Below are 144,179 nucleotides of genomic sequence, written 5' to 3' on the forward strand. Positions count from 1 at the left end.
CAGCCCAGCACAATGGCAGCCATCTGCCTTCTGTTTAAGCAGCTAATGATGATAAAGCACAGGTATGAAGCAAGCAAATGTGACTGTATATAAGTGGGCAGCTTTGACCCTTTGGCAGAAGGAGCATTTCAGCTGCAGTATTGGATTGAAATTCTCTCACATTCAGCCTGGAGAAGCAGCTGTGGCCATGGGGTTCTTGTGTGCTGGTCACAGTGGTCTTTCTCCGTAGGGATCAGTCTCTGAGAGGATCCCATACTCCTGGGCCAGTGTAGTATGGTTGTGGGTGGGGATGTCCCTGTATCCTTTGTGTCTTAGGGCTGCAGTGCCAACAGGGGAACTGGATTTCTGCGTGATAATTTTGCAAGAAAAGTGTCATGGAAATGCAAAATTGTGCTCTTGGGTAGGATGTGAGTGTGTAAACCACACAGAGTCTTTTGAAAATTTTACCCCTTAGCCTTTGTCCATGATACCTCTAAGCCCATTTTTTCTCCTGTTGTTTTAATCCCTGTGTGTGTGTGTGCATGAAGATGAGGCAGCTGCCAGCTGCTAAATTACTGGAACAAAGGCAAGTTTTCTAAAGCATTTTATATAACACTTGTTCACTTCCTTTTGATGAATGATTCATTAATGTCTCTGTTTGAGATAATTATTACAACGGCTATAACCTTTTTAATTATTTGAATGAACACAAAATATTTCAAAGAAAATTTCTGGAAGGACCTAATTCATGACCATTAAAAGAGGTGTGGCTCTCAGCAAGCTATATGTGCATTAAAAAGCAATATTATATTTGCCACAAGGCCTGCAGAGCAACAAAATCTCCCTAAATGTTTGTTTAAGAAGCTGATGCATTTTTATTGATGCTTAGGAAAAACCTCCATTGTTTTCCTTGGCTGCTCCTGGATCTGCCAGGCACAACTCTGAAATTAAACCACCAGGGAAGCTCTGAGGCCTGTTCCAGTGTGTGACCACCAGAGGCTGTGTTTAGTTTCTCCCTTTCTTTTTCAAACCCAGGAATAAAAGTTTGCCCTGTGGAAGGCAGAGATGATATGTTATCCCCCCAAAAAACCAGTGAGCGGGAAGGGGCTGGCACAGCCCTGCAGTCTGCAGTGGGGAGTGAAAAGGGACTGACAAGACACAAAAAAGGAAAGAAGGGAGAAAAAAGGGGTCAAGAAGGAAGACTAAAGTAGCTTTGGTAATTGAGAGTGTGCTGCAGCCTTCTTCCACTGTCCTGGGCGAAGCATGGTGGAAGCAAAGTTCTTGAGGTGCAAGATTGGTCCAGTGATGCCACCCATGGCCAAAAAGCCATGGCCTTCTAAAGGAGGCTGATTTGCTCGACTTGTGATATCTGCAGTCAGCAGATATTGTGAAGAATAATACAAGAATAATATATAAGAATAATACATAAGAATATAATCTCTGCTCTGCTAAATCTGGGCCTGGGCCACTTAGTTCTTTGTTTTGTGTAGTGGCTTTTCTGCCCTCACAGGAATCTCAGGGAGAGCACAGCAACTTGCTTTAAACACGGTTTTCCCTACAGTGTCCTAGATATTTCCTGACAGTTTAGTTTTAATTTTGCTGTAGATATTAATGGTTAGAAATGTTTTGAAACCCTCATGCCCTAGCCAGTTGGACGAATCTGAGATGGTGGCATTACTGTTCAAAACCTTTTTTGAAGATAGTGCTTTCTAAACTGCTGCAAATTTTTGCTCATTTGAAGTACTTCCTCTTCTCTTCCAAAAAGTTTTTCGGTTAGCATCAGCCTCTCATTAATATATTGGAAGGATAGAAGGGCCATTGGATTGCCTAAAATAAGCACAATTTCAATTTAATATTCTCTGAATTAATTATTTTTAAATACTGAAGCCTGAGAATGACAACATCATTTTTCTAAAACCAGGATTTCAAGAATTCTCACGGATAAACTTGTGTCCATCAGGTGTTTTTATCATTTCATAGAAAATGCTGTTACTGAAGTGTCAGTAACTAATAGTTTAATAAGAGTTTGGCATGAGAGCTAGTAATTTGATGGATTGCTTATAAACCTGCCTCATAACAGTACAGTAATAACAGATAGATATGTTACTGATCCGACCTCCCTCTAGAAGATCAGTAGGTGAGTTTAACCATGTGTGGAGGGCAGTGTGATGGCACTGCCCATCCAGCTGCAATGCAGGAGCATTGTCACTCATCAAAAAACTCTGGGTGAAACTTCACAGGCAGGATTAGTGTTCCCAGGGATTAGCCATGGGAGCACTGGCTGCTTGCTCAGGCAGTAGCTCTGAAGGGATCAGGCTCAGGAAACTACCTTCCTCTTCTGCCTTCTTAAGACTGACAATTGTGTCACTCTAACTGACAGCAGTGGAAGTTTCCTGATGCAACAGGATGCAGTGGGGAGTAGGAAGGGCACAAGCCATTTTGTGAAAGGGTTCTGTAAAGAACTCCTAGCCTGCCATCCCCTTTTTCTTTTTCTTTTTCTTTTTCTTTTTTTTTCTTTTTCTTTTTCTTTTTCTTTTTCTTTTTCTTTTTCTTTTTCTTTTTCTTTTTCTTTTTCTTTTTCTTTTTCTTTTTCTTTTTCTTTTTCTTTTTCTTTTTCTTTCTTTTTTTCTGGAAAGTACATTATTAAAAATAGTGATTTGTTGCACATTTTTGTCCCTGCTGGATTGAAACCTTCCATGTATGCCTTTCAGCACCTTTTATTTACTCAAAAAATGGGAGCAACTGACAGTTAAAATTAAGCATTTCTTGTTTCCAAACTGAAATGTTTCAATCTAAACTCAAAGCATTTCTGGACCACCACTCTTCCCTACATTACAGCTATCATAGCTCCAAACCCCTCTCCAGTGCCACAGTTATTCTCTGGCTCTCAAAGCTGCTCTCTAATTGCTATCACTTCAAGTCCCTTTAGAGCAGCAAGAGATCCTGCAGGGAACCTTGGGAGCTGTAGCTTGATCCAGCCAGCATAAGCTCTGGGAAAAAAATAAGGGTGCAAAACATCCAAAACACACTTTCTTTTAGGCATCCCTTGGTATTTCAGTTGGTGGTTTAAACAAATAAAAGGGGAAATTTTTTTGGTTTTGTTTTTGTTTTTGTTAGTTCATTTGAGGTTTTATTTTTTTTTTCAGCTAGTGGGTTTGTTAATTTATCTCATCTCCATGAGTAGGGTTTTGTATGGAAGTACTTGTGGAAAACTACCTTAATTAATACATTAAAATGTATATGTGGAACTGAGGGGAAATGGGCAATGATTATCTTCCACCTTGCTTCAATATAACCTTCTCCTGATGAAGGCTTTAGAAAGCTCTACAGGAGGAAGAGCAAAACTGGGGAAATAGAAGAAATATCTTGGATGCAGAGAGTTTTTTTGTTCCACTTTTGTCTGAGCATGGTTAAGCCTGAGAAGCTGAAACTATTTCCTAGAAGTAAGACAGAGCAATTTCTATTCTTACTTCATCTCTTCATGTTAGATGGACAAGAAGGAACAAAGGAATCTTCCACCCTGCTCCTCACAGGCAGAGAAGAATTAATTTTGATCTTGTGTGACATAGAGGGATTGACCCTCTATCAAACTGTGGTGCAAAAATATTTCCATGTGGCTCAAGGAAGGGATTGAGAACTGGGATAGTCCAAGTTTGTTCCTAGCTCTTTCAGAAAGGGAAATCAGACAAACTAATTTGATGTTTTCATGCCTCTGCAAAATGGGGAAAGATACATTATTTAGAATGCATAAAGAAAATTTGTTAATATAGGAAAGGAGTTTAAGTTCTCTACACGCTAAGTGTGGTAGGACATGTGAGAAAAGTAGAAAAGAAACATTATTGTGCTTCAGTAAAATCTTTCTTTCACCCCTTCAATCAGCTAACTTTGCTCTAAAATGCCTCTAACAACCTGAGTGAAGTCTTTAAGTGGGCTAAGTCACCCTTGCAAATTGACCTGTGCTCCCTGGAACAGAATGGCCAGTGACAGATGTGTGGTGTGGAGTAATGGGTGGTTGGTGCCCCTGGGGAAAGAAAAGTTTCTTAGAATAGTCGAAAAGTTTTCTGGCTCATGGTTTCTCAGCTGGAAAGAATGGAAGTGAAACATTAGTGACCGGACTAGCACAGTACATCCCTGAACACATTTCTGTTTCCTAGCGTTATTCCTGGTCAGTTTTCACAGGCTTGGCTAAATACTGAAAGCTCCCGAGGAAAAAAGGGAAATGAATAAAGTCTCACTTCCCTCACATGCTCAGTGTAGATGCTGAGTGTGTCTCTGTGCCTTGCAGAAGGGTGACAGATACAGCTCTCTCATAACAGCTCTGCATGGACAAGTGCAGTGTGTGTGCTTGGATACTCCCTGTCAACAGCTCTGTAAATCATCTGTGGGAGCATCATAGGGGGCTGTGAACTGGCTTGCTGCTGCTGGAGGAAAAAAGCTGAAACAGCACACAGACAGTGCCCTGATTTACAAATATTTCCTGTCCAGGCCAAGGACACGTCTACCTCTACCTTTACCTCTACAAGGAGCTGATCTCTCTTCTGTCTACTCTCTCTTGCCTGTAAAAGTTCCAGTCATTAGTAGCTGTCATTGTTCAGCTCCTGAAATTTGTTGCCATCGCTGTGATGCTGTGGACCTTTTCTACATATTCATGTCCTGAGCAAAGACAGAATGCACTGACACTCTCAGCTTAAGTTGTTTCTGCATCTATACATGCTCACCGTGTTTTCTGTGACTCCTCACTCACACTTGTTCCAAAGCTAACAGGAATCACTGTGAAGTTATCCTTCAGAGAAGGGAAAGATGGACTTGGTTTTCTCAATTTTGTCTTACACAGCAGTGCAAGAAATAGAGCCCCAAACCTGCAAAATCATGGTATTAAAGGCACACCCCTACTAGGAGTGGCAGATCCAGTGAAGGTGGGACGTTCAAAAGAAAAGCTTATTCCTGACAGCACAAACCTCTCTCTTCTGTGTTTATGGTTTACATTTTTTTCCTCATTTTCTCTTACGTGAGCCCATCTGACACACTGACACACAGTGAACATCTTTGCTTTTGAGTACATTTGCTCCCAACCAAGGTCCAATGCAGGATAGTTGCATTTTTGAGTGCTTTCCATCAGGAATGGTTTCCCGTTTTCACACTGCTGGTTATATTGTGTGTATGGAGGTCATGATACAGCCCTGTAGTCTGGTATATAGGGAGTCTTTTTAGTCTTTGCTTTGTGTCAGAAATGCAGAGGAATGAAGTTATCTTCCATAAAAAAAAAGACTTTTGGAAAAATCCTCACACCATTTAAATCTACCTGAATGTGCAAATGCATGGTGATCTGGTGCACACTGCCTGTATAGACAAGAAATTGTACTATTGATGAGTTAGATATACAGAAAATCTGCACGTGCTCTGAGTAAAATGTCACTGATTTAATTCTGGTGAAATAAAGCGTACCTGAAGAGGTAAGATTGTGCTGAGGATAAGATGATGCTAGATGGTGGCTAGATAAATCAGTGAAATATAAAACTATGTGATCCTGTTTTTTTTTTTTTTTTTTTTTTTTTTTAAACACGTGAGCCTGACCATCTCCCGGGGGAATTGTTAGATTCAGGATATTGTGTTAGCTAGACTTTTGGCCTGACCCACTATCTTCACTCTTCTGTATTTAATAGCTTCAATAGCTTCAGCACTAATTGTTTGCACTTCTTGTTTGAAGAAGACTTGCAGAGTGTGAGCAGTCTCAGGCAAACAAAATGTGTCTACTGCTCAAGAGCACAGTTGCATTGTTATGTTAAATCATCCCAAACAGGATGGGTGAATTTTTTTCCTTCTCAAAGGTAAAAGGGAGGCACTTTTGAAGACCACTCTGGCAGAAATACATAAAAGAAGTGGCATGAATTGCATTATGGAGACGATTCTTTGTCAGCTGTGGAGGGCAACCAGACAGCTGCCTAAACATAGCTGTCTAAATTTTAAATCATAAAACTTAGGAGAGATGATTTTTGTTTTTGTAGTGACATTTGTCAGCTACTTGCTTTTAATGGCAGGGAAAGATCCAGCACTGGTCCAAGATCTAAGCTGTACCATGTTGTGGATACAAGATGAAGAGTAGGCCACTAAAATCATGCTTATCCTGTGTGTATCTGAGAAGTATTCCCGCTTAGTTCTTGCATTATGTCAAGAATTGCTCTTGCCCCAATGTTGAAATTTGCTGAACTGAAGTAAAGTGTCCTTGGATATATCTCATCGGTAATGCCATCCAGTGAACGTCAGTGAGAGGCTGATGGTTGTTTATTACCCCCTGGGAAATTGCTCTGGCTAATTTATGTGTGGAGCTTGCTAGATGGGTAAGAATGCAATCCCATCAGTCTCAGTGTGGAGGGGGAGGATTAAAAGACAGCCTCATCTGGCATGAGAAAACATCTCTCTGACATCTGGGCCATTAAAGCAAATGACAGGTTTTACTGCAGTGTCCATCTCTTGGAGGGACATTGACAATTTGCTGCTTAAAACCCAAGTCACAGCAGAGCACTTAGGTGACAACTGAGACCTTGGCATCAACAGCCAATATTGATAATATACAGCATAAACTCAACAGGAAAGGTGGAAAATGGCACAAAGACATGCCTTGTTGGAGTAGATCAACAAATAATGCTTCCTGTTCTGTTGTGCTCCAGGGAGAGAACCTTTTTGCTCTGTGTGTGCTAAAGACAAGGAGCTACCAGCCTTGCTTCTGTTTTTTATTTATTCTTGACAAACAAGATTTATGAATTAGAACACTTGCTTCATTACTGAAAGGATCTATCTGCTCAGTGCCCTGACACAATGATTTCCTTCTAATATTTTCTGCTCATGCATTTTCTAGCCCCATTTGTACACTGTCTTGTCGGTCCAATAAATCATTACAGATAAGTAAATCCTTCTCTTAACCTTCTCAGTTGATAGCATTGCTAACATTTTCTGAGCATATTAGTCCCAGCCTTTCTAAAAGGAAAGACATGTTGCTTTGTTGTGCAGCACAATAAATACAAAAGCATACTTGTTCCCCTTTTAGGTCAAACTGATAGTTTTTAACCCGTTGCATTTCTTGCGCTCAAAGTCTTTTTTAAGCGCTCCATCAAAGCTTTGAAACTACTTCTGAAGTAGTGTGCACGTGTGCATCATCATATTTGAGTGTTTTATCACTGAATACATATATTGAACAGTGCATTAAGCTTCTTAGGAAATTCACAAACTGAAAACAAAAAAAAGAAAAAGGAATCTGTATTTTTACAGCCTTTGAACTCCTCTCTCTACTAGCAGAGTAATTTGGTATACAGTAACACAGCATTCAAATTGCTTTAGTTTTATCATAGTTCTTTTGCAAAAAAGCTACAGGTCTGCAACATGATTAAATTAATTTGTCTTAGAATAAGAAAATAAAGCCTGGAGGTTAATGGAGATTCATATGGAGTGAAAATGGAAGTCAAACTGGACAGCAGAAAAATTGCAGCAGAGACAAAACATTCTGTTTGGGAAAAAAAAAACCAAACCCAAGAAACATCACATTGCTTAAACAACCTTTTCAATATTTCTCAAAAAAAAAATTTCATGTTGGGGTTTCAAAGGATTTTTTTTCTTCCACAATGCTCGAGTCCTCAAACAGTGATAGGATTCTATTTTTCTAGCTCACTGAAAGGTAGCCACAACTTTCCTTCTCTGTCCAGAGAAAAGATAACTTGTTTTAATTTCTTTCCTATGACCTTTTAACAAATATGCAAGACAAATCTCTCTTGCCCACCTTTCACAGTGATGTCTCAAACCCTCCCTTTAAAGTTTCATGTCTCCTTTGATGTCTGTGTGTAACCAGCTAACCAAGCTGTGACATGAGTCTGTGACAGGAGTTTATTCATGGAGACAGGAACAAGTCAGGAGTACAGACATTCCCTTAAGCTTTAGCGCTTTATCAGAAAGCCAACCATGAGTTTATCCCCGACAGTAAGTTGAAGTGAGGCCTTAGGTATGTGGATTACCTCCTCCTTTTTGTTAGGGATTCTTTTGCAGCTTTCTAGGCTCAGATGGCCCACACAGAGATGAACTGCTGCAGCAGTTTGCCTTTACAGCAGTAAGTGCTTTCTGCTGGAAAGCTGGGGGACAGGATGGCTGCATAGCCAACCACGGGCCAGATTCTGATGTGCTTTGAAGGTGTGAGGACCTAGGCTGAGGTGATTTAAATAATTTCCCTGGCTTCCTCCAGTAACATGGTACCACACACTTTGAGCACAGGTCACCCATAACGAGAGCAGTTGCTATAATTAGCTGTCATCATTCGGAAATACAAGCACTAAAAAAAGGTCTCCAGGCAGGATTTTTTCCCCCTCTTTTCTCCTTGTTTTTGGTCTCACCATTTCAGATGAATATGTCTTCCCTGAAATACATCAAAAGACTGTCAAGCTATGTTCCACAAGGTAATGCAGCAGGTTTCTGATCATACTGGACTTTTCTAGCAGTGAATCTTTCCACCCAGCGCATTTCTTAAGGCTGAGACACATCACCTTATCTTTACTCTTTCAAGATATCCCATCCATATTTAATGTTTCCTGGGACTTCATCTGTATCCAATTTCCTCTGCATGTCTTGGTCTAAATACTTGTCAGGTAGCTGCTGTTCACAGAACTTTTATTCTATTTTCTGCATTTTCCTTTGTTGGGTGTGCCAATGCTTACACTTTAGGAGCAAAACTTATCCTATGATGTCCACAGAGGTTGTGGAAATGATGTTTGATATACTCCATCTCTATTAATCTAATTGGCAAGTGATGAGTGATGAACATAAAATATGCAATGTGCACATGTAAGAGATAATTTATAATGGAGGATGACTATGCTTAAAAAAAAAAAAGTAAAAATGTAGATGTCTGATGCCCTACTGCATAGGCATCAACCTGTTCCAGAGCTTGTTGAACTTTGGGCAAGGAGACTTAATAAGTGAGAGCTGCTCAGACTGTGGTGTTGCTCTTGCCTGTGATCTGTCTATAGGGAGGAAATAAGCATTGGGTGTTTGAGGTATGAGAGAAGTGAAAGTCTCCAGTGGGATGCTGTGGCTCCTGATTGTCAGACAACTAACTACAGCAAAGAAGGTGCTTGACTCTGTGACCTGTAACTTTGAGCAGTAAGCATGCATTTAACTTTCTGGTGGCAGAGGAGATGAACCTCCATTGGAAACACAGGTATTTACAAACCTTAATGAAATTGCAGCAGCCAGAATTCTGAATGTAGAGTAAAATGTGCTCTTTACAAGGAACAGCAATCCATTCTACCATTACCCATAGCTAATTATTGCTTGTATTTTTCCCTTTGAAAAGGAAAGATAAAATTAATTACAACAGAATCTGATTTTGTAAGCTCCAATGCATGAAAATATCTGCATGTGAGTCCTGCTGAATTTTACTGGAAAAAACCCAGAAGTTATATCAGGCAGAAGTAAATCTGGAGAAGCATTAAATCCATGACATCCAATGAAAGTTACTGCATACTACTTTCACTGCTGAAGGGCAAATAAGAAATAGAGCTCTCTTCTGCACTGTCTGGGAAGGTCAAAGATGCACAAGACAGCAGTTGTGCCAGCCACAGTCATAGAGAGTGCCAGTGATGAAGAGGCATCTGGCAGGTGCCAACAGAGTTAGGGAAGGGAATAAAGCTGCTCCGTGGAGGTGGGTACCCAGATGTTAGGCAGTGAGGCCTGGATTACTCTCCACAGCTAGAAGGAGAGAGGGTGAGAGGACGAGCTGGCAAAACAAACTTCCTGGTGTATAATGTGCCTGACACTTGTGTGTTTTGGAATGTGGACTATTTAACTACCTGCTAGACACTCCACATCCTTCCTCTGGATAAAAAATCAGGTTAAGGTCTGATTTGTACTGTCAAAGACTGGAGTGAGAAAATTTGATATTGGTACCAAGAAAAAAAAAGGTTAAAAAATATCTACCATTTAACATACAATGATGTTTTTAGCTGGTATATTTTTTTGATGGTGATAACCCACATGTTTACCAAAAAGTGGAATATAATGCTCTCTAAAAATATGAAATACTCAACACTATCACTCTCAGAATTGTATTACTAGTGGCACACCACACTAATATTATAGTAATCACCATGAAGCTGCTGATACATGCACTTCAATAATTATTGTTGTGTCTGCTACTGCAACTATAGGCACACTATGCTTATATTGGAGTTTTTAAATAAGTTTGAAGAATATTTGAGTCATTCAATGCAGATATGTTGTACTAGCTGTGCAGGAATGAACTGTTTCCTGATGAAACTTGAAGGCTTCTAAGAAGCAGAACATGACATTCACACTCTCTTACATAATTTTATAACTCCTCAAAACTTTTCTGTTATCTAGGCAATGGAGAGCACTGCTCTGTTAGTGTTTGTGTTCTTTATCCCTCTCCTAAATGAATCTTCTGGTATTCATTTAATTTTATTCCAACCTTTCTTTTTAGTATTTGAACAGAACAGACCAGAAAAGCCCCAGAGATGGATCTTGGGTCAGGCACATGCTCTGATAATTTTGGTACCATCGGCAGTATTGTGAACTCCTTATGTTTTCCCACAAATGCATCCTAATTTACTGCTTGACTGATTTAAACTCCTGCTCTCCACCCTCTGTTGAGGTTGTCTGTAGGACTCTTCTTTAGCACTGTTTTCATTCTTATTAGCTGGCAAAGTCTAAAGTTCAGGATTCCTCTTTGTTACGTAATGACAGCAAAAACCACTTGGGCTGCGGAACCAGAAGAGTGCATGGCAGTGTGCAACAATCCAGACCCGGACAAGACATTGGTTGTTTCTCTAACAACATATGAAACTCTCTTTCACCCTTCCAACCTGTGTGGTTTTATACAGAATTTCTGTTTTACTTATTCCTACCAGACACCCAAAGAATTTTTCTCAAATGCAAAACATTCAAAACCCTTGGGAGACCAAATCAGGGATCTAATTTGGATAGTGATCAAAGGCCATTCAGGGGAACCATTAAGTAACTGTCTTCACAGCACTCCATGGAACAAAAATCCAGCAAAGACGATGGAGAAAGAATGTTCATCAGAGTCTCCGTATTTCCTTTGTATGAGACCTATCTCAATGTCTTTCTACTTTTGTAACAAATTCTAGGTTAAAACAGAAAAAGAGAAAGTAATATGAGTATGGAGAAAACTCCAAATTTCCCTCTGTTCCAGTGGGTACTCAAGGCTGTTAAAGACAAAGTTGTTTCCACAAAACACTTATTAAACACTCCAATAATGGAGCAAATACAGCTGCAATAGTGGGGTCCTTTGCCTGGGTGAAATACTTCCATCAAGATTAGCTCGGGATCATATAATTTCAGTTTTACTGAGCCTGGGATGAAGGTAGGAGATTGTCTCCATGCTGCTTCATTGCACTGTATGGCCTTTGAGTCATGCTCTGTCTTCAAGCTGTAGCAGCTTCAGTCTCTAGTTTCCCTTTCTGCCCTTGCTCAACTAAAGCTTGGCCCTGATTTAAAGGCCAAGTGCTGTCATTAATGCAGCTGCCTATTGATGTCCATGACATGGGTAGTTTATTCAGCAGATGGTATTCAGAGTGTCATTGACTCTTGGGTTGCTCTCAGCACCCCATCCATCAGCTGAGCACTGTATCAGCAATGCTCTGACACTTATTAAATTTAGAGGGTTTGGGATTTCTTAGACAGCTTTATCTGTCTTGGTGGCTTACAGAGAACAAGTGTTTTTATCCTACCAACAAAACACCTACTCTGTTTTTCTCTGCTTGGACATATTTGGGGAAGGAAAGGGCAGAACAGGATTGCATTCTTAGGCAGAAGTAAACAGGCCAGGTGAGTGAAATACAAACCAGATTAGTGGACCCTTTGTTTTTTGTCTGTGCTGAGGCAACAGGGTTGTGGGGTAAAACTTTTAGAAGGTCTGAGTATGTCTCTTGATGACTTGACTTCAAGGTGAAGAGAATTTTCTAAAAACTGAGGAATGTTTATATTTGGAACCAGGCTGTAGAATTGTAGGTTCCTAAGCAAGGAGTAGAGCATGAAAGCCTTTCCTGTGATTTGAGAGGGAGCTGAACCGGATCCTCTGTCTTAGGACAAAGCTCCCAAGTTACTCAATGACAACTTTGCTCTAGAGATGCTCTTCTTTCCCTGCCTCTTTCTTTCCTCATGTGCTTCCCTTATTTCATTCAGAAATGACCAGAAGAACAAGAGGCCCCGGGCAAGTAAACCCTCGCACACATCTTTGTGCAAGGCAGTGCCTGCTCCCCAGCCTCCCGTGCTGCTCCAGGAGCTACATCCACGCTGCTCCATCTGTCCAGCTGCCCTCTGACTGCCCATCTCTCTCATGCTCATCCTCCCTGCTGTTCAGTGGCCTCACAGCTGTGCTGTGTCGGTCCTGCTCTCACCACCAGTCCCCCAACAGATGTTCCCTTTCCAGTTTGCTAGCTGAGGTGGGGAAAGGTCACTGGCATGGCAAAGCAGAGAGGGAGACAAGTGATGTCATCTCTGACAGATATTCCTGCCCCTCTTCTCTATGGGCTCTGCTCAGTCAGGACAACAGGGAGAGCTGTGCATATGGGATCAGGCAACCAATCCACCTGTCCCTTTTTCTGCCTTGAAAATGGGTTAGCTGAGGTCCAGGAAGCAAATTGCTTTTGATGCAGGCACTGGGATAGCTGTGAACAAAGAGGATTCTGTATTTCCTTGAATGTGCCAAAGCAAATAAGTGAATCATTGCTCATCCAGATTTCTCAGGTTTTTTTCTGCCCATTTATTCCGTATTTTGTAGGTTCCCCAAGTGGCCAAGCTTTTTCAGGTATCTAGGTTGATGGGGTGGCATCACAGCCTGGCCGCAAGTGCCTCCTGTCACAAGGTTTTGCCCTCTTCAATTTAGTCCCTATGGAAATGAGCCCGTGTGAGCACGCTCTCAGAGGATGTGTCCGCCTACATAAAAATTCTTTGCCAGCATCAGTCATATCTGACAGAGGTGTATTTGTCTCAAAATGTCCTACAAGGCTTATGAAAGTGTCTTGTGGAGGAGAGTGGTGCATTCACAGAGGAGAGGCTTGTGCTACACTGGCATCAGAGAGTCACAAAGGTAAAGGAACACTGGAAACACTGCTCCTGGGCATTATTTCTAGAGTGGAATCATCGCCACTTAGGAAAGAGGGGAAATTTCCTAATGACTTGCCTACTTTCTTCTGCATTTATTTATAATATTGTTTATTGTAGTTATTTTTGTTTTGGTGTTGCAAAGTGGCAAAGATGAAAGCATACATTTTCAGTGCTGCTCAAAAACAAACAGTAAAAGCAAAGCACTCACTGGCTAAAGTAATACAGGCCTTGCACAGCTCCCTGCAAAGGTGAGCTTGGTTTAATGGGGCACTCAAGCAGTGTTGGGTGTGTTTTATCTAAATACAGGAGTTCTGCACAGGAGCCCACAGACTAAGGTATGTGTATCACTGGAATCAGCTTGAATTCAGAAGCTTGTGGATAGCCCCCTCTTGCATCTGTCATCTGACCATTCACAAATTTTATTTTTTATTTAACATATAAGGTGATCTACTGCATAGTATCTCTTCAACCTTTCATGTCATCAAAGACCTCTACCAGCACCTTTGGATTATGCAGATGAGCCAGGGAGCACATGAGGCTCCTGATGGGTGGTGCTACAGAGCAGTCATGAATTAAACAGGAGATTAATGGGGTTCCTATAATCTGTACCAATATGCAAGAATGTAAAACTGGCTTTCTCAGAGTGCTTTGTGCATTATGATCTGTTACCAATTTTTTCATCTGCCTGAGCTACCCTCATGGGACCTGCAGCTCCCCAGCCCCACTCCCTGCTGTACTGCTCTCTAGCCAAACACTGACTGTCAGGCTGTGCCACGTGGGATCATGTCCACCACCAAAGTGTTTGGGCCAGCACCAGGGCAGGAAGGTGAGGACAGAGGAGGAGAGCAGGACAGAAGGCTGTGTTTCACTCCTGGCACTGGTACAGATGTGCTGTGCCTTCAACGACACATTTTCTCCCTTGCCTTGCTGGGAGATGCTCAGTAGGGTCTCTGGGAAGGAAGACGTGGCTCTGGGGATGTCTGATCCAGCTGGGGCCCAGGATCCACGGGGAAAATGGGGAGCAATGGGGAAATTAACTCCAACTCCAGCAGTCCTCAAAAGCAGCAGATTTTCCTTTTCACATGGCTGCAATGCAATGTGTGCCTTTCCTTTCACTAATCGTAAAACAAACAGAGAAACAAACAAACATTGGGGATTTTACTGATTCTCAGTTCAACAACTTACCATTTTCCAGTGGAAGCATATAAAATTCCCAGAATTTGTAACCAGCTGTACCACTGTCTGCTATTTTCAATTTCCTTCCCATGATGTGGAGGTGCACCCTGCAGATGTGCTTTCATCTACTACTTTAAGTAGGTGAGTATATCTCACTGTAAATTAGCCAGACTTTTTGCAATTTGTCTTTCGGAAATGATCTGTAGTCTTTTTATATGGGGCCCTTAGCTGCAAAACCCTCTTAAATCTCTGTCAAATAGGTAATAATGAAGAGAATACATTTTTATGCAGCATGGACCTTCTGACTGCAGCACACAGTTATCTCTTACCCTCCAATGTTCCTGCAGTACATTGAGCTGTCAATCATCAAATGACCTGAAGAGAAAAAGGGAGACAAAGAAGCTGAGGAAAATTCTGGTACTCGAGTGAAAGTACATTTTGCCAAGAGAGCTCTAATAAAGATTGCTGCAAAATGTGCCTAATGGCAAACTAAAATAGCAGTATATGCTTAATTTGGATCTACTGAAACTGATGTCTTCCAAAGATGCAGCCCTGCATTGAAAAATTCACATGCAGCAGAATGTCCCTTTTTTAGCTGTCTGTACAGGTGCACACCTACCACTTTATCCATCTCACAGCCTTAGTGTCCCCTTGGACATTATGGATGCTATGGTAACTGTGGAGAACAGCCAGAGCACATGTGCTGTGCACATCTCCAGGGGATCTGGGCACCTGCATTGCCTCCACCTGAAGATGTTGCAGGTGGGAGAGGCTCCAAAGGGGATGTGTAGAAGTCAAGAACAATGAGGGTATTCATTGGTGTTCACCAGCTGGTGGCTGCTGAGGACTGCAGCTGTCAGAGCCAGCTGAGGGCTGCTATGTGTGGGTGGGTGCTGGCAAAAGCATGAGGTAAACAGATGCTGACAGAGATGATGAGAGCAAGCATGGGTGTGCCTGTTCCTGATAGAACACAGATTTTTGGAGGTATTGTAACTGGCCAGCATTTCCAAGCACCAGACTCAAGACAGTCTTATCTTCAAGTTGTCCAAGCAGGACTTTTGCAGGATTGATTTTGGCCAGTGAGTGAGGCAAGTGAGGGGTGATGAAACATCCCACCCAGATGAGGCTGTTTGTTTTGGCTCAAGTAAAGGTGCCTTACTGTTAGTATGAAGGGTCACCCCACATCTTTCATGTCCTATTGGGAATTTCACTGAAGAAGCTGTGTTTCTGTTAAGATGAGCTGAACACAGAGCACTTCAGACCCTATCTTGTGATGCATGCTCATTTTCTGAGTATCCTCAGGAGTCAAAGAAACTCTTCATGCCTCACAAAAGTCCTGCGTTGGAATTGCCCTCTGTCATCTAAACCAGCCTGATGCTCTCTTGACAGGCTCCAGGAATAACTTGCAGTCCACATCTGGTCAGTGAAAAGGAAGATCAGTAGTTTCAGTCTCCAGGTCTCTCAGCACCAGTGGGACTTATTTTTCTCTTCTCGAAGTGTCATATAAAATGTTTCTCACTCACATGCAATATTTAATACATAACTCACTGTTTGTACATATGTCAGTAACCCTTTTGATTCCCAAAACTGAAATACATATTGTTTTTCTGACAATGTGTGGTGTTGTTAGTACCCTATTTTAGTATTGTAGGATTCTTCTGAAGGCTCAGGTCTGTGGAAAATCTGATTTCTGTGCTTAAGAAACCACTGAAGCAAGTGATGTGAAAGTGCTCACATTATTTCATGGGCGTGAAAACAGGGAAGGAAAATATTAGCTCACACTTTGAGCCCTGTAGAGCAGTCCGCCTGTGGTTTCCTTCTTGTTGCTCACCAACCTGACTCATCTGTAAGTACAAAGTTAATTACTGTCTTTATATGGACAAGCCTCAGATCAATCTCTCTGTTCCAGACCCATCTGCTTGTGTCCAAATGAAATTTCAGTCTGTCTGGCAATTCTTCTAGATGTGTCACCCCCAGCTCCAGTTCAAGAAAGCTAAAACTCAGCTGTCATCCTTCATCACAACTCTTAGCTGTTATCAACAATCTCTTTTGGGGCAGCTCTGCTGTTTGGTAGGTTGCCCATGTCTTGTATTTTTCCAAATATTTTCCGTTTTCTGCTTGGTCTCTCCATCTTCACATTTAGAAGATTCTTAAGCATCCAGAAGAGTGATCTTTAATATTTTGTCAAATCTCCCAATAAAACTCTCTTTTGTTAGGGGACCAAAAAACCCTCAAAAAACCAAAGAAATGACAAAAAAAGTCAAGAACCTCATGGATAACTAAAATGACTTGTGCTGCTTTCCTAAGCTGAGGCTCAAATTATTCAGATTCTTTTTCTGAAATTTGCTAGTATTGCTATTTAAGCAAGAACCTGGCACTTGTAAAAGCTGTGTGATTTGGAATGGAGAACAATTCCATGATTTTTCACTCTTAATTCAACAACTGTTCAGACTGAAGGAGATTTAATTCTTCCTTCAAAGGCCTCCCATGGCAAGAATCTGATGGCAACAAAAGCACAACATCAGAGTGGAGAAAACACCAGTCCCCCATCTGAAATCAGTCCTTCAGATCCCTGCATTTAGCTGTGATTTGGCATCCTTCTCTGGCTAGGCAAGGGAGCTCTGCAGTTGTATTAGATCTGTGTTGCGTGCCTCTGAATTTGTGTTTTGTCCTTGTATGGGGCTTTGTGACTACAGCTACAATTTGCAAAGATCAGTGTTTTCTAATTTACTAATTTGCTTGTTGCTGTTTCCATGGTGCTCTCATTTGGCAGGCAGGGAGCACTCTGAACAAGTGCACTGAACTCAAGCTGGAATTAATTTCTGCTTCTCTTTGTGTCCTTTCTTTTCCCCTCCAGTGGAGAGGTGTGGAAAGGGCTGCCAGAAGTATTCCAGTTTGGTGGGAGGTAACTGAAGCTGGAACAGGGGCACTCCTGCCCTCAGCAACACATCCTGTCCCCCATCCTACAGCAAGAAGGAGGGTGAACCTTCCCACACTGACCTAACCCTGATGGATGAGCTCTGCTGATGGAGAGGGAAGGCACAGCAGAGGTGGCAAGAATCACGTCAGGGAGGCACGGCAGGAAGGTGTGATATTGACCTGGAAAACAAAGAGGTGCCACTGTGAGCCCAGAACTCAGGGCAGGAGGCAGACACAAGCCCCTGCCATCAGGGTGTGTCTGTGCATCTTCCAGATCTGAGGTGGTCCCCCATGACTCTGGAAAGACAACTGGACAACCTGGTCAAGAAACTTGCTTCATTCCTACTCTTGATGTCAGGGTATTTATCCCTTGCAAAGGTTATTTTACTAAAATGTGAACTGGTAAGTAGACTGCAACAGATCTAAATCCCTGTGCTTTCATTCTGACCAATATGTGTATTTCTCCTTAAGTACTATTTGCTCTGTTTCCTCATTGACCTTTTTTCCCTTTTTCTAAACCTGCAAATACATTTTTTTTTCAATCAAACTTATAAATTCACTTCTGTGGTACACTGCTACTGTGTCATCACTCTCCAAACATCAGATATGGGCAGAATCTGTCTGGAAGCTGTCCAATGGAAAAGAACAGCAGAACCAGGGCAGTGATTGCTCCCTTGCACTCAGCACTGGTGAGGCCTCACTTTGAACCCTGCATCAGTTCTGGACCCTCACTACAAGAAAGATGCTGATGTGCTGGAGCATGTCCAGAGAAGGGCAACAGAGCTGGGGGAGAGTCTGGAGAAAAAGTCTAATAAGGAGAGGCTGAGAGAGCTGGGGTTGTTCAGCCTGGAGAAAAGGATACTCAGGGCAACCTTATTGCTCTCTGAAAATACTTGAAAGGAGGCAGTAGCAAGGTGAGGATCTGTCTCTTCTCCCAAGTAACCAGACATAGCCCAACAGGACAGGCAGCTTGAGGAGATGGCTTAAGTTGCTTTAGGTTAAGATCGGATATTAGGATAAATTTCTTCAGTGAGAGGATGCTCAGACATTGGAACAAGCTGTCCAGGGAAGTGATAGAATTGTTGTCCCTGAAAGTGTTCAATGAATGTCTCGCTGTGGCACCTTGGGACATGATTTACTGGTGGACTTGGGTTAATGGTTGGCCTCAATGATCTTAGAGGTCTTTTGCAACCCTAATTATTCTACAGCTCTGTGATTCTCAGCTTGATGTTGCTGCTTGCTGTTGTCACCCAGAATTCACGGCTGCTTTATCAAGTTTCTGTCCAGGTGACAGCGTTCACATCCAAAGTAATTTGAACTGACTTTAACAGTGAGATTTTGTGACATGGTATTGGATGCTTTGCAAAATCACTGTATATCATAGTTGCTCTTTTGCCATATTTCATACAATTTTTAAAATATTCCTTTGTATTGGCTCTCTTCAGTATTCTGTTTGCCTGCTGTCTTCCCTTCCTTCCTTCCACTGTTCTGAGACCTGCCTTAGTTATTGTAAGTGTGGGATTCTCTGGCCCTCCCTTCTGCCTCCCTCACTTGTTTTATAAAGTCAAATAATAATGATTACACGATGCTTCAACATATTTACTTGGTTAATAAATATATTAAGAGAATTTATTAAATACAGAGAACATGTTGCTAAGTCAACTCCACATCTTGTAGCACAATCCTTAATTATGTAAATAATCACCCCACAAATAGTCCCTTTGGGTTCAACAGCAGAACATGGACAAGGGAGGATTTCTTATTAAACATTCAAAATTGGGTCCAATGCACAACATAATGAGACTACATTATGGTAATGATGCCTGCCAAGGTAAAAATAGGAGAGGCAGATGGTAGAGGAGAGAAAAATGCTGAATATTTATCCCATTAACAGTGTGAACCAGTTTGAGTCTTAAAACGAGGGCAGGGAGAGGCAGCATTGTAAATCCTTTTCCTTGAGGGATCAGTTTCAGTTCTCTTGGTCATTAATGGCCATTAATTCCATTAGCAGCCATACCTCCATTTCAATTATGAAAAATACCACATGAATACTTACTGTACAGGTTCCTATTTTCAGTTTAGTTCCTATGATCAGATCTATATTCCGATTCCATGTTTAAAAAAGCAAATGAACAGTGCAGGTAACTGAAGCCTCCCATTAAGAAGCTAGCAGTATAGCCCTTTCTCTTGTAAATTTGATTCTCTTGACAGCAATCTCCATTCTGCATTTCCCTTCTTGGAGAGAATTCTTTTGGGAGGTGTAGAAGAGTCAGAGAATGGCAACTCTCTTCAGAATTTTTGGTTTAAGATCTCATTGAAATGGGATTTGTGAAGTTTTTGTGATCCTCAGTTAATTTTCTGGGTTTGTCAGTGTAACTCTGTGAGTAACACAGTCTGTCATCTAGCCAAGGTAATTAGCTCCTTGTACAGGGAACGAATAGGAAACTTTGAAATCCAAGCTCTAAGCAGAGTGCAGGAGCAGTGCGAAAAGGAGCAGTGGGGATATTTTATTTCACCGGACTGTATTACTTCAGGCAGCATCAAGTAAACCGATGGTGAGAAACACAAGACTGAAAATGGGGTAACCTCATGGTTTCCAGAGCTCAGATGGAGAAGAGCAAGAATCTTGTCTTGTTTTCTTTCATGTCTTCTTGACCACTCAAATTCTTGGTTCTTCTCTCTGTTATCCCTTTTAAAGTGAGTCTTCTCCCACCCCTGTGGTTATTGAAGGACTACATTGTCTTGTGCTGCCAAATGGGGAGGATCTAACCTCTTCTGGTTTCTGCCCACTATTCCTCATCAGTTCTTCCCTTTCAAGAAGCCAAGTGGCTGCACTGTTGCAGAAGGTCTGACAGAGCAACTTTCAAGTTTCCTTTTCCAATTGGACTGGCTTGGTTACCTCTATGAGTTTGCCCAAGGTCCAGCAAGTGTAAGACTTGTTAAAGACTGAGGATATTCAACACTGTACAGTGGTTTAAATCCAGCAGTCACAATGCCTGAGAAGAGTTGGTGTGAAAATTTTATCCGGATTTTGTTTGAGATGAAGAATGTTAAATTGAAGGGGAGGACAGTTAATAGCTGTTAGGAGCATTGCAACAATAATTAGAAATACTAGAAGCCCTGTGCAAAATAAATTAATTGACCCTATACCAAAGACTGCTTTTTAATCAAGCTGCTTATCTTTCACTATGTTTAAAAATACATTATATAGCAAAAGGTGTGAATCTGATAATTGTAAAAGTACCATAAATAACTTTCAGTTCTTGGAAGCTGTTCAGTTTCCTTAAATGAAGTTTTCCCAGCTTATTTCAGGGAAATAAGTGTCCCTTTTTTTTTTTATCTCTTAATTTGTAGGCTAGATTTTCTTCTCATTTGTGCAGATGATTACTACTGCAGTCAGAAAGGCTGCATTTTATTCAGAAGTATATAATAGTTGCATTAAATGCACTTGATAGTAAAAGAAAGCTTTTGTCATGCCCTGTTTCCATTAGCTTACACTCTCCTCTCTATGGTGAAATAGATTCATTTCTGCACATGGATTGTAAATATCAAATATATTCTGCACCAAATTAAATTTTCAGGGATGTAGTTTTTTTCCAAAAGCGTCTTAGGGAAAGCAGGGATGCAATTAGATGTAGAGATTTATTGTGACTGAGTGACTTGTAGTGGTCAAATTTTACAGTGCCAAATGTCTGTGCAAGGCCAATCAGCCCTAAATTAGTCCTTCTCTGAGACCTTTCATGCCAAGATTAGTCTTATAGCAAGTATTCATTTGTTCCTCATCATCTAAAAACTTATGTGCTTTCTCAGTAGAAGAGGCTGATAATGTTGTGGTCCACAGCAAGGCATGAAATTTGGCTCCCTAAGAGGATCTGGGAAACTGGAAACTTGGAAACCTTCAGGTGAATTGGTGGTTTAGAATGTTTTTCAATGCCTTGGTCACTTGAGACATCACTTTATCTCCCTTGTTTTTTTAAAATTTCCTTTAGTCTCCCTCTCTTTCTCTTACATAAAAGCAAAGCAAAAGGGTCAACCAAGGGCTATGGCTCAATTTCTCTATGAAGCAGGTTGGATTAAATGGAGAAATGAAAGAGCTTTGTGCCTTGTTTATCCTTTTCATAAACAGCTGAAAATTAAATCACACGTATTCTTGGTTTTCAATAGCCAAAGCTGAAATGATAGATTTCCATCGGGCTTAGTTTGTTTACTGGTGCACAGGCTACAATATTTGGAGGTCATGTTGCAAACAGACTTTGCCTTGAAACTGATGCATATCTCACACTCCTGCTTCTTTACAGTGAAGAGATGGAAAATCAGCATTTGAATTGAAGAATGTCTTGGATTTCAAGTAACCCTACCCTGCAGAGAGTTTCTTGTCTGTATTTCAACAAGAAGCAGGGCTGATTATTATTACTGAAGGTTGCTGAGACAGTTAAGTGTTTGTGGATAGCTCCTGCTTGTCAGAATGAAAGAGGAGGACCATGTCCATCTCCCATTTGTCTAGGCTTGTACTATGGCTCAGAGTGACAGGGATGTGACTGAGATATTTAGAATAATAAAATAAGAGGGTGTCAGCGCAAAGTCATTGGAGATGGGAGAGACTATGTTGGTGAGGGTTCTTATGAGCAAATTCAACCAAACTTTAAGGTTTGAAGAGAGATGCAAATATGTACTCAAGGTGCATGTAGGACCTGTGGCATGAACTGAGCACATAAAGAAAATTCATGTTGTAATTAAGATCCAAATTCACTGTTTGCCTACTACATACCAGTGTGCTAAATATTTATTTGTTAATTGTATGCAAACTTGTGATAGAACACGCTGGCAGAAGCCCATATGATCCTGGTCTAATTGATGTTAGTCCAGGGTCTCCAAGTCCTGTGAATAAAACAGGTTAAATAAAGCTTCTGTTTAATTTTTTTTTTTTTTTTTTTTTTTTTTTTTTTTTTTTTTTTTTTTTTTTTTGCTGTTGCCCCATGAAATAGCCTCTAATAGCATTAGGCTAATTTATGCTATCACCTATAATGGAGAACGAAGTGTATTTATGGGTAGAAAGGCAGCTCTAGTTGACTTCCCTTCTCTGAACGCAATATTTACTCTCCCTCCTTTTCAGGAGCGAAGAACAAAGTGCTGTACAGCAGCTTCTTGGGGATGTCAGAGTTCACAACAATTATGTCTGGAGCCTAGTGAGGAAAGTTTTTTGTCTCATTTGCACAAATGAAGATAAATCCCAGATACTAAGGAAAGGCAAGTTAATAATTTTTATTTTATATTCAGAAAACCTCTGTTAATAGAAACATCAGTGTAGGTACTGCAAATTGAGCTAATGTGATAAGGGAGATACAAGACAAGATAAGCATGGTAACTCACAATGATCTTGTTTCCAGTTTTGTTTCAAAGATTTCCATCACTGTGAACCTGAAAAGAGACCTATCCTTTCAAAGACTTCGGATAAAGGTCTGGTCATGATGTGAGAAATGAGTGGGTGTTTCAGGGAACCAACACAATTCAAAGGACAGACATTAAAACACGTTTTTAACTATGTGGGATCTGCTTCCCCATTCCCATATGTTTAGTAGATCAATATTAGCTCCTCTACAGTCAATAGAGCTCACTGATGTAAAACTGCTGTGTGCATGTTCTTAATGATTCATAGTTTTGAATCCTGGCCAGTTCTATAATTCAGCCCTCACAAAGGCAAACAACCTCCTGCCAATCTGCCCTTTCTTCTCTCATCCTGTTATTTGTTAGGAGTCTGTAGCCCATTAGCTGGCTTACTATGGTATTAATAAGTGATACAATTATTCATAGCCAGATCTGCTGATAAGAAATCGAATGCTCTGGTAAACAACTGACTACTCTTTTTCCGTGACATCAACAACAAAGTCAAACAGGGTACTGGAAAAAGGATCATTCCCAGGACCATGCTGAAAGATTGCATAGTTATGTAGAAGAGGAGAAAAGCTACTTTCAAACCACTGATGAGGAATGTTCTGTGTAATTTCCAACAGTCACCTTCCACTATGTCTTCTGCTCCCACCAGTGACACATGAACTCATATGGCTGATCACTCCATGCCAGGTCTGGCCACCAAAGGAACCTGTCTGGTCCCACCATCTTTTCCTCCCTAAAACCAGTGCCCCAGGGTATAGGAGAGCACAAGTGGCTAGTGGATAAATTTGTGGTACTTCCCTCCAATGCCAGTCTTGCAAGTGCTTGCTGAGCCTCCCTGGCTAGGAGAGTGCTTTTGTGGAAAGCCCTTAGCATATTACAGGACTGGCTGAGCAGGTGTCAGTCAGCATCCAGGGCTGCTTCTCACTGCTGCTGACTCATGTACCAGTCACGTTGGCATGGGCACAATCCCCACAATCCCCAGAGTTAGAATATGTATGGTTTGCGATATGTGTGTTTTATATTAAATGTGCTTTACATTATTGTGATTTCTCCGGCTTTGTTAGGGTTGCTCCGATACCCTGTGTGACATCAAACCCTTCCCCTCCTCCCCTTCCTCTCCTAGTGACTGCTTGACTATTAAGTGGTTTTGAGGCTGAGATTAACTGTGGTTGGAGAATTGAAAACTCTGGTTAATGCTGTAAACATTTGTGCAGCTTTTCTTGACAAAGTAAGTGCCATTTTTGTGTTCAAAGTAATTTAAACTTCATGTTCTTTTTTGTTCTTTGAATACTCTGAGTAGGAGTAAGGATACTTACAGGGAAACACCTCTCAGTGATTAAATACCATTTTATGTTTCAGGTTAATAACAATGATTTTCAATGGTAGTTCAGAGATTAAGTTCTGACATTACCCTTGTACTGTCTTTCACATTTCCTGTGTTACTCCTGGTCTTGCAGTGTTACTACTTTTCTGAGGCTAGAAGCTTCTGTGCAGAATGAAGATAGTTTTCTAAATCTTCTCTTGGTCAAACTCTATCATTCTTCTGGCATCTTGTCCAATCAGTCAGTTACCCTTGCTCCTCAAAACATTTCAGAAAAATCTGAATTTTTCTCATCTTTGAGGCCTTGGTGCTTTTTATGTCTTCTTTTGCTGAAAGAACTTGTCACTGGCCTTGGTCTTGCTCTCTGGAATCAATAACATGAAGTGAAAAAACTTATTCAGAAACCATCTTTTTGATGAGTTTCTGAGTAACTGTCTTGCTGGAAGTAATTTTTGATGTGTCTGACATAATTTTTTATGCCTTTTCCAGCACTAGGTTTTTCAGCACCTAAATTGCAACTAGTTCTGTAGCTAGTATTCAACTTCTCTGTGTTGCCTGCACAAGTAACACAATCTCCCTTACAGCAGGTCACATATTTATTTTTAAAATGTGTCCTAGGATCTTTTAATAAATCCCTAGGGCTTCCTGCTGAAACTTCTTTTGTGCTGTGAGGGAAACCTGTAGAACTTACATTCTTTTCAGTGAGTTCCAGGATGTGACTGTCCTGATCTGAAGGTCTGTGGTATCTCTAAAGGTCTGTCTGGGAGAGATCTTGTGTCTGTGGGCTGTCAGAACACCGCGTGTTTGAATGGGTCTGTTTACAGGTGATTCACCTCCTTGTAGTACCTCTTGTTTTGACTTTCCAAAAAGATTAGAGCTGTATTTTCCTAGTGCTGAACTGGAACTTCAGCACCAACATTAGAAGTTCTGTGAGAGTCTTTCAAGACTCTCAAGTCATCAAGTGAAGCAGGATTAGGACCTGTTTGGTCTGAGCCATGAGCTTTTGACAGTTAAAACTTTTACCTACACAAAACCCCAATGGCACCTCAGGGACTTGACTCGATGGGGATGAAGGCCATCATATTAAAAGTAAGGATGGAGCACAAGTATTTAATTTATTCCTCTGGAATTCTACTCTTCTTCAGGATAATAGAGGCTATTGTCAGTGTTATTTTACTCCCAGTTGTTTCAAGGGTGATCAAAGCTCAAGTGCAATAGGCACTGCTCAGAGAAAGATGTAACTGTTCTGTTGGCTCTCCTGGGGAGTTGATTTAACAAAAGATGTCTGTCAAGTGGGAGGGTGAGTGGGTGGGCCACCACAAGATGACTTTCCTGGGCACATATGTCCTGGCATTTCTGAGAAGAGTTTTAGCAGCTCATTTCTGAGTATGGAAAACAAGGCAGAACAAAAGGGCAGGTGGCATGCCCAGTGAAAGGCTAAGGATAACAAACAATACATGAGTTGCCTGGATTTAGGTTTCAGTGTTGTGGCAATTTGGGCATGAAAGCTTATCAGCTCTTACAATAACATCTGATTATGTTTTTTTCTAGAAGGATGCTTATGTTCTGGAAAAGCCATTATGAAGTTATTGTTTTATTTTAATTTAATTTAAAACCATCCACCCTTTTATAACATCAGCCTCTGCATCTTGCTACAGAGTGATAGTCATTTGGGAAAAAAAAAGAGGCCTGATAATTAACTTAGTTTCGTGTGTATATCTACAGAGCCACTACAGCAGCAAGAGATTTGAGAGGACTGTTCCTTCTCTTTGTTTGCCTTCCATCTGCCAAACATGCCATCTCTTCTGCTCTCCAAAGGAAGCAGCAGAGGTAGTAAGTCGTGCTCTGCTCAGCTCACGCACTGTGCTCTGCATGTGTATTCCATTCAGTCTGAAATACTGGAAGTAAAAAAAACAACAAAACATTTCCTTAAAAATGGGCAAAGTTTATACAAATATTTTTTAGTTCTAAGCAGAGCTTGAAGTCACATAATGCCATAAAAGACTCCACCTGACAAATGTAAAGATCATAGGAAGAACTTTGAAACAAATGCACAAATCAGATTGTTCAATAAAAAACCCCAAACAAACCATCAAAAATAACACTAAAAAAAAGTGGTGATGCTTGTGCCACAGAGGTTTTTACTGTGGAGGTGAAGCTGGACTGCAGCTTTCCCTCCAAGGGAAGGTGTGTGGCTGGGCTTGGACCCACTACATCCAGAGCAAGCAGGAGGTTTGTTGTATAGGAATGGGTTGCAGGGCTGGGACCTGAATCACAGGGAGTTGCTGAGAGTGCTTGTCCTTGCAGGATGCAGGAGGGCCAAGCTGGTTGGTGGTCCAAGACTGCTTATCAGAGGACTAAAGGCAAGAGGATGCTGGACAAAAAATACAAGTGTTTGATCCCCAAGTACCAGCACACCTGCACTTCGTAGCAGGTGGCCTCATGGTTGACTCTTCCCTAAGGATACTAGAAAGATAAAGTGTGTCCACAGCCCACTGCCAGGGGTTGGATGACAGGCTGAAACTTATCCTGAGACATCTCATTTGTATGCTCCAGACATGTCTGTCTATTGAATTATTTATTCCTTTGGCTTTTCCACTTTAATTTCACTTTTTCAGAAGCTCAATTTTCTCTAGCTATCATTCTGTATCATGAGTCATGCCCCATATACTGAGCAGTATTAGTGCATGCAAAGAGAATTGTACCAGCTAACACATCCGAAGAAAACATCATTTTTGGAAAGTGGAATCTGCCATGTTGCAGCAGAGCTAGTTTCAAGTTCCCAATCTTAATGAAACTGCTACCTGAACTTTTTTTTCCCCCTAGATTTATTTGCAGTTCTTTGAGATTTATTTCCAATTCATGAAAATGTGATTAGTGTGATTACAGCAGCCTTAAAAGACATCACAGATCATTGCAGAACAATTCCTCTCTGCAGCCAGTAGGACTGTAATTAGTATAATGTCCACTAAATGACAGCCCAGTGTGTGAACCTCAGTCACAGCTGCTTTGGGTGTTAGCAGTCTTTCAAGACTTAGAATGAGCCAAGTCATGCATAAATGGTGTTTATCTTTGCATTGCAAATATGTCTGAGAGCTTATTATTAATGTCTCCAATTTCCTCAAGATTGATGCTCTAGATCAACCTGGCTCTGCATGCTTTAGTCTAGGAACCGAACAGGATATTTATGCAAAAATGACTATTGCACCACATACTGAACTTTGAATAGAAGACTTATCAAAATTGCTCTTTTATTCAATAGGAATTTAAAAGTCATGACTGGATTCTTCACACATGTGGCAAAGGAATCTCTTGTGTAGCTTTGCCCGGCTAGGTGGTGTCACGCTGCCGCAGCCCCTCTCTGCTCCGCTGATCTCCCAGCTGCCAGGGAAGGCATGGGCGCAAAAACAGAAGCAGCAGTCACGGATCCTGGGGTACATTTATTTGATGTTACTGCTCCCCTTTCTGCTTCTCCAGGACCCCGAACTCAGGGTAGACAATAGGTTATATACCGGGAGAGGGTCGCAGGACAGGATACAGAATTCAACAAATCAGGAGAACTAGAGATAACATACAGGTGGGCATTCAAACCGCCAGCAATGAAGAATCCCAAGGAAAAAGGACAGTTTAGAGAAATGCTGAATTGACAGAGAAGTTTCTCGAGAAGGCAGTTTTCTTAGGGAGAGAAAGACATTTCCTGCCAGGAGGAGTAAAGGAAGTTCTGGGAGAAGAGCTGGAAACCAAAGGGCAGCACAAGGAGATTACAAATCAAACAATAGTCATATTAATCAAACACAATGCATCCCTACACTCTTGTCATCTCTAAGAGGTGGGTGGATGTCTTTTTGTTAAGCCACCCATTACAACTCAAAGGGGACTCTTTCAGTTGCCTTTTTTTTTTTTTTTAATGAAGGTAAACCGGAGAGTAATTACTAATTTATCTGGAAACCACCACTCCAGGACCAAAGTCTGCTGCAAGAAGTAACTTCCAAGAGGATCTGACCTTTGACGGTTTCATGCCAGAATTCACTAAGAGATGGACTTTTGGGATGTAGAGAAAATGAAAACTCCTCTGCCCTAGTTTAAAGACTGTGAGTTATTCAGTAAGAGCATGGAGAGAAATTCTGAAAATATGACTGTCTCTGAAATAAAATCTTAGTCCTGTTTCCTCCTTTCTTCTAGATAGAAACATTTTATAGATAGAAACATTTAATAGTCAGCTGATGATATTTATCAATTTAGAATTAATTTTTCTTCCTTGAAAGTTTTCCCTTTCTCAGGTTTCCTCTGAGACCAAAGAGTTTTTATGGCAGCTGCTCTAATGGCAAATTTGGATTCGACAGCAGCATGGTGTGTTTTCCCTGTGTTGTACCAGACCTTGGCTGAAAACCCATAGTGTTATCAGGGAAAAACAGCAAACCCTGCAAACTGACACCACATAACCCTGTAGCCCCTATATTGTCTTTAAACATCTAAGTACATAAGAAGCAGTATCCATTGCCATGTTAATTTTTTTCCTAATGCTATTTTCTTATAGAAATGGCAATTTGTGGTAGCTGAAATTGGGATATTTTGAGCAAAATATCAGAAATTTTTTTGCATTTTGCTTGGGTACGGTACATCAAATTTATGTAGTAGAGAATGTATTGAACTCAATGAGGAGGTGAAAGTAACCAATGTGAAAACTGATTGCAGTTAAATTATTGTATTCTGGTCAAGTCTTATGTCCCAATGACTTTTCTGAATGCAGGCTTTTTATTGCTGAACATGGCAAAAAACATTTCAGCCCCAGTTGTTCTTAACATAAGACTTTTCAGAGGAAAGGCCTCATAGGAATCTTGTCGGTATTTTTAGATTGTGGGCAGGATTTATTGTGTTATGTTGGCTCTTGCAGGCAGTCCATTGCCTCAGTTTTTTGGCACCTCCTTCAGAAAAGACATAAGAGCAAGAGGTGTTGCAGTCATTTTGTCTGCCCAGTAAAAATCTTCACAGCGAATGCAGCAAATCTGGGAGAGGTGAGTGGTCAGCAGGAGTCCCTTACCCACAGAGGAAAGCTTACGTGAAGAGACGGCTGGTGGAATTGTTGGCAGCTGTGCCAAAAGCACAGGGTAAATAATATCAGCAAAAGATAAAATGAGAGATCATGCAACTCAGCAGCTGCAACATTCCAGGATATACACCTGCAGTTTCTCTGGAGTCTAACTGGGAGAGAAAACTTTGTCACCTATGTGCATAATGCAATTGCTGCCTGAAATATTCTTCTTTGGGAGCCTGAAATGTGCTGTTGTTTGGCTCCCACTGCTTCATCTGTGTAGTACTGACACAGCTAACATAATAAGGAGGAAAGGCAGAGCCAGACGTTTCCAGCTGAATAATTTAAAACAATAAATAAACTGGGATTATTGCTACAAACTTTTTTCTCTGTTCTTTTCCTATTTTTTTTTCTTTTTACCTTATAACTACTTTCCATCTTCATCAGCTAAGATTCTTCACTCAATTTTTCTTAATAGCAGTCCAAATCTGTTGCCTATCACCTGCTACTTACTTTTAAATGAAGAATCTGTCCCCATTTTACTCATATCAATTAATTGTCATGCTTAAATGATCTTCTCCAATCCTCTCTAACCCCAAGGCAACTCCTATATGCAGTCTTGATAGGTGATTAATGACTTTCCATTCCTGGAAGCAATGTGAAAGACAAAAGAGAAATAAGACAACCAAGAAAAGACTCTTTTTTAACCTTTCTTTCACCTCAATCATTTCCGGAAGGAAGACAAGAAGGGTAATAAATGTTTCACTCTTCTTCAAGGAACATCAGCTCTGTTGGTGACCGGTGTTAATTACCTGAGAAATATTTAAATGAGGGTACACAACTTAAAAAGATTAAGTTCTTTTCTCTTGTCAAGTTGGAGTGGCAGCACAAAATAGATTTCTTCTGTGCCTGTTGACACTGTTAACACCACCTTTCTTTAAGCTCTTATGTTGTTCCTCAAAATCTATGTAAGCTTAAGAACAAGAACAATGCTTTTTGTGGGTGGAACTTTGAGTTAATCTAATTCAATCTACAATGATGTATAGAGCACTAATTGCTGCCCAGTGTCTGTTTTGTGGTAACACTTTGGAATTATGATGTACGAGACTCAAAGTGCTTTACAGTCTAAACTCACCTTGTCCCACGTTTAATGGATTTTTTTTTCTTGTCCACTTTCTCTTAGCTCTCAGTAGCAAAGATGAACAGAGATCCCAACTTCACACAGAATACAACAGTTGTTGTGATATTCCATGCAGGAAACAGGGGACTAAATTGATCCATAAAGTCTTCTTGCTTCCCTTCATCTTCTCTAGGGCAACACTGAGCACTTAAACATATCCAGCCTATTTGAGTGACGGTCTGTCATGCTGGGCATTTTTTCAAGTGCTCAACTGTGATTTGACAATCGCCTGTGGCTTTTGCATGCTTGAAGGCTCCTTGTTGCCTTTCCCTCCATGGTGAGAGTTGCCTCCATTCCTCAGTGCCACATAATCTGACCAGGTGAACACCAGCTGGGCCCTCCTTCCTACAATAACCTCAAACCAATGGTTAACTAGATTATTCTCAGCTTGCAGCTGAGTCGCGAGTCACCATTCCTCAGCACCTCTGTGCAAAGCTGATGATTCTGGTTTGAGAATAAGGGACTTGTGGTGTCATTATATATTCGAGACAGATTTTCAGGAAGCAGGAATGGCATATTTACTTAATTAGGAGTCTTTTATGTCCCTGTTTACAGTTCCTGCTGGGATTCCACTGTTTAAGGGAAGCCTTGAGTACGGCTTTGGTATCACCTATAGTTATTTGGTTTTACTCAAACCAGTTCATTTCATATTAGTCTGTATCTGGTGTGCCAAGGGTTGGATCACGTGAGCTGGTTAGCAGGTGTCACTAATAAAGCAATGAACCCTAAAAGTAACATCTGTCTCATCCTACCCATGCTCTCAGATGATAATTACATCATCTGCTACATAGCTCATTAGAACTGTCAGCTCTTCCTTGGTTCCCAAGACGGTGGGGGTAGCCAAGGCACACAACCCCACCTGTGTTAGGATTTCCACTAAGCAGGTGTTGACACTTCATCTTCTCACGGACAGACTCAGGCTACAACTTCACATTGGATGCTGCTCTATTTCCTTCACTGGTTGGTCTGAGACCAAGGCAACAGTGATGTTGCTTAAAAGAAGGTGAAATCTGACTTACAAAGGGTCACATCTTTAAAAGCTAGCTATGAAAGTGGTATCATCCTGATCTTTAAGTTAAAACATGCAAAGACCACTACCTGGTGATTCCAGTCTTCAGAGAGGACTTTTAGAGGCTGAGGATGTGGCTTAGTCTGAAGGTGGAACCTGGAACCCCCGTAAAAGGATGAGAGCAAAAGTGACCATTCCTATTACCTTTACCACCCAATGCTACACTGATCTGGCTGTGAGTGAGCTCTGTGAGTTCACTCACAGAGACAGCACTGAAGGCAAGAGGCTCCTTTGATGCCTCTGGCCTGTTGCAGATTGTTTCATTAATTGCTAGCATTAAATGTGAGCTAACTCTATGAGGGGCATAATTGGACCACTGAAGCAGGAATACTTCTTAAAGAGCACTCAAAACTCAAGAAATTAAGATGCTTCAGTCAGATGAAGAACTGTGTGTCTGCTCCAGCATCTGATCTCTCAGCTCATGTGTTATGGTGATTGAGTTTGTGTGCTGGGAGGTGCATTATGCAGAGAAACAGACTGTATTTTCACAAACTTTACTAATGTCACATGAGCCAACATAAAGGACACAGGGATTTTTAAGAAACCAAGCTATAGCATCATGGCCTGTGAATACAATATGGACAACCCTGGGCAGGTGCTGCCTGACCCGAGACTGGGAAGTGGTGCTTTCTACACAGATAACATTGACGCTGAAGCCAGCCCTGCTGCAAGGCAGCTGAGACCTAACCTAAGAAAAAAGTCTTTATCTTCATAGATACAGGTGTACCCAGCCTGCCACCTTTTATTTGAACAAAATGCATGCAAGTGTGCAGAATACAGAGGCTGTCCCCGTTAACATTTCATGCAGGCTTGCATGTCCCATTGCACTCCTGGTACTTGGAAGGAGGATCAGCACAGATTCTTTATGGTGTCTCTGGGGTCTTTAGAGAGCAGACCCCTGCAAGTGATATGGAGGATAGCACTGCTCTTGGTGCTGTAGTCTTCAGGAAGAAATGTTTTTCTTCCAGTCTGGGTATGTGGGAGCTTTTGCACTCCTAAGGAAAACTGTTAAGAAATGCCTTAGCATCCAATGAAGATTTAAGAGTAGAAATTAAACACATTTTCTGTTCTTTCCATAAAGCCCCTGTGAGTTAGTTTCCGGATGTCAGTGAAGCAGATTTGCCTGCCAGTTGTGCTAATAATACTGCCCTTACAGTTACCTCCAGAAGCCACAGGACTGTATGCATCTCTACAGAAAAACTACAGCAGGCAGTTTAAAAGCTGCAGGTATAAGATGAGGAGTAATAATAGCTTACTCAGTATTAATTTTGTCTTGGACTGTTTTTGTGTATTTACCATTTTATTTACATGGTAAAATGCTACAAACTATATAAATACCAAAAACACCAATGGAGGTCTGATCACACTCAATTCCTCAAGTCGAATAATTCAGCTTCCCAGTACTCATCTAGGGTCTACTTGTGTTTAGGTGGTCCACCATGGAATTTCAAAGAACCCACATGACCCTATTCAACCTTGCAGCAGGCTGAATTGCAAACCAGGTGGCTGTGCTGGCCATATTCAGCCCTGGCTGAGATACAGGTACAGCAATGGGGCTGGATAATGTTGGATAATATACACAGAAAGCATCACCTGTGGCAGGAAGGGAAAAGCCGGGGAGGGGAGACCTTTGCAAGACTGAGCTGAAAGACACAAGGCAGCAGCTGATTAGGATGTGGAGTGAATGAAAGAGAAAGCAAGAAAGCTTTGCATTCACTTTGCATTTCTTGAGCCAAAATGTGGTGATACAGAGTAATAAAGAATGTGGATGGGCTAAAACCAGAAGCTGTTCTTCAATGTTTAGTATGACTCATGCAACACTTGGTCTTGGAGACACTGACTTGCTCCAAAGGCTCAAAATAAGATAGTTTTCCCCGTTCCATACTTCATCACATGGAAGTGGACCCTGCCCATCCCCTGTGCTGGTGGGGATGGGGCTCACAGCAGACACACATCCCTTTGAAAGAGGCTTTTTCAAGCAGTTCATAGATGTCCATGTGCGAAGGCTGTTGAGCTAGGGCCAATGCCAGACTTCCCTTTTTTGGGACAACTAGCTTGACAGCAAACATTTAGCAGAGCAGATGCATTGGATAGGACTGAAAGGTTTCTCCTGGCAGGAGAGAGTGAGACTCAGTGGGTGTAAAATGAGGATAGCTTGTGAGAAAGGTGATGAAACCTGCCCAGACAGAGAAGGACCAGGAGCAGAAGAGGAGAGTGAGGGAGGGAGGCACAGAGAACCACCACTTTTTGCAGGAAGGCCACACTCCAAAGTTTTGGGGACTGTTGCTTTGTTTGGCTGCTCTTTTCCTTGGTATTATTATTATTATTATTATTATTATTATTATTATTATTATTATTATTATTATTATTATTATTATTATTATTATTATCATCATCATCATTATATTTTTTTCTTCTCCTAGACACAAGGGCAACAAGTTGCCAGCCAGAAGCTGAACTGGTATGACCCTTGCAATGAAGAATGGCTGGAAAGACAGTGGCTGAAACGAAGAGTGGCTGGGGTGGGCAGTCTGGAAAGAGCCCAGAGGTCTGCTTTGCAATTGTGCCCATATTTCTGCAGTGCTGCCCTTGGAAGAGAGCTGGGGGTGGGATCTGCTGCCTGGGCCTGCCCGGGAGAGAGAGTTACATGGAACAGACAACACAAATTGAAGGGTTTGCTTCAGTACCACTGCTGCACTGCTTCTGTTAAACATTGAATTTTACCCACAGCTATGTCTCATTTTTTCCTGTTTGTGATGCAAAGCTGAAATATCTCTCATTGTCTCTTGGTTTTGTGTTGTCAGCCTCTGACCCTGTTAGCTGGAAAACTGTTGGTAGCATAGTAATTATCCAGACATTGATTTACTTCATTCTAATGAAGGTAGATTTAGGTGTGTTTCTCATGGTGTGCATGTATGACTGATTAGCACATTTTAAAGCCTCCTGGCTTCCTCTCCTTCATGTGTCTCAGGAGAAGTCATTCCTTATTTTCAATATCTCATTATTGTGAGTCACTGGGTCAAAGCAGTTTGATCTACATGATGTTCTGACAATGTTTTCAGGCTGCCAGTTGGTATGTGGCATGCAGTCCTCTCTCTTTGCCTGATGAATGATGTGCTCTTCAGAGCAGTGGGCATCTAGACTCGGCTCAATGTATGGCATTATTTCCAGTTCAACTGCTGCAACTCTGGCTTTATACTCTATACACATTGTCTAATACAGATAAAACTTCTAGACTTTGTCCATCTAGCTGCCTGTCTCAGTACTTACTGGGCACCATCCATTACTGTAACTCAGTGCTGAGCACCATAAGGAAAAATTCAGTCATGACAGATTTTTTAAGGGTATGTACTCTTGCAATTGGATTGATGGTAATATGTGTAAGATATACACACATATTTATGCATGTGTTGCTTGTAGGTATATGAATAAAATAATAAATTAATTTAAGCTCATTTGTTTGAAAAAATTACATTAATGTAGGCAAGTGCTGCGCAGAGTTTCTTGGGGCACTCAGGAGATGGATGTACATGCTGACCTGCAGCAGTCCTACTAAAATTTTTCTGGGCCTCTTTTGTACCAACCCTGCCAAGTGTTCATTCTCCAGGCACATAGCAGTTTTCTATATAAAGGATGGTTTTAAAAATAACTCCTATGTACCTCTTAGATCCAGATGCTCTTTTTAGCTATGGAAAACTCAACATTTTGATGACATATATTCCCACTGGGGAAAATATTTATTCTCCTTGCGTTGCAAAATGTAGTGTGCAAGATCTGGATGATAATTTGGGACCGCATTTATTATGAAATGCCTCAAATATGAAATGAAACACTTCTGTTGGTCTGATCCTATTTGTAGTAAAGCAAAGTACAGAAGGAGTATGCATGAGAATATCATTCACACTCCTCCCTCCTTATATTTTATGTGTTCTATTTAGGAAGTGACCCCTACCCACCAGCCAGCAAAAGAAATTCTAGAAGAAGAAAAAGGGGAAAAATGCATCTCTTTCCTCATTTCCCATAATAATCCTGAGCAGTACCTTCAGAGGTACGGTAAAAAGTACAAGATACGTGGTAGTCAGGTGTTATCTGGTACAGATATAAATAGATAAGACAATGACATCATAAGTTTTTGGGAGAAGAGTACACTGACGAGCCTTTTGCAAAATAATGAACTTTAGTCCCTATGGCATTCAAGGGTTCTTTTTTACTTTGGATTTAAATGAGATGAGATTGATATGGCATACTGCATTTATTCAGCATCCTTTACAGAAAGAAAGATGTCTTTAAAATGCTCAATAAATCAGACTTGTCTGCACATATTTAAAATAAATGAGTCAGGTTAATTTTACAAAGACATCTGTCTAGTTCCATTTTAGAAAACCTACATGGTCTCCAGTGGCTTCTTTAGAAGGTTGCAGCTCTTCCAAGTCTCCCATGACACTTTCTGCCAACCCAGTGCATGTTCCTCTGATGGCATGGAGTGCTATATTTAGTCAATTGAATCTTGACAAATAATTAGAAAAAAGGGCTGTAAGCAATTCTAAGGTATCCAAAGTTTGTAGGCATAACTGTGGTAGCTCCACTGGGGCAATGAATCCACAGCTGAATGGTGTTGTGCTGCAGCACTCATCTCCAGATGGAGTCACTGAGCCCAAGCGTAGGAAGAGGTCATAGTAAACTGTGATACTGTGTTATTTACTGAAGGGAGAAGATCACGATTTGGGCAGCTCATATTCAATTCATGTTGCTCAGCTGTTCCTAGCACATAGGAAAATAATCTATAGGCAGTTTTATGCTGTGATGAGACATTGAATGGCTAAAACTACCTTCTGATATGCCAGAAGCAAGTGTTCAGGGTGGCCCCACCACAAAACTTCCCTCTGAGTCCACATGTTACATACATAGCAGAAACACATTTTAAAATGTTTGCTAAATGTGACTAGTGCAAGTGCTGTAAATTTTAAATGGAAGTGCTTAGTAACATCTGTTGCTGACGGGTTTAGTGAGTGTGCTTCATGTTGGGTAACTGAAAATTCCATAGTCTGAAGCAAAAAAGCCAAGACACATACTATTCTCCTTCCAACCATCACATAGTCTTTATTAAGCAGATTATTAAATTAAATCTGAGCAGCATTTATCTCCTAAAATTCAATTTTTCTTAACATATGTCAGATAAAATCCATTCCATCTTCTGTCTGATTTTTAACTGCTTGCTAACACAGTACCTATTGCAAACTGCATATGGTAGTAAAAAAAGTGATGAGATACTTGTCTGGATTAAGAGTAAGGCATCCAAAATAAATTTTGGAGTAAAATGACCTTAATTTAGCAAAGTACTTCAGCTTTAAGCATGGAAATAGCCAATGAATCACATCCTTAAAGTAAGACTCATGTATGATATGTGCTTCTTGCTAAATTAGGCATAAATTACATCTACATATTGAATGGCAGCAAAAGCCCAGTAAAAAGACAAAAGCAAGCAAGCAACCAACCAAAACACAAAGAAAAGATAAACATGAAAGCTTTGGTTCAGAAGCAATAGTTTCTCAGATGTAATGCAGTCCACATAAGGCCTGTTTTTTTTTTACTCAGTCACTTTATTATTTATTGCTCAGTATCAAAAGGAATAAAACTGACATTGATTAAAGGCCATTGTGATTTGTAGGTAATAGTCATATAATTCTTTGAATAGTATGATGCACATTGTAGGGATAAATCAAAGTCATAGAAGACTGAAAAAGGGGGGAATCACAGTATGATGCAATCATGTAAACATTAACACATATGTATAGATTAATGCAGATTTTCTTTTCTCCACTTGACAGGCCTGATCTAAAGTAGCAAATATTTCAGTTGTAATAAACATTTGAGTTTTTCCTTTGAATGGGTGAATACAAATATATAAAATAATCTCATAAAGCAGACAGGATTAATACGTCTCTACTGCTTTTCCTCTTGATCCTTGAGGATTATCAGAATCCTCTCCCACTGAGTTTATTGGTTATTTAAGAAAATGAGCTGAGCAAATGTTGTTTGAAGTGGAACAAAAAAAACCCTGCTGATATTCCCACAGAAGGTATGAAACCAGATACCTTTGATCAGCCAGGAGTTTGTTAATAATCAGTATGGACCGGCTGCATTACAAAGGGCCGTGTTTCAGCAGCTGGCAGCCCTGCAACTTCCTCTGCAATTAAAGGATGCATAAGAGCAGCAAAATATGTCTCTAAGAGACTGAAGACCAATCTGCTCTGAGAACTTCTGGTCAAGTGTAGAGTTCACCTGGATTTTTATAAGGCTTTCAGTAAGATCAGCAATTCAAATAGGGCAGCTCAGCTACTGAGACCTGGGCTATGCAACACAGATTCCACCTGATTCAATACATGGGAACAGGATCAATAGCTGCTTTTTTTAGGAAGAGCATCACCTTTGCAAAGGCCTATACTAGCCTGGCATGCAGTAGCAGGATTTAGGACACCAATTTGTGGTTAGTCACAGAAAAAACAGGCATTTTGTTTCAAGCTAGTCAAAGAAGGCATGAATTCAGCAGGGAGCTTTAGGATAGGGCTTAATCTCTACGTCATAATACATGCTAAGCTGTTTAGTGTATTTGTTGCAATTACATCCAATTAAATACTTGGAAATTAGGTTCCCTGTCTTCAAATATCATAGGCCCCTGCTCTACAACAGAATTGGCACTGACTGACTTGTGTAATTTAGACAAGACTCACAGGTCCCACAGACCACTCCCTGAAAGGTTCCTGTGCCCAGAACACTTTTGAAGATGGAGGCTTATATGGACAAAACAGGGATGTCTGCACAGTCTCACTAGCATGGAAAAGACTCAAGGGATGATCACGGTGGTTTATGCCAAGGAAAAATTTATGTTGGTGTATTTACTGCTGAATCTGCAAAACTTGTATTTAGCAAATGGAGAAGAGAGCTTTGGTGTGTAAGCATACCACCAAGACACTCAGTGCCTTTCTGTCACAAGTTCTGCCTTTTGATAATTACAGACTTTTGATAATTACAGACTCAGTCCTGTGTGCAGCCTGTCCTTTCCTAACATTTTCAGCCTTCCAGTGGGTTATATAACTGCTTTATTTTTTTATAAATAGGATTAATATATAAAATGTTTTAAGTGCAATAAACACAGAAAAATATAAAATGTTTCAAGCCTGTGGCTGTCTCCCAGCATTTTACCCATTTTCTGTATCACCGCATAAGGGTGAAGGAAACACAGAGCGATGCTTCCAAGCAGGCTTGTGAATCCAAGGATCAGCTATTTCTGTGACCTATGACAGCAGCCAACACACACCCAACATACGCTGAGAGCTTTTGTTCATATACAGAGAAAACAAAGGACACACAAATTCGCTACTCTTTCCTATGGGAAGATTGCACAGAAAGAGAAAGTTGCCAGCTTCCAGGGCACAGTGCATTTCTTGAACTGACATTCACACGGTGTCTCCAAACTGATTTGTTATGAGACTAAACGCCAGGACTAAACGCTTAAACTCGGTTGGTATTGGGGACGAATCTGTAGAACCACAGCCACTACAAGCATTGGACTGTAGTACGAGGACAGTTTGAACGGTACTTTCCCCCCTCCCCCGAAATACACACTTCGAACAAGAAAGCAGTCCAACAGTTTTCTAAGACACAAGAACAGGACGCTAGTTTAGTCCTTCAGAACAAGCTGTCTGTCTCCGTCAGGGTTGTAGCAGCCATCTTGCACCAGAAATCAGCCCAGGCTTTGTTTTTCTCCCTCCCTTACCTTATTCCTGTTACAGTCCAAGGGCCTCTCATTTCCCTGGTGGTTTCTGATTACATTTTCTTTCTAACATTCAACTTTTCATATTTTTAGTGTTGCTGTGGCAGTCTAAAAGTGTTTTTCTTCATGTTGTTGCAGTTTTCTCACTATTTCCCTGAACATCTGCAAGACAGCCCATCTGGGTTGACACAGTGTGAGATGAGGCAGACAGGCATTGCCAACAAAGGGCTCCCACTGCAGGGAGTGGGCTGCTGGAATCAGATGTTTTCTAAGACGTCTGTGGGGACAAAGCCTTTCTTCTTCCCGCTGTATACCTTGATAAAGCCATCGTGTTCCTTTTCAGAAGTCACACAAATCTGAATACAAAAAAGGTATCAAAATGTTAAACTCTTTGCCATGATCAAAGAGACAAATTATTCCAGGGTACATATCAGGCAGGTTAGACATCCTGCTAGTTCCTTCTGTAAGTAGAACAATCCCTGTTGGACTCTCAGTTCTTTGATAAGAATCTCAAACTCACATATTTAGAGACTTACCTTTCCCCTGTCTCCCTCAAGTGCCACATGAGCATGAGAGATATCAAAATTGCTAAGAACTTTGTGGTGGATAAAAGATTTTGAAACTTGAATGTTGACTTCAGCCTACTGTAATGATCATGCGGAAGTTGTCTGTGTATGAGAAAAATGGGTATTTCAGATCACGAGCTATCTGACTCCCTTAGCACATCATGGTGAAAAGTAATCATGGGTCACTCGTAGCAGCTGACCTGAATGCAAGCATATTCTCTTTTGCATGTTAAAGGAGCGTTGGTACTTCTGAGACAAGCAGTGGATTATGATATTTACTCAGCCCTCACACCTGCAGATGCCTGTTTTGGATACCAAAATGTGTGACCCGAATCCAGCTCTTTGAGAGTGTTTCCATAACACCTGCTGCACAGGGAAGCAGTCGTGAAATCATGTGGTCTTTATGATAGCACAAATATTACACTGTGGTAAAGGCTTTCATTTCCTCCTGACCTTTCTCATCTCAGGCATTTCCACTTTAAGGCCCTTCATGAAACATCTGGTCATGGCCGAGCCATTTGAAAGCCTAGTGGTGCAGGCACATTAGACTGGGCACAGCACCACACCAAATAAAGACTTGTTTTCAAATGTCTGTGCCAAAGAACTATATATTTCCTACTAGTCAAACAAGGTTAAAATATAGCTGGAAAACTGACGGTCCTATTGAGACCATTCCACACACTGATTTCTCATGATGTCAGTGCCAGCCCTCTATCTGGACTAACACTCATCTCTGTCTGATAAGTATTTACAATGTTTATTTACAATAATTCACAGGATATGAAACGAACAAAAATAGCTCTAAAGTATTCCTGGATAAATCCATTCCAGCATGACTGTTATGGGTGACATCTAAATACCATGTCTGAATTCTAGAGCAGCTTGTCCTGTTGTTGCATAAAATTTACTAGCAGCACTGATGCTGCCAGAAGGAAATGAAAAGTTATAAGCAGGAGGTGAAGCTGCTTGATATTTACCACCTCTAGTACTTGGAAACAGGTGGGTGGATCTATGTACCTGCAAACAAAGTTTTGGAAAGTAAATGGACTCATTAATTTTCTTACTTATCCTGCCTACTCAACACTAATGGAATTGGATCCCTGGGGCAAAATGACTGAATACACCAACGGGGCTGACATGCAATTAGAAAGAATAATGTATTGTTGTTTGGGCTAAATTACATGAAAAGCGTGGGAGAGGTCTAGAATTGATGCTGTCTAGTTTAGGCTCTGTTGCAAAACAGCCAAGCTCATTTATGTCATGAATCCCCAGCACAGCATCTGCTTCCTCTGCAGTCACATCACCATTCAAAACAGAGAGGTGCAAAGCGCATGGACAGTGAAAGTGTTTCAAACTACTGCTATAAGTTGGTCTCTGTCTCTGAGAAAGAAATGATGAGAGAAAAAGCCTGCAAAGAAGCACAGGACTAAGGATGGCCAAGTACGGAAGACTATCCAAGTGTAGGAAGGAACATTAGTTGAAAAGTTCCCCTTCTCAGTTGATCCATACTGCCATAAGCCTTGGCAGCTTGTCCATAAATAGAACCGGCTGGTTAAAAGGAGTATTTCACTGCATCATTGTGTTATTCTCCTAACTGAAGATATCTGTAAGACTTCTAGCTTTTTGATAGGATCCCCAAAATTATCACATCTCCAGCAGGTCTACATTGCTCACTAAACCTGATGCATTTTTTTGCTTAACCTCCCTGGTGCTGTGCAGAACACATTGCAAGGACAGAGTGGTTTTTCCTGTTGTCTTGTATTGTCAGCAGAATGATTTGTGGACAAAAGAAAAATACTGAATTTTCTGAACACTGTTTTTCTTTGTTTTTGGAGAGAAAAATATGGCAGATTTCTTCTATTTTTTGGTTTGGTTTTTTTTGTTTGTTTGTTTTTTGTTTGTTTTGGTTTGTTTGTTTGTTTGTTTTGTTTTGTTGTTGCTCATTTGAGTGCTCCTAGATATCAGTGTGTCCTCTGCTACAGTGGTAACTTTAGATCTTCACTGGGCATGAGGTGTACAATGCCTTTATGTGAGAACTCTCACTCTACATACCAATGCACAGACCTGAATTCTCCCAAATTCCAGCTGAAATTCTCTCATATTAAGACACTAAGCCTTGCATGTGCCAGACTACAGAGGGCAGAGGTTTTTTCCCACTACTTTCCAAGGAAAGTTAGGGTTCACGGGCAGAGTAAGCTCAGCCACAAAATGTCACACTTTCATAATCCTGTGCAACTCAGGAGGTCTCCTGGGTCTGTGACAGCTGCTGGAACTTTGCAAAGTCCTAGAGCTGCTTCGAATTCTGCACTTTTCAGAGAAGACTGGATAAAATACCATCTATGGCCACTTTTGCTCTCATCCCCTTTTATGTATGCTGCCAAGGATTTCACTCACAAGTTGTAGCCTGGAGATTTGGCTCTTGATTTTCTTATATGGGTGTAAATTCAGAGTAGTCCCAGATGAGGACATGGTAGCATCCAGAGTTTTGGATTTCATCTGATGAATCAGCTGTTGTTGAGGATTAGCCCTGATGAGAGATGGCAAAGATGATGATTGTGAAGGCACGAGGTGCCACAGGTACTGACAGCTGGTCATGGTTTTCTAAATTAAGTTGGAAACTGCTTCAAATGGCAGCTACTCAGGCTGGCATGTTTTGGGTAGCAAGCTCCTGGCCTGACCACAAAAGCGAGCCAGAGAAACCACTCTTCAGTGAATTTGGTAGGAACACAAAGAGGGATGGTTGGGATTTTTCCCCTGCAGTCTGGCTCAAGAAATTAGTAGCGGAGTAAGCCACAGAGTAAGAAACGACATCTCAGGCTATTTCTCACCCAACAAGTTATCTTCAGAATTATCTGAAAGTGGGATCTATTATTATAAAGTTACTTCCCCATTCTTTCATCTCATTGTCTTTAAAAAAATAGTAAAAAAATACCCAAATGTTCAGATTGTGACTGTTGCCTGAACTTGTCAACAGCTGCCCCAGAGAATTTTTTTATCTGTCAGTCTGCCCTGAGCAGGTGGGGGAGATGAGCAACTAGGAAATTGTCCTTTCACCTGCATGGTCATTCCTGTTCTTCTAAAGCCTGTGCTTTATATTTGGGCTTAAATGGCCAGTTCTCTTTGGGAGTAATTTTGAATTGCTGTAACTTTTTGCAGCTCTTCTTTCTTCTGCATAATTAACCCATCTGAGAGCCACAGACTGGTTCTGATGAAGTAGGACTTTGGTTATGAGGGCAGTACAGTTTTAAGAGCTATCCTGGAGTCCATAGACAGTGCCAGGTCAAGAGGTCTGCAGAGTTCAAGTCTTCTGTTTGCAAGAATGACAGCACAGGGACACTGTGAGCTTCTATATCTGCTGCTGCCAGTACACCAAGGTCCTTGCCTATGTGAGCCTTGTGATGGAAATGCTGAGCAGTTCAGTTTCCAAACCCATAGAGTCATAGTGCAAATGATGATGAAGGGTTTTATATCAGTTGTTTCACTAAGTTTTGGACCGAGAACACTGTCATGTTTTACCTATATCACTTAAGGTTTCAAAGAAGACCTGGACTAGACTGTGCCCTTGTTTTGGACTCTTGCAAATCTTTTGTGCCATTCAGTATCCCTGAATGAATGGGGACACGCATCCCTTCTCAGCAAGACTGATGTCAATGGAAATCAGAGAGAGCTGGAAAATGACCCTGTTCTCTTTCAGCCTAGCTGTGAGGTGCAGCACTTAGAGCTGGGGAGCACATGAAGAACTTCAGCATCACTTTCAGTGATGAGTTTGCCTTTTAAGTGATTTAATTTGAATGCATAAGTCACTGTGATGAAACTGATTTTCAAAGGCAGCTGAATCATGCATGCTCTTAGAAGCTCAGCTTCTTTCACAGCATCTCAAAAATATGGGGACATAAAGTAACTCCTAGGAAATGAGGTGAAAAGCCAGGTAGCAACAAAGCATTCAGGCTAATCAGAAGACCTGAGAGAGGTGGATTTCCTGGGTTTGTAGACTTGTCTTCCAATCCTGCCTTATTAAGCCCAGCCTTGTGGATATGAGACATTTGTAAAACACCCATCACAAAATGTTGCACTGACTTCTATGTAAACTCACAGTGCACTCTGGATGAGGCAAAGAGTTTCTGATTCCCAGTTAAAAATGTCACGATTTGGGGTAATTTCTGTTGCCCAAGACCACTGGCAATTTAAAATCAATTGTGTTATTTAAATACAAAAAGCCCAGTTCTAAACTAATTTGTGTTAGTGTGACTGTAGATGTCAGAGGCAGCCAGGCAAAGGTATGAATGGGATCTTTTTCAAAGTAAAAGCAGACATTCAAACAGCAGATTATTTTGACTTCTTTAAAAATAAGGATGATCAAATACCTTAAAGGCTTTTTAAGAGATGCCTTTCCAAATATTGATGATATATTAGATATTTCAATTTTTTTTCTTTTGTGAACAGAGGTCAAATCAGAGCCCGTTGTCATGCAAAGAAGCATTTATATAATGTTTGATGATGAATTTGGGTAGTCTAGGGCAGAAGTTACAGGCTGGAGAAAGTATTATATATATACAAGTGATGACACAATCAGTCAGAGTTGGAAATGATGCAGTTCATATTGTTTGTGAGAACAGCTTGAAAGTGTGGAAAGCCACCAAAATTGGTCAGGTTTGGTTTGCTTATTGATAGTCTTGCTTTACTGATGTCAGGGGCTATGCCTGCCTACCTCCTACAGATCCCTGACTGATCCCGGTGTTGCCCAGTAATCTTCTGAACTGGTTTTAAGGCTCAAAAATCTGTCAGTGAACCCTAAACTCCAAGATGTTGGCATCTTTGAAGCAGTACACTTTTTATCCTCCAGCCTGGGTTTCATATTGCATAGTGGAATTTTCAAGGGATCTTTTGTGAAAACTAGCTTGTGCATATTGCTCAAGATGGGTGAGCAAACTGTGTTATTCTTCAGCCCTCTCCCTCAATATTGGCTTTGCCAGAAAGGTTTGCATGAAGCTGAAACTCCAAATGTTATTTCCAAGGCATGAAACTGCCAAATGATTCCAGAAAAAGTATCACTCGCTGTGCCTCAAACTTTGAAAGTATCTCTGCTTGTATCTTAAAATGGCTTTTGTTAGGGTAGCCATGTAGCTTTGTTGATATGAATTTATTGCCTTTCGCCTTACAAGAGTAGACTCTTTACCCAGAAAAATTCATATAGGGCATGAGAGGACAGAGACCTGAAGGATAAACCATGGAAGGTATCAAGCAATATAAAGAAAATTCATATGATTCTCACAGGATAAGTTTTTCTGTTAGTGTATCATCCTTGCTTTCATTGTCAGAATGGTTCTGTGCTCTTGTTAGACCACACGGGAAGTGACTCAGTGAGGTAATTCTGCCATCATATAGTCACAGGAATTTATTAGACCAGTTAATGAGTTTTTCTAGCTAAAGTGAGACTTGACAGGAATAAGTAGTGATGAATAATCTCCCCTGCTTGCTAATCTGGAAGAAGTCAGTGCTTTGCACATAGTACATGTATTGCATTCACAGCACTCTGAACACTGTGCCCAGAGACAGGTAACATGGCTGATGACATTCCACAGAAATTCCCCACAGACCAAAAGACAAACAAAAAAAATTCTGCCTAAGTTTTCCCAGAAGTCCCATTCAGATGACTTTGTTTTTGCCATGTCTTCCCCAATTGCACCTCTCTCTCTGCTGCAGGTGTAAAAAACAATGGAGAAATAAAAGACAGAAAATAAGAGAAATGGCTGAAGAAAGAAGGAAGGAAACTTGACTTTGGAATTATAAACTACATTTTTAAAGTAAACAATTCTCAATAACAATTAAAATGTTTTTTTACAATAAGAGTTTTCACAGTGAAGGCAGAATTGTCTTTTATAAAAAAAAATAAATTGTGCCCAGTATGGAGGGACAGCAGGAAGCATGGCCTCACTGAGGCTGTCCCACCTGGAAATTACTCAAAATGGCCTTCAAGCTACTTAAATGTCCCCCTTTTGTGTAATTTGTGTGAGAGAGGAGCAGGATCTGTTTGCTATGCTCCTTTCCTCTCATGTCTCTGCATTCATGTGTTTGTGGAGTCTGATCTCTGCCCCCTGTTTCACAACAAATATTTATTTCTTTCTTCCTCTGAAGCCTCTCCCACATGGAGCAAGCACCAGACAGCATTCATATTCAGCCTCAGCATTTATGTGGGCTTGAGATAGAGCTGAAAACGGTTTTTAAAAAAAAGAGGTAGGAGGGGGACAGGATCAATACATCCCTTTCTTTACCTCCTGCCTTGCCAGAGAGGATGAGGCACCCTGACTCTGAGCTCCCTTTGTGATGCTATTATGAAATAAGGACAATAGGAAGGTCCTTGTGTTTAGACGAAGCTGCCAGAGCTGCCCACTTGGAAACTGTAGTTTTGTGAGAACTGAGGCAAGCAACTGGGCTCTCACTGCTTGCAGCAGTAGTCACACTGACAGAGATGATCTGGTACGCCCACTAATGAGAAGTGACACAAATCTTGACCATTCCCTCATGCTGGAATGCCATGTTCCAACACTACCATGTCCTACCTTTGCCTCTGTGTATTGCTTATTTTAGAACACAAAGCCTCCAAAAGCTCTTGTTCTGCTCTGGTAATATTTCTTTTTTCTGTGTGTACAGACAGAAAAAAATTAAAAGAGATGTTGGGTAAAAAGAATGTAAGAACTTTCTTTCCAGAAACTACAGGGCTACCCAATGTACTACATCTACAGGGGCAGATAAAATATATTCTGGTCACTGTATTTCTGTGCCTTCCTTAAAAAGCTGTGTGCACCCAAGGATTGTTAGCACTTTTATGTTTTGCTATGCCCACAAATCAGCAGCAGCCAAGCTGTAAGTTAATCTTATCCACCGGTGCAGTGAAGCATTAAGGAAGTTCTGTATGGAAAAATCTACAGTCCTCAAGTCCACACTGGTTGTGACTTCTTCTCTACTTTATTAAAATCAGTGGCTGTTCAGGTTATAAGGCAAACCATTTCTGGTGATGTGACACAGTTGCCACTGGAAAGGAGAGACCTAATGAGGCAGATGAACACTGGGCTTTGCAAGGTGCAGTGAGAAAAATAATCTACCTTTCTATTGCATCCAGATTTCAGAGTACTCAAGCTGTGTGTACCCTTAGTATGTCATCATCCTATTTAGATCAGCTTATGCCACAAACCTGTCCCTTAATGCAGGTTTTTAGTCATGGCTTGTGCCTAGTGAACCTACCTGAAGGACACAAAATAGAAGGAGCTGCTGAAAATACACCAGGGTGAATGGACCCTGCAAGTCCTCACTGTATGTAGTACTTAAGCTCACAGGGGCACTTAAAAGCTTAAAATAAATTACAGCCTGTAGAGTGGGTATTTAAGTGGTGACACATACACAAAAAAAGGATTAAATATACCTTGCAACTGGTGAACAAGTGTCACATTAAGGATTTACAGCTTTGTGTCATGCTGCCTTAACTCTCTTCCTGTTGAAGCCAAGACAGTGGGCTGTGTTTAGATCTTTAGGTAAGTTAAGATCTGGGGAGGGAGGCACTATCTTTTATTAGATTAGCTCTAATAATGAGGAGAAAACCAGATCATTTTTCAGACACACAAGGTCTACCGCTAAGACTCTGTGTTCATCCCTCTGAAGTCAGTAAGAGAGTGAGAAATATTTAAAGTATCACTAGGAATGTCCATGAAACTGAAAATTCAGGCTATGTTAGGCATCAAGTATGTGTTTGCACAAGGCAAACACTGCTCTTAACTGGCTACTAGGCACTGTTACCATTCAATAATAAATCTTATAAAATTGCAGTAAAAAAATCTGCCTGTCCCCATGTTGCATAATTCTCCCTTCAGTCATTGGTAAGACTGCTGGATGCTCCAGTGAACCCAGTGAAGATCCAGCACAGAGGATCTTACCTGGTTCTCTTTCAGAGTTATCTGTCCCTGTTCCTTGCAGCCAATGAATGTCCTGATACACCTGTAAATTTTCTCATTTTGTTGCACTCTCTGAACAAAGTTAGCAGGAAAATATCCAGTTCTGTCATCAATTCTCCCCTATGAAGGAAACATATTGAAAGAAGAAGATTGTAAACAGTAGAAGCTTTAATACAATTTCAGTATTGAAAACAAGATATTTTTCCTTTTGGAAAGAAAACAGATATAAACTGATTAGCACATACCTTCCACCAGTCTTCATTAGAGTCTTCCAGAAGTGTGATCATATCTCCTGGCCTGTAATTAGAAGAGGGATAGTATGTAAGATGACTCTTAATTGTCATGTTGAATCAGCTTTCACAATTCCCTTCTAACAGGAAGGTGGTCTTTACATAGTTATTTTGTTTGAGCATTCACTGAGGGTAGACTCAATAGGGTAGCAAGGTTTTCTTCAGTCACACATGTTAATGTAGTAAGACAGTCTCTGTATCTTGGAGTCATATCTTTGAGACAACATCTATGAACTGGAAGTTTTGCTTCCTGTTTATTAAGGAACTGTTTAAAATACAGTCTCTCTTTGTAAAAGGCATTATTGCTTTATTTTAAGACCATTTCACACTGTTGGGACACACTACTTCATCATCTGTGTTTTCAAGCTGTGATTGCAGAAGGAAGGCAGCAGGAAAATAGTTCTATTTTACTGACAAAAGCAATTAGTCAGCAGGGATATAATTCTGCCCAAGAATGTCTTTTTGATTTGAATGGGACATATTTACCTTTTTAATGTGTGGTGCTGAGTTGTAATTGCTAAGTATCAGCATCCAGCTGACTAGTTCCAAAGCAGAGCTAGGAGAATAATTTGGCTGGAAACACTAATAGCGAAATTTGCTAAGCTGATTTTGTGCAGGTAGTTGAACAGTTATTTGACCTTTCCCCCCCCACTGGTGGCACTTCATCAACATTCCTACGTACTTATAATAGTGGTATGTTGTAGAAAGTAAGTGGGAGACCATTTCCAAAGGCATTAACTCCAGAAAGCTCTATTTGCTGGATAGTAGACATTTCTTGATCTTAATAAAATTAATTGTTGACCTCTAATTATTCAGCTTTCCTTGTTAGGCTCATTGTATTGTTAAGGTATCAGCATAAGAGCCTGCAAACACATCTGGAGCATCTGTTATGATGGGTAACAGGCTCTTTCAGAGCATGCATAGAAAATGTGGATCTGTCCAGTATGCAGCCGGAGGTATGGTCAGTGGTGGGCCTTTTTGGTCCACTTTCCAAGTGGTTATCATTGCTGCTGATGACTGGAGAAACATGCATTTAGTCTTCTAACTGCGCAATCTGAAACAGGATTTTGTTCAAGCCCTCCTCAAGAACCCGTTTCAATGTGTTTGGAAAAATCAAATGTTACTGAGGTGAGGAAGAAAGCTAGAGAAAATGGACAACTTGGTATCCCAGTAGTAAAAGATTTTTTTTTCAACAGGAAAGAATATATGAATCCTTTACTACAGTTAATATTTATATTAATCACTCAAATAGGTTTTAAGGCAACCTGTAACTTCAAAGTGAATAGACTGGGGCCAACACCATTGGAGCCCTTACACTGAAAAGAAAAACACTTTCAACATGAAGGATTTAGAGAGCCTTGTCCAACCCTTACTCTTCAGCCTGGTTGTTAGAAAATAACCCAGAAAATACAAATTTGTTTGGCTGTCAGAGAAAGATGGCAACTGAACCTAAAGTCTCTCCCTGTCACTTGCCTGAGCACAGAGAATTTTAGGTTGAAGGCTCGTTGATTTTGTTGATTTTCCTAGAAGAGAGCTAATATAGATGTCTTTAATCTCAAAAAAGGATTAAAAATAGAAATGGCATCCAGACCTGTTATTCTTGCACCCTAGATTTAAGCTGCTAATCCGTGATAGGGGGTTAACCCACTTAGTTCTTACTACTAGTTTTGTCTGCTCTACCTCAGTGATCTAGGTTTCAGGAGGTGGCAAGGTGGCAAGTCCCTACAAGGACTCCTGTAGGTCCCTTCCAACTATTCTATTCTATTCTATTCTATTCTATTCTATTCTATTCTATTCTATTCTATTCTATTCTATTCTATTCTATTCTATTCTCTGCAGTGTCTGAAATGTGCCACATGCTTGTCTTGAGGATTCTCTTTCTTCATGCTTGTCTTCAGGATTCTCTCTTGTAATATAAGGCCATCTCTTAGAACAAGTGTATTACTGCAATGTCCTACTTTACTTATGCCAGAGCACTGGAAAATCTGACTGATTGCTTCTGCTGTTAAGGAAGAAATCCTGGCTGTGGTAAATTCTAATTTCACCTGAAATCAGGGCTACACATCTTCACTGCAGTAATCTGCCACTCACTGTATCCTCTCAGAGATGAGCTGGGAACTCCAGAAATCTGCCCTAACTCTTCCTTTCAGCTCAGGTCCTTCCCCTGCTACTTGTCTTTGTTATGATGGAGCTGCTCAATGCCTGGCTGGTTCCCAACTTGGGTTCCCAGGACAGTGCTTGTCAGCCTTGACAACATTGCTCTACTGAACCCACCTCCAGCACCTCATCTATGCTAAATGGGAATTCATGCAAGAGAGCTGGATCCTGCCAAGCTCTGCAGTAACAAAACAACATTACCAGCTACTGAGCATCCCTTATGGAACAATGTTAACACATATATTACTGAATTTCTGACCAAGGGACAAACAGTGCTGCTGTGGTTGAGTAGCACTAGTCGAAATCCTAGCTAGTATCCCTGGAAAGAGTCTGGTGTTCCCTGAAAGAGAACATTTCAGACCACAGGCTATTTTCCCTCTAAAATGTGGAACAGGAAGATTTTGAAGGTTGATATGGTTTCTGGATTTCTGTGTCTGGATGAGGATGGTAGTCCAGTGCAGGCTTGTCTGAGAGATGTTCTATTTAATAGAAGAAATGCACGAGATGGAATACACTCCTAAAGAGCAGGATGCAAAGTGGAATCTTTCAAGAACAATAGTTGGTAAGGTGCACCAAAGGTTTCCATATACTGTGGTTATTTTCTGAAGAGCTGACATTCCTAAAATAATTATCGGGAAATGCCATTAAAGCAGAATGATAGGAAAACTTGTAATTTCTGCATTACATCCCCCACTTTAGTTCCAGACCAATGAGAAGGCACAGATGGGAACAGGAAAAAGACTTTCAACTTTGGAGATGCTGAGGAGAGGGGCATTTCTCTGACAATTCCCTAAATTCTGTGGCACATGCATGATTATTTTGATATAGGGATGCCTTGAAGACAGGTGCCATGTTTCACAGTAAGAACTCTAGCAAGACCATGCAAAATGTAAGTAGCATGAACAAAATAATTTCAGTGAAAGAAAAACTGTCCTTTTCCTTCATTGGGCTTGGATTAGACCTTGTAATGAAAGCAACTGATGCAGAACTGAGGAAGTAAATGCTAAAAGTAGCAATTAACAAGGTTATTTTGCAAAGTTCTCACTGAAAACACTGATACCCAGCAGCTGGACACCATTTTATTTTTTCAGACAGAACTGAATAAGAGGGAGGATCAAAGAGGACTGGTAAAATTTCTAGCATTAGCATGAGAGGTGGTGGAGAATTCCTAGCTGAAAACTTCTGATTGAAAAACAAAGCAAGTGAGAACATTTTATAGCTGAAAGCCATCTTGCTCCTAAAGTGATAGAAGTGTTTTTGAAACTTTTAATCTATTGTATCCTTGCCAAAAGAATTGGTCATCTGCTCTTTTTTAACTGTGAGAACATCTTTGTGTCTTGACGGCTCCATCTATAAAAGTGCGTATTAAAAATGTCAGAAGAAACCCTCCCTTCCCCAAAGTCATATATGACCATCAGTGCAAATGTGTCAAATCAACTAATATTTTGGAGTTTACCTCATCTCCAAGTCTTCATTTTCTTGTGGTACAAATTTGTACAAGGCAACATAGGTGTTCATTTGTAACGTGCTTTTATAAAATGGTCCCTTTAAAAAAAAAAGAGAAAGAGAAAATTTAAATAGCTGCTCTGTAAAGGAATTTAGTTCATTTTGTTACAGACAGTGGAACCAGAACCTGATCTTACAATAAATTAGCCAAAATCATCTCTCTGCTCTCACAGCTTGGAGGACTATGGCCCAGGTACATTGCAAGCCATTAAGGCAGTAACTATCTTAATTCAGAAAGAAGATTATTTAACTTGAAGATCAAATTCCAGGCTTCCAAAGAACACAAGCAGAAATTTGCACTGGCTGCTCTTTGGGATCTTTGGGACAAGATTTCAAATATGAGTGTGCCTTTTTTCTCTCAGTAGTACATATGATTGCTCTCATGAGCCCAGTAGTGTGTTATTGGCATTTTATAAGGTGTCTAGTCTACAGTTCTCACTGTAGAGAACTGAATGGAGCTAGAATTGTACAGTGCACAGGCCCCAATTCAGAGCAGCAAAATCACTTTTTAAAAGTGATTTTAATATGTGAAAGCTTTTTGTGTTGGGTTTTCCACAGAGAAGACTGGTTATTCTTTTTTCTTGCTTTTTCCACTGTTAATCTGGGGGAAGAAAAAAAGAAAAAGCAGCTGAAGCAAACACTAAATAATTTTCAAAATAAAATCTGTGATTTTTACATGATGGGAGTTCTATTCTAATTACATAGCCTGCACACTGGATTTTTTGCATTCCCAAATCAATTTGCAATAAGCAGAAAAACATGAAGTGATGACAAAGGATAAACCAAAAAGACATCCAGTGAAGTGTATTGCTTCCAGCTGTGGCCAGCGGCCCAGAAATGGTGTAAGAATACAACTGTCAGATATCAGTGACCCATCAGACCTAGTCAAGGTCCTCAGCCATAAGAACAAGAGTTTTATATGACTTCCCATTACCATTGCATCATCACAAAATTTATGCTCATACCGGGGAATGTATACTTTTTGGTTCTTCTCCAAAGTGTTCTGTGCCATTTTCAGAGTATGTAAACACTGAAATAAAGAAAACACATGACATTTTAGGAGTAGTTTAAGACTCTTCACCTTAACAGAATCACCTGGATTTTATTCATCTCTTCCCTTTCTCCGTATTTTCTTTGATTCCTTGTGGTCTCCTCTGAGCCCTTCTACACTCCCAACAAAACCACAGATTCCATTGGCACATGACACAATCTCTGTCCTCCAGAATTTACAAGTGTAACAAACGAACCATTTTGATCAGATGAATAGACACAAGTACGACACTATGAACAGAACCCAGGTACAGTAAGTGCATTACTATTTAAAGCCCAGCAGGCTTTTTCTCACTTTCAGTACTGTATTGTCATGTCAGTATTTCCATTTTAAAGCACCTGCAAAAGCTGATGATCATATATGAGCAATCTTGGGAAAGTATGTATGCAAAACCTCTTCCTTCCCCTTTTTGACCTATACCTCTAAGTGTTTGATAGCCTTCTTGTTCCCTCTCTTCACTAGTTCATTCCTGGGGTGCACTGGATACACTACTTCTCTCTCTGAATTTACAGGAGGTACCTGAATTGCTTTCAAATTAGGGTAGGTAAACTCAGACACAGGCCTGCAGAAGTAAAATTTTGCTTTTAAGTTACTAAATCAGAAACTCATAGAGTAAGACAACAGTCACAACACCTAACATACCCGATAATTAATCAGTTACCCCCTATTGTAATTCATTCATATGCTGACTGATACTTGTCCTCAGTTACCTCCCTAGAAAAAACACAGTGGCTTTATCCTTTGACTGAATTCCCCCTCCACATTATAAGAATTGCCCAGTGTTCCTTGCTTCTGGAAAAAGTCTGAATATGATTTTTTTTAATAGCTGGAGTCTTTGAGCAGCTAGAACCATCAATGTCTTTTGCTACCATTTACCTCTGTAGGTGTTTTGAGCAGAAGCTGGACTTTGCAGCCTCTAACAATTGGGCAATCTCCAAAGTGGTAGTATCAGGTGACTTGGGGGCATTTTCTTTTTGTTTCTCTGGCATACAGTTACATGCATTCAGGGGAAGAAAGGTCCAGGGAACACCAATCCACTGAATTTTTCTCCTCTGTTTTGTCCCTTGCTTGTCCTTTCTTTCATTAACCCTATTTCTTGGACTAGTCTACATGGTAGCTGACAACATAAGATAGTCTATGGAGAAGCTTTATGAGGGAAATAGTAAGGTTCTATGATAGTAGAGACCTGTACTTTGATATTGAAAAACATGACAGTGTTCTTGTAACAGATAAAAGACAAGCAAAACGGCAGCCACAACACGCATGAGAAAGATTTTGTACAAAGTGACAGGCATTCATGAGCACACACATCTTCTCTGACAAAATGTAAGACGATGTTGTAGTCGTAAAGTTCAATCTGTGAATGTGAAGGGAGCATGTGAGCTGATACCTGCCACACTTAACGTGAAAATGTCAACACAAGTTGTGTCTGGCTGTCCTGACTGCAGTGGACCTGAGGCCTCAATATGCTCCTCACCAAGTCCTGTTGCAAAGGGACTCTGACCCTGCAGACTACCACAAGTACAAGAAGGAAAACCTTAGAAATAAACCTAATTTACTGCATCATTAATATAGGGGTACATATATGTCTGGCATCTGCATGAAGGTGTTTAAAGTGCTGCTATTACAGTTTGGGTTTAAGTCCTACTCAAATCGCTCTGCTTTACTTTTCATGTTCAGAGGAACAGGAGTTAGGAGGCAAATTGAAGATGTTCTGGTGAGTACCGAGTTGGGAAACCAGGAGCTTTTTAGACTTGCAAAAAGTCATTCTCCAGACAAAGTAAAAGTATTTCAGCATCCTGTCTGGAGTAATTCCAGTTTGGTGACAGAAAATAAAGCAAGTTACTAATGCACAGCCTCGTGAACCGTGAAGCTGACCCAGCACATGAGGAGGTAGCTGAACTGTGACCTTGTTCTGGCTGAGAAGTGCTTACTAAAACTGGGTTTGCAGGGATGACATCCCATATTTGATTCAAGGCGAAAGTGCTCAAATCACTGCTGATAACAGGCTCATAGGTGTTACCTAAAGTACATTTTGGCTATTGGGACAGACAGTAGATCACAGCAGTGAAACTGCTGAGTCTAACTGGCTTAGAGGAGGCTGAAGGGCTGGAAATTGCATCTCACAGTGGTAAACTGGGAAGCTTTGCTTCATGGGATTTATGCCAGGGCCTGAATGAAAGAATCTCCCCTTGAAGTTGTTATCATAGGAGTTCTACAGGGAAAATTGCATGGCCACGGGTGTGCTGGGTCCTTTTACCCTTCTGGAAGCTGTCTTTTCTGCTGTTTCCCTTTACCAAAGAGCATCAAATGTACATTTTCCTAAATAATTATTTGTAGAACACTATTTTAATAGGGAATAAAAAACCCAACAAAACAACAACACAAACTTGACTGGAATGGACCTGAGTCATTGAGGCATTAATGTGGAACTTCCTGATAAAGAGGCAGTAGACAACTGAGGAAAAAGGAGTCATGAGTCACTTAGTAAAAACATTTTGAATGTATTTATATTTTTAATCTATGTTTAGTTTGTGGTCTCTGGATGTTAATAGGAGGCACTTGAATCTGAAAGCCATAGAGCTATGTTGTTCATATCTCCACACAACAGAAATCCATCTATTTTCATACTTGTTTGCCCTAGCAGCAGCAGACCAAAAAAAAAAAAAGGAAAGGAAAAACCAGGGATTTTTACATTTTACCATTTCCATAGCTTGTGCAAACAGTGCAGTTTATTAAAAATCTACCAAGAAGAAATTTTTGGAGTGACTGATGCATAATTTATACCCTGAGCCCCTAAAGGACGGATTGTAAAAAAGCCAGTGCTGATCAAAGGAATCGTTAATGTGCCGAGGAAGTTATTTGGAGGTTTGACACATGCTGAGTTTTTAAACTAATCTCTTTAAGTAAGTTCCTTGAATGCTATTCTGTGCATTCAGTGAATACAGATCTCAGAGAAAAAAAGTTTCTTTGGGTTTCAGAAATGAAGCTATTGACTTGCAAAGAAATAAAAAGTTATCTGAACATTCAAACAGGATCAATTCAGTCTCAGGTGGCCAGGATTAAACAATGTGGAGCAGACTGAATTCTCTATCTTTAACCAGGTCAGGTCAACTTGCACTTGCAAGACAGAAAACTTTAAAAAATTTTCAAGAGAAATCAGATAATATGGATGAGATATTCACAAAATGAGAAGAAAGAAATGACAAAACACAGTGAGGAGAGGTGATAGGACCAAGAGGGGAGGAAAGGAATAAGGAGGTGGCATAATATAGAAACAGACAGCTAAAGCTGGCCTTCCACCTACATGAATTGGTAGCAGTATGTAAGGAGCACGGGGGGTACCACAAAGAAAAAAGTTATGCTCAGTATGGTTTGGTTTTGTTCTGTACATCTTGTGAGATTCAGCAAAGCAGATTTCAGGTGCTGCTAGAGAAGCTGCCATGATGGTTTGGGCCTGAATTTGTGCTGAACAATAACTCCTTTTGTGTGTGACTTCCACCCCATGACTGAATTCAAGAACATGGTCACAAACACCAATTCTTGGTGGCTGAGATTTCATTACTAAACTCTTGATGCTATGATGGTTTTCAAATCTCATAAAACGAATGCTGTAAAAACACATTACTTTTGTACTGCAAATCAAACAAAGGAATTGGGCCATTAATATTACTGGGCACATACTACAGTTGTACTGAGAAGATGCAATTATAATCAAAATTCACTGTGCTATGTATTTTACAGACACTAAGATATTTTATGATTCATTTTCTGTCCCCAAGAGGTTATTAGGTACAAAATCATGTGGAAAAAAATCAAACATATGGAAAAGAAAGTGTTTTTTTGGTTGCACTTTGCCAACGTGGAAGTGAAGCATGTTGTCTACAGTCATGATCATGAAGTAAAGACAGGAGATAGGGAATGGACCTGAACCTTCTCCAGTTGCACTTTTGGACACATACAATAAGGAAAGTGATGGCTTCAATCGCATCTGAATGGCAAAAAGCATTCCCCAAATTTTTTGCACCAACTCACCTCCTGCTTTGGAAACCTGAACACTGGTAAAACCTGGACATGTCATAACCCCTCCTCTGAAACAGACTGTACATGGGCCTTTTCACCTGAGGGGACTGTCCTGGCCTGAGGGGCACTCACCGCTGTTGCTGCGTTTTCTGCTTATGTCAAGGGTGCCTGCAGAGCTATTGCCTTCCTCTGGAACTTCCACCAAGTCAGCTGTCTGCAGGGACAGAAAGAGCAAATGAGACAGGAGAAAAAAGAAAAAGGGACCAATGAAGTGAAATAAAGCCACAGCAAGGATCTTGGAGAAACGCAGTACTTGAGTGGTGAGAAAACAGAGCAGAGTCAGCCTAGCGGGATGGAAGGAAACCTTGGATCTGATGATGCACAACACATACCTACTGCACGGGGAGCAGTGGAAGCCCAGAAAAAAACCTCCAGACAGAGTTTGGAGTCTGGAGCACAAAAAAAGATTTTTGCAGTATAAAATAAAGTGAAAGTTAAGGAACAAAGGATTATGTTGAGCGATGTGCTTCTCTGACTAAAACAGAGAGGGCATGAGGGAATCTGAAGATTCTGCAGGTATACTAAATAGCTATCATCTAGGGAGACTGAAAATTAGTTGAAACTACTGAATTTTAATATATCAGTCCCAAATACATTATTCAGTAAAGTAACTGTAATGTAAGGGTCATTTTAATTCTGTTAAAATGCTGTAAAAGAAAGAGCTAGAGTGCAATGAAGTGGATGAAGTCAGTCTTTAAATATCTGCCCTCACTTTCTTTTTAAACAGTCATCTGGCCAGTATGGTTAGGGAAATTGAAACCTAAGTGTTGCTTTTGGAATTACTATGATTTCTTTTTTGTACCATATTAATGTCAGTCATGATTAGGGACCCAGTGTTCCAGGGTATAGGAAAACGTAGGATGACATAATCTCAAGCCTCAAAAGTATACCCTGCATACAGATTCCTTGGTTGGGTAGTCAGCTTCTCCTTGTATCGCCCAATAGGAATGAGGAGCTGATCCAAACAACTCTGTGCGAGTCTGACCTTAACAAAACTTCAGTTGTTGAACTCTCCACATCTTTGATAACCAGAAAACCCCCAAAGATTGAAGTTGAGTCAGGTGCTTTCTGTAATCTGAATAAATGTAAATTTATTCCAACTCATTGTTCCCAATATCTTTTTCTAGCTCACAAATTTTAAGTCACAAGAAGGATTTATTGTTATTGTATGACACTTTACAATTGTACTGTACACACAGTTTGCTCTATTGCTTTGTAGTCCTGTGCCTGCATCACAGGAACATTTGTTTTTGTTTAGGAGTTGTTATATAGATTTTACATGTTGTTTTTTTCCCCTTTTACTAGTGTTGACAGCAAAGCTTTTTTTAGAAAGTGCTCTCACAATTTTATTTCTCCTATCCAGTACTTTCCTAGCTATTCCTCCATGAAGGAAACCAATGAACAAAGGGGTTGAAAGTAGATTTGAGCCACAGGTGTCTTGTGGCTATCTTGTTTCCCTTGCTGTTTTAAGAATATATACTTTATTTTGCTGCTCTGTTGCTCCTTGTTTTTGGACTCAGCCTTTTGCAGCAGGTCATGTTTGTCTTGCATCTTGCCCAAATAGGTCACCCGAGGATGAGAAGGCACTGCAATAGCAAAGTTTACACAGATCCAGTGTAGAGCATATCTATGGATTCTGGTTGCTGGGTGGTGAAGAGAAAACTGGCTTTGTTGAAAGACTAAGTCCCAGCTATTTTTCAGCTCATTGCTACAATATGTTCCTCAGTTCTCACAGATTAGCTTCATTATTGCTGAGTAGCAATTAATATTATTTTGTTAAGTTCCAGTGCATATGGGATGTGTAGTGACTGTCTCTTCAGTATTTACCTCATCCAAAACCTTCTGAGGCAACCTCATTTACCTTTAATGATTTTTCACTGAATGACTACATGACAAATGGTCTAATAGAAATGATAGAGGTGCAAAGCTGCTTTTGAGATGACCTGATCCACAAAAAACTAAGAACTAGATTCACATTTACATCACCTCAAGTGCCTTTTTGTATAAATGTGGGTTGCAGAAGCACAGTTTTGAAGCAAGCAGTAGGTAGTAAATCTGGAACATATGGCCACTTTCTTTTATGGGAAATGCAGAACCCGGGCGGAAAAATCAATGAGTACATCCACGTATATCCACACAGCTCAGTCATGTTAAAAATACTTTGGCTAGTTTAGAGGAAGGTGGTTGCCTCTGCAGAGAGTAGAGGCTGTCTACATGAACTGCATGCAGTATGGAAGCTTCATGGCTGTAGGGGCAAGGTACAGCTCCAAAGCCAGTCACCTTTGCTTTTCATCACCTTCAGCAGGAGCACTTTTGCTGTGCTGACCCAGAGCAAGGCCTTAGACAGCTTGGACACCACCTGCAAGGTGAAGTAGTATCCCAGCTGTCCCCATGTTCCTGGTGTCCCTAGTTTGGTGACATGGCAGGACCTTGAAGCACATTCCATCTCACAGGGCCGGGACTCGGCACAGCCTCACAGCTGCATTGCTGCTTCTGCTTGGAGAGGAGCAGAGCAGCCCAGAAGTGAAGATCACTGGGGGAAGATCATAGTCCCTCTGAGTTATTAACCACACATACTTCTAAGGGTTCTGTGCCACATCCCTGTTGCAGCTACTGGTCAGTACCTACTCCCAGGTCACACATCAGTTTTAAAGCTCCATCATTTCGTTCAGGGTTGTGGCTACCCTGTTTTTTATCCTTGTCTCAATCCACAAGCTTGTGCTGGCAGAATTTATGGTTTCTCAGGTCTGTTTATTCAATTCTCTAATGTGTTCTATTTCCTGTATGCTGACACATGTTACATTCTCTCTCAGCTTCAATACCCTGGAGAAATTCCTGTAATGAACTTGCGTTCCTAATTCTACGCCCACACCCCACCTAGTTATAATCAGCTCCCTAGAGTAAGCTGACACAGCATTAGTGATTTCTACGCTTGAGTTTCCATTTATAATTCAACATAAACTTTATTGATTTAGAAAGCAATAATTACATTTGTAGAAATTTTTGTTTCAAAGGAAATTAAATAATTGAAAGAAAGAAATGTAATAATGCGACAGAAGGTAGACTCACTTTGGGTTTAAAAAAAAAGGGAATTAGTAAATTCCTTTTAAGGCACAAATGGGGGTGGATAGAGGACATGTCCCTTAATAAATCCCTTGCAGACTTCACTTAGTTATTGCTTAAATGAGTTTGTCTTCTTTCCCGTCTGACATGAATTGGTGCCTGTTTAGAGTCCACCTGAGATTACAGGTCAGCCTGTGAACATGCATTTAAATGCCAGGGAAATGTTGTAGCAAACATATACAGATATTAGCATGACTTGATATTAAGCATATAAGTATTTCCTTTGATACCTGGAGACCAACCCTCATCATGTCTCTGTGCCCAGTGATTTGTCCCATGAGATGTACGCAGAAGATGTTGTCAGATAATGTGGGTCTGATTTTTAGAGATGACAATCAGCTTTAGCCTCCTTTAGTGGATTCAGGTGTGATTTTCTTTTTTTTGGTTATTATTTTTTTGAATGAGGGAGGGGTGGCTTGGGGAGGATCTTGGGAATGGAAGAGAACCTCAAACATAGGTGTTAGCACCTGTTTATGAGAGGCTGAGAAAGTAGGAAATGTTCTTTCAACACCATGAAGGAGATCCTGATCTCGTGGATCCCAATACTAGGATAAGGAAGAAATTGGCAGCTGTTACTGTTGAACAAGGTATGGATATAGCAAAGGCATGGCCACAGGAACTATCACTTCCCTTGTTCTCCACCTTTTCTGCCATGGTCCTTAAGACAGTGACTTTTATGATTTTGAGAGAGTGAATGACAAACATTAAGGCTAAAACCTCCCTGTCTGGATACAAGAACCTTATCCTACCTGTCTGTGTTTGGGGTTTGGAGAGAGAAGCCCTGATCTGTAGTGCCTCCCTCATGATTCTGCACTGGAAAGGAGTGGAGGTCCCAGTCCCTTGCTTTGTTGCAGTAGAAGTGTCTTAATTTTGTCTGGGCTTGTACTGGGGTCATGTACTTTTAAATCTAGGTTCTGAGGACTCCAACTCATCGTTATCACTTGTATGAAGGGGAAATGGCCACCATCAACAACAGGCACTATGCATCTGCTCCAGCCTGACAGTTCAATATCTCTGTTACACTTCTATATGGATATGCAAAATAAAAAGAGTAATATTTCATTTTCCAATCTGATAAAACAGTTTACTAATTTAATTAGCATTTTTTTCTTTTCTCAGAAGTCATCTAAAAGATACATAAAACTTGAATTTGCAAAAAATAACAAGTTTTCTGGTCTCAATATGGAAACTGAGAGTAAGATTTTGGGGTTTTTTATGGTTTGAAATACAAGTTTTGTGAACTCTGACACAATCTCACGTGAATGAATATCTGTTGCTCCTCCAGAAAGAAAACAGAAGAAAGATGTGGGATACCTACAGAATTTCTGTTGGGAGAGTCAGATCCACTTCCAGAACTTCCCTTTTTGGTTTTCTGGGCTAAGGAAGTCCCAAAGCGGAGAGTTTCATACACAGGGTCAACCTTATTTCCACAGGCTGCAACAGAAGGAGCAAAACATGCATCAGTCAATACCCTGAGGATATTTCTGGTCATGTTCCTGCTTAACTTGGAGCAACACCTGCCTCTACCAAGAGGTTGAACTGTATGCTTAGAAACAATTTGAGAGACCATCCTGATAAAAAGTGAGTGTTGAACTTAATGGAATTGATATCAATTTTCTGCTGCCTCTCTACTCCCAGTATGGTCATCCTCCTCTCATCCTAGCTCTTCCATTCTCGGCCATTGCCTTGTGTCTCTTCACCTGCCATTCTCCTTCCCTAATCATCACTGGTGATACCCATGTGGTGGTAAAGAAGACAAAGCACCAGGAGGTTCTAATCCACGTTTGTTTCCACCAGTGACTTCTTGGATTGCTCTCAACAGCAGCTTTCCCTCATAGCTAGCCACAAAAATAATCTCCCATGGAAGAGAAATGGATGCCTTCAACACTAGCAAGCAAACCCAGTTCAAACTCTCTCCTGCATCCTGCATTCTTAGACCTCAACTTCCCTTGTGACACAAGGCTGTGGGCACGTAGAAAATGGCACCTTTGTAGCACTATGTAGAAGGAGGGAAACTTTAGCCAAAGTACTGAGAAAGTACAACAGATTTTGGATTTTTATTGGAGCAAAGAACACCTCATTTTTTAGCCAGAGTTTATTTGAAATGCTTCTACTACTTCTGATAAAAATTATGGGTGTTTTTGAGAAACTTAGATGAAATCCTTGTAAATAATTTTTTTAACTGCTGACAGTAAGAATGCAAATGTCATCAGACAAGTAGTTTTAAACTGACTGCCTAGTTTTAGCTTTGATTTCTTTGCACTTCCAGGTCTGCCTTCCTGGTTAGAGTATTGGTAGGGAAAAATACTTTCCAGAATAAAGTTAACTTCTCTGTTTTACAATGTTTCTTTTCAGAAATTTGGTATTACAGTGAGGAAAAAGTGGTCTTTCAAGTACTCAGACAATGTGTAGATATGATCAATAAGGAAAAATATGAGGAAAGTAAGAAATATGAATGAAAAAGGACAGGAACCTAGCAGCATCCCTGAAAAGCTGGACCAGTGATTTGAATGCCCCCTGCTATTTTGATCACCCTGTCTTTTATCTGTTTTTTCCCAGCTCAGACCCTCATCTCAATTTTTCAGTGTTTCTTCATTCCTAAGTTCCTACCTTGATCTCAGGTAGTTGTTATCATAAGCAAGGTAATTGCTAAGAGGTATGCATACAGGGTTTTGAGTGAAACAGACAATGAACACACCCTCTCCTCTTCCAGCTTTGTATCTTTGAAGTGGTCCTTTCCTGAGATGGCAGAAGGGCATCCAGTCACCGAAAGGAGCTGGACGGCTGCTGAGGGTAAAGACCATGGCTGGAAGTCTGCCGCTGCTGTTGCAGAGCATTGCCAAGGGAAGACTGAATGGAAAAGCAGTCAAAACCTACCAATAGGCATCACTTCTTTGATGCAGCCAAACTGTTCGTGAATGAGTAGTGGTGAGCTGTAGTACCGTCGAAATCCCTTTGGCTGGAGGGAGAAAAAGCAAAAACAAATGAAGCACATTGCTTGCCTTGAGTGATGAAACAGAAATAGCCTCAGCTCTTTGGTTAATGGTGGAACACTGTAGTGAGGCTGGAAATTTGCCTCCTGTTGTTCAGTCACTGTGAGGTTTAGAGATCAGATGTTTATTTGATTTTTTGCCTAGAAAAAAACAATTTCCTATATTTATGTGGAAGGAGGGGCTCATTTTCAGCTCTCCTTTTTCTTTTGTCTTATACAAAAGCAACATTAATTAACTGCAGCTGAAGTGCTGAATCATTAGAGGTTCTGGGAAGTTTCCCTCTCCCTATCTTCTTACAGAATGTGAATTTGCATTGTACTGTATTTGTTAAACATGTGACTATCCTTCCCCACCCCAGCTCCAAATCCTCATGTTCCCACATATGCATGTGTGAAACCCAAGGAATTCTTCCTATAGGTTTTCGTAAGGTTTACTGCTGACTGACTGCTGTTACCAGATATTCCCATAGTGTCCACTCATAGAAAAATGCACCGTAACAACTCAAGCTATATCATTAAAGAATACCATAATATGGCAAATAATGGTGCCTATACCATTCTAAAAAACTTAAATCAGGCAAATTCTTAGTATTCAAAATGAATGCCTTCAAGGCATTGGAATTTCACAAATGGTCTCTCCCAATTTCTAATGTCTGCAGACTGCGAAAACTTCTAGTCACAGTGAGAAGTGAGGAAGATTTGAGGAGATGTGCATATTTTCCATATCCTCTGTTCAGTGTACATCAAAACCTGATAGGCAACTAGTTCTTCAGGTAATGAGCTGCAGAAAAGACTGAAAAAGACTGAGATAACTGATAATCTTGGAGTCTTAGAGGAACAAATTCCAGATTCTTCAGCCTCTGTCTGCCCCCAAGCTAGATTCAGACAGAACATCAACATGAGCTCACAAAACTCCTGTGATTTTGCTGACAACTTCCTGATGTAAATTTGGTCTCTCTTTTTTTGTTTTTATAAACTAGTAACCACAAGAGCTGAGGCTGGAATCAAGACATGCATGAATCAATTAACATGGGATAATATTTGCCTTGTCCACGGCTTGTCATTCAGCTCTTCACAGACCAACTTCCTATACTGGAATGCTTCATTCTAGAGCTGTAATTATGGTTTAGATACATGAAGACTTGCCTCAGGGATATAAACAGCAATAGCTTTCAGTGAGCACTCTTGGACAGAAGAGATCTTTCCAGTGAAAGGTGCGGTTTGTAGCACTTTTGAAGTCAGTGCTTGCATTTTCCCATCACTTAACACCGTAAAATTGTTTGGTTTTAGCTCAGATGTCTCAAGCGTCCTCAAGTCAGAACAAATCTGAGAACATCTGAAACATGAATCTAGGTATTCACTTTTCATATTCCAATTGGTATTTTTCCAAGTTCTTTTTCCAAAAGTAACCAAAAGGAGCGGCAGTCCTGTAATAGTCAACAAGGTGGGTTAGAATTGTCTCAGACACAGTGTACTGCCATTGCCAATCATAAGATTTTGCAGCTCAGAAAGCAAGACAGGCACTAAAGTGCTGTGTCCTTACAGGGGCAGACTCCTCCCAGCCTCTCCTGCTGAGAGATTGCTTCAAACTCTGCTCTGTCGTCCTGTGAAATACCCCTTGGTTTTCATTTTAAGGTGAATTATGTTTTTTATTCAAGCCCTAACAGTGTAGAAAACAATAAAACACAATTTGAGGGATTTTTCATTTGTTAAACCCTACTGAAATACTATGATTAATTTATAGCATTCTTTGAAAGGTTTACACTACAGCAAGCACAGCTGAAATCAAGGTAATTAATTTTGTTGGCTAGCTAAATTTGTATTCTGTAACTGTATTTTCACATCCACAAAGCAGACCACATTCGTTCTTTGGTTTTGTTTGCATCCTTGTGCAGCAGCAATTGCCCAAATTGACAACTGGGCACCACCTGGCTTCACTTTTCCCACCTCAGTAAAGCGATCTAGTGTGGGTTCTGTTAATGCAGCAGCTAAATGCACACCTGGGGTTCAGGCACACAAAGAAGTAGCTCCAGCACAAACTGCCCTGGGCTGCTCACTTACCAGCTTGCCCATGCAACGCTGCTGTCCGATACTGTCTGCACACTTGTGGTGGATGCTCATCTTGCACGCCTTACAGCGCAGCCCGTGCTTAGCGTTTGTCCCTGTGAAACACACGGCAAAGATTGAATTAGACAAAATCAATAGTTTCCATCCATTTAAACAAGTGACCTGAAAGAACTGATGAGGTCAGTTGCAGTAGAGCAAATACTGACGGCATTCTTCGCCTTACCTGCTTTTAAAAATGCACATTCATACACCCATTTTCTTTACGGTCTCTCCATTTTAGGCATTTGCCCCCCAGGCTCTTTCCCAGGCTGTTGCTGCCTTTAGATTTATACTGGATTATGCTCTGCTACATGATTATCTGACCAACAGTATCTTTACCTCATGAACATCAAGCAAAACCCCTTTGTTATTTTGAAAGGTCTTAGCATGGCTGTGCATGGCTGAGGGAATCACAAAAGGAGCACCCAGGCTCTGGAGCAGCTCTGGGGAGCTGGGACATCAGTGGAGGCTCAGGTTTTGTGGATGAAGTTAGCTCCAGGCATGTGTGAGAGGGTTAACCCATCTCCTTTGTCATTTCCCACCCACAGGCAAACACATCCCTGTTTGTGTGGTTTCTTTTTCCTGCCTGGTTGCTCTGGATTAGTGTGCTGTGAGGATTTTTTCAGTTATAGTTTCTTTCCAATTACACAAGCTAAAAACAATACTGACAATAGCTCCCAGGGACTGCTGCTCTCACCATCCTGGGCCAGTGCTCAGAGGGTGCAGGAAGGGCTCCTTGCATGTCCCTGAGTGTGGCGGTGAGGGTGCCACGAGTTTGACTGTGCTCTCCTCCCTTGTCAGTAGAAAAGTTAAAGTGTCACAGGTAGGGGAGATACAGCAGAAATTAGGCTTTAAAGAAGCAGAATTCTTCCACTAGGCCAAATGTAGTTCTGCATTAGCTTTAGTGAGGACCTACTCTTAAATGACAGATGCAAGTCTGCTTGCTTCCAGGCAGGAACAGTCACTTTTATTCATACAACCATAACACTTCCTAAACTATGCAGAAGGAGTGATGCTGCAGCAACTCTTTTATCCCCTACAGGAATGTGTAAACAGAATGAGTAAACAACATATCTGTTCATTATATCTACTGTGAGAGTCACTATGAAACGAGGTAATGAAAAACCCTAAAAACTCTTGACATTTTAACCAGCCCTCATTAGTCAGACATGACAAATATTAGTCAGAAGGATACTGCATCTGAAAGTACTCATTTAGCTCATTGGTTATGTACATGCTGCCAGTTTCATTCAGTGAAGTGCCACCTCAGAAAGAAGCACTTCAGGGAAGGTTTCATCAAGTTGGTGCCAAACTCAAAGCCTTGTATTCCACTTTCAGAGGAAGAGGTGTCTGAAGTGGCCACTTGCAAGCCAGGTAAGCCAGGCTGAGATAGTCAGGGGTTGCTGCAGTGAACCAGCCTCAGATGTTTCACCTGTGTGCTTCCTTTAGGACAGGAAAGCAAGATCCTCCCCACCTTCCTATAGAGACTGCTGGAATGACAGGGACTGAATGGGGTTGACTGTGAGGTGTGCCCCAAGGACTTCAAGAGAGTGGGGTCAGTGCCTGCTCCCCACTTGTTGCCCCTTTTAGCCACCTTTCAGTGTGTGCAGACATCCTTTCTATCCTCTCTTCTGGGGTCTTTTTTCCTAGCAAACACAGGATTTCTTAAAAGAACACGTGCCTGTTTATTTGTTTCTTTTTCCTGCATGGTTGCACTTGGATTAGTGTGCTGTGAGGATTTTTTCAGTTATAGTTTCTTTTCAATTACACATGCCCAAACCAATATTGACTTCTGTGGCTTTGTGCTTTTATTACTGATGATGAAATGCTGAATCACCCTTCCTGGTGATCAACAATCGGCACGGAGAAAAGTGTAGCTCCCTCACAGTTTTTCATTATATTTATAGGGCAGAATGAGAAAAGGAAAATGACATCACAGTTGGCCTATGCATCATGTCAGTGCTTACACCGGCTCTAATTCTCCTCTCATGCTGGTCTGTACCAAGTTACTCCTAAGATTTAGCTGTGAAGAGGCAGACAGTCTCTCAGTCCTTCCTGCTGGCTATGTTATGCTCTTCCAGCCATTTTAATGTTAACTTTACAAGGTGGATGTTGGTCCTTACATGTTATTACCATGTGACCACCGAAGATACTCATTTGTCAAAACAATTGTGTGCCCAAATGATGTGCAAAATGAATGTGAAGCATCTGAGTTGCTTTCAAAAATCAAACCCCAACTCTTTCAGAACAGAAGTTTGTGGTCATGTGAAAATGAGTAAGACAATTACAAAAGAACAACACTGTATTTCCAATGCTGAGTGCCATATTTTTATATCTGAGTAGCTAAGTAGTAGCTTCAAGGAGAGGAAAAGTATTTCTGTCGCACACTTGAGTCTACAAGAAGGCTTTGTAAATCAAAATGAAATCCCTGTAACTACCAAAAGCTCCAATATTCAACCCATTTTCAATTCTAACTACTTGGTTTGCGGTGGGGTTAGCTTGGAAAAAACTTCCCTGCATCTCCCTGCCTCCCACTGAGGAATAACTACAGAGCTTGGAGAAGAATCATTATGCTGTATTTACTCTTAACCGCCATATCTCAAGCTCTGAAAAATGGCATTTCTGCAAGAAACATCTTTTTTTTTTTTTTTTTTCCCCCAAAGAACAATTCTGTCTTCAGTTTCTCTTCCCCATTACACTAAATCACTCAGAGAACTACAGCTAAGCTGTTTCAAAACTAGTGCATGCCAGGAATCAGATAACTACATACTGGCAATGTACCTGACCCAAAAGTTTCTGAGTTTCAGAAATGAGGCGCAATCATAGCTCACATCACAGATAAGAGATTGCACTCAGTATAGGTGTAAATGTAATGAGACCAGGGTTTGACTCATTGCATCAATTTCTGGCCTCCCATTTATGCACACTTATTGACCATGCAGACGTCTGAATGGGGCAGGTTTTAGGAGACATCTGGTAGTTTAAAAAGTGAAAAAGCAGGCAGAACACAGATCTTGCAAGGTTGCTATTTAAAGCTGAGTGAGTACAGTGAGGGTTCCACAGTCATGCACCGTTATAGCAGAGTTATTTCATTATGCCTAAAGTAGTGGCACAGGATATAGCAATGTGCTGAAACATTATTTCCCAAGAAATTCCCCTAGAAATCATAAGAAAGTTAGGAACTTGGTCTGAACATACATTAAATAATAGAAAATAAGTGATATTAATGACTCATAAAAGTAAAAAAAAAATAAATTGACAATTACAAAGATAACAATAATAGCAATAGCTACAACAACACAATAGAGACTATTTGAGGATGATTTTCCTTTGTTGCCATAGGGTACCAGGCCTTGTTTGAAGCTGAAAGTCTCTCTGTGGCATGCTTATTCCCACTGGTTTAATCTTTCTGTGGATTGAAGCATAGGGCAGGGGAAGAGTGAGGAGAGATCTCACATTTGAGCTGGTTACAGCACTGTTTGGAAGGTGCAGTGTTCCAATTAGTGCAGTCTCAGACACTAACACAGTCTCCTCAGGGACATCTGCTGAACACACATTGATGACCTGCAAGCCTGACCATCAGTGTCTAGGTTGATTCCTGTCCCCCTAAATAGCTGATGGCTTGATTGCAGCCTACTGTTTATTCCCACCAGCAGATATTCCCCTATACCAACCTTAAAGCAAAGCTGGAAGCTACTGTTACTCACATACAATAGTCACTCCTATACCTTAGCCCACCTGGAATAATTTCAGTCAGTGGTGGATCAGAAATACAGGAACTAAAGGCTTAACAATTAAGCTCCACTTGGAGTAACCTAACTACTTTTTTCTCTGGTTTTCATTCAAAGGAGGAGTAAACTAACAGCTTTGAAAGCTCTGCTATTACCTTCAAAAAGTAATCATCCTCCTACCTTTTTCTCCAAAAACCCTTACTAAGGTTACTTAAGCTGATTGGTAAATGCTGAGCAGGACAGAACAAAATTCTGCTCAGTTGCTTTTTGGTTGCTCTCCGGGGATATGATTTTCACTATTTTTATTCAAGGCACACTACTTCATTTACCAAACAGAGCAGACGGTGTTTGATGAATGGCCAGTTCTATTCAACATTTATTTTTTACTTTCCTCAGTCAGTGTGTGTCTTTAAGCATCATCTCTGGACTCCCATGTTAGCCTTATTCCAAATACAAAGTGATTAACGGCCTCATGAGTTTTCTTATGGGCTCACTGTCTTTGTCTCTTGCCAAAACTTGTATGAGATGGCCCTCATTTAGGGGAATAAGGGGTAAAACTGTCAGAGGTTGCACTAATATTATTTTGGTCCAAATGCTGGTGTTTAGGTTATAAAATTGCAAACTCTAAAAGCGGGGGTTTAGAATGGAAATTACTAGACATGTTTAGCTGACTTATAGTGTCCATGAACACTTTACATATCCTCTTCAGTGAATGAAGCAGTGTCTATGTGGTTATGAAATTCATATAGAGAAAAAACCACGCAGACATTAGAACAAATGTCCTCTGTGTCCTATTCATTAATATATCAACCATCTCCAAGTCTGTACAGGTTGGTATTCCTTTTTCAAACAATAAAAAAGACAAAACTGACAAAAGAAACACTATTTCATTGGAAAAAAAGAGGAAATTTCAGGCCAGAATACTGAGTAGGTCTTAAATAAACTTACAAATGAGGTTCTGACCAGTGATTTTCCTCAGATATCAGCTAATGTATCCAGGCACCTAGGTCTGGAAGGATGCATTGTTTTGAGAAGCAGGTCATGTTTAATAACACCTCACTAGAAATACTCTGTGACTGGGTCAGCTCCCATTTGAATATCTAAACCAGTGGCTAGGTTTTCCAGAACAGTCATAGAAAATTGAATCTTAAACTGTTCTGATAATATGACCTTAAATACCACAAAAAGGACACACTGCATCACTTTTGTAAATTTAAATCTTTTTTTGAGGAAGCCTAAATGGAAACAGAACAGCTCAATATAGGTGAATGGAAATATTTGGAGGCAGAAAAAGACAGAGGGAACAGGGCAGAATTTGATTTCAACTCTTTTTTTCTTTGTGTTTCCTTACAAAAGCAGTTTAGTAACTACTGTGCATTTCAGGAAAGTCACATTTTTCCTAAGGAATGGAAATGAGAATCTGCTTGTTACATACACACAAAGGGAACTTGTGTCATCCCCTTGGCCAGCAGAGCTATGGCCACAGCACTGCTGGCTGATGCTTTTTGCCTCTTGTTCCAAGTCCCAACATAAGATTAATAACTGGAGAGGGAGAACAAGCCCTACAGCCTGGAGAAAATTCAAAGAAAACTGCAGATGTTGGTAACAACATGACGTTATACTCACTGTATAAACATAACTATATTAGGCACTTACGCCAAAGTGGGGAAAAAAACAGAAAGGAGAGGACAAAAATGTTCAGGTCTATAAAAGAGAGAAAGAGGAAGGGAAAAAGACACAGAGAGACTGTCACCTCCAGCTAATCTAGCTATGACCCAACCACTATTTTTTTATTATTCCATCTGAGGGGAACATACCAGTCAGATATTGTTTTGATTTAAAACTTTCAAAAAGAAATATATTTAAAATTATATAATTTCCATAGAACTTCAACTTCTGCTGTGGAAGGCTGATAAAAATAATGAGTGTCTTGCACCTTTCTCCCTAAATGCATTTACAATTGTCACCACAAAGGTTCATCCATGCCAAAGTTTATGGGAAATGGAGAATTTTAAGCAAGCTGGGCCAGTATTGCAGCAGTGAAGGGTTTAGGACGTCCCCTTAAAAAGAGGAAATCCCCCAAATGGGACTGATGCCTCTACAGTTGTCTCTAAGCCTCTGTGCACTCTACTCTCATGCCCCCTTCTCAGTTTTTAATTAACTGGTTTTGCGTAAAAGCTCTGATGCTGAAAGAGACAACTATTTTTAAAAATTCCTCTGTAGCAGCTTCCTGCCCCTGAGGCTGGCTGCTGCTGGACAAGTGCTTCTCCTCCTCCTGTTCTAGCTCAATCAAGAGCTGTGGGGAGATCAGAAAATGGCATTTTCTACACTAACATCCAGATCTTTAAAGTTAAAAACCTTGAGCCTTATCCATCGAAACCACTATGCTGGCTTGTAAGAATGAGATAGGAAGTCCTTTTCTCACCCTTCCTCAGCCTCCAGCCTCCCAGAGTGACTCCTGCCACCTTGAGAACTATGCTCTGTCCTAATGCCTGGCAGCCCTCTGATTATTTTTTTTTTTTAACTGATGCTGCCCCATCACTTTCCCCAGCTGACATTTTGGAGAGGAGCAGATCCTCACCTGTTCATCAGGTGAGCCACAGATCAAAGCCTGAACACAGATTTCCCCAGCCACCCTAGAGGGCTGAACACTGGAAGCCATTGCTGCCTGATATCTGATTGAGAATTTAAATTGATGGACACAGAGTTACTCTTTAGTAATGACATTTTTTTTATTAAGTTGTGGTCTGGATTTTTGTACAGTTAAATCTGCCAGCTCAAAATGTACAGAGCTTTGGGCACGTTAAATTTATAATTTCTCGCGATGAGACACATTGTACAGGGACGTCCAACCATATGAGAAGAAGAACCTCTGAACCTGGGAGCAGGCTGCCAGGTCTTGACCTGACGTCTTGACTGCCTGAAGCATCCTGTTCCCCTGAATTTACCTTGTGCCACTCTAAACCAAACAGAGTGTGTAGAGAAGCTGGAGCTTGTATATTTATGTTCTGTAGAGTAGGACTTGATATCCAATCAAGGTACCTATCCTTTCAATTGAATAAATTTTAGATTAGATGTCATTGAGAGGTGTGGGTCCATTTGAGTGCCTACCCCAGTTTCTCCGTAACAATATCCAGTGTTTAAATAGCAAGAAAAGTTGCCTTGCATGTAGGCAGGCTACATAACAGTGCATAAAATTAGAATTGACTTCCTAGTGGCATAGTTTTCTTTAGAAATGACATGCTGAGAAAAAAATGAGGCAGTAATAGGCAGGTTTTTCTGCAAGAGGGTTATAGAGATGAAAAATATCCCTGCTAAAATAAAGCCTTTTAAAAATTTGGTCATAAGAATTTTTTTTCAAAATGCACTTTCCACATATTCAGCAGCTTTGCTATAAAAGTCTATCCCTGAAAGGAAATATCCACCTCCGCACTTCTTAAAATATCATCTCAGGTTTTTGATAATCTAAATGTTAATTAGGATGCTGGAACGCCATGGTAAATAAACTAACAGCTATTATTGAAAGAAAAAGTCCCTGTCCCCTAAACACTAAACATTCTAAATCATGTCTAAGGTTCTGTGCTCTGAACAAACTGGCACTGATATATCGATACCTACTTTTCTAGATAATTTTCAAGACTGATGAACCTGTGCTTATAGGTCCTTGAACTGGGCTGCTTGGCTGAAAAGGAAAACATTTCAGAGAGGATAGGCATAAACTTGACTGTGTGAGGTGATGGTGACAGAACTAAACAGGACAAGGGACCATGGAGAAATTAAGCTTGATGTGTTATTTCAAATGAGGACAAGCCAAGATGAATGGCTGATCTTGGTCAAGCCGAGATGAATGGCTGATCTAGGTCGCAGTAGTATTAATAAACATAGCATCTTAAGTAACTCTTCCTGAGGTGAAGGTGATGAGAGTCAGATTTCAAACAAGATTTCCATTTTGACAGGCTCAGGTTATTTGCACCTGTGTTCTTACATGTTTTGAAATGAAAAGTCATCAGTTGCAGCCTTTTTTTTCCTGTGTTTTGAAATGCTTTGAAAAAGCAGTTGAATTTTGTAAAGCTGCTCACATGTGCCAAACCCTTTATCTTCCAAGGGCCTTGTACTGTTACAGAGCAGCTGGAAAACAGAAGCCAGAAATCTGAACAAAAACTATGATGTGAAATGAAGACCAGGACTGTGAGCTTGCTGAAAATGTGGGAAAAGAATTACAGAACAAAAGAACAGTGGGTCCTCAGCAAAGGGATTTGATGTCCTCTCTTCTCTCCTAATAGATTTTTAACACAGCCTGTTGCTTATGTGGCTCCATCGTCATCAGTGGCCTTGCAATGAGAGACTGCTATTTGCCAGAAGATCGGGAAAATCAATTAGAACTATAAAATGTTTAATTCCCATTATATCTATCTATCTATCTATCTATCTATCTATCTATCTATCTATCTATCTATCTATCTATCTATCTATATCTGGCAGTTCACTGGCCTTCTGCTGTTTCAGACTTACTGAGGGTTTGGGCCCTTTCCTCCTACACTAAAACCACTCCCTCACCAGCGCAAGCTCCCAGTGTTGTTGCAGATCTGTGTTAGTACAAACTGACTGGCAGTGCCTGCAGCAATGGGTCTTGCATGCAAAGTGCTGAAGTGTGACTTACCAGGACAACAATTCCTCTTCCTCTCTCCTTTTTCCATTTTACAGTAGCTAGTGATGGAGATGGAAATGGAACAATAGAAGATAACTACATGTGGCTAAAATCTAGTGCTTGGTCAGGATTTGGCCACACACAGAGATTTCTGTTTCAAAGCCATTTCTTCTCTTGGATCACATATAGCTAAGGAAGATCCCATCAGAAGCTACAGGTGTATTAGCAATATGATTTGCTTGGACTAGAGGAAATTCAGGGCACTACCATAAGTAACTGGCTAGTTACACCATTTTGGTGGGATCAGTTTTCAGGGAAATTATTTCTACAGTTAGTCAAAATGTGCTTCTACCTTTCAGAATTTTACAACCACATTTTATAGCAAAATGTGTTTAAGTTTCTTTTCCACGTGGGGAATATACAATCACAGAATCAACTGGTTTGGGAAAGACCTCTGAGATCATCAATCAGACCAATGACCTAACACCACCTTGCCAACCAGACCACGGCACTGAAAGCTACGTCCCATCTTTCCTTAAACAATTCCAGGAACAGTGACTCTACCACTTGCCTCAGCAGTGCCTTCCAATATCTGTTCCTGTTTTCTGTGAATTCTTCCTGATTTCTAAGCAATGGAAAAACATTCACACCAAGTACAGGCTGTGGGGGGAGTGAAGGGGGGCAGGGTGTTGGTAATTTTTTCCAGAAATAGTTACTGATTTCAGTTGAAATCACACAGGTTGGTCAGTGAAAACACTTCATCTACAATTGTCAAAGAGGCAATCTCAGCCTTTACTGTTATAACCTGAGAGAATTCATTACTTGGCACATAACAGTACTGGCCTAAAGCACACCTACAGGTACACTTCCATAAGGCACCAATTAATAATTAAATAATTAAATGAATAAGAAAAACTTCTGTCAAGTGATTTTACAGAAGTTTATGTAGCTCAGCAAAGTAAAAAGAACATTACCTGCCCGAGGGTCAATCTGGACAGTGAAAAAAATGGGAAAATTAGGCTGAAATTTCACTCCATTGCTAAATATTTAAATCACTAATCAAAATCACCAAAGATCTGCTTTTTAAGATTTTGTCAATCAACAGGAATAATCCAATGCATCACTCATAAGCTATCCATATTTAGACAGTATTTGCATTACCTGAATTCACCCTGGCTTCCAGTAGGAACCAGCCAAGCCAACAAAAACAATAGATTTTCTCATCTACACATGTGGTTTGGACCAGCATGGCTATGTGGTTTGTTGTCCAAAAACCTTAATTAACATCGACCATAATTGTGCTACCACTATCAGGGTAGTGAAACCCAGAGGGACAGCAAAAGGCTTGGTAGGTATTATCTGTCTGTTGTGCAGTTGTACAGTGTACAAAGCTGTAACACATAACAAAAGTCCAGCAAAGAGCAGGTCAATGTGTCAGAAGGTAGTGGCACAGAACTGAATGTCAATACAGGTATTAAGATGTATGAGCTGTCATAGGCAAAGAACAGGTGAAACTGTGAACAGGAACAGGCAGCAGGTAACTGCTGTATAAGTGAACGTGTGAAACTGAGCCCCTGAACTCTCAGATAAGAGGCTGCTGCTTGCAAGCTGCAACCACTATTAGCTGATGGAAATGTTGATAACACTCTGACTAAACAAAAGCAGTGTATCCCAAATCCAGCGATAAATAAAGAGGCAGGAGACCAGAACACTAGTTAAAAGGCTGCTCATGTGCTGTTCTTATGTACATACATTATTTAGACTGGAGGAAGTGTGAGCTTGGTGTCCAGAAAGAAGATTTGGTGCCAAGAGCTCCTGAAAGAAAGAAGTGTTCTCAGAAAGAAGAAGGGGGCCAAAGGTGAAGATCCTGGCCTGGGGAGGGATCTGGGAAATGCAGAAAGATCCTGAAGATGAAGAAGCTATGGACATCAATGTTGTGCATCAGTGATGGACATTCAGTGACGGACATCAATGCCAGGGGATGCCCAGGAACTGTGTCTGAGATAAACAACTTCAAGAAGCATCCCAGCAGGAATAAAAAATTACTTTCTGCCCCAATGTCACTAGTAGTGACCCCTCCATGCAGGGAAGGGGAGACTTAGGGAATGAAAGGCTGGTGGGGAGGGAGGAAGCTAGTGTAAGAAAAAATAAATAGAGTAAAATCTGTAATGTCATTGTTTCTTCTATAAAGGCTGGTACCCAGATGCTCTCCACATTGGAATTTTTTACAGTGTAATAAACACTGCAAGACAGGCAATGTCTCACCTTGCCACTGTAAATAGATGCTCTAACCTGAGAGAATTCATTACTTGACACATAGCAGCACTGGCCTAAAGCACACCTACAGGTACACTTCCATGTGGCACCAATTACTAATGAAATGAATAAGAAAAACTTCTGTCACATGATGGACACAGACAAAGGAAACTACAATGAAATCACAATTTGCAATTACATGCCATTTTTAACTGAGCGTGTCTTCAGAATTAAAAGCATCCTTCAGTGTACAAGATAAACTTATGTTAAGGGGAAAACCAGCTTCATATTGTGTATACCTGGAAAAAGAAAATTTCAGCAGTTCAAAGAAGAGCATTGGTGAAGTTGCAGTACTTGCATTCCTATTAGCAAAGCAGGAAAACATGCGATGATCCATGTGAGCCGCAAGGATCACTGCTCTCTGAGACATCCTTCTATATTAAGGACAGCAACAAGCAAATGTGGGTAGGCATTTTACTCTACATGATGGCAGTGTGCTATTCCTTGCAGAAGCATTTCTGTTAAGTGCCTCATTTTAAGATTTCTGCAACTCAGAGTAAGGTAAAGCTTCTAATAATTTTGCTTCTGGATAATGCTTTTGTCAGCTATTGTAAATAGCATTGTAATTATCCACATAACAGTCACACTCTGGTAGATAAGGACTCTAAAGAGAAAAATAACGTTTTTACAAGAAGGTCAGCTTGAAAGAAGATGCACTTAATTTGCTTATCTGTAAACACCCAATATCCCATGTGAGCTCTGGAAAAGTACATAGCAGGACATAAAACCCCCACTTGCATTCTGCTTCATCCCTTGGCCTTTAAAAAACCTTGAGCTTGCCATTATGTTCTTCACTAGAGCTGATACCAGGAGCAATGGTACCAGGAGCCTACTCCCTACTGAATAGGGTGTTTGGTGGTTTTAATGTATTTTTTGGTTAAAAATTGCCATGGCTAACATAATATTAAAATATTAATTGTAGATGTTCTAGAAATGCTTATTGTTTTCCATCTAATTAAACAGCAAATGTTGGTCAACATTTTTTAAAGTCTCTTTTGACTGAGGATTAACTGCAGTTTCATATTAATAGCAATTTCCCCCATATTAAAGTGAGCTTGAAAATTATCTAGCAACAAATGTGAAACATGTGTGATGCTGTTCAAGGACAAATTAGAATTTAAAATATATTTCTAACCTCTTTTTTCAGCTAAGCAGTTCCTGATTATCCAATTTACTGATAACATTCTTGCCTCATCTCAGAGGAGGAAGCCCTCCCAGAGGATAAACAAACTAAATATTTTCTTTTCAATATTTGCTTTAAAGCATGTTTAACTCTTTGTTAACAAAGAAAAGTAATGATTTGATGCAGGGATCATGTGTGGCTCCCTGTAGCTTTTCTACAAATGTGGGACTCCATGAATTGGATACTTTTTGCCATGTTTATCAAAAAATGGGAGTAGAAGTAGATGGAGCACATCTATACTGCACATACCATACGTGTTTCTATGTCTTCACTTCTCTTTATTTGCACTTTATTTATTCCAACAGACAGAATATCCACTGTTGGGAGATTTTGGAGAGTCCAGATGATACCAGCTATACCTGACCGGTCTATAACTAACAGTTATATGCATACTGTACAGTTTGGGTGAATTAGTATTTCATATTTCCAGAAGACTTTTGTTTGGCCCTTCTTACAGGGCTCCACTCAGAAGTGGGAAGGTCTATGCTTGTGGAGAATTTTTAACTCAAGAAAGAGACTGTAGGATAAGCAAGGTTCAATTTCAATCTAATAGGGTAAAATTATTATTTTATACCAATTTTTAGCAGATGTGTGTTACAAAATACAATGTTTTTGTTTGCCCTAAACCTTAGCATGACAGAGAGAGATGACTTAAGCAATTCTCACTCACACTGACTCTCAAAAGGGCCAGAAGACTTAAGTGCCCAGAGCCACTCATTGTTGTCAACTGAAATGACGTGTCCTAAATCCAGGACTAAATTTACTGGAGGGAAGGAGGAGGTAGAGGCGAGGATTGTAGATCATTTAGTAATATATGGGATGGCACCTGGTACCAGTTGCTGAAAAGGTTACACAATGGCCCTTTTTCAATGAATCACAGAGTGACTGGATTTGCAAATGACATCTGGAGATCATCTAGTCCAATCCCCTGCTGTATCAGGTTCTACTAGAGCAGGTTGCACAGGATAATGGCCAGGTGGGCCTTGAATATCTCTGTAACATGAAACCCCACAACTTCTCTGGACAACATGGTCCAGTGCTCTGTAACTCTCACAGTAAATAAGCTCTTCCTCATTTTTAGATGGATCTTCCTGTTTAAGTATGTGCCTGTTGTCCCTTGTCCTCTCCCAGGGCACTGCTGAACCTGGCTTTATCCTCTTGCAAACCCCCCTTACAGACACTGATGAGATCCCCTCTCAGTTGTCTTTACTCCAGGCTGACCACAGCTCCCTTAGCCTGTTCTCTAAGTGAGGTGCTCCAGGCCCCCAGTCATCTTTGCAGCCATCCACTGGACCTGCTCCAGGAGTTCCATGTACCTCATGCCCAGGGAGCCCAGAACTGGTCTCAGCACTCCAGATGAGGCCTCACCAGGGCTGAGTAGAAGGAGAGGATCACCTCCCTCAGCCTGCTGGCAAAGCTCTTCCTAATGCACTCTAGGATATCATTGGCCTTCTGGGTCACAAGGACACTGCTGGCTCTTGGACAGCTTGGAACTGTTGTCCACTGGGACTCACAGAGCTGCTTTCCAGCAGGTCAGCTCCCAGCCTGCATTGGTGCCTCGGATTATTCCTTCCCAGGTGCAAGACCCTGCATTTGCCTCTGTTGAATTTCTGGAGCTTCCCATCCATACAACTCTCCAGGCTGTCCAGGTCTCACTGGATGTCAGCACGAGACGCTGGGGTTTCGGCCACTCCTCCTGATTTTGTAATGTCAGTAAATTTGCTGAGGATGCACCTGTCCCTTCATCCAGGTCATAGTTAAATGTGTTGCACAAGACTGGACCTGGTCCCAACCCCTGGGGAGCATCATTAGCCATGAGCCTCCAACTGGACTCTCTGACTCTACCATTCAACCAGTTCTCAAGCCATATTAACCTCCACTCATCCAACATTTCCTGAGTTTGCCTACAAGGATGTCATGTGAGGCAGTGTCAAAAGCCTTGCTGAAGTCAAGGCAGTCAATATCCACCACTCTCCCCTCACCTACCCAGCCAGTCATGCTGTCATAGAAGGCTATCAGATTGGTCAGGCACAATTTTATGATTTTTCCTTACAAATGAAAAACAAAAAGGATTCAGCTGCTTTTGAAAGTTTCTTTCAATAGGGAAACTCTTAATAATAAACAAAACAAATTTATGCTGTAGTAGTAGTAGTATCTCTGGAGAATAGATGTGGGAAGTCTTGGCTGTGACTACACAAGCCCTGCTCCAGGGGTATGTCCCCCTTGCTGGAAGTTCTTTACCCTTCTCTACAGGGGACAACTCTGTTCTGATGAAGTGGCAACACAAATCTATTCCCTCAAGGTCATTTGTATTGGGATATGCTAGAGAGACTAGGAAGAGTGGAGGGCAAGACTGAATGAATATCATTATTTTTTTCCTTCATCCTGCAAGATAAATAAAAATGCCTTTTTTTTGGTTTTGTTTTTTCCAAGATCTCTGTCCAAAGAGTCTTCCAAACTACCTTAGCCTTGGAAAAAGCCAGTTAGAGTCATGCTTCCAGGAATACTTCTACTTTGTCTTGCTGCCAAAAAGTGGTGATCAATCTGTGACCATTTACTGCACCTTTGTCTACCTGGATAATGCTGGATGCAGGCAGGTTTGCACCAAACCAGAAGGCCTACTTCATGAAATGAGGCAGCAAGCTTCAAAAAAGTCAAGCATATTTTTTAGGAGAGAGCTGATCAGACAGGAGGCAGAAAGCACTGTGTCATAGTTCCTGTGAAATTTTTCTATATTTAATAAACATCCACATAAATTACAGTTATATAAACACTTCCTCTAACCATGGAGTTCTTCCAGTACTTATTAGTCGCAGTTACTGATAGTCTAAGAGAAGAAGTTCAAAAGCAGAATCTAACTGAAAAAGGGAACTACAGCTTAAATCTAGACCTCTTTCTTTCCTTTATTCCTGCATTTGAAAAGCTTGCCCAATTTATCAACTTTGACCCTAACTTTCTGGAGGATTTTACAATACAGCTTTGGGGATAAAAGTGGTTGAAAGTTCTAGCGGCCACAACGGCACAGTGAAATTAAGAAATACAGGCTGCTTCTAAAAGTGAGAAAGAATTATTCATGGTACTTTTTTGGCTGTCTGAAACTCCAGAATGACTGGCTAAACCAGAACAGACGGTGGTAGGAGTGAGTCAGTTCTGAAGGGATAACACAATTTCACTGCTCAAGCACTACTGATTAATAGACTGAAAGGAAGCTATGCTACAGCCATGTTTTGGTTTTATCTTTTTTACTTGTTCATTCGTTTTCCACAGATTTCTCTAACTGCAATCTGGTTAGTTCCCCAAGAGGACAGGTACTGAGTTATTTACCTCCAGAGCTACAAAGGTCCAGAGAATCTTCATCCAAACCAGAAACCCAGTGAGAACACCTGTAAATTCATATATGTCAGGGGTGGCATGACCCAGAAGGACCTGGTTTTGACTATTACTGGACATTGCAGACCACAATTTTTTTCTGCTCTTCCTGCATGTTTGTTCCAGGCAAACATGGTCTAGCAGGTATGCCAAAATAAACAGGTGTTTGATTAAAATTTTGTGCCACAGTTAAGGTCAAGAATGGAGTGAAACAGTTACATATACTTTAGAAACACAAAGAAAGATACAATATAAACAAGGATATATTTCTTTAAAACACAGCTTTGAAAGATTGACTTAAAAGTAATATATTTTTAAAAGCAAAGTGCTTTATTTTTTTTGCTGCATTACTTATATTTGACTTAGATGGGAATACATTAATTGCATGTAATATGCTTGGAATATGTGGAAAATAACATTTTTTCCATGTGAATCAGCACAGGAAATGATCTGCAAATGAGTAAACGCTGAGAATTCTACTGATGGAGGTTTTTCTTAAAAAATACACAATGTTTTACAACTATAGAGTACTGACATCTTGTTTTCTTCAACAGTGAATTGTCACAGAGATGATTGATGACACACCAGAGACTGAAGAAAAGCAAGAACTTGCTTCTGATCAGCATAGTTTAAGACCGTAATCTGATGCAACATTAATTTAACAGTATCCATCTTTGCTGGTGCAAGGTGGTTTTGCCTCTCTTAATTTGCCATTGCCAAAGAATACCACATTCTTACTAATCATAGAAAATGGTAGATAACACAATGCAAACTCGGAGGTATCTGACATGGTCTTCTTTTCACTGTGATGTAGAATAAAAACCCCATAAAACCAGTGTCTCCTAAATGATGATCTAGTAATACATTCCAGAAGGCACTTTGATTTTCAAAATTTTCCATTGCTGGGGTTAGATATTAAACTAGTAATAAATACTACTACTAAAACCAGCAAATTAATGGTTTTCTAAGAGACATACTGTGAGAGGATGTTCAAGGGTGGATATGTTTAGGAAAATATGTAGCCCTCTGCGGAGCTGAAACCCCAGTCCTAAACTAACTGATGCCAGGCACTCACAGCGGCAAAACAGTGAGTGGGAGAAAGGAGTGCAGAGTCTGCTCCAACACACTATTGATTTGCTCTGAAATTATGTGAATTATTACTGTTGAATTCATTATTAGAAATGATGATTTTATTGGAGAATTAGATGCTGTAAGAAGGCCCCATTAATGTAAAATGGATTCTGCATGCACTCTTCAAAGCTCCCTCAAATGTGAAATTTCCTCCATTATTTCATTTGACAGAAAATTACTGCTTCTGTATCAAATTTTTCATCTGTTTACTGAGGTGGAACTTGAGTCTCAGTCTGGTACAATCAATAGGAACATTCCAACTCCTGCCTTTAAAGTGCAGTATGAAGCACAATATTAATACTCTTTTTTCTTTTTTGAAATCACGTTAATATACAGATTTTCTGTAGAATATGTTGCATTGTACTCTGGGATGCAGGAAAAACATTTGAAAGAGTAAGTTTACTCATATATATATACTGATTGCACTGCATCCCAAAGCCAATATTTGGCTCCTAGTGCCTAAAGGATCAAAGAGAGATGATGCACGTATTTTTTTCTAGTAAGAGAATGTTTCAAGTTCTTTAATTTTGCCGTGAAAAGAGCAGCACAGGGAACCTGCTGCCTCTGCTCCATGTGTCCTGCTCACTCTGAAGCTACAGACGAATTCTGCCACATGAGTGAAACTGAAGAAGTCACTGCACATTCATGCTGCGCACTGCTCATTACGCTGCCGTGTACCAAACAGAGCTGCTTAGTTCATAGATCAGAGTGCCATTTAAGGTGAGCCTGGAATCATTCTTGGTGGCAAAATTGAAACCATCTAAAGTCAAGACACAATTTTCCTGGAATCTTTCCTCCAGCCTTCAAAACATGTATCTGTCTTTGCCTTTATTGTCATCAATGAGGAATTTAAAGTCATAGACTCATTAGTCCTAAATGTCACTGCCTGTGAAAAATGCAAAGAGAGAGAACAAATTAGCTCCATGCTTCAAGCAGTCAGAGTCCCTGAACAGAAATGAGGCTTTTTCAGTCTGTCTTTGGGAAAAGGCTTGACAGGGTTTCCTGAAAGCTGCCTGTTTTGCTTCTCTATTCCTATAACCCACAGTTGCACATCCTATATGGATTAATTGAATGGCAAACAGTTAGCATCGAGATCTACCATGCTGCTTAAAATACAATACAGCAAGGACCAAAAAGAGAAGATGGCAGGAATAGAGAAGACGTTCGTCTATGAAAATCAGGGCATCTATACTCTAAGGCATATTAAGGTAAAACTCTCAACATCTTCTCTGCCTTACCTCCAAGCAAAGATGAGCTGGAGGAGGTCAGAGCAATTTACCTGACTCAGACTGCTACCAGACAAAATAGGTCACATTAGTTTCTTTAGCAATTATAAAAGGCTTCTTCAGCTAATGGAGTGGCTAAGACACAGAACAGAAAAACAAAGCCCTCCGCAGAGAGAACAGAAAAAAAATCAGAAAGCACAGGGGGTTAAAGCTGATGTTTTGAAGCTCAGAGCTGTGCTTCAAGACTTTCCTATTCCAGGCGGGCACAGATTGCCCAGCAAAGGAGAAGGGCAGGAGTGTTTATGAACTGGATTTACTCTCCGCAAAGTTTGCTGCCAGCAACAATTCGTCATGAGCAGCAGTATTTTGAAACCCTACTGCTGAGTCATGCAGATTTGTGATGATATTTATCTCCACACAACTTCACGAGAAGCTGCCAGAAATTCAAGGAACTTATATTTGCAGTATATATTTGTGAAAATAAGCTTTGATAGAACATCCGTCCACATTACTGAAGGAGACAACTTCTGGGCCTTTTCCCATATATAAAGTTATTTCAATTAACTACTTTTCCAGACTCCTTGTCAAATTCTGGACCGTGAACTTCCTTGATACTGATATTTTACTGCTTCTCTCTTTCATTTATTTTACCACTTCAAGTAGAAAAAAACCTTAAAAGACTGGAAAGTGACACAAAAAAAATTCTGATTAAAATTCCATCGTTTTCTTGGATTCAGTACAGCTGTGGTGAAGTGAGAATATAAGTTAATTTATGGAAGCAAGATTGTCTTGCATCAATTTTAATGTTCTGTAGACAGCTGCCTTTTCCAAAGACCACAAATTCCTCACAGAAGTGGGGAACACTGAGCACCCTCATTTGAAAAATGTTGATCAGTCTTATCAGCATCTTTCAAGAACTTAGCATACTGTTACCTAAAAGGTAGTGACTTCCATGCCAAGGGACACAAGTTTCTGACAGTAAGTTACACTCATTTCAGACAATATTTTGTACTCAAATACCTGTACTACTTCTACATGAAGCTAAATCATTAGCATGTTTAGCTCCTTGTTCTGCCTAAAAGCTTGGAAATTGTGTCACTCACTTTCACATTGGTGAATTGCTGCTGAATTTACTCCTGCTCTACTGTGCTGGGACAAGTAGATGGTAAGTAAGCACCAAATCATGCACAACACTAGCCATGAGGATGTGAATTTCCAGGATCAGATTTCTGAAAAGCAACTCTTGCAGCTTCCCACTGTGATGGCCATGCAAGTTCTACACCTCCAGGCACTTGCACTCTTTTGACCTCTCCTTGCACAGCCCCATGGATGTTCTGAATGAAGGCTGGATTTTTAGGTCTTCACACTGCACTGAAAATTACCTTACAAGCAGGGCTCAGCAGGGAGTTTTTTCTGTACACTAGACACAATAACAAAATTTTCTCCTGTCTGTCTGTCTGTCAGTCAGTCAGTCAGTCCCTGGCCAGAACTTACATACTCATGGACAGCTTCAGAGAGCAGATAGGCCTATCTTTCAAAGGTATAAACTTAGTGAGAGGTTTTGTGCATAGGAGGGATTGGGTAGAAGAATCCCAAGAAAGTCTGCAGTGTAAATTCGGCTGTTATATTTGGGTTTTGACCTGGTCTCCCAAAATATTCATCCTGGACAGCCAACATCCTCACCCACACAAGCAGATAAGAGCCTACCACCCAGCAGATGCTAATTCTTGTCCCTTAAGTGACATGTGGGACAGCTGGGGGAGGTAGGTACGGTCACCACAGTAAAAGGGAACTGGGGGCAATGCTGGGTGTGAGGGCAGACACAAAGAGGAAGTTAAAATTACTGCTGTGGGAAAGAGTGAGGATAGTGGACACAGTTGCAATATGGATTTCTGCTGCTTCTAGTGTAGCATACAACTTGTGCTTGGTGCTCAGTATAACCTGGATGACAGAAGAGTTTGATTCCAGCTGAATTCCTCACCTGTAATTTGTGGTAACAGTATGTGTCTACAAGGCAAGACAACTGTCAACAAATGTAGAAGTTGTGTTAGCCTGTGGCAGATATGACATAAATCCAGAATGTCTCTGTATGAATATTCTCAAGGAGACTTCTGGGCTCACAAAAATTAGAGAAAGGTCATCCTGCAAGTTTCAGCATGGACACACAATTAGGTTTTAAATAAAATGTTTCTTACCAACAATCATATGGTTGCAGACATCACAGAAGGTTGGTTTTTTGAAGATGTGCTCCTGGAAGATGTGAGTCTTGCTGTTTTCTGGCAGCTGTTGGGCTCTGGTGGGTGAAGATGCCTGGCTGTCTGAGTTGGGGAGCTGCCCAGTGCTTGTGCTCACCTCAGGCATCAAGTCTACTTGCAGTTTCACATCACTATTAGTCCTCTGGAAGAAATTGTCTGCGCTTTTACTCCGCAAGCTTTTAGTCTTGAAGGAGAGGGATCGCTTCAGTTTTTGCAGCTGCAACAAACAAACCAATTATAATTACTATTTTTTCCACTCTAAAAGCAATGCAAGGCTCCTGGTTTTGGGGTGTGTTGTTACCAAGTGAATCTGGGAGCTGCTGTTAGACCTCAAACCACCCAAACAATAAAACTGACTTTAAAATTTAACCAGCAATTTTTGAGCAAAGAAAACACATCTCAATCAGAAAACAACCTACCTTACATATGTTTTCTGATGGACAATAAACTTGATCGTCTAAATGAATGCTTTTTTTGGTCTTTATTTGGAGGTATGACAGCAAAGAAGTATTGCTGAAAGTTGTTGGCATGGGAGAATACACCCTTTGTATTCAAGCATGAGGGAATTTAGAGCATTATTCATCCTCTAAGAGTACTTAATCAGTTTGTAAAGCCATTACAGGAATACCTGTTAAATGGTGGTACATGACAAGTGATTTCAGTGAATATATTTGATATACTTAAATTACTTGAATTTGGCAGAAACAAAGATTATATGCATTTTATATTATATATATTTTAGATTATATGCATTTGATTAGTTGTGACTAAGAAATTCTACTTTTATTCATTTTTTTAAGGACAGAAGTCTTAACAGCAGTAAGAGTGTAATTAGCTGGCCAATTGATAGTTAATGCATTAAGTAATACTAGTTTACACACATTCACATATGTTCTTGTATGTTGTATTTTGTGTTGATTGTAAGACTATCAAGCACCACAATAAGTCATTACTAAATTGGAGTTGTTAACTCAAACTCTTCTCTGTAAACGCTCTTGTGCCATATCAGCCATCCTCTCATTTTTAATTTTTTTTTCCAGTTTTGTATAAGACAACAGCTGAGAGGGGTTCTGGATGAGTCACTGACACGATTAGGAAATTATCCACACCAATTTGTGGGTTTGTGAGCTCCAACATCCCACAAGGAGAGGCCAGGTAAAAGGAAAGCCAGCTCTGAGTCTGCTTTGTGTTTGCCCTCTGTGAAGTGCAATAATTCTGTATCACCTTTCACTCAGCATTATTCAAACCACTGCAAAATAATTTCAATCACCGCTGCTATTCTCTGGGTGACTGTGATGTAACAACTGAAATTTTCCATGCCGCTCAGGCTGTCTGTGGTAACCAGCAGGAATGGTTTATATTAGAAACTGTTTATGTTAGAAGCAATGATTATTTGGAATCATAATTCACACTAATATAAAGGGAGGGAGTTTACATGCTTTCCCAAAAAAAGCATAGAACTGGTACGTCACACTGACTTAGCGGCCTCAGAGTACTTGCTCTCCCTAGATTCTGTTCCTTATCCATCCATTTTCTTTATGATGTGGCTGACAGCACGCTGTTGGAGAGGAGAATCAAGACACTCTGGGGGAAAGCCTCTCTTCCACCTTCAGAAACAAGGAGCTTGTTCCTGGAGAGGGAGACACCAGCTCTTTACCCAGTGTTTCACAATAAAACCCCAGAGTCAAATAAATGGACATGGAGCTCCTGTTGGCTCCAGTTAACAGGGTTTGGGTTTGCTACATGGAAGAAAACTGCATTCTACTTTCCTGAGCTGTTCCTTCACAATGGCTTTGGGAGCAGGGAGGCATCAGAACCTGGGGCCCATCTCACATGCACCTCTCTCCACCCTCAACTCACTCTGGGTTCAGAGGAGGAGCCCTGGATCCAAAGGAAGGATACACCTATTTGCAAGAAACTCTCTGCAGGGGAATGTGAAAATAAGAGTAATTAAGTAATTAAATGCCAACTATGAGGTAAGTGCAGTTTATGGTTTCTGATTCTCTTTCAGCTGAAGCCTAAGCCATGGACTGATTGAGCCTAAAACTCACTGTAAACTCATCAGAATGTGAGATCTTCCCTCTTCCTCTTGGATGTTAAGTTACCAGCTCTCGAAATCACTGAGATTAGTCAATTCTGAGATTACTTCATCTCCCCAGTGACAGCCAGGAACTCAGCAATAATTCACCTCCCTGCCCCTGAAACATTTCTCACTGAAGTCGGACCTAATTAGTGTAGCAAAACACAGAGAATTACAACACCACAAGGTGACTGAAATGGCATCCATTATTGATTTGCCATCCATTTCTACAGTGCCACATGAAGCTAATTAAATTTCAAAACGCTGCTCCTGCCAGAGAAGGAAACCTAAGCTGTGCAATACAATATTTGTTTTATCGTGGAACAACAGTCCTGCTAGTTTGGATAATGTATGCAGTATGTTTTAAGAAGCTTTGCATTTACTATCCTTATCCCATTTTCCTGTGCACAACCATTTACCAGTCGAGGGATCTACCAACAGCTTTCCCCCCTCCGCCAAGCAGAAAAGCCAAGTTTTCAAAAAAAGAATAGTCCAGCATTCAGGCTATACCTGCCCAAACTTATGGATAAACACTAAAGGGCATGCAACTGTGTGTGTTCTGTGCATTTCCTCCCAGAATGTTCAGAGGACACATGCCCAAGAATTAGTTGAGCAAGTCACCTTCACATATTTGGGAGGCACCTCTGCAACTCTGCAAGCTGATAGCCCTTTCTGAAACTCACTGAGAACCATCCTGGGTTCATGTGGTTTAATAATTCCCAGACAAGATGGACATCCCTTTCATCAGCCAAAATACAGATTTCATGTCCATTTGCATTCAGATGGGAAGACAGCTGCATATTTGGCTTCCATTGCATACTTAAAACACTAGTGGAAGTCTGGGACTATTACATCCCAAATAGGTTATATGTGTGGAGAAGTGACTTGGCAAAAATGAAAAACATTGGCAAAATTTAGCATTTTTGCACAGCTAATTACACACTTCTACTGTTAAAAATACCTCTCAGATCAGCAGGTTTTATGTCCTTCATGCATAGGAGAGAATATACAGGGCCACAGAGGATTGGCATCAGGTTTTAAGATCAGATCCAACTTTCCTTTCTCATATTAGGCTCATGGGAGAATTTGAAATAGGGCAATGGTATGTGATTGTTTACTTAGGAAAAATTGGCCCAAGCAAGGGCAAGGGCTGGTTGTTATACATATTGTATAAACTATAAAACCATAAAAGCTTAAGTAATTATTAGACTGCACTTGAGTAAGCATCACTTCCCCGACTTAAATATCACTATCTCCTCATTTTGAAATTTGCTGTGGATTATCCCCATTCTTTTATTGCCAGATTTCAAATGTAAGTAAATACAGGTATTTAATGTATGTCTGATTTTGGTCCGCTGTAAACTGAGTTAAAGCACTTGTGATGCCACAGCTGCTGTAACATACCCCTGAGGTGGGAATCAAATCTTTCAATAGAGAGGAAGGTGTGCAAATTTTATTATTTACACTTTATTTCTGCAGAGTGAATGAGTCCAAAGTTAAACCTTATGAAGAAACATTACAAAACTTTGTGAAAAAATCCTGAAGCTAGGGTTGTTCTACACTCAATACTTCAACTCTTCAGTGAAAAATCATGTATTGAGACTGAAACAACCCCTAAAACAAGCATAAGAAGGCTTTAAGAAGCATATTTAAAATATATCTTCTAAGACTTTCACATTTTCTCCATTGTGAGCAAGGCTACAATTTAGCTTTCATTTAAATAAAAATAACATTCCCAAAAGCACAGGAGGTTTTCTAGACTCATGGTAGCATCATGAGACTTCACAATGTTGACACTTCAGAAACATGAGCCCTTGGTATTAAAGCCAGGATGTTTCTGTGGTTTGAAATTAGAGTAAGGGAAAAAAATCTTTGTTTCTAGTTAAAAGCTTTTTATCAGTCACACAGATTCACAGTGACTGCACATACTAACCCCACAGGCAAGGTAGAGATAAGTGCAATAGCTCAACCTCAGAGCTTGATTAACCTTTTTTTTTCTGTATCTTGCAGCACAATCTCAATTTTCCTCCAAGTCACTGAATGTTCAAGCTTCAAGGGATCAGGAAGCTCTGTTATCAGCACTCCTCCATTCCTAATTCCCCTATACTACAACTCTTCAGCTGCTGTAAGTAGAAAATAGAAGACAGTAAAAGAACAGCTATTCAAATTCATTGCTAGTGTTAGCTACGTGCCACTGCTTTTGCTGTGAATGGGAATTGCACCTGCCCTCACCAGGACTTTATTTGATGTAATTGTTGGAAGCACCCAACGCTTTTCTAAAATTTCCATTTAAGAAGCTCCCACAAAAATCAGAAAGATGTGATTTGAGCTGTTTCATAGTCCCTAGCTTTGCAATTACAAAGATATGCATCCACCCTGCAGAGTACTCTATTCAGGCTCCTAAGTGCTCCCTGATATCCGGGAACAATTTCCCCCTTGATTCTCCAGTTTGCCTACATTAGCAGCAAGCTCAGTAGAAGCGGATGGGAACGATGAAGCCGGGGCTGCTGAGCAGCCAGCGTGCACACATCAGGTGATTCCCCAGCAGACTTGGTCTTGTTGCCCTCTCAGTCACTGCAGCCATCCCTGCCAGCAGCAGAGGTTCCTGTGGGGGCTATGGGGAGATAGTTTGAACATTTCCACTCTTAATTATTTTCCAGAAGAAATGAATAAATGAGTCCCACTTATCAACCCTAACTCACTGACTCACCATATAACCAAGCCCTTATTTTCAGACATCAGCTGTTTCTTATATTACTACTGGACTAGCAATAAACAAAATAAATATTGCTTGCTGTTCTCTATCCCTTTCTTTACACTGGTGTAACAGTATCATTAGATCCACTACAAGTAATTCAGGGTATTAACAGAGCTGGAATGAGCCATCAAGCCAGTTTGAATCCTGCAAACCTTAAAAAATGTAGCTATTTTGTTTAGTATGCAGACTAAAAATGCTCTGTCAACAGATTTCACTCGGCTGTGAGATAAACATCCACCTTCTGTAAGGAGCCATTTTTTCTTCTTTGCAGTTTCTTAGAGCAAATTTCCAAATTATTTGACTCTCACATTGTTATAAAAGAAGGACTTCAACACACATGGCTCAGATGCTGTTGTGTAGATTTGCTAGAGACAATGTCAGGTACAGGGGCTATAACCAAAGGGACTCAGACCAAAAGCATTTCAAATAAGGGAGAGAACAAAGCCTTGATGAATGGCATCTCCTCTACTGAGTACAGTCCATTTTCTGGGTCAAGGAACATTCAATTTGTATTAGCAACTCTCAGAACATACTTCAGTTGTTTACTTGCATTGTTGAAGGACTGGATGTTACCAGGGTGTAAGCTACCCTGGCGGCATTTCTGGGCTCCAGCTAGCTGCGCTGATCTAGAGCCAGCAGGGAGCCAGCTCAAATAGGAGTGCTTACTTTTTGTGAGCATGAAGGCTAATGATTTTCTTCTTAAAACTGAGAGATACAAAAGCAAGTGATTTTTGAGGACAGACAAGAACGGGTTTTTTACAGATTTTGAGCTGAAAATGCTCTGCCTTGACATTTTAATGAGCAAAAATAGGATTATAACATGCCTAAAGGCAGTATGCAATTTCATAAACAATATGTGTGTTTGCCTGCTGATGAGAGGAGTACCATGTCTTATAACATTAACAAGATAAAAGGATCTTTCTAATACTTAAGGGGTTGTATTGTTTATTGGCAAAGCACCCATGATAAAACTTGTAAGCAAAGCCGATTTCTGCCATCTTCTTCTAAATAACAAATAGTCAAAATACTCTGCTAGTACAATTAGCTAAACTGACTTCAATTGTAGATGATTTATACAGTCTGAGAATCTGGCCCTATCATGCAGATGTGTTTGCTCTAGCCGGCTCTCTTGGAAGCTGTATCTCACTACAAAGAGAGAGTGTTCATTATTGCAGAATCTGCTACATGTTATATTTGTGTATTTTCCCAAACAGATTGCATAGCTGTCATTAGAACAAGTACATTTCTTAGTATTGTCAAGAGTAAGTAAGTCAAACTTTCTGCTTGAATATTGTACTAAAATAGTCAAAGGGGAGACATTTTCCATAATACCTACCAATAATATTATTAGTGATTCATTGGTACCTTCAACTACTCTGTTAGGCTCTCGTAGCTCTGATCATCGTCCTCAGATTCTCCTCCCTGCCCTATATTATTTTTTAAATTCACTCACGGATTCTCAGACCTATTTAGAATACAAAACTTTCTAGGCAGGGCTCTTTCTGTGATTTTGTTTCACACATAGAGTCCTAAACTACAATGAAATGCTCTGATTTATATGACAGAGCGTAGCAGCAAAAATCCTTGGAAGAGCCTCAGGGTTTGAAAGCATGAAATCTGAAGGGATGCCCAGGTGTCACTACCTTCACAAATGTCTGTGTGAATCCCACGTCCTCAGCCCTCTCCTGATGTACTGCATCCTTGCCAGCTGTGCATTTGCATCTCTAGTTAGCAGACCTCTGAATTATCAAGAGGTCAGCCTGCACATGTAGCCAAACAGGCAGTTTGCTTAGCAGAGCTGTTCATTCTCTACGACTCTGGTTTGGTTCAGACCAAGCTAAAAATTCACCTGGTTCTCAACAATTGCTCCTGCCCTTGGTTTGAACTTATTCTACATTTCAATGTATATCATCTTCTAACTCTTCCAGGAACCAGTACTGGCAAATATGTGAAGGAAACATGTAATAAAGTACATGAAGTTTTAAGGCATGAAAAAGTCTCCTATGTGATGTGAATTCCCTTATATATCTTCAAAATTCAGAGTCACATATGACAGAATAAAGTAATGCAGTCCAGTGAGTAATAGATTTGAGGAAACACAATTTATTAAGTGTATCAATTGACATCAAATCTCAGGGAAATCCTTTTCTCTCTCTATTATGTTCAGAACTGTCTACTTAGTCCTAAGGCATGAAAAGGGTAGACACTCTATTAGATTTTCTGTAATTGTGACTTACCCTGAGCTCACATTACCTTTCCTGCTAAATTATATTTTCATTGTAACTTCAACAGACTCACAGTTATTTAAAAAGTTTAAAATAGTTTATAAAAAGGAGAAAACATATGAAAAATAAATACATGTATGAATGAAAATGAAGAAAAATGCAAGGCTTTTTTAAAATCAAAAACTGAGTAAAATCCATACCCAAACTCTCAAATTCTATATCTAACAAAATTTTTGCTTTTGTGTTTTTGAACAGCTCTAATTTGATGTATTCCTTTGAGTTCTTTTAATTAAGCTGTATTAGAAAGAGGAATCTAGAAAGAAAAGAGTGCATATTACATTATCTTAATGAGGCCTAGCATCTATCAGTATTTCTTCAAACTTCCTAACAGGTTTTATTCAAGTTTATTTTTGGTGGGGAAGATGCTTGTAATAACCCTCAACCAGGGTTTGCATTCAGCCTGCTTCTAGCGGAGAATCTTTCTCAAATTTGCAGTATTTCAAGATAACAAGTCACAGTATCGTTCAGAGAATCTGTAATGTAGCTTTCTGAAGTTTGTAATCCAATTGACAAAAATCAGATTAACAGTCCCAAAAAAAGGAGTTCACCATGTTGAGCTCACTGATCATCAGTTCTCCCTTCTTTGTCAACATGTGCATAAAACAAAACACTTTGCAAATCAAACTAAAGAACACTTCAGTCATTATCAAATATCAGGGTTGCAAAATATTTTGTCTCTTTGATCTCCCCTGCTGCCTCACCTAACAAAAGACAGGCTGCTTCTCTCAGGAGGAAAGACTAAAAATCCTGTAGCTATATCCAGGATTCTATTCACCCTGCTGCTAAATAACTGTTTCCACATGGGTGGCACCAGCTGCAGGACATCCTTTATAATACAGGTTATGAAAAGTGTCTGGTGCAGACCTTTATGTAGCTCCCTTTCATAGTCTGACAATAGAACTGTCTCAAATTTTTCCTCCTGAAACCAAAATAAAATCTCATGAAGAAAGCAAGAGATGGTTAGGAATAGTCCTTCCATTAAAAAAAAAATTAAAAAATCAGCCTGTACTTTCGATTTCAAGAAAGGAAGGTGTTTACAACATCTTGTTTTGTACTTTGGGGTCCACCTCAGGCACCTGGTTGCTAAGCAGCTAGTCATCTCCATACTTTGTCTCTATCAGGATGTTGTTATCTCTTGCCTCTGGATGTAAAAGGCATTTGGACTGTTATCTCTGAGGTCCCTTCTGGGAATCCCGTATTTTGCATCTCTTTTTGGATAGCTCTTTTTCATTTCAGCTTCTAAATGGAACACTGATTCCCCTTTGGTAACTCCTAATTCAGTCATTTATTAATCTTTGCTGTGGTGGATGTGGCACAATGAAATTTGGAGATTAAAAGGCTGGGTTTCAGAGTGATGTAAATCCAGGCAGCTCTGCTGAGGTGAAAGAAGCTACACTGGTAACTACCTGCTGAGAGTCTTCCAGATAATAATAGGACCTGAGTTTTGTTTCTTTTCCTTCTCATGAATAATCTGGAGCAAATGTGATTGTGAATGTAAGATTAATCATCCCTGACTATATCTCATGTCTATATTTCTATGAAATGTGCATTTCCCCGGTTGATCTTCTGCCTCAGTATGACACCCTTGGACCTCAAAAAAAAAAAAAAGCCCAAAACACAATAGTGTTCTGTCAAAAAATGCTGGGCTACCTACAGCAATAGTTTTCACTAATATGTTTTCTAGATTTTATTTTCTTTTTTCCTTTTATTTTTGTTAACAGAGCTGTTTTATAATACTTTAAATAGTAGTTTATATCTTGAAGCAAATATGGAAATACATCTCGCAGAAAGGCTGATACTAACTGAGGGCAAATTAACATGACCACCACAACCCACATACTGAATTACCACATTTGTGTCATCTTAAAACAAAAAAAGAAGTCTGAGACCTGCTGGGAGTTGTTATAGTTAATACTCTGTCAGTGTTTCCACTCTTACTTCTGGGGCTCAAAACTTACACTGTTAAAATTGCTTTGCAATGAAAACATGCAAGTGCTCAGCTCTACAACAAAGTAATTGTCACTGAGCCAAATCCTCAAGGTCTTTGCTTACTGCTAACTCCCACTGACTTCAGTGAGCATGTATCCTGAGTAAAGGCTCTGGGTTTGGAAGGGTTATTGGAGGTTTTTTCTGTTATTTGTATGTTTTGAAATAAAACTTTTTAAAATGTTTTATACTGTCCATTAAAACTAAAGGATTTCTGCATGCAGCATGAAAAAACACATGGCCACATTTGAAATTTTGTTACTTGGCTGACTTTACCTGACTTTTCAATTCCCTCCTCTTTTTCTTAAACTACTCTCTTCTAAACTGTGCTGCTCCACAACCAATTATAGATAGATCCGGGTGACATTATGCTTCTGATTCTCTTGTCCTTCCTGGATAATCGTATCAATTCATACCTTTGTGTGAATATATTCTGTCCAATTCTTGCCTAGCTACTCTGCTTTAACTTTGAGATGATATTATTTTGGTTATCAGTCAAAGAAAGAGTTTGGCTGCTGTATGGCCTATCGGCTTAAAAGAAGCCCACAGGCCAATATTTTGTCAACCATGATCCCACAGGTTTCTTCACTTCTTTCTTTGCTGCCTGTTCACAAACAGGGATTCAGATCCAAATTTTACAACTTGTTTTCATGCTTCCATTCCAAACACACCTCCATGAGAGATGGCATAGGAACTTATAGAATATTAGCAGTGTTTGTTGGTTCCCTTCCAATTTTTCTTTTTCAGGATTCCCTTCCTCTTCTTGTGCATAGTTTTGCAATCTGGTACCAAATTTGCTGCCTTCTAGGTTCCTGTTGCCCCTCCCGAAGACTAACAATGTCTCATCATATGAACACTGCTTCTTGCCAGTCAGGGCAGACACCACAAATCTGACAGTGTCCATAGGGTCCTGGTGCACACTGCTGCCCTGAAACCACTCTGCCATGAAGTCCTGGATCTGGGGGCAGAGCTGATAGCACACAAGGAGCAAAGCTAGTTAATCCTCTGCACTTCTCCATGCTTTACCTGGGCAACCACAGTGTTTCCTTCATCTTGTATTTTCAGTTCTTAAGTCCTATAGCAGCTACTATATACATAACAAATGCTGTGTCAACTAAAATTTTTTCTACCTTGATAACATTTTTCTTGTCATTTGTTCTGCATCCAGTTATCTTACTGTCCACCATGACACAAATATGTTTATTTTCAGATCCAATCCAGATCTGGTACATTTTCCATTAAAGCTCTTCTTGAAGTGCAACTTACAGTATGCATTTATTCCTTTAAACAAATCTACTCTAGTAGCTCTCTAATTTTCAAAAAGCATTTCCAAAAATTTTTGGGAAAATTATGCTTGTAGTACCAGCTTCCAGTGTTTCTGATACTGCTACAGAAAGTTTCCATGTGACTCTGTCTTTTGTCTTTTTGTTATGACTTTTTAGTCATGCCAAGCAAAAACTGCATTCAATGTCCTACATAAAGAATAGGCCAATTCTCCACATGGAAAATCTGTTTAACTCGGGGATGATATTGTCATGCAGATGACACACAGTTACTTGGAGCTTCATGGAGACATCTGAAGGCCCAAACACTGCTTCAAGAAGTTGACAATGTAAACATGTATATTTGGAGATGTTGATTAGCAGGAGTTGTTAAGTATGAGATTTATGATCTATCTTTGACTCCTTTTGCCTCAGGCTAATCCATTTCTTTTATATTTTTTCCTAAAACTCCAAGCTGCTGAACATATCTTCAGCCAGCTACTGTTTCAAGATTAACCCTGCAAAACAAAACCATTTTATTTTTATTCACCAGCTGCACAATTCTCCTTCTCAAATTACCTCTATCAAAATTTCAAGATTATAATGACTGAACTGTAAAAATGTGGTTTCATACTGAGATAGCTGGTTTTGTGTAAAAAGATGGTTACATACAGGATACCACATGTAAAAAAGTAGAGACTATAAGACTGTAACTCTTTCCAAAGAACAACCTTTTTTTTCTGACTATTAAGACTTTTTTTTAAGTTCCTCAAAACTCTCCAAATTTAAAGCATTGCTAATGAAATCATGCACACAAACATCTAATAATTGTAATATTGGTTTTGAAAAACTTGTAATACTGTCACGATGTTGTGTTCACCTATTAAAAAAGCTTCAGAATTTTGGTGTTGCAAGAGAAAAGAGCTGTTGTCATTGACATAAGTTACCAATTATTTAATTTAATAAGAGCTACTGCTTTGATAGGAGAGACAGGGATCTTGAACCAGTAAAACTGCAGTGCCTTGTCTGACAAAAATATCTGTGACTTCAAGAGGAACAGCATATTGCATGGCACTGCATGAGGGATTCAGGCAGGCAGGAAAGCAGGGACATAGAAGGAAGAAGAAAGGAAAGTCGAGTTAATAGAAAGAGTTTTAAAGAATGTGAATATGAATCCTATGAAAGTGGGGGGTTTTTCCATGAAGAACTTCCCTTTGTCTCATCTATTCTACTGTTAGACTAGGAGCAATTCTTGAATTCCTGATAGCTGAGTAACACTGACTTATAAGGCATGTGAAATATTACAGCAGAAATACAGTTACTGTCTACTGCTGAACTAAAGAGCAAGCGCAGTGCTAAATTCTGAGATTTATATCAATTTTCTCCCATCAGTTGCTGGGAGCAGCAGAGGCTATATGTAGGACTGTACTGGAGAGATATTAACTCATGGAAAGGAAATTTTTTTTTCCCGAGAATTCAGCAACTGGTAGTAAAGATAAAATGACATTACTTCTATTGCTACTTTGGGAATATTGTATTTATTACAGTGTGTTCCCTACAATGCCAGAAAAAAAAAAAACAAAACAGGCTAGCTTTCTCATCCTGTTTAAAAAAGAACTGGTGCTTTTTTGACTGGACTGAGTGGCTACTTCTTACAGCCAGCACTAGTCAAAGGTGCATTCTCCTCTGAGGAAAATCACTCTATTCAGATTTTTCATTTAAGGGTTGACTGTCTTTTTTTGACCATTACAAAATGTTTTTAATTTTTCTACATCCTAGTAGGATTCAGGTAGGTCTATTACAGCTGTTGGCATTCATGTTAGCTTTGATAATATCTAAGGAAGATGTCCAGAGCATTTTTCTTGGATGCCAGGCAGGTACTGCTAAAAAAAGCCATTGCTGTTGAAGGGCAGCATTGCAGCCTGAAGAAGTCTGTGGGAACCTAAGCTTCTGGGGAAGGCAGGAGCTCAAAAGATTTTCAGCAGCAGTGCACTTGAAAAGGGCTGTTTTGAGTAGCACTGGTCCTCAGTTACCTACTCCAAAAGGAGAAGACAAGATGGGGAAACTAGGAAGAGGGCTTTATTTCTTCTCCATAAGGAATATTTTGTATTAGCTCATTGTTCAGGTTTTAAATGTGAGTATCTTTTCTGGCATAGACATATAAAGACACGATGAGGTTACATCAAGGGATAAAGAGGTATCCACACAAGAGGAACAGGACATGTAAAACCGGAAAATGTGAGAAAATTAAATGCAGCTGAAGGCATTCCTCTGTGAATAATGCAAGTACAGTTTGAATATAGATGAAAGGGAAAGTACAAACTGTGGGGTTTGCTTTTTTCCAAGCGTATTTATGGCCTGAGCATCAGCATCCACAGAGAGTTTATGAAAGGTCCTTTTCCCTAACAGAAGAACCACCATCCATTTTCTGAACAGAAATATCTAAACTTGGCTAAGCCTGGAAACATGGAAGCTTTTCCTGTAAAGTCTCATTGTATCAGAGAGCCTGCTCATGGTTTAAAGCAGTAGTGTGAGAATAGGAACAGAGAAGGAAGAAAGAATCATTGAAAGGCAGAGTGTGAGTGGGCGAGGTAGCACAAAAGTCAACTGTTTCCCTGGGTCTTCAATGGTCAGGAGGATGAAATCCATTTGCCATTATAACCAGCTACAGGGGGTAGATCTAACTGCTGTGAACCTGCCAAAGACTCCTGTGCGCCCATACTTCGTGAAACTGGTACATGATTCATCCTGCGGCTACAGCTTAACAGCAGCACTTCACATTCTGCAGCCTGGATAGGTTCACACTTTTCTCTCTTTTTCTCATAGGTGCGTAACTTTCCATTATAGGACTGTCTGCAAACAGCAGTTTCGCTTAGCAAAAATTTTCAAAGTTTGAATGATTTTGTTCCATGTTGGCACAAAAAAAAACCAACTGCAGTTTTCAGAATGTCTTTGAGAGACCTGTGGGCAGGAGATGGGAAAGTCAGACAGACTAGCCATGCAGGGGAACAGACAGCTGACCAGTCTTTGTAGGCAAGGTTCGAGACCTCACTCTGACAGAATCTCAGTGGTGTTCACCTTACTTAAATTTGAGCTTGTAACTCAGCTGTAGCTGCCTACTCTGGTCAATGGAAAAAAGATTTCTGCTCAGAGGGGCTAATTTAGATCACACAAAGCAGGCTCTTCCTCTAAGTCACCTTTGATAAAACAGTTTTAGTCTGTGTTCCATTTATAACAGAGGAGGACTGAACTACTAACTTACCTGCCTATTGCTGGTCTCTAATTACAGGTGAGACTGTAGAATTTAACCTGGGAAGCATTTTTTTTCCTCCTCTTTTGTCTGGATATTTCACTTGCAATCAGGGAAAGCACCTTAGCAAAAGTTTACACAATTAATAAACTGAATAAATCCTCAGGACTAGATGTTTTGACATTGAAAAATAAGCAGTAAGTGCTTTTTTTCTTTTTTTTTTAAAGCACTCTGGAAGCATGCATTTCACTGGAATGCTCGTTATCGGAAATATTTGGCAAATCATTACAAGTCACCTTATGTTTATTTGTAAATTATTCCTTAATTAGATAATTTAAATTAAAAGATGTTGTGTGAACATAAGTGAGAAATTAGCTAATACCACTTGTAAATAATATAAATAAGTACACTAAGAGATACAACAAAAATTGTATATGCCAGGTCCTTGAGTTGACTAATACTAGCTGATAAGAGTAAGTGCATTTTAAAAATGCATTTGAGCCAGAACCTCTTTAACAACTGGATTCTCAATTTAACTGCACAGCAGTCAGGGACACTGACAAGCTTACCATGCTGAATGTTTTGTTTACTTGTGAGCACAGAAATGCCCAGTCGAGAGCTGCTTCTCACTGTAGGCACAAAGGCAAGAGAGGCTGGGTCAGGGCTTTTGGACTCTCATTTCCACTGCAAGACATTTTGATTTTGGGAACCACAGAATTTAAACTGGCAGGGAAAACACTGGCAAATCAATAACAAATAGTACACCTATGTAAGTGACAGTTTAGAAGGTGACTTGTTTGCATTGTGCCAGAAATCTGACCCTTCCCTTGGTTGACAAAAGCTGATGTCTCCCTTCACCACCAATGAGCAATTTTGGCAGGAAAAAAAAAAAAGAAAAAAAAAGAAGAAGAATTTGAATACTGAGGTAGTGGGCATTTGTCTGTAAGACCACATTTAACAGTATTTGCTATAACAGTCTGTCAGGTTGACTTTGCCCTCTCACCTGTATCTGTGCCTCCAAAGCATACATTTCTTTGTCTTACTCTGATAAGTGAAAAAAAAATTCTAAATGCAGATTTTAATAGCTCTGTGAATACCAGTTTATAGGAATTTTTCTCCTTAGTTAAGCCTAATCATCAGTTACTGTAGGTCAGCTTCATTTTCCTTTTCTGTTCAGAATACTAGACTGCTAAATGATCTTTATTAATAAAGCAGTGCATGTGTGGCATTTTAATAAAGCTTTTAAATGGCACTCAGAGATGGAGCATATTATGTCTGCAAAAAAGAAAAGCATTCAATTGTTGCTGTTACTTGCCTAAAGGACTGCAATTCCATATTGAACTTGCAGCCTCCTGTGGCTGGGAAACACCTCTGTCTCACAATTATTCATGCTATGGTATTTTTAACACCACTGCAGCCCCTAACAGTAACACTTTCATTTGACAGTACTTAGCAAACTACTTTCATCACTTAAAAACAGGTCAGCTAAGAAATGTTGACCTGTCAGGGAGAAAAATTCCATGAGCCTCTAGTAATGTGAGACTACAGACGTGAAACTCATTTTATTTTAATAAATAAGAAGATGGGCAGCCATTTGTCACATATAACTGCTGATGTCAGAGACACAAGAAATCTGTTTTTTAGACATCCATTGTAAATATATTTTACAGGGTTCCTGAGTTAAATTCCCTGACAAGGAGCATTTACTCTCTCAATTGGTCTACTGAATCACAAGGAGTTTCCTCCAACAGAGGCATATGTCAAAGGAAAACTAATTCAAATTATTTCAGTCACTCACACATAGATTTCTCATTTTCACAGCTGGTCCTCTTTGCTAATGAACATGCAACATTTGCTTATGCTTCAGCACTTTCCTGGGAAGTGCTTGTTTAACACTGAATGACTGCTTGCCTGTGCAACTGGAAGTTGTGCAGGACTGAGTGCTGCACTAAGAATATTCAACTCACGCTCACATCTGAAAGCCTAGTCCTCTGCCTGACAAACATGAGTATAAATTTATCAAATATGCAATCTTATACCCATCAGGAGTATGCAGCAATGGCTCCTAGGCAGTAGGAGAAATCCTCGTCACACAAAGAATTACAGTTTTCTATCAAGTGGTTACGACTTACTTGCATTTAAATTAAATAAAGTACACAGGAAAAATGAACCTCTAAGCCATGTTTTGGATTTCAAAAATCCAAAACTAATGTGCTCCATTACCCTGAAGAAATTTCGGGCCTTCAGCACTCTCAGACACTTGGAGGCGCATTTTAGACCGCATCACTCTTTGGAGTGTGACACAGAAGGACCTGAACTTTTAACTGTAGGAATGTCTCAGCAGTGGACTGGAAAGCAGCAGAACTGTCTTGAATGTGCCCGGATGCGTAAGAAACATATAATTTCTCCAAAGCTGTTACTACTAATAGTAATGATATGAAATGAAGATAAGTAAGACTCCGTGAATGTGTGCTCTTGGAAAACTGCATGAAAATAGTTACCTCAAAAAGGAAATTTGGAGTAAGAAAAGAGTCTACAAAGAAGGTGGAGAAGGAAACATGAGAAAGAAAAAAAGTAAAACAAACACTGTAGAAATAAAAATGGACCTTCAAGCACAGTTCCTTAGGTCAAAGGACATTAACTGTAAACTAAAGCTGAGTGAGTCCTTTGAAAATGTATTTTAGGAGATGTCAATGGACAGATTGGGAAAGAAAAAGAAGAAAAAGGCTGTGGTACAGTAAGGACAGGATAAAAGGCTGGTTTGGACTTTCAGCAAGCACTTCAGCTTACCTTCTTCCCAGAACCATAATCCTGGGGAAAAACAACTGGAACAATATAAAAGAAATTATAGAATTTAAGGCACGACATTAAAAAAAGTTTAATATGTCTGTTGAGGTGAAAGGGAGAAAAGAAACTAGTTAAGCTGTGTTATACAATTTTACTTTGAAAGTATAGAAACAAGTTTCCTTAACAAGCTTTATCAAGACAGAAATGATGTAAAGTGAAATGGAGGTCTCCATTGAGAGGCAGAAAATGTGATCCCAGCAAATACAGATTTGTAGATCAGACCTCAACAGAATTTGACAAAACCAAATCAAGATGAAACAATAAAAAAAGAGAAATCATCCTTGATCAGTGGTAATGAATAAGATGAACAATTTTCTAAACAACTTTCTAGAAAATGTGTTAGGTCAAAGGCAAACTGTGTCTATTTGGATTTCATTTAAATTATTGATATGCCGCTGAAAGGGAATTTATTGGCCAAGACAGTAAAGAAGGAAAGTTGTAAATAAATTTTATGGAAAGTTCAGTGGGAGATGGATAGTGTTGAAGGGAGAGGTTGAGGGTTGGTCATTGGTGAAGTTCTTCAAAGAACAGCACTGATATAGGGTCAATATTGCTCTCTCTACTTTTATTACTGGATTTTTTGCAAAGATTACGCAGGTCATAAGGCCATTTCCCTCTGGTACTGTTGAGGAATACATTTAGCATGGACAGCTCCATGTGTGCAGCTGCAGATTGAGCTCTGGGTAGCAGGACCCCAGGCAAGACTGTGAACTGATGACCCTTTGCATAACAAGGGATTCGGGGATCTGTGGCACAGCCTGGTGACCAGACACTCAGAGACATGGCAGGAGCCACACGGCAAGAGTTGAGGACTCCAGGCTTTCCCAGGCTTATCTGTAAAGGTGTAAACTCCCAGGGCTTCCTTAGTTTGGGATTCCTTCTTGGAGGCAACTGCCTCGAGCTGTTATTTTGTTATTGCACTGTGATTAAATTTTTTTAAGGATCGAAACATCTGAGAATGGGCTATGGAAGTGGGTAAGGAAACCTGGTGTGACTGTGTGAGTGCGGGATGTGAAGCTGGGAAGAGGCCTTGGTCCCAGCTTGGCTGGTCTGAGACGGACTGTGCCAGAGTGGCTCCTGGATGGTCAGAAGGGGAAGGTTCTTTAACATGAGATGGGAAGCATTGCCCTTGAGGGATGGAGTCAGGGAAATGTGATGAAGTTCAGCCCTGAAACGGCAAACTTCTGTGCCTGAGACCTGATTGAAACCACTGCAGATGAGGACAGACAAATGTATCCTGCCTAGATCCCCTGGAAATTCCAGAAAAACAGAATGGAGACCTCTGGTTCACCAAGGTGTGCCTAGGAGACACAAGGGTTAGAAGCAAGGTTTTTGGGAATTAATGATACTGTACAAGCTGTCATAGAGAATACCATGCACAAACTCAGTCACTCTTTTTCAAGAAAGATTATTCAATATTGAAATGGGGGCACAGCTCTGCTACCACAATGAGATGAAGAATGGAGAGTTTATTTTATGTCAGCCCAGATTGTTTAGTATAAAAAATTAAAGGTTGGTAAGAGATACGAAAGTCAATTATGTGACGGAAACCTGCACTAAGCATGGAACGGAGATATTTAAGCTAAAGCAATATTATTAAAATTACAATGACACACAAGCTGGCAAAAAATATGTGTATACTGGAATTAGAAGAGGACGAAGTGTACAGGACATCCCTTAGCCATTATTAGACCATACAGGTGTTGGCAGAGCTTTTTAAAAGTATTGGTAGAAGCTGAATTCAACAGAATTAGTTTATAAAGAAGAATACAGTGTAAGAGACTGAGACAGTGGACTAAACTCTCTTCCAGCTGTGTAAATAATTTGGTTTTTTTCAGTGAAAATTTGCACTATTTTAAAAATCCATTTTTTTTTTACCGCACCAGATTTCAGTCGAGTCATTTTTAGTTGTAGAAATGTAATAGATGTCTTCTCCACTTTGGCACCATTGAAAGTGTGAATAGAATGAACTGATCTCATTTCTATTTTGTCTTAGATATCTCAAAGTGCCTACAAACATATCTGACATATATATCAAAGAAAAAACAATACCAGAGAGTTTCAATCAGAATAAGAAAGGTCAAAATAAGTGAAAACATAAGAATGAATCTGCTGAGAAGACATTGATAGGTTAGAGTATTACTTTCCTGCTTTAATGAAATTTTCTTTTACATAATTTGTTGCAAAACACTTAAACTAATTTCTTTCCCTTAGTCTTACCTTCACAGCATGTACTCACCATTTGAAACAGAGGCATGGAAGTAACACTGAGAAGGAAAACTGTTCTTTCTTCCCCTTTCATGGGATGTTTTTAAGCTGTTTGGTATTCTTTTGAAGACTAGAGCACCAGTTTACATGCTGGATATTTATCACTGGTGTGGAGGGTGAAACACTAACTGCACACCATACTCCCTGCCCTTTTAAAATATTGATGAGTAACCATCTATGCAGCCTCATAAAGTATTAACTCTTTAAGTGGGGAAGATCTCTGCTTAACAGCATAGTACAAGTTCTATGTGATTTAAATGCCACACAACCCAAAGAGTTTCAAGCTGTTTTATGTTAGTTCAATATCCAATATTAACACCTGGTTTTGAACCTCAAGTAAGCAATATTGCTCTATTGATCCAGCAGGACAGGCATGTAAGTTCAGTCTTCGTGGTCGATTAATAAATGAAGTTCACATCTTGAACTTCAATGTTTAATCCTTTCATTGGCTTCCTACTCTTTTCAACTTCCATTTTATACTGCTTATCAGGTTAGCCCACGTTGGAACAACTGTTGCATCTCCTGAATTGCCATATATGAATTTGAAAATAATGGTCTGCATTTCCCTGAATATTGTCCACTAGGTAGTCAGTGTGTGAAAGTGTCAGACTGAGGCTGACTCATTTATTTTTTGAAATACATAGTCCAGATACCATATGTATTCGGAGATCTAATTTATCTTTTTTTCTTCAATTTTTTTAGCTGCTCAAATTACCAAGCTGACCTGAGTATGAGCAATTTCTTTGACCCATGAATTTGTGGGTCAGAGGAAAATTCTAGGAATCCTTCTCAAGATGTGTGATTACAGTGCAACACAATTATGGTTGTATTTTATCAATAAAGTAGACAGAAAACTGTGGCAAAAAATTTGGTCCTCAGAGAAATCCATCAATATTTTCAAATAAGTAACTTTTACATGACAGATTGTCTGCAATGGTAGGAACAGGACTCGATACCCTTTCTAAGGTATATGAGAAAGCCTGAAAGACTTTTAACATATTGACATGGAACTCTAATGGTTTGAAGATCAGCAGTGCTAATCTACCCTAGTGGCACTAGCTTAAACATTGTAGATGCTCAGGCATCCCTTTAAACTTAAAAATGCTAAAGGAATTTTCAAAGATAACCCTATTTCCTAGGAATACCCCAGCCATTGCTCACAGAAGAATGCTAACAACTTGTTTCATACCTAAAGAAATGAGCAGAAATGGGTTCTTTCCTCTTCATATACAAATGTCAGTAAGATAAAACAAGAATAAAGTTAACAGAATTATGTGTCAGATACACCAAAACACAAAGACATAACACCATGTGTAGGATTTCTTTCTTTGGATACATATTTATTCAAATGTTAGTTTTCTTTACGAAATTCCAAGGCACATCTAGATAAAAGACATCAGAAATATGATCTCTACTTCCACTAGATTTCTGCTTATATTGCTAAGTTAGTGGTTAAATAAATGTGCCCTGTGTCTTTAATTGCTACCACCCAGAAAAAAATTTCCTTCAGGATTCATTAACTAATGACTTCCTCCCTTGCTGAGTTGTAAATTTACAAAAGACTTTGGCAAACTAGTAATTTGCCCTCTTGGAAACCAGATGTAAATGTCCCAAACAGGTGGGAGCCATAACTACCACTACATGAATGTGAGAAAATTTAACAATTGCATGTATTTGTGGGGTACCCTCCTAAAGTCATTCTCCAGGTAAACTTTAAAGTATCCATTCAAGTCATACTGAGGTGTGAAGTAAATGTTTTCAAGAGCCAATAAATTAGTTTGACAAATTAATCATTACTTTTGCAAGATTCTTATCCAGTCAGGCTCTAGGCTACTACACGGTAGCAGTACATACAGTACCCCAGGATGGCTCTTTCAACAGCCAGGGTGTGCTCACCTGCAGCTATGGTCCTAATCCACAGGAAAAGGTGGTGGGAGGCTTTAGCATGCGTTTAAGAGTGAGTTGCTTTCCTGCAACAGAGCTGTGTGACTAACAAGAGAGTCATCATTCCAAACTTCAGCTATTGGGTAGCAGCCTGAAGTTCTGCCTCTCAAACTCAGCGCTAGTCAGAAGTTGCAGAACCTGCTCTCTGTCATCTTCTAAGCACAGCCTGGAGGGTGTGAGATAAAACTCATTTCTGGACTTTAATAAGAGCAGGGACTGTGTGCCACCAATGTCCATGACTACACTGGACTGGAAGGAAGCTTGCAACTATTAGTTCTATGTTATTTTTTCAAAATTGCTTTTCTGCTGAAGGGTTTTCAAAGGCATTTTGAAGGTTGCTATTGCCCATGTTGGTTCTGTTTGTATATTTGGAATCATAATAAGTGGAGTGTTTTGCCACAGAAAAAAATTGTCAAGTTTGAAATGTTTTGACACAGACAAAAGTTGTTGTTAGATACTAATTAGATACTGCACAAAGAGTTTTGCAGTAAATGCAGCAGACATGAACTTGTTAACATGGGCAGCAGAGAGTACCTGAAGAAAGCCTAGTTTCCTGTGAATGACAGGATAGCTCCCTCAGCATGGGACATCACAGGATAAAAGCACTGACCTATGCTTCTGTCAGACTCTAGTTTTTGAATACATCAATTATCCTAGAAAATAAAAAAAGTCCCCAAGCATAAACAATATCTTTATGAAATCACAGAATTTTTTCCACCCTCTTGTTTCTTTGGACCAAAAAAAGAAAGCTCATTTCCCCAGTGATCAGAAGGCTCTTTTGACTCTATCTATTGCAATGACAAGACATCATTCTATCTGATCATATTTGCAGCTCTAAAATGTGAATACACAGATTATTTTTTTACTAAGAATATCTCTATCCAAGTAATGGCATCAACTGCATGGTCATAGCTTTTGTATATCACAGTGTATTGCTTCAAATGCTCAAAAGACTGAAAAAAATTGATGATGATAATGTTTGATTACAAACTAGTTTGCAGCCTATTTGCTCTCTGTCCAGATGTGTCTAATTCCTATTGTCGTCCTTGGAAGCACATGGGTGCACAAACAGCAAGAGGGAACCCTCTGAGCAGCTCTTCACTTTCTCCAAGTTTTGGATCCATGCCAGTCTGTTTTGGGAACAGCATTCCGCGACCCAGCGGGAAAGTCCCTCAAGCACCGTTGTTATCAAGTGGCACATGGAGCTCCTTGGCCATTCTGGCACAGGGTGAGGAGCACAGCTGGGATCACGGGGAGCACACAGCCCACCAGGCCCCATGCACAGCCCAGAACACTTGAGCAGCTGGTGCTGGAAGTGCAGTGAAGACTGCAGGTACATTTGGGACCTCACTAGGGGCAAAGCTTTCCACTGCCCATATAACACTTCAGTAATTCCAGAGAAGAGGACTCAGGGGGGTGGGATTTAGGTACTGTATCCTTTTAGAGCCTTTGGGCTTATACCAATAATTCATTTACTTTTCATTTTCCATGAACCAGGGAGACTCCAGTAGAGCTAAATGTGTATAGTGAATATTGTATGCTATTATTACTGGAAAAGCTCTTCTCTTTTAAAGAGGTTGTATTACACAGGGAATACCTCAGCTCTCCTCCTTGGAGCATAGCTTCTAAATAAATATATAAAATAAAGAAGCCCAAAGCCCATGTCAAAACTCTACCCACAAAGACAGATAATTTGAACTCACTCTCCAGAAAGTGGAAAGCTGTAACTGCAGAATAATGTAGCAGTCTTTCCATATTAGACCCAGGAAGCCACTGCCTTGAAACTCAGGACCGCACAAGACCTTCCCTGTCAAGCAGCTGTTTTGCTCACACCTCCTGAGGCTTTACCCACCTGTAAGCTCTTAGTGACAAGAACCTCCCTATTTTTACATGTTTACACAGCATCCCTATGAAGTTCACAGAAAGACCTGTCAGGTGCATGGTATCAATCATAAGTAACAGAGGATCAGTAAAATCATATTAACCAAGTCAGCTGCAAGGAACTTTCATTATGTAAGGTTACCACTTTACCTTTCACTTCTCTGTCTTCCAAGTAACACCCTGGCAGTCAGAAAAACTTTTCACATGCAAGTCAATTAAAAATTCAGAGGCCCTGCCATTTGAGCTGAAAGTTGAATTTCAGTATGGTAAATTGAACCACACTGAAAAACTCACAAACAGAAAAAAGGCTGTGAAAACAAAAATCCTTTTCTGTGTGGTGCACACATGCTGTGATAAAGCTGTGACTTATCTCCTGTATTAAGAGACTCATTAAACAGTGAAAGTTCACTGATGAGTCTGCCAGAGAAGTAAAGTCAGGTGAAATACCCCAAGCCCCCAAGTAAAATTATTTTCTCTGAACCTGTGAAGAAAATAATTTTTTCCAACAAAAACCCTTTAAGTGATCTGACCGTTGGTGTGAAAAGAGCTAACAATGCCCATTGACAGCGATCCCCTCCCTGAGCCCCGTCACTACCCCAGGATGTTACCGTAACAAGGAGAAGAAAACACAGGGAAAAATCCACAAACCCAAACATCTCAGAAGGCAGGTATTTTCCCAGCTCAGACTCCTGAGGTGACAGGGAGAATTCAAAAGCAGGAGTGTCGGAGCAGGCACCGCAGTCAGAGGTGGCTCATTGCACTCTGCCGCTGATCCTGGCACAGGGCTCCAAATGAAAATCAAAGCAATACATCTCTTTTCAAAAGAAAGAAAGAGAGAGAAAAAAAAAATCTCATTCTCTGAGTACCTTTGATTCCTGGCTGGTAGTTGATGCTGGAGAGGGGGGCTGCTCTGTGCTCTCCACTTCATTCTCTTTCTCCACACTGTCCATGCCGACTTCATTCGTGCTGCTCGGAGGAATCATTTTACCTCTAAAACACTGCTACTATCAGGGAAAAAAAAAAAAAAAAGCTACAGATGGTTCTTGCCTTTTTTCATTTAATGTCTTCTTTCTTCTCTGCTCTTCTAGAGCAAATGAACTCCGACCGTTTGGTTTCACTATATTTGCCAGACTAGAATTCTCTGGATTTTCTTTTTTTTCCCCCCTTCTCCTCCTCCTTCCCCTCCTTCCTCCCTCCCCTTTCCTATGCGATTGTGCTGCGAGGGAGTAAGTTATCGATGGTTCCCTAGGTCAGTTGTGTGCCTGCTTTTCCCGATACTCCTCCCCTCCATATGAAACCTGGAGGTGTGGAGCAGCGTCGTGACCGTCAGCCCCACAATCAGAGGGGAGTGAGCTGAAGCAGCGAGCCCAAGCCACGCACACACACACACACACACACAGAGAGAGACAGACAGACACACACACACACGCACGGCACTGGAGGGAGGAGTTGTATTCCTAATGCTGTGAATAGCTCTGGAGGAGCATGTGCTGTCATAGTAGTGAAAGAAAGTAATGTGTGCATGCACATGCACACACACACACACACACACACACACGCAGGCAGGCAGTGTATATGAGGTTTGGAAGCATTTTTTCTTTTAACAGACTGGCGAGGACAGAGTTGAAGGGTACCCTTATATTCTTTCATGTCTTCTACTGAAGAAAAAGAAGCCCAGCGAAAGGGCTCTAGAAAAAGAGGAGGAAAATGACTCTTATTCCTTGTCCTAGAGAAGATTATTTAAAATGCTAGCTGCTCAGTGTCTCTAAGGCTCGTACCTTGCCCACATACCAAACTTGCTAGCAAATGACAAGACAGAGTCAGGGGAGAGTTACCTGTGGATCCACGTGTTCCTTGCTCCCCTCCCAGGCAGGGAAGCCCCGCTCTGAGCCATGCACACGCAATCTGGGTCATCTGGAGCTCCCACTATCATGCACATACTATACCTGTAGGTTGTCATAGTGATAACACTCCATCAGGCAGCAGCAGAGCAGAGGCAGCCATTGGGAAGAGCCTGTTGGCTTCCCCCAGTGCCATCATTCCTGAGGATGCAGCACCTGAAGTCACGCTTGGGTCTGCAGTACTGCTGGCAGAAGGTCAGCGTGACTTTGCTGTCTGCCTCAGATTGCTTTATATTGCTTGAGGTTTTGCCTCTGATATAAATCTGCTGCAAAGGTGCTTGTCAGCTCTATTCCCTGCTGAATTGAGGTCTGTATTGTGAAAGGTTGAATGGATCTGCTTCCCACCAGATACGCTTTGCTGAGCGGGTGCCACTCCATATGGCTGGTGGAGATGACTCTTTCATTTAAAGAAAACAGAAAAAAGCAACCCAAATATGTTTCTAATAGCAATACTTACATCCTGGAAAGTGAGAATTAAAAAAAAATAGTTGTTTGGAGGATCTGTACAGGTGTTTGGAGGTGATTTGATGGGGTCTAAGAGATGATCTTTAGTACCCTGTAGCTCTGGTAGAGGACACCGGATTACCCCCTGGATCCGTCCCTTAGAAACACAATTGCTACTTGGAGCTGCCTTGCAGGCCCCCTTCACCTCAAATAATCAGTGTGTGAAAGTGAAAGCAAGTTTACAAGATAGTAGGGGTTATACAGATGAAAGCCAGAGCAGAAATTGCCCTGCAGCCTCTGTATTCTTAATAACTATGCAGAAGTCAGAAAAAAACAAAAAAAAACCCAGCTTCTCTTTGAATCCCCAGTGAATCTTCAGGACTAGAACTTAGATGGGGAAAAGGTCTTTATGTTTTTGAAACAGAGCATATAAGATACCAAAATCCTTAGCAGACAATAAAGACGAAATGCTGCAATGCTATTTGTACAGCTACTTCAGAGCAAAAGAGTGTCTTAAGGGTCTGCCAGTGGAACCTATTATTTGGCCTGTAGTCACTAACACGATTACAGGGATCAAAACGAGAACACTGTTTGCTCTTGAGGCAGTGGCAGTAACAACTGAGACTGAAGCAAGGAAATACACAGCTCAGAGGGGCAGATTTGGCAGGTAAGTAGAAGAATTTATTTCCAAGGGTTTGCTTTCTAAAATGCAGCAGTGTCTTAGACCATCCCCTTCAGTGCTGGAGGAATTCTCCAGGTGCAAAGGTAATTTCTTCACTCAGCAAGTAAGATTTGGGTTTTGCTGTAAAATCATCCTCTTAGCAATGAGCAGTGACTCGTTAGAGCCACAGTTTTGGAGAATTAGGGCAGCTGTGGGTAACGGAGATCTTGGCAGGGCAACAGCACTTGAATGCTCCAGCCTTGGCAGTAGCATCCTTCCCTGATGGTCCAGCCTAGAACAGCCAAGCCATGGCCAGCACATGGGGTCTGCCCCCTGCAAAGACTGTTCTGTGTGCCCAGCAACCTGACAGGTGAGAATCATAAAACTGAATTCTGCCTGGTTCCCCACAAGTGTTGTGATCTGCTCTTTTCTGTTGAGAGGCTCAGAAACATCCTATGGCGAACTTGCAGGTTACCTTTGAAATGCATGTGGAGTGGCTGGTTAATAGTTAATTCTCTGAGTGTTGTAAAATGCTGCACACATTTTGTATGAAGAGCTTGTAACGTCATGATTGTGTAAGTGACTATCATACCACCCTTTACTTTAATTGTTTTACCAAATTAGTACTAACACCTGCTGCACTCCTTCTCTTCCCCCAATTACTCACTTGTCAACCACGATGGATTTGTCAGTTTCTTGACAATTAGCTTGGGAAAGATGAGTCAAACATAAAATTTTACCAAAAATCCAAAAAGGAAAGGAAACTGGATTTGTTACATTTTTATTTCCTTCCATGGGAGCTGTCTATCGAAGATCTAATATACAGTATAGGAAAACAGACTGATCAAGTTAGAGGAACCTACATCTCTCACCCACGCTTCACTCCTGAGAAGTTGGACTTGCGATTACTGCTGATCAGTCTCTACGTGAAGGTGCTCAGAGGAAATGGGAGCACTGCAGCACAGTGCTAAACAAGAGGAAATTGAACAGCTTCTGTAGCGTAGAGAGGAGTGTAGATTTCTGGAGTGGGGAAAAGCAATTTGGATGAATAAAACATGAGCACCAATTCCCAGCCCCCAGCTGAAGTTGTTTGGCTGTGTAAAGGGTGTTGTGTGTTGCCTGGAGTCCCTGCCAAGTCCCTGCCCTGTCCTCTGCTGGTGGTCTGATGCTGCATGGGTGCCGTGGTCTGATGTTGGCTGCATGGGTGCCATGACTTGTCTGCCCTCCTGCCCACTCTCTGGTCCCACACATGAAGGTGACAGGGTGTGGTGTGGCATAGCCCTCTGTGCTGGGCAGTAGTTCTTTCTAAGCTCTGGCTGAAGCCAGCCTGATAAGAGCCTCCCTGAGACTCCTGACTCCAGGAATATATAAATACACACTTGCTGTTCTGCCAACTCCTACCTTCTGGAGACCTCCACAGTGGCATGATTAAGCTGGTGAGATCTGGCCCATGCCATGGGTTTTTTGCCTCTCTTTTTTTTTTTCCTCCTTTGGTATGGACATTCCTTTGAAATATTTGAGCACCTCTCTGCCAGTGACATACATGCACAATACTGTATTTCACTAAAGGAAAGATAAGGAATCAGCACTTACCAAATATTTTATTTCTGTTTAGACTCCCATGTTAGTAGAGAAAAGATAACAAGGAAAAAGGAAAGAGGGAGATATAATTGTCAGTATTCAGAGCTTGGTGCATGAAACATCCCATGCTTCTGAGCAAAGAGGGTCTAAGGGAGCACATAGAGATGATATTGCTTGTAGATGGCACTGGTTCAAATTACTGTGTACCACTCTCAAGAAGTTTACAAAGTTTTACAAAGTGAGGAATCAGTCTGGTTGTTGCAGTCTGGATTCCTCTAAAGCAGACTCTTGAAAGAAAGCAGAATCAAGTCCACAGAGTCCAACTTCCAAGAGGACGCAGACTGAGAGCTGCAGAAACCATTAGACACAAAAAGAAAAATGTTGTCCTAGTAGCACGTGCAGTGAAAATTGATCAGCCTCACTCCAAGTCCCTCAGGCAACTTGTGAGCATTCCAGGTGAGAAATAGTTCTCTTTCTTGAGTACTCCAGGTGAGAAGTAGTTCTGTTTCTTTGTCAAATAGATTTTGTCATTGTGGAAACTGATAACAGGATACCTTGTGCCATCTGTGATGAGAATTTTACTTTTGGCATGGTGCTTTTGGCCAGATGTACTGGTTGATTGTCTTCACTGGACTTTTCTCTCAAACATCTGCTTCACCCACAGCTGGCTACTAGACTGCAAGGACAATTGCTCAGACTATCTTTCTGTGTTTCCAAGTGACAGGCTAGTGGGCTCTCCTCTCCAGCAAACATTGTACCCACAGAGAAAACAAGATTAAAATAGTATCATGTGGCTGGGGTTTTTTGTTTATAATCACCCACCCCTTGTTTGCTTACTATACAATCTTGGCAGTTCATTGAGCAGCTAACATACTAAAAAATCCCTGTGGATTCTGCTTATCTAAATGCCATCTGAGGGCTACAATCATCAGCTCATCAAGCTGGAAGCAAAAGCTGGTCAATGCTCTGAAAGCATTCCCACTACTAATGGATCACTGGTGGCCTGCATTTTGACTAAATAATCTCGAAGTATTTTTTAGACGTAAAGTATTAAGCCTCCCACTGCTCCAGGGAGTGTAGCAAATGAGTAACTGTGGAAGAAGCCAAACCAACAGATTTGTGCTTGTACTTAAACGGGAAAAAACCCAAAACCTCTGCCTGAGTATTAATTTCAAAGCCCTCGTTCTCTCTGTCCACAACAATGCCACAGGGAGTGATGAAGAGATCACGCTGCGTCTTGGCCAACTTGAATATTTCTTTCAGGGAGGTCATGATGAGATTGAAACACTGCTACACAGACATCTAGACCAGCAAGACGAAGAGTGCTGCATCCTCTTGTGACAGCAAGAAATGTTTGAGAAGGGGAGAAGAGGATGTAATTATAAAAGATGGAATTTAGCCAAGATACAGCATGTAATATGTTCAGTCTTACTAAAAGCATGGCGATACCTTTAAATAACCAGCGACAGTCCCGACCTGATTTTACATCTCTGCTGGCAATAAGATTCCTTCTCACTTTTTATAGGAATGTGATATAAAAAGAAGAATCAGTAGCAACATTTCCTGCAACTCACAGATGCTCCTAGAAATTCTGCCTTTTAATAGCCATTTACTGGTTTGGTCCAATATGACCATTAACAGGAATGACCTGAACCAGTTCAATGGGTTGCTGAAGTGCTGATTTAGCCATGTACTTAATCCTTTCAGGGTATCCATGCCACAAAAAAAAAAAATTAAGAGATAATAGAATTATGATAAATAACATCATCTCCTCTACTCTTTTGAGACTCTGCTTCACTTCTACTCCCTTGGATAGTCATTAAGACTCTTCCAGGTGACTCTCAGTAGCAGTCATAATGGCCTCACATAATCATACCATGTCAGCCAGGTCTGTGTCTCTTTTATCCTCAGCATTTTCCAGGATATGGTAGGAGGAAGGACCAACAGCATAACCATGCCGGATCTCAGTATTTTTTTTTCAGAAAGGGTTTTGATAGAAGGGGGCTTCAATCATTTCTTTCTTCCCTCGACCTTTCTTGACCTGAATTGCTCCTTAAATTCCTTTGTCTGGTTGTTAGCTTTTCCAGGCGTGAGCTGGGTATTACAGCTTGCAGAGCTTTACTGGATTTGTTTCAGGTTCCTGTTCTTTCCATTTACTCTGGTATTGAATACCGTCATCATGAGCTATTTCTTAACTAATGTCAGTGAAAATGCATTGAGAGCAATGTTTTGCTTAGACTGTAAATAGAATCCAAAATAAGATCTGGCAAACATTCCCAGCATAACCGGTGGTGAACACAAGGATGTGTTCCATATATATGGTTTGGTTTTTGGTTTTTTTTTTAGATTTCTTACGGGTATGCACCAATTTTTAACAGGCTGTGCATGCACAGTATTTCCTGTCTTAGGTAGTTACAGCATGCTTGTCACTATAATATTTAGGCACAAACAGGCATGCTGAATGCAAAATGAACCTCACTGTTGACTGCAAACCTGCAACTGCTGTACTAATGTATTTCGTTTGGAAGAAAAAATATTTCTCATTGTTCTAATGGCCTTGGCCAGGAAAGGGGGCTTTTCTACAGGGTTTGTAGAACTCAGTAGTGCACAGCAAATCTTTAAAATGCCTTTGGACATTAAAGAATGAAAAGCTTTGTAGAAATAGAAGAAATTATTATCAAGATTAACATTTCACTCTATCAGATTAGTGCATGTGTCGACTGGAATAGAAGTGTGTATGATGAGGGTTGCCTGCAATTATGTAATTCAGTATAAAGATCTGTCACAGCTCTCAAACAAGAATCAAGAAAGTAATTGTTCAGCCCTTTATAAATTGGATGAAAAAGTGAATACCTTGAAGACCAAATATATTCAGTTTATTCCTTGATCTTTGATAAGTTGTAAAATTAAAAAAAATATTGATGGTAGCTGGGTTGTTAGCTCTCCACATATTTACCGATTCAAAATAGAAATGGAAACAGAATTTTAATTGAGCAAAAAGTAAACTTTAAAAACACTCCCAAGATGTTATCTATAACAATTTGTATTGTTTTGAAACAATAAAAAGTCTTAGAGCTCAGTAAAAAATGATAATAGGAAGGTAAGTTTCTTAATAAAGAAGGTAAGTCTTCTTAATAAAGACAAGATTATCACACTCCTATGAGCCTATGAAATAGACCATTTTATAGCATTCAGGTTAATTTACATAGAAAAAAATCAGATCTTACTATTAAGAATACAAGCAGTATTTAAACCACTAAGCATTGCAACTGAGAACCTTTAAAACCTGGTTTCTTCATAGAAATAACACCTCCTTTTACTGTGCTTCATTTCATATATATTTGTTTTATCTGTGATGACTGATGTCCATTTGAAATCTCGACACAGAGCATCCTGGACTCACTGCTTCTTTTGAGAGTTACAGATCACAGCCTCTTATTATTCAAAGGGGTCAAGCTCAGCTACAAGAACAAATTATTTTACTAGCAAAGATATTAAAGATTTTAGGAGTGCAAATGTCATAAAAGAGGAGAAATAAAAGAAAAATGAGGGGGAAATTGTACAAAGTATGAGTACCTTTATCTTCCTCATTAATAACTAATTTTTTTTCATTGGAATCAAGAAAGAATTACTCAAGGTTTCCTTTTAAACATAAGGTTTCCTTATAAACATAAGTTAGTCATACCACCTGCTGTAAAACCACTCCATAATTGTCATTCTGATGTCTCAGAATCTGTCTGAATTCTTCAGGCAGAATGGGACTGCACACCAGATGCAGTAAGAGCTGGATCTTTCCTGCTGTTTCCATGGAAAGGGGTATCTCAAATTCACATGCCTAATCACTGAGGTCTATGATTTCAGACTTTGAATAAGCTGGGTACTGAAGTATGTTAGAGATTTATCCATATAATTGGTCAAAAGGATTTTTTAAGATAACTGAGACAGCTAAAGTTCCATTAATAATGATTTAGGTAATATCTCTATAATTTCAAAATTCTATTTTCATTTTGTAGTCCATAGCACTTATGTGTCTTATTGGCCTCTTTACCTGGACCATGAGGAAATACTGAGCAGTGAGCATCAGGATGGTTGAAATTTAGCCAAAAGCAGAACAAGCACAACTGAGTGCTGGTGTTTACATTTCACATATGTAAACACAGTAGACCAAAAAGTAAAGAAAGCAGAAGTTTATAGCAGAAAGGATACCCATCATCTTCTAGTGTAAGGGATTGTTTCAAACTAGGGAATTCCTCTGGAATGCCAGATCCAAGGAAATCCAGGTAACTCTGAAGTCCATACTCAACATTCAAGAGATGATACATTAGGAAAAGATCATTTCTGTCAGAAAAAGACTTTGATTCACAGGAAAATATGAAAAGTAAAGTTCTAGCAATCAAACTGGGATAGAGAAGAGGTTGTCTTCACAAAGGGATGTGATCAGCCCTCCAATATGAACTTCTGCAAATGTACACAATTTGTATGTAAATTGTGAGCTCTTCAAGATAGGTATTGTTCTAATTTGAGCATGTACAGAAACTAGCAGATAGTTGGGGATTCTGTCTGGTCTTAAATATTGCAGGAAAAAATGGATCTTTTAAAAATGGATATGTTCAATCCTAGTAGCACTGTAAATCTAAATTGTGCAATAATATGATTGTGTTCAAATATTTTATCACCAAAAATTTTCCCTTTGCTGCTCCCCTCCTCTCAGTTTGTTATGATAAACAGAGTGCTCTTCTGCACTGACTCCTAGAAACTGAAGGAAGAAGTCTAAAACCAATTTTCTTTTTAGAAAAAAAGCACAGTTTTGTTTTCAAACCTGATAGCCTAAGCAAAGACATTGAAATAAAAAGGTGGAATGTAAAGAGTAACTACATAGAGACATAGACTTCCACCTATGTTTACATGCTGCACACTTAGCACAGTAGTGGCTTCAGGTATTGTAGACATATTGAAAGATAAGGAATTATGCTCAGGAGAGATGGGGGAAAAAAAACACTGCACTAGGAACGCCATACATCAAAAGTAGTACTGTAGAGGATGATCTGATTAAGAAAAAAATTTCTGCTCTGTATTTGTTGACCCTCTAATGTGAGCTTTGTGTAGGAAATCTGTTTTTATCTTCCCCATAGAAAAGCATAGAATACGGGGTAATGTGAATGATATGCTCTAACTGCAGAGTTGGTAAAGGTTTTGAAGTCTCTGTGATCTATTTTTTTAATCTATTGCACACAGTGGAATTATAAGGATGCTTGGAACATGTCTTAACAGCTATTTCTCCATGAACTGTAATACACTGTTGTCAGATCATCCTGGGATTTTTCAAAAATGCTTAATGGACCTTTCTCTTACACCACAGAAGTGCAACCTGCTTCCTGTGGCCTAGACCGAAAAGCTGGACCATAATCAAGCACTCAGCTGAAAATCCTAACACCACTTTGGTCCAAAACACTTTAAGCCTATTTTTCAGGCTGTTGTTATTTTAATATGGTTTTCTTTGTTTTTTGTTTTTTGTTTGTTGTTTGTTTGGTTGTTTGGTTTTTTGTAAATTGTTATTAGTCACCTTAAAAATTTTAAAAATTCTTCCTGGACTCCATGAGCAGAAGGAAAAATAAAAAGTAATATGGTGCTGGCTCCACTCACCTCATAGCCATATTTTTTTACTCCTTAAAAAATGAGGAGAGAAAGTTTTATTTTAGTGAATCAAAACTTGATCTAAATGCAAAAAGTTGTAAGTTGCATAAAAGACATGGTAACAAGCAGCTGAAAACATTTTTTTTCCAGTCCTTTATTGTCAGGTGGTGTTTATTTAGCAGTTGGTAAATAGGCTATTAAAAAGTCTTGGGGTCTATTTTGCAAAAGACGTGAATGACACTCAAGTCCTGAACTTTGGTTAACAACAGACAGATAAAGCTAATATTTTAGTTTAAAGAGAGCACATCTCCCTCCCACCCAGAGAGGCACATTTTGAAAATTACAGTAAAAGCATCTGTGACAGTTCTAAGAAACATCTCTGAGCAATACAGCTTTGCACATGAAGTTTCAGTCCTATTATTCTATTGACATGGGGGAGTCATTCGGATTTAACTATGTATTAAAAAAAAAAAAAAAAGCTGAAAAAGTATAATCTTAAAAGGAAATGTTGAGGATGCATGCAAAATCCTGGGACCACTGAAATCAGTAAAAGGTCCCAGAATTTCACCCTTTCAAACAAATTGAAGTGGTTCCAGTTAGGCATGTCTGCTGCTATCTATGGGAATAAATTGGCTCCAAAAAAACAGGTCATAACAGTTATCTGGCAAACAGATCAGACAGTGCTATTATAGCCAGCATGCAAGCCATTTTCCCTGTTAATTATATGCGTCTAATGTCAGAGATCTAATTATCCAAGAAAAATTAAAATTCCTAAAAGAGCACAGAACTGAAAAAAACTGGAATACAGCCAAACATCCCTGAAGTTTTAACTCATTGAAATGTTAGCCAGAGAGATCCACATCAATTCTGATAATGCTTTAACAATGTTGTGGTTTTTTTGCAAGTGGAATGAAAAATAGAAAAAAAAATTCCTTGGATTTATCACTCTGTAGTGCTTACTTCTTTTTAGTGCTTTTTGTACCATCTGATTGTACCAAATTATGCTAATTACTTTTTTCTTTCTATTATTGTGAGAGAAGCATTTCCTGAAACATACAAATTTATTTTGTGAAACAGTTTTACACCAGTGTCCATTTTATCTCTGAGAAGACCACTCAAAAATTCCCAAAGGGATGGAAGAATACAAATAACTGCTCTGTTGAAAAGTTAAGGTCATCAATTTTGATTAATATTTTAAATAGAAATTTAAGTTTAGGTGACATTTCTTCCTGAAAGCATAAGTTTTCTCTGAATAGATGTCCAGCTTGTTTCATGAAATGAGTTACATATTCGGATGATGAGTATTACTTCTTCCCATCTTCTGCCTAGAGGCTCCCTGGGCAGGGGACCAGGCCTCTTGGGAAGCACTATCCATGTCAACAGCACATTTGCATTTGGCAACTTTGTCCCACTGCCTCCAGCTGAAATACCTGGTCCTCCTCTTTAGTCAAGATGTGGGACTGTGCTTTTCACACAGAAATTGGGAAAAAATGAATGGAAGAAGAGGTAAAACTCTGTGAAATGTCCAGGCACTGGGTTGCCCCCCCCCCCCCCAGGAAAGAGGAGAGGCATAACCCAACTTGCTTTTGAAGACATACGTGTAAGTTTCATTCCTTTAGATCTTATAAATTTTTTTAGCTCAAGCCTAAAGTCTCTGTTCCCAAGTTCAACTCCTCTACTAGCAGAGGGTATAATACAAGCTGAGGGCAAGTTTGTAAAAGAAATCACCAAAAGGAGGAACAAGTATTAACTTGACATTACAGAAACTATATTAACTACATCACCTGGGACCACAGATGAGACACAAATTAATGGAATCATTGCTCTCATTTTGTAAGAATCTATCCACAAGGGAACAGCTTGACAAAATATCAGTCACTGTTTTAAATGACAAAGCCAAACCAATTTGTTTTAGCTGTCAGACATTCCAATGGAGAAAGGACAGTCTCTGTTTTTAGCACACACATTCCTATTTTCTGTATTTTTCTGTATCGTCTATCTTACAAAGAAGTGTAACTATTTCAGTGCATTTCAGCACAGTTTAAAAGCCATGCTCCTATTTCAGCCTCAGGGGTTCCTATTAATTCCATTCAAATGTTGTATGTTAATTCAGGAAGCAAAGGTTTTCTGCTTTAATTAGTCACCTTAGTTATCAGCTCATACTCCACTATCTGTCCTGGACATGTAAATGTTTTATATATTCCCCACAACTGTAGCTTTAATACCAAGGGCCTTATCTGACAAATGGTTTGCCAGGTCTCTCCAACAAATATAACCTACTATTTTTTCACTCAGATTATACTACAACACAATAATCCCTATTGGGATTTATTTGCCAATGTGAAGAAGTATGGTTGCCAGTTTAGGTAGCATTGTAACCAGCTGGATAAGTTTTCCCAATGTGGAGGAGGTGAATTGCTGCTCAGCAAGAGCATGGCCAGTGTCCTAGCCTTTGTTGAAGACTCACTGGAGATCTGGAAGAAATCCATGAATCCAAGAATCCCCAAAATATCCTTCTTGGGGATATTTTCTAAAGGCATGTGAGTATGTCCTTTTGAGCTGCTGCTTGAGGATTTTCCCTCTTTCCCCAGGTGGGGAAGGAAAGACTATGGAGTTACAGAGTGATTTTGTCTATCAATGTGTTTGATAGAGCCTGTGTGCCTGTGTTCACACCACGTGGGCTCAGGGACAGACTGCAAGCAGATTTCAAAACATGTTGAGGAGAAAGCTAGGGTTTGGTCAGTGGTTAGCTGATGGAGGCGAGAGGAAAAACTCCTTCCTATTTATTTAAAGCGAACATCTATGCACCATAGACCCATTTGGCTGTTTCAGCTTGATGCTAGCATAAAGGTCTGTTATTTAAACTGAAGAGAAAGAGGTGGTCTTTTATTCCTTGAAATTCTAATTCAACAATGTAAAGTATCCTATCAAAGACTGCTGAGCCTTCCCTAAGCCCAGCTTTACAGCTGTAATGCCTTAAGCCATGTAGGCATGAAGACTAATACCTATAATACTTATTGAGACACCAAGCATAGCTCCTAACTCTCTCACTCTTACACCAGTGCAAACTGCCCTCTCCCACCCAGACTCTACCTTGGACTTTGACAGCAATACTTGTGCACAGTTTATCTCATCTCTTCAGACAAATCTCTGCAGTGTTTAACTGTAATGATCATAAATGATGCGGACAAAGCCTTTCAAACCTGTGAGTTACTACAGCTTGGTCCAAGCCACCTGGGTGCAGGAAAGGAGGAAGGGGTGTGCTTGTGGAAACGCTTTCATTTCTTATCTGCCATGTGTCTGAAGTAAGATCTTTTCTAGACAACTACTCATGAGCAGTGGTCTTTCTATAAAAGGAGGTAATGCACTGTGTATACTGTGTGCAAATGAGCTTTTAATTCTGAATGCAAAATTATTTGTGGATGTCAGCTGTACATACCATGTATATTTGAAATGGAAAATGGATCAAATGTTGCACAGCGCTGCAGCTGTAACATCTTCCTTCACCTCCAAAATGAAACAATTTGATTTTTTTTTAATTCCTTAAGAATAAACAAAGGTAAAAGAGCAGAATATTAATAACTCAGTTTCTGGAAAGGAATCTGGGGTTTAGTTTTGCTGAGTCAGATACATGGATGGTGGATTTACTGCAGTGCTTTCAAAGCTAATGGCAGCTCTAAATTTGCACAGCAGAACATCAGATTATGAAACACTTTCACATGCAATCAAATGAAACTGCAAAAAGTGTCTCTGATTTTGATGTAAATCTGTCAGGTGGTTCATCTCTTTTAGAGGAACATGATTTCTGCAAATTTTGATGCACTTGACTTTAACTGTTACTTAACCATAGCAGAACTTGAACCCAGTAGAGCACTTGGTAGTTTAAGGTTTAGAGATATTTAGAGACATTTTCATTACAAGGTTCAACCAAAAGGAACATTTGCCCACATTAAATTCACAGCCCATGTTAAATAGCACAGCATTCCTGTGACTGCTCGTCAAAGTCAATGGATAACTTGAAGCCTGTAATGTAAGAGCATTGGTTTCTTTGAGAATAGAGCAATGCCACATTTAGGAGAGTTCAAAATTCAATTTCACACACACACACATATATATATGCTGCAAGTGCTGCAAATGCTTTTCTAGGCACGGTGTGCTGAAATAATTATTTTGATTACAAAAATTACAGCCAACAAAGAACTAGCTCCTAGGGCACCACTATGGAGTGAATAAATCTCATTAATCTAAACATCTCTAAGTTTCAGATGTGAAAGATGAAACAATGCCTGAATTCTGCTTCACACCATGCAGCCTCCTTCTCTCCCGTTTCCCTCTGGGTCTTGCAGCACAGAAGTCAAGCAGCTCATTCCTGGCACAGCCCTGTCTCATCCTTCTTGCTCCAGTGTAACCCATCATCAACCTCCTCATATGTTTTTATGATCGTTCTACTAGAAAAATCTATTTCTTATGCAACACTGGAGGCTGAGTTTCTGAGGCCTGGAGGAGAACGGAACGGTATCACTGTGTTATGAAAGGGCTGCAAGAATTGCAGCCTGAAACTATATCAGCTATAGGCTCACAGGCTCACAGCCCCTGAAAGAAGTAGTGTGGGCTTTTTGTTTCTATCTTCTACAAAACAGATTTAAAGCAAGCTGAGATGGCCAAACTACCTTTAAATGGAAAATGAGTTTAATCAGCCTGCACTAATCTCTATGGTTAGGTCCCTGTTTTGTGAATGTCTGTCCAAATCATTAATCGTTGAACTCCTGTTTGGTTTTTTTGTTTTTTTTTTCTCTCTATGTAGCCACAACTTTAAAACTAAGACCTCAGTGTATTTGTAGTGTAGTTCACCCACAGCAAGTTAGAAGGATAGGTTTTACCTCTTCAGCATTACACCGGTCACGCATCTTTGCTTCAAGCTGGCGGAGTGGCTCACAAAGGGCCCCAGCAAAGGTTCATTTAACACACAAAGAAGCAGTTAGAAATAAGGACACTGAGCCAAGCACACCTCTCAATCAGGTTGGCTCAGTGCTGTGAACCAATCAGCCTAATTAGATAGATGTGATGAGGGGCTACAGACCTCTCTAGAAAGACACAACTGTGCACAGAGATGGCAACAGTAATCAGCCTTTTGTCGGAGACAAGAAACAAAACACCAGTACCACAATTACCGTGGACTGACGCTCAGGTGCAAAGCCTTGTCTATCTCTGTGTGTGTGTGGCACTGGGGCACTTTTAGGTTGTGGTAAAACTCTGCTCCAGTACCTAGACTTACAGAGAAAAAAAGAGTTAGAAGAATGAAGGATGTATATTAAGTTCTAGTGGAATTAATTGAAAACTGTCAAAACTGTGAGATGTTGAAAAAAACCACCTCCATAAGAGGCAATTATATACCTGCAGTTTTATGGAGTTATTTCTGTGTTGATACAAAAAGAATTGAACAAAACTTATTTTAAAATGTTGAAATGAGACAGAATTTCTTTTCATGCTGTTGTATCTGCACACCTTTTTTGAAAAATTACAGTTTCCAGTCGTTATGATTATGACTATAATTTAGAAAACATTAATTGGAGCACTATACAGAGTAGAAGTGTCTGCAGTTACTGCCTGAAACAATAGCTTAGGGGATACGAATTAGCTCATCTTAGAATATATTAACTCGGAAGACATATAAGAACAATACAATTACCATTTTACTACTATTCATTTAATTTGAAATACCTAGCTAAAGCACATATCTCAAAAACTCAAAGCATAAAACCAAGCATTGTCTCTATGCATAAAACCTTCCTGACTATATTCTGTGTAATCAAGCATGAACACGCGTTTTTCTTCCAACCTGTTGGTTTTTTAGAGTTCTTCTGACAGAAATGTTTTGTTCAGGCAAATAGTTCATTTCAGCGCCTTTAGAAAGGTCCATTTTCAACAAAATATGAACTTTCAATAAAGCTGAAACATTTTTTTGGGAGCTAAAGTTGACAAAGTCTGAATTGGAAGAGGCAGTTCCTTTCATATTTGGGTTACATTCCTTGCCTGAGACTCCAAGGACCTAGAAAGCTGTGGGTCATATTTGCAAAATAGGTTTTATTTAAGCTTTGCTTAAATGGTCTTTAAGTTCCTTCAGGATCTGGTTAACCTAGTTACAAGCTGCACCATGTTAGACAAAAGACAGGAAACAGAAATGCCAGAAAATTTTTTCACAATTTTTTTTCTCCTGATAAAAGAAGGAACCAAAGTGGAAGACTTTGTTTTCTTCCAGTGTAATTCCTCTTACATCTCATCTACTAACTATTGTTATTTTTCCCCCCTCACTTACATTTACTTTCAGATTCAGATCAGGAAAGTAGTCCCCTCTTTCTAAATTTGTGTCACAGGCACAATGAGCCAGTGGGAGATGAAGGCAGTGGAATTCCACGGGCCCCCCACGGACTCCAATTAAAATGAGGGCCAGAAAGCAATTACTCTGTGAAAGTATATATATCTGCAGCCACCCAGGAGGGGTGCCTTTAATAAGGAGTTTTAATGCTGTTGCCTAATTAGGAGGAGGAGAGCTAAGGTTAGCAGTTTTGCATGGTTCAGTGATTCAAAAAATGACAAAGAGGAGTGAGAAATAGTACTTTTAAGGTAAAGAAGGCTTCACTTTCAAACTCAAACTAACTACCCTGATAACTGTATGACAGATGGATGGAAAGAGTCTAAGAATAACAAAATTTTCTAGATTGGAAAAGACCCCTAAAATCATCTAGTGCAACCGTTCAGAGTGTTACAGATTCTGGAAATCTGCATCTTAAAGAAAAAGGAAATTCACCCCCCTTATTCCTATTAGGAAAGGAGTCAATTAATGTATTTCTTCTGAACCTCACTGCTATCCCATAATACTCTTCCTCCCTCCTCATGTCTCATATTTGGGCAAATGCCAGCTTAGTGAGGGTGACTCTTCATGCTCTGGGTGTTCTTTAAATTTTCTGGTGCTCTTGTTCCTTTCATAATTACGTAGCAAGAAGTTCAGGGGCTGAAACATCTTTGTTAATCTTATCTGGATCACTGTAAATTATTTTAAATGGGATCATCATCCTACTTTTGACACTCAGCTCTCCCTCCTTGCCCTCACAGAGTGAACTTGGTTGGTGGCCTGCCAGGCAGGTCTCCATCCCCTCCTCTCAGTGACACCTGTATGAAAAGACGGACCTTCACCTCTTCTTGAGGAGGTTGAAGGAGAGCTAGAAACCAGCTGTTCAGCCAAATCGGGCTGTGGTACAGGGTTTACTAGGAAAGTTTTTTAATGGTGCTGCACTGGCTCCTCTGCCAAACTAGACTACCTTTTGCTGTGTGACAAGCTGGCCTGTACCAGCTCACACAGATGGATTCAGTGGATTATGCTCAGTCTGGCTGGAAGAAGAACTTGAGACAGACATTACTGCAGTCATCCTTACTAGAATGGATAGGAAACTCCACTCTCATGGCAGGGCATATGAGACCATGCTCTGCCTGCTGCTCTTCAGAGCCATTGTTTTGAGTGTTATTAATCTGGCAGTACATCCAGAGGGAGAGAGTCCCCTACAGCTAATTTGATCATTGGTGAATTTGAGGTAGAAGCACAAATATAGAATCATCTCTTCCTCCAAGGTTCCAGATTTCCAGCCACTTAGCAACCAGCCTTACGCTATCTGTATTATTAGAGTTTTTGAGACCATGGCCCCATGGACTATTTGTGCTGCCTAGACATACAGATTCAATAGGTTTATGTTGGGCAAACTGGCACTGTAGGCTGTTTATTAACAGAAATAATTGCTTCTCATGCGCTAATTATTTACTTTGCTACTGGGAAACATGCCACCCTAATATCAACATAGAGCAGACAGCACATAACATTTATAGTGAACTTTGAGTCATTTCAGGTACTGCCAGAACATTTAAGAATGGGAATCTTAGAAACAGCTACTACTCTAATATATTTAGAGGATGACCAGAACAAATTTAATTGCTCTCAAATGCTAGGATCTCCTTATATATGGTCAGCAGGGTTAAAGGTGATAAAGGTAGGTATATATGTATTTTTTTCCTCCTTTGCTGCACAATTAAAACAATGTATACACACATTACAGTAAGACTCTACAAGTCTTTCTCCCCAGGGCTAATATCAATCAGAAAGATACCAGCTCAAGTGCTATTATGCCTCTGTCCTACCAAATAAAAGAAGAAAAAACACCTCATCTACCTTTCTGACATCTCTAATTGCACAGTTTTCCTACCTGCAACCAGCCAGTTGGCGAGGTCAGTCAAGAGAAATCCCTGTATTTTAGGTCATTCAGAAACTCTTCTTTCACTGTTACTGTCATGAAGGGAAAGCAGAAATCTTACAAAAAGTCTGGAGAAGTGACAGGGCTTTCTTCCCTTTTCACCACCCACACAACAGGTCCACACTCAGGACAAGAGCACTTCTGATGGAGATTAAAAGCTTGCTCTCCCACTGCCTGTGAGGAATTAGACACCAGGGCACTGGTTTAAAAGCCACCATCGAGTTCACAGGCTCCTAAGTGCATGCCAGGATTCCTGTTGTTAAGAAAAGTCCTCTTACTAATTTCAGCTGGAGCACAGCATGTTTTATCTGTGTTACCTTGCTGGGTACTTGACAAAACTCCTATAGCCAATAGTTTGGTTTAAAAACAAAGAGGGGACAGAAAGAAAACAATGTGACTAAAATAAAGAAAAAAAAAACCACCTTATTGAAGTCAGAAAGATAGTGAGTATCTAGAATGTGAGCATACTGAATGGTGAGTCATTCTGAGTGGCTTTCTATTATGTGGACCTGGATGATACTTGGGGAGCCCTGATCCAGTACAGGGTGTCAGTCTGCCATAAGACAGTAGAGAATGGTAGTGCTGAGTAGCTCATGCTTTCATGCTTTTTTTTTTTCTTTCCTTTTTTTTTTTTTTTAACATTACACTATATGTGTGGAAGATTTTTTCATAAAATAAGATTGCTACATCTACTCAGCATGTGCCTGCACCATGCTATTGTTTCAGCTCTAGTCTACCTGGCTCATTTTAGCTTGAGGCAAATGCTTCACTACAGCTTTGACTCCATTTTGAAATGCTTGCCTTCCGTGCTGCTCTCACTGCTGGATAATTGTCTCCTGAGTAGCAGACTTAGTGAGGATGTCACTACAGAGGCACTCCTGACAAATGGCTGTTAATGTCACCTGTAAGAATGAAAGGCAGGGGTCCTGAATGTGCCAGAGACTACAGAGAAACAGAACAGAGTTTCTAACAGGGCACGTAATACAGACTGATTCTTATGGGGAAAAGGAGAAAGATGGAAAGGAATTAGGGATTTCGAAATTCTCTCTTTAATTTGCTGAAAAGGGAAAAAATGGTGCTCAGTTCTGTTCTTAAATCTCCTAATTAAATTTTTGTACATTTCCTCTCAATTTTCCCAGTCCTCATTCTTTCCCAGCTGCATACAGGACATTTTAGATGCTTGATGCTCCCACTTTGTGGAAATAATACATTTCCTCAGTACACAACTGAAACCTTCCCCTCTGTAAGTGGAATTGAAGAACCATTCTCTCAATTTTTATCTTCAGGTTGGCATAATACCCACAGGTCTCTCAGGAACTGCTGCAAACCACATTAGACTGTGATGCATCGTGCTTGGAAGAAGTGAGTCATTATCTCCCGCCAGCATCAGTACTTGCACAGTTTTCCTCGCCCATGTAGCCCACTACCAGGACCCTTTTGGCCTATGATCCCAAATGCAAACTTAATCCAGTACCTTGGACGTGGTTTATGCTAAAGCCCTGCCCTTAAAGGGATGATTTAGAGATCCACACCACCTCGTAGGCCAGCCTCAGTGTTTCTGTATCCACTGAGCACCAGCAACTATTTAGCACAAAGAAGAACATTTGCAGAGAGAAGGGGACTTTGAAGGGTAAATGAAAAGACAGGAAGAAGAAGGGGGTGACTTGGTTACACAACAGTATTGATTGTTGCTCATTACCAACAGGCACTTACTTCTTTATGTATCTTTATAATAAGAATAACAAGACCTGGAAAAAAGCTGGCTGTGCCTTTACGTACAAATAAAGGACATCACAAATCACTGGAACCTCAAGGAATTGAAAAAGCCATCAAACAACTCCAACCAGACATGCTGGCCTCCAATTAAGTTAGAAGTGAAAATGTACTTGACTGAACATAGTTTTGGATTGAAAAACAAGTTTTACTCAAATTCTGAAAAGTAAAATCTAGAAAAGTTTATAGAAAAGGTGGATGAATTTTCTCTGCTGGCAGAATACACAAGACTTGCAATTCTCAATAGGAAGAATTGAGTTTTCACCAAATATATTTCACGATATATTGAACGATCAATCCAATTTGCAGTGCCATTTTGACGAATTAGTGTCTGCAAATATAGGATGATTTTTCAAATTCTCTCTTCTCTTACCGAGACAAATAACTTTTTTTTTTTTTGTATGTTGTTTTGAAAACTAGAGAACTCCCAACATCTTGCTGCTCTCTCATTCATAGTGGAATTTTAAGTGTCTACACAGTCCAACTTCTTGAGCTCTTTTGAAAATCCAGGCTCTTAGCCTGGTGCCTAAATACTTTCTGTGAATTAAACTAATTTGCTGAATCTGGTCTGGAATACGAGGACCACCTAACTTGTGCTCAGATTAGATTCACAAACATGTAAAGAACCACTACATCAGGCAAGAGATACAAACACTTTAGAAATGAATTAATCTGTCTTTAAACCTATAAAAGGAAAAAACCCCAAAAACAGTTTAGCCAAAGAGAGGCTGCTTTGCATATCAGGCAAGACCATAATGATTAAATGTTTCTGTAGCTCTTTGCCAGAAGCAAAGCTGTTTGAAACTATTGCAACTCTGTGCTTTGGGGTCTGCTGAGGAGGATGAGAAGGGCAAGGTTCAGGCATCCCCTGTGGATGTGACATATTCCTTCTGTGGTGAGGGCAGTAGGAAAGGGGCCTGCAAAAGGCTCAGCTCTAGCAGAAAGTGGCTGCTGTTGCCACAGCCCCAAGGTTGCCCAGAAAGGCAAAGGGTGGTCAAGGGACATGGTTGGTGCTTCATGGCTGTGCTCCAGGAGTGCCTGGCCCCGGGAAGGAGGAGTATCACAAATCACGTAATAATCCGTGTTGGAAGGGACCCACAAGAATGGGAAGGGGACTTCTGCGTCTGTCTTCTGCCATGCTGATCTCACCAGCTCCTCTTGCCAGCACAACAGGGGCAGGTGCACCAAAAATGTCCTCTGTGGACTCACAGCATGCCAGGTGATGAGCTTTGCATGACAGTTCCCAGAATTTCTCAGCAGGGAGACAGGTGAGGCCTTCGGCCTTGAACTTGCTGCTGGGGATGTCTTCTCAGGGCTATGTAGACACCGTCACTACCATGAAATGTCAAAGCAATTTTCACTTTTACAGATTCACAACCACAAGATTAAACAGCTAAGTCCCAGATAAACTCTTTTCTAAACTCTCTTTCTTTTTTTTTTTCCTGGTGCCAGCATAACAGCACATTGGGGTTTTTTTCTGTTGGTTGGTTGGGGTTTGTTTGTTTGTGGGTTTTTATTTTGTTTTCTACGGTTTTGTTTTTTTAGTTTCTTTTGTCTTTAATCTGACAGCTGATTTCTGAATAGGCTGACGAGGAAATTATATGATGAACTCCTGTTATTGATTTTTTTCTTTCTCTTCTTTTCAGTAGCCAAAACAATATATTTAGAGAAAAACATGAAAAGAAGATCAAAGAAACAGACTTCCTATTATAGCATATTTTTATCACTTTAGAATTTGGAATCAAAAAAACTTTCTAAAATGGCTTCTCTTTTCCTGAGGAATGTGATAAAACACATAGAATAATTAACCTGAACTTCCTGCCAAAAAAAACCACAACATAAAACAACCTGGCACTTTGTATTTTTCCCTACAGCTGATTCTTCTTGGAAGAGGTAGACAGGAGGAGATTCTTTTTGCTTAAATGAAACAGGTTCATCAAAGGTGGCAGAATCGTCATAGTTGGGAAGCTCAGGAATCAGTTATGGCAGGATGAGGCCTTTTGAATACTTCTCTGAAGGTCTTGCAATGTTTTGGGTTTGAGGTGGGTGCAGGGTTTTTTTGTGTGTTTTTTGAGGGGGGGTTGTTTTTGGTTATTTTATTTATTTTGGTCAATTTTGTCAAATTCTCCTCTGTGTCTGGTAAAAATAGGTAATCTCACATGAGTTTCTTAGGCACATCCCTCTAATTCCATACTTAAAAGCAAGACATTGAGCTTTCCTCCTGCTATTTTCCAAATTCTGTATGAACACTGAATAGTAGTCCATAGTTCTAGGAATAATTAATGAAAGTCTTAAATATGTTAAGGTATTTTTCATCATAGCTCTTGGAAAGATGTAACTTCAGAAATAATCAATTATTTTGGGCTAGTGACTAAAACCATAAACTAACCAACAACAAAGAAAATGTAGTTTGCATAAGATGCTTTCCTCCTCCAACTCATCATTAGATTAAAGAAAAAGCATAACCATTTTTGTTTTAGAATTTAAAGCTGCACTTTTCTATTAGTGCTGGTATCTCTTTCTTAAATTTTAATTTTGTTTATCATGATCTAAAATGAGGATTTGAAGAAGAAATGTTTTCACTTTGAAAATGCTGCAAGAAATATGAAAAAGAATATTATAAGATCCTCATTTTTCCTGAAGGAATTATTTTTTTCTGAACTTAGTTCCCCACTGGGAGATTGTTTAGGTCATGCAAAAATTGATTTTCCAGCTAGTGAACAATGTGACTGAAAAGTTTTGCTTTAATCTAATATTCCATCCAGTTTTATCTCAAACAGTTCAGTGATCCTAACCTCATTTCATAGGTTACTTTGCAGATCCCTTAACATTTACTTAAAGATAGATAAAATCAGATATGCCATTCAATCAAGTAGTAATTGCACATTCAACTAAATAATATGTTTTTCAGTAACCACATATTTTTATGAAGTATATTAAAAGCTTTGGTCTTCTCTGATTGCACATTCCCTAGAATTCACTAGCAACCCCTAGGAGTTAACACACTGGACTCTTGGGATCCCTCTATATGTAATCATATCATGTCATATATGAAAAATGTGTAATTGTGGAAGAAAAAACCCATTTGTCCATGCACAGTAATGTATTTATAAAATATGCTTACAGACTAATGCCCACACTTAGCATTCTGTGCACCTTAAACATGTGGTGATGTCAGTTAGGGACATTTTAAGAAGAATACCAGGACACAAAAAAAATATTTACCTCTACAAAAGTGCAGTGCTGGAAAAGACTGAAAAACTACCTATATGCAACAATGTACAAAAATGCAGCTAGTTAATAAAAAAAATTAGGAACATGGTAGATAGTCCCACTAAGGCTAGGAGAGGAAGAAAACACATTAGGAAGAAAAAATGGAGAAATAATTTGTAAGGATATATTTTGGGGGATCTAAAGAAGAGAGGATAAAAGGATTAAAAAATTTATGTCCTGGCTCTGAGCTCTATGGCGAGTATACCATAATGTGTTTCTCTTGAGAAAAACACATACACATATGAACAGATAATTAAATAGGATGACATTTCCGTGCCTGTACCTAAAACTCACAGATGAAACTGAAGAACCATAGCGTGTAGCAGAAATTCAAATGCTCTACCATAGTCTTGGGGCCTATTAAGCTTTTTTGATGTAAATCATAGCAGTTTCTGTAGCCAGAAGAGCTATTTTATTTTATTTGTCCATTTGACGGCGTCAACAATCTCATTAAAACTGACTAGGTTGTGGCTGATATTACCAACTCATGGAGGCAGTGCAAAAGAATCTTTCTCATTCACCTTAATTATGGCAACTTGCATGCTGCAGATACATCTGCAATGTATGCAGATGTAAGCAGAATGCAAGCAGAAGATACCACGTGACACCATGCCTAAAATACACACCCAGGTCATGGTCTTCAGTGGCAGTGCTGATTGCATCTGCTGGGAATTAAAGAAGATCTGAATGCTTCCCAGGAGATGTGAGTGCCCCATCTTTGCTCTCCCATACCCTGAGTGGCAGAGAAGGCTGAAGGCTTGCATTTCCTGGGAGCAGCACAGGACAGCTTTGCAGCTCAGCACCCCAAACCACAGCCAACAGCTTCAGCTGCTTGAAGAGAAGCTGCTCAGAGGCAGCTCTTGCCCTCGCTCTCCGTCTTGAGTTTAGAGTACTTAGCCAAATTAGAATTCTGTTTCTACAAGTCTTGGGTTTATAGCTTTTAAGCCATAAATTTAACTGTGACTGGGGCCATTGTTTTCCCTTTGTAGCGCATCTCAGTGATTCATAGTTTGAAATGATTCATTTACAAACTCAGGGACATTCACAAGGAATTATTTTTGGAAATGGTCAAATATCCAAGCATTGCAATAGCATCCTGAGGAGTTACTCATCCAGAGGAGATGGCTGGCTGAGGGATCATAAGCAGCTGAACCTAGAGCTCTGCTACAAGCCAGTACAAGGAGATGCTCCTGTGAGTATGTCCATTTGTCTGCCAATAAGAAACTGAAAAAGGTGGTAAGCAAAGCAGTGATATGACTCATTAAGGCCACCAAATAATTTTCTTCACCACCTCAATATTTGCCCATAATATTTTCAACATTATTTTTTTTATTTAGTGACTGAATTAAAAAAAAAAAAGAATGTTAGAGAAGAGACTGAATTAAAAAAAAGAATAAAGAATGTTAGAGAAGAGACATGGCTTTTTAATTTGAAAGACTTTTTAATTGTGTTTCCCTCAAGGTAAATAATTCTAACTGTTCTCTAACTAGCAACTCACACAAAACCCACTAGTGATCCATGCTGTTGGACTTGGAAAAAAAAAGCCCTGTCAGTAGAGAGGGAAAAAGCCCTGTCAGTGGAGAGGGAACAACCCTTTTATTTCAAAGGGGTACAACTCAACAGCCCTCCCTTGGTGCAGTGGAGCAGTGCAGTGGAGTATGTTCAATGCAACATCACTCCACTGAGCCCCAGGCAGACAAATTCTGCATTTAATGAGGGGGATGAGCTTCTTGCCTAATTCCCCACAGTATGAAAAAATGAATGGGGACAGCAGTAAATGTAGGAGTAGTCCTGGTTTCCCTGTCTTGTCAATAGAAGAGCAATAGCTATTGGCAGCAGAAAAGGGAAGACCACCAGTTTGTGAAGTAACCACCCTCTCTCTAGACTGAAAGGAAGTTTCTCACCATCATAACTTGATTTTAGGACCTTCTTGATAGGTTTTTTTACCCCTGGGAAAAAGTTGTGCAAAGTTACAGTACTTTCTTTACAGGCTGCTTTGCAATCTAAAGGACAATGCCTCCCCACAAAACTCTCCTCAAGTAACCTACCTGAGCTTTACTATAACTCTGAGTGTGAGCCTACACCAACTAAGGAGATGCAGAAGTCCGCATAAAGCAGCAAAACCTCATGAAGACTAATTCTTGCCCTGAAGAGGAAGAAGAATAAAATAAGATGAATTTGCTCTATGTTTCTGGTAATAAGCAAACAGACGTCAAGTGAGAAAAGAAATTTGAAAGGCTCTGGAATACAATCTGGTTCTCTGTATAAAAACAGTTTCAGAGTGGAGTGGTTTTTGTTTAGATTCAGTTTCTGCAGTTAATCTTTTGAATCATGGATTCTCAAAAAGTTACATTTTCTCATTATCTCATGTTCTATACATATCTACCTTTTGTGTAGGAAATCCATTCTCACATGGCAGGGCACATCCTTTTGCCTACATAAGGAGCTCCTGTCATTGAATAACATGTCTTTCTGAAAATGGATTATTTCTGGTTTCTTTCTTTCTGGCATGGGTCAGGACTCTTTTGACATTACACAAATAGCAGTTTTATACTTCTGGTGATTATAATTTTCTCACACTGAGTTTAGGAGTTTGTGACTCTCATGCAGTCTGTCCACTCTCTATATTTAGACTCATAAAACTAATATCCTTCTCTCAGGAAATATCACATTCAGATCTGTCCTTTCATCCTCTGAGAATTTCACCACACTGCAACCATACAAAAAAGACAGAAAGGCTTGGTTTTCCCCTATGTTTAGTCATGGCACAATATCATAGTCTGAGCTGTCTTTTTTTTTTCCCTAAAAATTACAGCTTTCAGTAAGTGACTCAGCTGCTTTGCCCCAATCCCATTGGAAATTCTGCTGCTGATTTTAGTACAGGAAGAACAGTTCAACTTGTTACATCTAAATTTGATCAAACATGAATTATCTTTAGGATAACACAGTGATATTAACTTTATGCCATTATCTTTTTTTCCACCACTGATTGGTAGTTTGATGTAATGAAAGACAAAAATTATTATTATGGCTTTTGAAAAATGTCTTTCTAAGGTACCGAATTGTAGAACCCTCATGACATAGCAATATTTATCTAATGCAACTGAGCATTCTTGTTATCAGCTGAGATGGAACATCAATAATATGTAGCATTATTTTGCAGTGATGAGATTGTATTTTCATTCTGGAGAAGAGCGCAGTATTACTCTCCACTAATTGTTTCCTGGGGTGCATACGCACTTGCTGGAAGCTTCAATCAGAACCTAATAGAGTATGACCTAGGGTTAAATGAGAGTACAGATAATTAAGTGCAACATTTATTTTCCTGGTTTTAAGTACCAGTTTGTTTGGCGATTTCATGGTTTTTTTCACCAGATTGGCTGCTTAGCATATGACAAAGCATGGAATACAGTCTCTAAACACAGGCACAAAAAGGTAATCACAGGAAATGAAAGCCAGAGACTCTCAGCTACAATATAACTTGGGACAGCTATACATTGTGCCTGGAAGAGAAAACTCATCTTACAAAAAGAAAGGAGCAAGATGATCAAGGAAAAGAGATATTTAACTTGAAAGATACTCATTAAAATCAGATATAGGATATAGGATATAGGATATAGGATATAGGATAATACCCAGGCATGAATTACAAAAGCTACGTCCAAGAGAGAGAGATGTGTTATATGAGGGTTCTTTTTTAACCAATTGAAAAGGTTATTTACGGATAACTTTCATGCATAGTGTATGTACATAACCTATTTTTACACATGCAAACAGCTGGAAAAGTACCTGAAGTAAAATGAGCATGAGCTTTCTGCTCATCATGTACTTCATGTGACTCAGGTGGTTCTTCCAAATCTAACTTTTCATGGGAAGAGTACATGCTGGAAACTCAAGTTTGCACTCAAATAAAGAGTCTTCTATAACTTGGGAGGCTTGGCAGAAATTAGTGAATATTCACAAATTGCAAATCTCCATGCCCAGAAAGGACAATTCTCTGATTTCCTCTTTACACCTCTGTAGACCAAGATTACTAATTGAAATGGATTAACTAATTTAATGGAGAGCTCACAAGAGAAAAGGCAAGGCTGGACATTGAAGATGAAATATTGAAAAGGTTTCTGGGAAAACTGAAAGTGGAACATAAAAAGATACAACATTACAACCTTATCTCTACAAAAACCAAACTGAAGCACAATTTCCAATGCATTCTCAGTGTGTCTGGTCCCAGTTGTGATCTTTTTGGCCTAAAAAGGTAACAATCCCTTTGCACATCTGGAAAGGACCATACCCAGAGAGGTGCATTTGAACAGTTTTATTCATGAAGGTAGGAAAAACTGCATTTTTATTTGATGCACTTGCCAAGAACATTTGGATTTACTATGTCTATACTAAGGAAAAAAAAATTCCTGCACCTGTAGTAAATGATCAATCACAAAACATGTGTTTGAAGGAATTTTTAAGTGCCTAAGCAGTTGGCAGAAAGGAAAAATCACAAAGAAAATAAACACATTTTAGCTGAGAACTCTGAACACAGCAGTAGGGAAACAAGAATTATTAGACTACTTTGAAAACAGTGAGCTGTGTTCATCTTGTATTTTAGTCTGAGTTTAATCTGAAATATGAACACACACACACAAAAAAATTGCAATAAAAGCAACCAAAAAATTGACTGGTAATTGCTTTGTCATACCTCACCTACTGAGACCTGATTTCTAGCAGATCTGCATCTAAAGTGTGTTAAATGGGGTAACAGAGAGCAAACTCACCACCTCTACCAGATCGACAAAATCTTGAGCCTCCCTAACTCACAGAGCTTGTTGTCATTAAAAGAAGTTCCATGTTTCTGGCAGGTTTGCTTAAGGCTGGCTAATAGTATCACAGATGCCAGCGATAAGAGAAGGAGAGGATTGGTACCCAGAATTTTTTTGTCAACACTTTGTTGGCCTAGGAAATACAGCAAAAAAAAAGCTCTGTGAAATTGTTCTCCAACACCATTTAATGGAGTTTAACATTAAGTTTAGCATTACTGGGGCTGTGTTTATCCTTTGGACCAGAGTGATGGCAGAGAGGAGTTTGCTACAGCTCCAAATAAGAATTCAATAGTTGTGTCACAGGCCATTAGACATCTTGGTCCAATCCTGCTTGCTTAGTCCACATGGAAACTCTCACACCACCAGAAATTATCTTGGAAGGAGTTCTGTCAGCTCTACTATCTCATTGTTAACTCTCTATTTGGTAAGTAACAATGCCTGTCAAGTAAGCATTAGCTGAAAATAGGGAAGAAACTGGATAAGTAGGCAAATGCAAAATAAAGAAAGTGTGGTTTTTCAGCAAAGTGGAATTACAGAGAGGGCATCTCAGAGAATAACAGCAGCTGAGTCAAGTGTTTTCCAAGTATGTTTGAGACCCCACTATCAACTTTAATTAAAGTGCTTCTTCAAAACACTGTCTAATGCATTTGACTGTTCAGAAGTAGGCGGACATAAGAAAGTAAGATGTGTTTTTCTAGAATATTGCAAATAGAAGTGAGGAAAAAAACCCTAACACTTAGAAATATTTTCATGTCCCTGTCTCCATGTCCTTATAGGTCCAAATATAACAAAGTAGGACAATTTAAACCCCAAATGCCTAACCATGAATCAGTTTTATTGGAACATTCCTGTCTTCCTACAAAATTATTTGGTAAAAATCTCAATTAAAATGCAGAGCATTGGACTGTAATTATAAAAATTTCTTTCAATATTTTCCCCTTGCTGTCATGCAGGTGGCTGTAAACTAATATTTATAAAACATACTGTGCCTGTAATTAAGGAGATCACAGTGTTGGTAGTGAGAGAGCTGTATGGGTTTACATCAAAGTATTGCTCTCAGAGACCTTATTAATTTAGGAGGTTAAGCTGTTCATAATTTTTTCCAAGTTTTTGAGCAAATCTTTAAGTGCTAGGAAATAAGAGGAAAAGCTCTTTCTTTCCCCTAAGCCTAAAATGCTGTAAATGTCAAAGTTTTAATTAGCTCAGTTAACAATTAATATGAGTTATAATAACCATTAATATTTCCAGCCAAGGGTTTAAGTGAACGCTTTGTGTGCTTAATCTTTGGTATGAAACTTAACTTTGGTTCTTTTAGCTCTGCCCAAAATCTGGCAATTTATTTGTTGCTTAAGCATTGAAAAGCTGTCTAAGGAAACCTCCCCCTTTTTGTGCCCAGGTAGAGAGCTTTGATTTTGAACTTTGGTCTTGAATAAAGACAGAATTTTTTTTGCAATGCAAAATGGTCACCCTTTACCACTACACAGGTTACAAAGGATCAGTTAGACCTGTGTTGGAGCTGTTCCAAACCTGTATTTTTTCCTACAGAATGAAGGTGGAAATTGTAGCAGGGGTTTATTGCATGTTGTGTAACAATCTTTAAATGCCATACAAAGGTGCTCAAGAGCTGTATTGGCTACTTGAATGCATTAAGTTAAACTAAACAGCCTCTCAGACTAAATGTCCCATTCCCAGGCTGCCTCGCCTTTGAAATCGGCATGAGAAAATATCCCTAAGCAGGAGAGCCAATGAATATAAAATATGTGGGAGAGCACCACCCACGACAAAAATGCCAACTTAAAGTACCCACGTAAAATTGAGAAACCTTGTTGTGTGCTATGAGGATAAGGAAGATTGCCTTAAAATCCTCAGCATACATCCACATACTGCATGGAGAGGGTGCCAAGGGTTTGCCCTGCTTCTGTGTAGAATGCAAGCTGAGGCTAGAAACTTGCAGATAAACTGTGTGACTCACTTCCCAAAGCTGAGAACTCAACCTGGTGGCATTTTAACTTTAGATAAAAAGATATTTTTCTGTCTTCCATCCCTTTGCTGTGCTTTCCACAGAAATGGGAGCTGGGCATGTGGACTGCAGAGCATCGGTTCCCTCACTTGTCAAGTAGCCACACCACAGCCCAAATGCTAAGCCTCCCTTTTCTGCATCACATTCACCCCTGCCTGATATAGCTGAACTACAGCTGCAGCAATGTGCTATGCAAATCAAATGAAAAATTGCTTTAATATTCCCTTTTCATGGGCTCTTTCAAGTACTGAGGTCCCATTTTCCCAGTTTCAGGAAACGGGCTCCTTGGGTTTTTGTTTTTAGACTAAAAGTTACAATTTGTCCACAAGTGAAAAAACAACTGATCTTTTCTTCTTTGTCTGCCTTTTCCTCAATGTGACATGAGAAAGAAAAATTAAGAAAAATAAACATTTTGACTGATTACTTGAGGCTTGTTCTTTTCTGCCTGCTACAAATAATGTTGAAATGAGTTCATTTTAGTTCATTCCCGTTTTAGGGGTATTATGAGTTGTAGCACCATCTCTGCTCTTAAAATGGAGCACACCCTCTGGATCTGGCAAAGACACCACAAACACCACTTCATTTAATGTGTCCATTTTATTTTGTATTTATATTACTTAATAAGAACCAGTGGGGAAATTCTGACTTGAATAAATTATTGGCTGAAATTTTAGCAGAAGGGTAATCAAGGGTTTTCCAATATGATAGAAACTTTTTTTATATTCAGAAAATAAACTATTGAGGTTTGTGCCTGTTCAACTAAGAATATTTCAGTTTATCCAGTTCATCAAGAAGCATCAAGCACATACCATGTTTGATAAAACATTATGCTGTTCCTCATACTACAGCATAGACTTGAGAAAAATGAGTGTAAGGTCTGATTTTTTCCCCATGGTGGTGCATTTCCTAGAAGTGTAATTCGTTCAGGGTAAGGTTATACTGTACTTTTCCTTCTACAGCAAAAATGATAGAAAATATTCTACATCTGCCTGTTTCTGTCCTCCACCTCCAATGCCATTCCCTTGGAGATCACACTCTAACCTGGATAACTGGGCTGGGTAAGACTTTGTACTGGAGCCCTGTTCCTAATCTGGTTTACACAGTGGCCCCCAAAATCTTCACAAACACAGAGGTGTGGAAGGAGCAGGTGAGGACCAGAACATCTCAGTCTGGCTTTAGTCCTAAGTGCAGCACACCCTCAGACTGTTCCTGTGCAATGGCCCCCATCTGGCTTCTGATTCATGAACACAAGGTATGAGATGGGATTGTAGGAGATGCATCCCATGGGTAGGATGCTCTGTCTGAAGGGAGATGCTGAAAGACCAGAAATACAAAGGGTTTCTTTTCCTTTTTTAAAAAATTCACACTGATGAGAAAAATGTACTGTTGACAAGTTACTCCAAAGTATTATGTGATTTCAAAGGAATCATCCTTTGAGAATTTTACTGCTGAAACATTCCTAAATTGAATGACTTTTGAGAATTTCTACCTCAAAGCTATTCTGATTTTACCACTTTCACCAACTGACAAATATCCTATACATTTCTATGAGATAGGAAACCTTTGGGTGTTTATTTCAATATCATCAGATGTCATGTAGAGAAATACCTTATTCACCTTGGTGTATTTTTTTAAGTTAGATAAATACTCAAGGAGTATAACAATATAAGCTGCAACTGAAATAATTTAAAGCAATTTATCATATTCAAGGGTTGGACTCAACACTTCAGTTCTGCTTTGATTAATTAGACCTTTCCAACCTTTTAGGGGGTATAGAAAGATCTATAGCAAGCAAAGACATTAAAATGTAATATCAGATTTCATCAAAGTTAATTGTTTTCAAAATGTTCGTCACAGAAAAATATATTTAATGTGAGGCATTATCAGTTTGGAAAATGTGACTCCAAGAAGCATCAAACAAAAGATTTAAATCTCACTTTGCTTTTCTTAGCAGTTCAGCAAAATTACCAGGTTTGGAAAATGAATTTGGTCAAGTCAAAAGTACAAATTTTTGGGGTGCAAAATAATTTAGGGTTTTTTTTCCCTTTTCTATTCCGACTACTATTTGGCCATCAGTGCACATGGCTGATGCATCCAGTCCCAAGCACAGATGTTGATGATTCACCAGCAAAAATGAAAGACAGAAATGGAAAACACTTTCCATACTCAGGGATGCTGGATAATTGTCCCTGGTTCATACTATTACAAGACATTACTCTTATAATGGCAGAGGAATAGGTTTAGATTCCTGCTAGGGATGTCAAAAGGATTACAGTTCTCCTTCCTTCCTTCACTATGTTGGTATAGAGGAGGAGTAAGCTTGACTATAAATCATCTTTTGCATACAGAAGCTTAGAAAACTCATCAGGTTTTGACATGATGTGTCCCTAGGCATCAAAAGAAAATTTCAGAGAGCACTGACTATATTGCACTAGGAAAACTAATTACCTAAAGCACAATCCAATTAAGATAGGGCATTTAGGGTACAGGATCCCAAAGCTAGGATTGCTTGGGGACTGTTAGTGAAACACTGAACAGGGAGCTTCTCTGCAGCACCATATCTCCTCTATACCCCACATTAAACCAGTGCCATTTTCTAACAATACTCCTGAGAAATCACTTCGCTGCTTGAGGTCTTATATGCTATGCAGTTTCATTGTATATCAAAATGACTCCAAAATATGTGTATTAAGCATAATGTAGGGGTTTCCATTTCTACATCCTGAGGACCTATGTCCTTCTATTAAAGGTAATATAAGCCAGACATGAGCATGGATATAATGCAAATAGTCTGTACAAAGGCAGTCTGGGTATGTAAATAATGATACTTTGCAATTACTCTTTAACAGCCTTCAGAAACAGCTCAGACTTGGAAAAAAAAAAGAAATGAGCCATTTTTCACACTTAATTTGCAACACTTTATAAAAAGCTTGGACGTTCAGCTTTTCTAAAACCTACTGCTCTCGATGGTCTCCAGCTAGATACCCAAGTCAACAAAAATCTCGCTCTTTATAAATAACCATACATCAAAATTGCACTTGACATAAATTAAAAGAAGTGAGCAATTAAATCCCTCAATATTTTTATTTTTTTTAAACTTGGGTGTAGGTGAGAAAAAGACGAGAAGACTTGTTCAAAATCTCAAAGAACGTTTCAGGAAAGTGGAATTTGTGTCTAATTTCTATGCTATGCCTTTAGCCATTGGACTGTCCCTCCTGATGGCCTCAATACATGAAAAATCACCATGCATGTTTGCCATCAAGTAGTGGTGTCTCACTAAATAAGTGGCTCAAAAAGTTAGCAGAAATTAATATATTTAAATGATAAAGAGTAGAGGGCATGCATTCTAGCACTTGCAGGAAGATATACTTAATTAATTATTGAATAAATTATTAAGAAATTACATTTCTCTTAATGACTAAACCAAGACATGTCCCAAAAAAAAGAAATATTGCCAGAAATGTTAAAAAAAAACCACAAAAGGTAAAGTGTCCATAAAGCTGTGTCTGAAAAAGACATGATCAGAATATTTCTCCTGGTTTTCTCAGAGTTTGGTGGTTTGATTGTGTATGTCCTTTGCAACTGATTTACTGTGTGTCTTGACTTTGAATACATTGAGTATGGGCAGATGGACATAAGAGGAACACTGTACATATCCCTGCATCCCTGTCAAATTTTTTAGGGCAAATTTTGGACAAAAAGTTTTAGGAAAGTCATGAAGTTGGCCTGTGCTGTGGCAAGGTCAGTCTCTAGCCAAGAAAAGAATCACAGAGCTGTCAGCAACTCCTCTGTTGCTTTTGTATTTGTTGACAGAGGATATTTGGGTCATGCCAGAGAAACTGACTCAAGTAATTATAAAACAAACAAACAAAGAAAAAACCCAAACCACCAAACAATTGGAGAGGGGAAGTTGTGGTGAAAAACTAAAGAAAGAGGGAAGAAATATACCTGGAGAGTGATTTCATTATTTAAAATAGTTTACAGATTAAAAATCTATTATGCATCAGATACTTTAATGGTAAAACTGAAATACAAATCAGACTGCACAGGTGGTGTAAAATAATAGAAAACCAAAAATATTTCAGGCTTATGCCATCAATGCAGAATAAGCCATAGCAGTCAAAGAGAACTCTACTGATTTTTTCAAAGTAATTGTCCTTATGTAGCTGATACATCCCCAAACCTTATCCTGAGGTACTCTTCCCTAGGGTCACACATAGCACCTTATGTAACCACTTTAATTGTCTCAAACTCTTACTGCCCACAGTAAGTGCCACTGTTAAAGACTGCAGTTTGTTCTTGCATGGTATTACGATATATGCACTGGAGAAACTACAGCAAATGAGCACTGAATGGGCATCTGTATACTGGAAATCATTATGTTTTCTGAGGAGATATGGAATATAAATGTTATTTTGCATGCTAATGAGATTTTGCTGAAGTTTCAGGTCTACTGAGATATGAGATTTATTATCAAGATGACCTAGCAGCTACCTAGTTTCCATGACATTTATTCGAAGTGGGCTGAACTGAAAATTTTGTGTGTAAGCAAGAGAGCTTATTTTTAGAAAATAATAAATTAAAAGCAAAGTTTTATTATAGGGTAGAGATACACATTTATTCTACTTCAAATTAACTCTACCTAGAGTAATAGACTGTTATGAAATGAAATTCCTGCTGCCAGAACAAACCCCCAAAATCAGGATAAGTTAAATTGGCAATTCAAATATCCACATCTCTTGCCCAGAGAAGAACAATCTTGATGTGTTCCTAGCAAGAATTCCCAAGTAATGCCTTTAGTTTTTTCCTAGCTTATTCTCTGTCTTTGTGATACTCCATTATGGTTTGTCTTGTGACTACTGGAAATATTATTTCTCCTATTTTCAGTCAGCTCTTTCCCAGCTTATACCTGCACAAGCCTTTATCTCAAATTTCCTACAAAAGGAAAGATTTAGCTTAGCCTGCATTGCTGGTTTTCACTGCTCCCCTGGTAAATATGAAAATGATCTTACTGTGTGCTTTCTGCTATTCTACATCTGGGGGTTGGGGAAGAGCAACCTATTAATAACTGCAGTATTACATTCTTATATATATCCACTGACTTCCCTAAAACTCTTACTTCCAAGGTTACAAAAAGGCATCTATTAGAGCCTATTCCTCTCCTGTTTCCTATATATTCACAACTAATCTTGACTATTAGACCACAGATATGTTAAATGCACTCGTCATCATCCAAGTATTTCTTTGCATCTTTAAAATTGTCTTCATCTGTCTTGCATTTCTATTCTGAATTCCAGGGGGAAAAAAATCTTTCTAACTATTTATGTAGCTTACAAAATAAGGTGAGCCTAAGCCATACCTTGAGATCCTAGCCACCTGAGTTATAATTAATGTCCTCTGATCAGGAAATCTCTTCCTACACTTAAAATAACAACAACTGCAACAACTTCTTTTACACAGTGCTTAAAGCATTTGAAATCTGAGCTTTCCATGTATTTCACAGCTATTCAACAGTATCCTATATAATGAAAAAATGGCAAAAGAGAAAAGCTAATAAGTGCACTTGTCATAGCAACAGTGATGAAGAAGAATGAGATGATACCACAGGGGATTGTTGGTGGCAACTTGCTGTTAATTCCTTCAGCCAGCTCCCACATTAACTCATTGATTCCTCTGGGAGATAATCTTTGTGAACAGAAGTCAGCCATGCTTCTTCTCTCAGTTAAAGATTTTCTGTTTTCATTTCAATACTGATGTGAAACACATGTAGATTTGATTAATTTTTTATGATACTTTGCTAAATTGATCACCTAAATTGGAAAAATTTTAGCAGACATAACTGGGGATGAATTTCTTCAGGATTTTAGTGTTCATTTAGATGCCAGAAAAGATGGCAAGCTTTTCAGAAGAGCTCATCATGGTAGATACTGAATCAGCCTAGAAGCATAGCCCTTATTTATAGATTTGAATAAAAAATTATTTTGAAATGCTTGCTGTGAACAGTTTAGAACAGTTTACATTTAAGATGGATGCACTCACAAGTTATCAAAAGATGAGGCTCTGGTACCGTGTTGCTGCAGCTAGCCCAGACTGATACAGAATGAGTATAGAAGTAGCAGAATAGTGAAAAAGTACCAAATACACAGAGAAGACATAAAAACTGTTCTTTCTAAATGGTTATTGTCATCCATAATGATGTTACAACATTATTACATCATCGTTAAAGGATCAAACACAAGACGTGAGTTTTCTTTAAAATAATTACTTACAGCAATTAGCAGAAGTGGTTAAGATTAAAAAAAGAAGGAGGTGCGAAGTAACTTTACAATCATAAAACTCTATTTTTATGAGCTAAAACTCTCCTTGAAGCTGCTGTAGGAATGCACTGAAATAGTGAACCCAGGAATAGGAACTTCTAAAAAATTCTGCTTCTATGGAAAGCAAATTCAGAAACAAAATTGTCAAAATCCTTCAGTCATTAACTTTACTTAGCTTAAGGGAAGCATAAGAGCAATAAAAGGGTCAGCTTTTTACTGACATCCATCTTCACAGACAAGTATAAGAAC

At 39.8% G+C, this 144,179-nt stretch overlaps 1 protein-coding gene across 4 annotated transcripts; it reads right to left on the reverse strand.

Moving 5' to 3' along the window:
- Positions 1 to 36,272: 36,272 nt before the first annotated feature.
- On the reverse strand, positions 36,273 to 108,591 carry STAC (SH3 and cysteine rich domain). Of its 4 annotated transcripts, none has more exons than XM_038128771.1 (11): positions 108,079 to 108,590; positions 84,592 to 84,868; positions 64,748 to 64,848; positions 62,572 to 62,653; positions 61,013 to 61,128; positions 56,644 to 56,725; positions 52,403 to 52,467; positions 51,388 to 51,476; positions 47,730 to 47,781; positions 47,467 to 47,604; positions 36,273 to 39,328 (listed from the first exon to the last, which is right to left on the reverse strand). In XM_038128771.1, the coding sequence occupies exons 1-11, from the start codon at positions 108,193 to 108,195 to the stop codon at positions 39,230 to 39,232; spliced, it is 1,218 nt and encodes a 405-aa protein (XP_037984699.1). In that variant the 5' UTR covers positions 108,196 to 108,590; the 3' UTR covers positions 36,273 to 39,229. The 4 variants fall into 4 exon arrangements, with proteins under 4 accessions (XP_037984699.1, XP_037984702.1, XP_037984700.1 ...); XM_038128774.1 differs by lacking the exon at positions 108,079 to 108,590 and adding an exon at positions 107,861 to 108,046; XM_038128772.1 differs by lacking the exon at positions 108,079 to 108,590 and adding an exon at positions 103,359 to 104,436.
- Between the last annotated feature and the right edge of the window lie 35,588 nt (positions 108,592 to 144,179).

The sequence above is a fragment of the Motacilla alba genome, chromosome 2, assembly GCF_015832195.1.
Source record: "Motacilla alba alba isolate MOTALB_02 chromosome 2, Motacilla_alba_V1.0_pri, whole genome shotgun sequence".
NCBI lineage: Eukaryota > Metazoa > Chordata > Aves > Passeriformes > Motacillidae > Motacilla > Motacilla alba.

Bases quoted from the DNA above. Each gene is read 5' to 3' on its own strand.
- STAC (XM_038128771.1), bottom strand. From the start codon at position 108,195: ATGATTCCTCCGAGCAGCACGAATGAAGTCGGCATGGACAGTGTGGAG. The intron at 56,726-61,012 runs GTAGGTATCCCA...CTGTCCCTGCAG, and splicing joins ACTCTCCCAACAGAAATTCT to ACAGCTGACTTGGTGGAAGT. The intron at 52,468-56,643 runs GTGAGTGCCCCT...TCTTTATTTCAG, and splicing joins CAGAAAACGCAGCAACAGCG to TGTTTACATACTCTGAAAAT.